The sequence below is a fragment of the Pinus tabuliformis genome, chromosome 4_2 (assembly GCF_031772625.1).
Source record: "Pinus tabuliformis cultivar Carrire ecotype Pingquan chromosome 4_2, CPIR1, whole genome shotgun sequence".
NCBI classification, from domain to species: domain Eukaryota; kingdom Viridiplantae; phylum Streptophyta; class Pinopsida; order Pinales; family Pinaceae; genus Pinus; species Pinus tabuliformis.
In genome coordinates, this window is record NC_142304.1 from 572,381,581 (window position 1) to 572,525,759 (window position 144,179).

At 39.1% G+C, this 144,179-nt stretch overlaps 1 protein-coding gene across 2 annotated transcripts; it reads right to left on the reverse strand.

The window, feature by feature from the left end:
- Positions 1 to 2,116: 2,116 nt before the first annotated feature.
- On the reverse strand, positions 2,117 to 116,025 carry LOC149170594 (uncharacterized). 2 transcript variants are annotated; one of them, XM_089423928.1, is made up of 5 exons: positions 115,634 to 116,025; positions 91,803 to 91,917; positions 11,887 to 12,005; positions 3,511 to 3,573; positions 2,117 to 3,087 (listed from the first exon to the last, which is right to left on the reverse strand). In XM_089423928.1, the coding sequence occupies exons 1-4, from the start codon at positions 115,843 to 115,845 to the stop codon at positions 3,525 to 3,527; spliced, it is 495 nt and encodes a 164-aa protein (XP_089280054.1). In that variant the 5' UTR covers positions 115,846 to 116,025; the 3' UTR covers positions 2,117 to 3,087; positions 3,511 to 3,524. The 2 variants fall into 2 exon arrangements, with proteins under 2 accessions (XP_089280054.1, XP_089280053.1); XM_089423927.1 differs by having other exon boundaries at positions 2,117 to 3,573; positions 115,634 to 116,024.
- Positions 116,026 to 144,179: the final 28,154 nt, after the last annotated feature.

The following is a 144,179-nucleotide window of genomic DNA, read 5'->3' on the forward strand; positions in this document are numbered from 1 at the left end:
TCTTTGGGGGTATGTTTGTGACCTAGCGAACATGTAATCACATTTTATATTTATTTTTAGGGCTTTTAGTCTAAAATAAGGATAATTCAACTTGTATACACTCATATAAATAGAGGGAGGTCAAATAGTTCTTGGATTATTGTCACACTCACACTTGGAAGAGTGCACACTAGCTTGTCTCTTTTATCTTGGTCGTTATGAAGCATTAAATGAGAAAATTGTCTTGGGGAGGATACTGTGATTGGATGGATTTTTCTCTTGGATGATGAATGGTGATTCTATAGTGATTTTGTGCAAATTTATTGTAACTATCTTCTTCCATCCTGTATTTGTTGTAGAATTAGGGTTTCACTAAAAATTTCAACAAATTGTTGAATCTTTATGGCTCTAACATCTCCTTAAAAAGATTATCATCAAGTCCCTATATTGAGGAATATATTTAGACTGTCCTTCAATTTATCTCCACATGATTGAAAGTTACTAGGGTTTGAGGAGTTGACAGACACCATTGTAGCTTTCTCTGCTTCCCTTAAATCACTCCCATTGGTCCTCTTCAATGGATTTTTTCCTTCACACTCCATTAGCCCTTGATTGAGAAAGGCACTGGTCCACTTGTTTCAATCTTTTAAAACATCAAAAAAGTAAAACATTAAATTTTATTTCTTTTATGTTTTCTAGGGGAAAGAAGGGTTAGGTTATGGAACATTTTGGTTTTTTTAAGTTCTGAGGTGTAAAGTAGGGATAGGTTATGACTGAATCTGAAATTTTCAGTGTTAATTACATTGGACCTTACAGCCCTAGGGTTAGACCATGCTCTACATCAGAAGTATAAATATCATTTTTTATACATCTTTAGCCATTAATTAGGGCTGATGTCTAGGGGTTTTCTTGATATTTTATGTGTTTTCAACTATTGAAAATTGTTGTAATCTTTTTTTCTAATTTAATCATTAAATAGGCTTTAGTTTCTCACTTGTTTATTATTAATTTTGGCATGTTTGCTATTGATTTTATAATATTTGCATGTTGTAGTTGTGATAATTAAAACCCTAGCTTATAATCACAAGTCATAATCTAAAGATAACGGGTCTTTTAGAACCTATTTGAACCTCTCATGGACTTGCTAAGCCCTCTACATTTAACCATAAGGTCCTTTGAATTCGTTGTCTTTGAATTACATATTGTCTCACCTGGAAACCTAATTATTGAACATTTATCCTTGGGTGTGGTTTATAGTAGAACCCTTCCGGAGTATTTAGACTAGAAGCACTTGGGCTATCTAAACCTTGGGGAAACCTCCTTTGTGGGGATAGTATCCAACCACAAAATAGCAAGGGAACAGTTGCTAAGGTGACAGTGATGGCTGATCTCATTGACGCTCTTAATCTAGAATGCTTAGTGAGACTATGCACTAAGGTGCTCAATTTTGCAGTAACACAAAGGCATTACAATATTTGAATCAGTGCTCTTCAATTTTTGTATCAAAGGGAACAATTCCACCTTGTCATTATTGATTGCATTTGGGGAAATCCCACAATAAATAGGTATGACTCTTAGAATTTGTGTGTTTTTCTTGTAACCATGTATGGAATCCTATAGAATGTATGCATGAAAAATGTTGGTGGATTGTACACATGTAATATTATGATTCTAGCACAATTAAACCTATTCCTGAAATTTATACACATGATAGAGCTTCAAAAAGGCCTTTAACCATTAATTTGGTAAGCTAATAACCTAGCAATTAGTTGTTTCAAGCAAGTAGTCAAAAATACAAGCACTACTCTATTACATTGGCCCTTGATAGTAAAATTATATAAAGCTCTGTACACAGTTTTAATCTGATTGAACATCTCTTGACAACCATGCACAGATACACATGGCAAAATGACAGTGTAGAGTTGCATGTAAGATATGCTATTGCCTATGATGTCACTCTTTCGTAGAGCAATGAAGAAATTTTCTGTTGTTAAAGGCTCCATCTCTTATGACTAAAGACACATTTCCCTCTCTTTAATGCATAAGTTCCAATTCTATTATCTTGACAGGAAAAGAGATGCACGATTAGAAATGTTCTCCTTACAAACATTAGATCACCATTTTTACACATCCAGGCTGGTCACTGATTTCGACATCCCATATTTCTCTCTATCATATTCCATCAAGAGAATCCCTGATGCAATCATTACAAAATGAAAATCCTTTTATACTTGGAACCAGAGTCTCTTTTTAAACAAACAAGGCATCTAATCCAACACTCCAACAAGGTATAACATATACCTCACTTTTTTTGTGGGGGAAACAATGCTTAATGTAACTTTCACGTGTTCCTTTGTGTACCTTACATTTGTCAACAGCTATCCCTTACAAAGATACACAACACTAAAGATAACTCCCTCTCTACTGCAGATGATGACTAAAAATAAAGATAAGTACTGTATCTCATCTGACTACAAAGGAAGACTCTTAGAATTTGTGTGTTTTTCTTGTAACCATGTATGGAATCCTACAGAATGTATGCATGAAAAATGTTGGTGGATTGTACACATGTAATATTATGATTCTAGCACAATTAAACCTATTCCTGAAATTTATACACATGATAAACCTTCAAAAAGGCCTTTAACCATTAATTTGGTAAGCTAATAACCTAGCAATTAGTTGTTTCAAGCAAGTAGTCAAAAATACAAGCGCTACTCTATTACATTGGCCCTTAAATAGTAAAATGATATAAAGCTCTGTACACAGTTTTAATCTGATTGAACATCTCTTGACAACCATGCACAGATACACATGGCAAAATGACACTGTAGAGTTGCATGTAAGATATGCTATTGCCTATGATGTCACTCTTTCGTAGAGCAATGAAGAAATTTTCTGTTGTTAAAGGCTCCATCTCTTTTGACTAAGACACATTTCCCTCTCTTTAATGCATAAGTTCCAATTCTATTATCTTGACAGGAAGAGAGATGCACGATTTAGAAATGTTCTCCTTACAAACATTAGATCACCATTTTTACACATCCAGGCTGGTCACTGATTTCGACATCCCATATTTCTCTCTATCATATTCCATCAAGAGAATCCCTGATGCAATCATTACAAAATGAAAATCCTTTTATACTTGGAACCAGAGTCTCTTTTTAAACAAACAAGGCATCTAATCCAACACTCCAACAAGGTATAACATATACCTCACTTTTTTTGTGGGGGAAACAATGCTTAATGTAACTTTCACGTGTTCCTTTGTGTACCTTACATTTGTCAACAGCTATCCCTTACAAAGATACACAACACTAAAGATAACTCCCTCTCTACTGCAGATGATGACTAAAAATAAAGATAAGTACTGTATCTCATCTGACTACAAAGGAAGACACATTCTAAAGCAAATAAACATTCAACGTGTTGAAACTTGAATATTATAATCCTGATGAGGATATGGCTGTCCACAGCACTTCAAATATTTAGATAATGATAAACTGCAGAAAAAAGATGAATAGACATTACCTTCTAGAAAAAATTTACAGGTTCCTCACATAATGATCAAGTGTTGTGTTGAACAGGTCACACCTTAAAATAACAAAACCAAAGAAATTGCTGTTAGGCAAAGTAGGAAAATAGGATGATTGAATTAAATAGCAAAATCAAAACAAAACACTCATACATGCAGGCTACAAATCTCACTTGAATCTGGAAATGAAATGAAATCATATTAATGTCCACAGGTGACCAACGTGGGTCAAATGGACTCGTATAAGCATTAATCGCAATGAAAGAGTGTCTGGGAAATCTCCAAAGACAAGAAAGAAAGAAAAATCAAACCATAATACTAATAATGGATGAAGCCATACAGGTAAGCATTAAACCATGTCAAAGATAAGATAAATTTATTAATGTCCAGCAAATGGCCAAAAGTAGGTCAATGGGATTCTTCAGTATGTGGACATAAAAAGTTCAGTATGTTCATCATTATATATTCTTGATTCTGGTTGATCCCACTTGAGTGCACTAGGGTATGAGTAGATCCTTTTTGTGATCTACATTAAGAGCTGTTATAAATATTCTAGGTTCAATTACTTTATTAGGATTTGTTGAAGTGTCAGCTGTAGATCTATTATTTCCTTAACTCAATGGGTTAGCTTGAGTGGTTGAGTGTTGTGAATTACAAGCAAGAGGTCACAGGGTCAGGTCCCTAGGCTAGCTGCCTATATAAGTATTATTGGGGCGCACTCCATGTTCCCATTGTGTTAGGTTGCCAAAAATGCAACCAACTGGTGTACACCAGGTACAATCCTCGAAATGAGGGCAAGTGCCATGAGTGTTTCCCCGGGAAGCATATACCATCGGGGGAAAAAGGATTTATTGTTTCCTTATGATCTCAACATAGTATAATAACTAATGTGAACTCTTCCTACTCTATCCAACCCTGTTCTAAATCCATTTTAGGTCTGACAGATAGGGTTTTACAGTGCTATTTTCAGGACCGCAATCTGATCTTAGGACTTTCAACAGTTTCAACCCTCTTATCATCAACCGCCCTCCCACTTTTGGCATTTTTTTTCTTTTTCAGCAAGTGTAAGTGAAGTATTTGTCCAAGATGGTGCCCTTCTAGGGTGGAACACCCTTCCCTTCTTTCAGCCAGAAATTTAGCACCAGTATCACGACTCAATAACTCTGTACATAAATTTAGCGGGGGTTAATGGACCCTCACAGTGCATATTGGTCCTCCACCTCTTCAAAAGAATGGGTTGCCAACTTTGGATCCACTAGGAACTTACTCTCCAAATATCAACAAAAATAAAAAGGAGAGGAAGTTGATATTGGTGACAACTCACCCCTACTAGGTTCAGAATTTGGCAATGCCAAGTTTGGAGAACCCCTTCCTGTTCTAGGAATAGGAACAAATCTACTTTCTATATAATTTATCACCCACACCAACACAAAGATGGAGATTTGACCAGATCAATGGGTTATCGAACATAAATGAGGTTTCAAAATGGTTTCTTCCAGCTAGTGCGAAGGACCCAATCATATGCATAAGTTGGGGAAATATTCATCTCCTTCAAACAAGTGGATTTATTGTAAAAGTTGTCAATGCCAACAACACCAACAAAATAGTAACTACACCAACAAACTATGGTATCAATGGTTGGGTCAAACTAACTTTGGGACCTTGCATCATAAGAGCCATCTAAGGATGGTGAATGACTTTCCCAATATTAAACCACCTAATGGTGTCCATGAAGAATGTTGTTAGGAGAACATCATAATCAGTCATTTTCTAAGGATTAATGGGGCAAGCCTCCCATCCTCTTGAAGTAAGTCATAGTGATATATGTGGACATATGACTAGTTCTTCACTTGATGGGGCTACATATCTCCTCACCTTCATTCACCATTTCTCACTTGCTTTGGATATATACTATTCCATCCAAAGATGAAGCCCTCGAGAAATTCAAAGAATTTAAATCATTGGTGGAAAATCACAGTAATCACGTGATCAGATCCACCAAAACTGATCCCAGGGAACATTTTAGTGATTTCTTTCACTCATTTCTCACATATCATGGCAATGTTTGGAAGAAGTTGGTCCCTCACCAATATGAAGTAGCATATAGGGTCACCTCCACTACGGTCCCTGCGCTGCTCCTTGTTGGTTTCCTATGATTTTAGTTTTCTCCCCCCTCATTGGATAGTCCTTAGTTCAATGTTCCTTGTCCCCAAATTCAAAAAAATCACCAATTTCATTTTTTTCAGGATGCTTCTGTTGAAGAATGTAACTAGTGTCGGTATTCATAATTGTACTTGAGTCATAATTAAATGTATTTATCAAAAGAATGAAAAAGAAATTTTATAAATTGACTTATTAAAGGATGGGTTTCATGCTTAGGTCAATTGTTTTTAGGTCAAAGCCTCCATTGAAGGCTTCTAGGGTTTATGTCAAATGTCCTTGTCCATGTCATATTGCAAAGAACCCTTCTTGGGAATTATTTTTCAAAGAAGACATTTATTTTATTGTAAAATAGATCAATTAGGCCTCCTCCACCAAGTCGGCCTCAAACTGGACAAGTCAGCCTAAACTGGGCAGCAGAATCACTATATAAAGGCAACAACTCGACCTCATTTGTCATTGGCTCAACAAGTTCGATCTACAACTTTTGGGACCAGAAAAACTGTGAATTTCAAGGAAGAAGAAGAAGAAGGATAGCAAAGGAGTAGGTCTCTCACAAATATAAGAAGTCGAAATTCTCTCTTTTTCCCACACATGTGAAGTTGTGAAGCTGTTGGAGGGGCCGAAATTTTGCAGTTGTTGGGGAGGTCGAAATTCTGAAGCTAGACCGAAATTCTGAAGCTTGGCTGAAATTATAGTGAAGTTGGGGCCGAAATTTCTGAGTTGATGTTGGAGAACTACTGGACAAGAAAATACTATTGAAGGTTGTTGTATCTCTTTGGAAGGTTGACTTGGTGGAGGAGGAAGGTCTACTGGTCTAGGGTCTTGGACTATCTCATTTGAATTAGTCCCATGTGATCCTCCTTCTAAAAGGAGACCTTTATGGCTTCGTGACACTCTTCAAGATGTTGATAAACATGTTGCCCCCAGAGGAACTTTCAGAGAAAGCAAGAAACCTTGCCAGTTCCAAGGATATGTTGTAGCCATGAGCAACATTATTCAAGCTAAACCGTGCACTTTTGAAGAAGTTGTAAAGGCCCAGGTGTGGAAAGATGCAATGGCTAAAGAATATGAATCCATCATTCATAATGATGTATGGGAAATGGTTCCAAGGGCCCATGGTAAATCTGTTGTATCTTCTAAATGGTTGTATAAAATTAAACATGGTGTTGATGGCAGTATTGAAAAATATAAAGCTAGATTTGTGGCTAGAGGTTTCTCTCAGAAAGAGGGAATAGACTATGACGAAATTTTTGCACCTGTTGCCCGTTACACCACCATCTAATCTATTGTAGCTCTAGTTGCTAGCCAAGGATGGTCCCTTCACCAAATGGATGTGAAAACTACTTTTCTGCATGGCTTCCTTAAAGAAAAGTATTTGTAGAGCAACCACAAGGTTTTGAAGTACATGATCCAAAAACCCATGTGTGTAGGTTGAAGAAATCCCTCTATGGTTTTACCAGAAGCAATGCAGATCCAAATATTTACTTTAAGACAGTCCAAGGTATGCCTTTGATTTTGGTATTGCATGTTGATGATTTATTTCTGACCGATAGTGAAACTCTTATTCTCCAGTGTAAGAGGGAGTTAGCTTCTGAATTTGAAATGGAAGATCTTGGTTTGATGCACTACTTTTAGGGCCTGGAGGTATGGCAAAAATCTGGTGAGATTTTCCCTTCTCAAGGAAAATATGTCGTCAAACTACTAGAAAGGTTTGGCATGACTAAGTGTAAGTCCATGAATACTCCAATGGAAATGAATTTCAAGAAGATTTGTGGTAAAGTTGCAGGACCTTATTTGTCCAATCCTTCTGAGTACCGTCAATTGATTGGGGCACTGATGTTCTTAGTGGACACTAGACCAGATATATGCTTTGCAGTCAATACATGATTAAGCTTGCTCATGCACACTAGGTTTATGCAAAACATGTATTGAGGTACCTGCATGGGACCATCAATCTTGGATTGAGATATATCGTTGAAGATGTAAGGCTACATGGATACTTTGATGTTGATTGGGTTAGTAACTCTACTGACCGAAAGAGCAATTCAGGGTGCTACTTCAACTTAAGATCTCCCATGAGAAAAGTTTATTGCCCTTAGCACGGCTGAAGCAGAATACATTGTTGTTAGCATGGCTAGCTATGAGGCAGTATGGCTAAGTAAGCTCTTTGGAGAGCTATTTGAGCAAGTATTGGATACTACAATAATTTACTGCGACGATAAGAATGGGATTTGACTTGCTGAAAATCATGTGTTCCATGACAAGTCCAAACACATTGAGATCAAATATCACTATATCCGGGATATGGTGCAAAGAGGAGCAGTAAGACTTCATCATATATCGACTGATGACCAGATCGTTGACATTCTTACCAAGCCTTTGCCGAAAGGAAAGTTCTTGGTTTTCAAAGAGCAGCTTGGACTGATAGATGTGACCCTTCCTAGAGAGGGTGGTCATGGATGATAAGCCTTGGATGTGTGAGATCCTTGTCATGTGTTGACAAGTGGATCCCCCCAAGTAGTGATGAGCCTTGGATGAGCGAGATCCTTGTCATGTATTGACAAGTAGATACCCCCAAGCAGTGATGAACCTTGGATGAGCGAGATTCTTGTCATGTGTTGACAAGCGGATCCCCCCAAGCAATGATGACCGTTGAATGTGTGAGATCCTTGTCATGTGTTGACAAATGGATCCCCCCAAGTTGTGATGAGCCTTGGATGAGCGAGATCCTTGTCATGTGTTGACAGGTGGACCTCCCAAGCAGTGATGAGCCATGGATGTGAGAGATCCTTGTCATGTGTTGACAAGTGGATCCCCCCAAATGTGGATAGGGTGATGGATGTATCTCCTCTATGATGATTCTTTCTCAATAGATTGTAACATCATTGATCCAAAGCAGAGATAGCAAAGATCCTTGTATCAAAAAGAAATTCCTCCCTAGCTAAGAGTGAATGTTGAAAATTCACAGCTATGGGATGAATTTCCTTGAATAAAATTTCATTTCCAACCTTTCTAAAGTGACTTTCAAAAAATAAAAAGTCATGTCTATCTTTGCAACCATGACTTTCCAAAAATGGTAAATCACTTTCCATCAATTCATAATCATATATATATGATGGAAAATCACTTAACTTGTCCTTAATCAATCTCGATGTTTTAATTTTTAACTTAATCATCAATAGTATTATTATTACTACTATTATCCTCTTTATGATATTATTATATTATAATTAAAAACAAATTCAAGTCTCTCAATCATGAAACCCAATCATGTCATATGTAACTCCCCTCAATTAATGCATATGTTACTCTCTTTCTCTCTTAAAGGATTCATTCCTCTCTCTCTTTAATGCTCTTACGCACCCCTTACACTCTCTTACACACTTTAATGACTCATCATAACAACAACAACAAAAATCCTCTTACACCTCTTTAATGCATAAGTTACACTTCTCTCCTAAATGCATAAGTTACACTTTTATTTTGGCATATGTAAGTCCTCAAGGAATAGGAGTTACTCCCTCATGAATTCGACCTCCTTGATCTTTCTATATATTTGTGCCTCTCATCCTCATTTGACACACTTACTTGTGCTTGTGAAAGGAGAATTCGAACTTGAGAAAGAGAGAGTTTGAGAGTCTAGAGGAAGATTGAGAGAGAGAGAGAGAGTCTTCAAGAGCAAGAGCAGATCTTGGAGAGCCAAAGTATCAGCTACTGCTATCAGAGATCTTCAAATTTGGGTGAACTTCTTCATTCTCTCATTGTACTTTTTATCTCTGCTGAACAATTGATTTCTAATAGAAAAGAATCTGGTTGGGTTTTCCCCTTGTGGGTTTTGCCCCAGTCATTGACCTGACTTATTTGTGTCTCATTGAGTTCTTGACTGTCTTCCATTGTGCATATGGTTTATATGGTTTATGTTCTATCTACAATTACTTAACATATTTTGCAGCGTAAAGAAGTTCTGGATTTAAGTGATTGTAACAACATACAACATCAGAATTTCAACAATTTCTTGCTTATAAAGGGAATGAAACCATTGAAGTTGCATTTCACCCAAAGGAGACAAAGTCATTGACATGACAAGATAGGGTGACAATTTCAACAATTTCTTGCTTATAAAGGGAATGAAACCATTGAAGTTGCATTTCACCCAAAGGAGACATAGTCATTGACATGACAAGATAGGGTGACATATCCCATGTGTTGACAGCATGACAATGGAAGTGAAATAGTGGATGTGGCATTGTAGACGAGAGGATGAAAGGGAAATATTTCTACGTCCTCTGACGTCTAACGAAGGAATCAAGTCCTTCAGACTCATGTACAAAACAACAAACAATTGCATGTCTAAGTCCCATTTTGTCTAATCAAGGAATTGATCAATTCAACTTATAAAGAAAGAGCAACCAATCGTGAAAAATTTCTAGGTCCCATTTGGTCTCGTAAAGAGACTTATTCCATACACTTGAAAGGCTGGAAGTTCAAAAAAAAATTATGTTTCTTGCTCTAAAGTAGAGTTTTATTTCATCTAGTGAAGGGATTGAAGAACTCAAATTAGGATAAGTTTCATTCCATCTACTCAAGAAACTTTTCATTATCTAAAGGGAAAAATGGAGTCATCAAGACCAAAATAGAAAAAACTATTCAGTGTCATTTCGTCTAATACAGGAAGGCTTAATAAATTAGAGTTGAAATAAAAAATTACCTTGATCCATCTAGAGCATAAAATGACTAATTCATATAGTGAACATGGTCATCATCAAGGATCAAGGATAAAAAGAGAGTAACATTTTATCTAAAATAGAAGTGGATTTCCCTATAAGCTAGGAAGAATCAGACCTCTTGTCCAGCAAGAAGGCTAGCAAGGGATGTTTGGCTATTGCATAAACTAGCAAGTCACCCAGCTAATTGTTGCAGTTGTTACTTCCTATGTATGCTTCAAGAGGTTGTGCTTTCCCATGACTAGCATGAAGGCTAGCATATTGTTGTTGAGAGTAGTGGATTTTTGTGGAGAAATGCTGTGAGGTTATGTTTGTGACTGGATTTCCCTTGCTCTTGACACTTCATACTCTCAGCACAGAGTAGGCATTCACAGTGACACCTATGGCTGGTGGAAAACTGTTCCTCCATGGCCACTCTATATGTTCAAGACTTTAGTATTATTTCTGTTGTGTTTGCAGCAATAAATTGTGACAGAATCTGTGTGATATGTTAGTGGCTAGAATCCTAGATCTGAATGCTTGATTTTTTAGCATTCATGCTGAAATGTGTGTAGTTTGGTTGTTGCATCAGTAGTCAAATTATTAAAGCTGTAATAGACTAATAGTCCACTAAGCATGCCAGCATAGTGTGAATCTGGCATTTTGTATTCATGTTTGAGATTCACACCAATAGCATATGTCATCCAACGTGGAGACTGGGCTCTTATTGTGCATTTGTTTTTATCATTTATGTTAGTTGAGGGATTGATCTCCACATCAATCCAACATATGAGAAAAGATTTATGCTGTCAATTAGTTTTCAGAGTTGAGTTACAACTCTGCATCAGAACCTTTCAGAGGATATATAGTGAAAGGTTAAGATAGTATACCCTGCTCCCACAAATGAGCAAAGAGGGAGCCAGGTACACCACCTCTAGTTGTTTTCATCATAGTGGCTATACAGTTGTATGGTAAGAAGTAAAAGATACATGAACTTTCGTATGTGTGTGTCCATAATAAAGCTATACTCAAAGCATTCATTTATCCATCTATTCTCTAATCTCGAATAAAATCCTTTTTAAATCTCATCTAAACACTCCAAGAACAAACTGGTAAGAGCTATCAATCTGAAATTTAACAATAAATATTCGTTCATATCCTTGTTTTTCCATCCATCAGTAATTTTGTCCACGCCAAATAAGAAAATAAAATACAACCACATGATGCCATACTTATTACAAAATAGGAAGTTGTGAGGGCTACAATCAATCCCAACGGATGAATATCTGAATTATCCTCCCTTGCAAGCATACAATTTAGAATACCATCCTTGGTAATAACAAAGATTTCCATATTTTCAAATCAAATATAATATGTATTATTGCAGAAAACTCACTATGTGTTATCAGTCACTTCTCAGTGTTTAAAAAGATATTTGCAAAGGTGCAGAGAAAGAACAAAATATTGGCCTAAGGTTGAAAATCAAATGGAATATTGAGTACCAACCTAAATGGTTGACCTGGAGTGTAAAGGGGATTCTTGGCAACATACTCCACATATATGTTGTAAATATATTTCAAAGCCTCCCGAAGGTCCCCCATTCTTGGGTCTGTGATCAAGATCATCTGCAAAGGTTTTATATGGAAGTTAGAACAAAGCAAAATACAAACATTAGCAAAATCATTATCCAGTGAAAAAGGAGAGCCATGTTTTGTATGTTTTTTTTATTTATTAAAAAATCATTACAAAAGAAATGCAGTACCATCATCCATACTCACATTTTTTTCTAACGAAAACCTTGTTGGGATACTGTTAACCCCAAGTAGCGCTTCTTGCTACTGAAGGGTTAAGATCTAGCTAGACTTCGTCACACTGGTCTCTTTTTTAACATTGCCAGGCATTATCATCAATCAGAGTTCCTCTCATAGTCAATGTCGTCAATTTTAGAGAGACTACTATTTCGGGTAGTTGTGCTTTTTCTGATATCCAGGCATCAGGGGCCCACAAAATGGACTTGACTACATTTCCTTAATCTCAGAGAAAAAGCGAATCCAATGGTACCATTTTCACTTGGATACGAGATGACACATTTTCCGCATCTTTTTGCTTTATTATTTTTATAATTATAGGCCAATACTTCATTTGGCCGAAGATTGTACTATCCCGCTTTTTGCTTTTTTGGGAAGACTGCCTTTTCAGGCATGCCTATAATTAGAAACTTTATGTATTTAGCAAATGCGGGCCCTAGTCATGGTTCCTAGCAAGCAATCAAACTGTGGTCTATGTTTCCTCTATTTGGAAATGAGGAGAGTTAAGGAGCAGTGTTGTTTCTGCTGGCAATACTGAGAGGGGGGTGAATCAGTGTTTCACTTCAATTAGTTAATTTTACTTTTTGGAGCATTAAATAACATTAACATCAAATCAAAACATAAATCAGCATCACATCACTGTTAACAACACCATTCAACAATCCACAACATCAAAAACAGTACACAAGAGACTTTTAGGTGGAAAGTTGAAACCCTTATCGGAGAAAAACCACCGAACACTTTTAATATAGGTCTTTAAAGGTTACATCAACAAGAACCTCCAGCTTCCAAGATTCTCTAGCAACAACTAGGAAGCTCCAACCCCCTGGTTTTATCAGCTCCAACTGAAAGGATGTTCCAACACCTTGCTTTACCAACTCCAACTAAAAGAAGGCTCCAACCCCCTAGTTTCATCATCTCCAACTAAAAGGATGCTCTTACACTATGCAAGCTCCAACTTACCCTAGCACCACCCTGCCAACCTGAAGGAGACTCCAATCTCCGCCTTGCACCACCCTGTCACCCTTAAGATCGAAGATAAAAGACAGATAGATCACACTGGTCACCCTGATCAGTATAAACAGCATCTAATCAATCTATTGACTCTATCAATCTGCAATACTGGTACAAGGTCATCAACAGCAATACCAGCTTTCTCTGCTCAACAAACAGATCTACTACTGCTCAATATGCATATCTGATGACAAACCCTAGCAGCATAGAGATAGATCCACAACAAATCTCTAAGATGAATTCACTCTATTGCACAACCACTGCTTTGATCAGATGCCACTGAATTGTCTCTGCTTGAGTCCAGCAATATTGTTGCCAATGCAAATGCACACTTTGATGTGCCACAAATCCATCCTATGCCCAGCCTCAAGCTCTTTCAACTTCTGCCTTAGGAGACACAATCATAAGACACCAGGCCAGCTACCTTTCTGCAATGTAAGCAATTTTCTCAAAACATTCCACTGTGAAAACCTTAATGGCATCAACATATATAAAAACCTTAACAGCTTTGTTCAACAACCCTAGCAACTTCAACCATGTCAACCATTAGTGATAGAACAATGATCAGCCTCTTCTTACAAGAATGATATTTGCAATACAACTTACCATGCTCAAGGCATCATATCCTAGTGGCAGCATACATGTGTCTTGTAATAGCAGTAGTATTATCAAGATAAATTGATCACATGTATTGCCTGACCCAAGTACATAAAACAAATGACCGATCTGATCTTCAAAAAACAACCACTCTCTTTATTCTATCTGAAATCATCTCAGTATGGACAATGTGCTCATGCATTGATGAAATATTCAGAACATTGATTCCTAATCAATGCTTTCTATATATATGTCCATATTTGTAATGAAGTTCTTGCTAAGTTGTTATCAAACTTTAAGTCTGCTTCTTGCTATAAATCAATGACTCTTGTATGGACCCTTATCACATATAAATTTCAAGTCATAAGAAGATACAGTACCATAGATTGACAAACCGTACCTTTGATTGCAACACTTCTAAATGCCATTGATGATACCATTATTTGATTCTGATTTCATTGAGAGATTTGCCCTTTAATAGCTTGTTCAATAGGTTCAAAGATAAACTTTACCTCTGCTTCAAATTACACTTGCCTTGAGTGTTGAGAAATCAATGCTAGTAGAATTAGGGTTTGATTCCTCTTTCTTGATAATTACTTGTGAATTATGTTGGCCTCTTTTACTTCTTTATTAGATTATCTTTCATCAAACAATTACCAATTATATGTGTATGACGATCACAAGAACAAGAGACACAGATATAGGCACATGGCGAGGGAAAAACCCCAATGAGGGGAAAACCCAGTCAGAACTATTCCTTCAGTAGATTCATAAGACAAGATGAGATGATCCAAAACTTTTTTACCTAGACACAGACTTACTCCAACCACCAAGGCAGCCCTTCCTTCTTCTCCAGGTGATAACTTCCCAATAGCAACTTCGACCTAGAATTTTGAACTTGCAGCAACAAAATTTCGGCCTCCCCTGCAACAGAACTTCAGCCTGCAGTGAATTTCATATTTTCAACCCCTGCAATTTCTTAGTAACTTTACACGTGCAGCCCAATACTTCGATCTTGTCTTTCCCTGCAATCCTCTTCCTTCTCTTGCAACTTAGCATTTTTTTGCCTCTCTTTCTTGTGTATCGAATTTGTTGAGTGAGTGTGGTGCAAATGAATCGAACTGCTCTTTTATATATAGCCTCTTATGTGGGTCGAATTGCCCTAATGTAGGCCGACTTCAACAGGTAAGGACCGACTTGGTGTGGAGGTGTCAAATGACCTATTTTACTCAAAAATAATTATTTTTACATGATAAAAAAGCCCAAGGGTCTAATAAAATGGACAATGACTCTAATGACTCAAAACAAAACCTAGAAGTCCTCAATGAGGACTTTGACCTAGAAAACATTGACCCAAGCATGAAACGCATGCTTTAATAAGTCATTTTATTAATAATAAAATTTCTTTTGACAAATATATTACATTATACAATTATGAAGACCGAACCTAGTTACATTCTTCAACACTCCCTCTTAACTAGGAAGGTATTTATAATTACATATATATACAAGTACATGGACGATCTCAAAGCACATGAACTACGAAGAGTTCAGGCACACTCAGTGCCACGGACTAGATTCCTGACCAAGGTAATCTATTTGCGTGGGACTAAGATGGACTAAAGCTTTCAGCCAGTCTAGGTAGCATCTGACTTACTTACTAACCATCAACCCGGAGATCTGGGTGCGTATCCAAGGTCAGAGATCTATGACCAACGCCACCCTCCCTCTTTGGGATCTAGACATCAGACGCATGTAGATGTCCTCCCAAGCATCAAACACATGTAGATGCCTCAACACTTCCTATCAACTAAATCAGTAATGTCAACCAAACCAAGCATGCTTCTAAGATATTCAAACTTCTTATTTGGAAGAGACTTTGTCAACACATCAGCTACCTATTTGTCAAACAAAATATTCTATAGATTTACAATCCCATCTTGTACCAAAATTCTAATGTAATGGTACTTGTTGTTGACATGCTTCGTTCTTGCATGGAACACAGGATCTTCAGACATCTTGATGTTGCTTTGATTATCACAATTTATCACAGTAGGATCTATAGGCTTCCCAAACAAATTTGATAGAAGTTTCCTCAACCATACAGCTTCCTTTCCTACTTCACATGCAACAACGTATTCTGCTTCAACACTACTTAATGCAACAGAATCTTATTTTCTACTTATCCATGAAACCATGGCAGATCCTAAACTAAAACATCCACTTATAGTGCTCCTTCCATCAGTCTCATTGCCACCCCAATCTGAATCAGTAAAACATGTTAACTTGACTTCCCTACTCTCGTACTTTAGGCAGTGATGTATAGTACCACATAGATATCTTAATATATGCTTGGCAGTTATCCAATGGTCATGGCGAGGCTCCAACTGAAATTGATTAAGGATGTTTACAGCAAAACATATATCAGGTCTAGTATTTACTAGATACATCAGAGAACCCACCAACTTACGATAGCTAGTAGGATCGCCGAGACTAGAGTTGAAGCTTCTTAACTTCTTTAGATTAGTGATCATGGGAGTAGTCATAGGCTTGAAATCCATCATACAGAATTTCTGCAATAACTTCATTATGTATTTTCCTTGCCCCAGATATATCTCCTCAGGTTTTTGCCAAACTTCCATACCTAAGTAATAACGCACAAGTCTCAGATACTTCATCTCCAATTCGGCTGCCAACATCTTCTTGCATTCTTGTATTCTTCGCTCCACACCTATAATAAATAAATCATCCACATATAGTAGAATAATGATTGTTTCATGGTCCACCACTTTGATGTAGAGGTTTGGATCTGCAGTACTTTTGACGAACCCAATTCTTAAGAGATATGCATCCATTCTTGCATATCATGCCCGAGGAGCTTGCTTCAAGCCATATAGGGCTTTCTTGAGTATGCAAACATGAGTGTTCTTGTTATTTATTTCAAAGCCTTCAGGTTTTTCAATGTATACTTCTTCATTGATGGTTTCATTTAGAAATGTTGTTTTTACGTCCATTTGATGGATATTCCATCTTATTGTTGCAGCCAGCAAAACCAGAGATCTTATAGTAGTATATCTTACAGTAGGTGCAAAGGTTTCTTCATAGTCTATGCCTTCCTTTTGTGAGAAACCCCTTGCAATGAATCTAGCTTTATATTTGTCTATGCATCCATCAATAGCATGTTTGATTTTGTAAATCCATTTTGAAGTGACAACCGATTTGTCACTTGGTCTAGGAACAAATTCCCAAACCCCATTCTTCATAATGGATTGATATTCTTCCTGCATTGCCTTCTTCCATTCTTCTTGATGAGCAGCTTCTTCAAATGTAGTTGGTTCAGCTTCTATTAGTTTTGTCATATATGTTGCATATCCTGAATATCTTTTTGGTCTTTTGCTTTCTCTAAAAGTTCCTTTCGTAGCTCCATATCCTTCGAGATCCTCAAAATTTGCTTTCAACCAATTTGGCCTTTTCCTTGTTTCAGGTATTGTCACGGGTTGAATAGGCTCACTTGGTCCTTATTCTTCTTCTTCTTGGATTGTAGTAGTTTTATCATGGTGCTCTTCTTCTTCAAATAGTGGTATATCTTCGTCATCAGAATCAATAGGACTATCCTTGGATCTTTTGTAGGCATGATTTTCATCAAATATAACGTCCCTACTTACTTCGATTTGTCTTCCTTCCTTGACGTTGATTCTATATGCTTTTGAAGAAAGACTGTAGCCAACGAAGATCCCTTTAATGCTTGTAGAATCTAACTTCTTTCACTTGTCCTTTGGAACATGGATATATGCAGGAAACACGAAGATTCAAAGATGGCACACACATGGCTTCTTTCCTGTAAATGCTTCTTCGGGTGTCATATTCTCAAGGATTCTATGAGGACTTCTATTTTGTATATATACTACAGTCATTGCTGCTCTACCCCAAAGAAATTTTGGTAGATCTTGATCAAAAATCAATGTTTGTATATATTCTTCAAGTGTTCTATTTTTCCTTTTTGCAACTCCATTCTGCTCAAGACTGTAGGGAACTATGAGCTCCCTCTTAATTCCTGCTTCTTTGCAATATGCAATTATTTCTTTTGAAGTGTATTCCCCACCATTGCCAGATCTCAAAGTCTTTATTCTTCTTTCAGTTAAGGTCTCTTTATTCTTCTTTCGGTTAAGGTCTCCACTTCAGATCTAAATTCCTTTAACTTTTCAAATACTTCATCCTTTGTCTTGAGAAGGTAGAGCCATGTCTTTCTAGAGTGATCATCAATGAAGGTCACGTAATAAAGATGACCTCCAAGTGATTTGTCAGACATAGGCCCACATACATCTGAATGAATGAGCTCCAATATTTCTTTAGACCTTGTTCCACTGCTTGTAAAGGGTTTCCTTGTATTCTTCCGCAAAGCACATCCCTTACATATTCCTTCATGATCTTCTTTGATATTGGGGATGGCATTTACCATTTGATTAAGAGAGGGTATGACCTTATAATGTATATGTCCATATCTTCTATTCCATAGTTCGATGGGATTGATCTCCATGTGAACTAGGGCTTGAAGAGATGGTGTTATGACTCTATATAACCTTCCTTCATGTACTCCAACAACTCTTGCATTATCAATGCTTGAATCTTTTCCACAAACCAGAACTTTACCATCTACAAAAGCAACCCAATCTCCTTTGTCTTCTAAAAAAAAAATTGAAAGAAAAATCTTTTTCAAACCTGGAACATAGAGTATATTGTTGAGATGTAGCTTTGCTCCATTTTCCAACTTCAATGAAGTTGATCCTAGGCCCTTGACTACATAATTGTTCTTGTCTCCTATCTCCACAGAATGAGAAGATGGTTCCTTTGATAGAGTGTGAAGTTGTCTACTTTCTCTCGTCATATGTCTTGATGACCCACTATCAATGATCCATGCATTGTCATCATCAAGTGTACCTATGAGTTCAAAAGAACCCTTCGCTTTTGACCTTATTAGATAAGTTGTAGATGATTCTTTTAATCCAGCTCCCTGTAATTCTTATAATATTGAATCCCATCTTCAATTAACTTATCATAGAGGGAGTAACATTTCCTTTCAAGCCAACAAAGTGATCTTCAATCTTTCTTGACCTTAGCTCTTATACCATGTTGAGAAATCAATGTTAGTAGAATTAGGGTTTTATTCCTATTTCTTGATAATTACTTGTGAATTATGTTGGCCTCTTTTACTTCTTTATTAGATTATCTTTCATCAAGCAATTACAAAATTATATGTGTATGAAGATCACAAGAACAAGAGACACAAGATATAGGCGCACAGCTAGGGCAAAACCCTAATGAGGGGAAAATCCAGTCATAACTCTTCAGTAGATTCATAAGACAAGATGAGAAGATCGAAGACTTTTTGACCTAGGCACAGACTTCCTCCAACCACCAAGTCAACCCTTCCTTCTTCTCCAAATGATAACTTCCCAGTAGCAACTTTGACCTAGAATGTTGACCTTGCAGTAGCAAAATTTCGGCCTCCCTTGCAACAAAACTTTGACTTGCAGTGAATTTCAGATTTACGACCCCTGCAATTGCCCAATAACTTAGCACGTGTGAGATAGATGGCCCAATACTTCGATCTTGTATTTCCCTGTAATCTTCTTCCTTCTCTTGCAACTTTGCACTTTTCTGCCTCGTTTTCTTGTGTATCGAGCTTGTTGAGTGAGTGTGATGCAAATGAATTGAACTGCTCTTCTATATATAGCCTCTTATGTGGGTCGAATTGCCCTAATGTAGGTCGACTTCATCCGGTAAGGGTCAACTTGGTGTGTAGGTGTCAAATGACCTATTTGACTCAAAATTAATTATTTTTACATTATACAAAAGCCCAAGAAGGGTCTAATAAAATGGACAATGACTCTAATGACTCAAGACAAAACCTAAAAGTCCTCAATGGGAACTTTGACCTAGAAAACATTGACCCAGGCATGAAACCCATACTTTAATAAGTCATTTTATTAATAATAAAATTTCTTTAGAGAAATATATTACATTATACAATTATGAAGACCGAACCTAGTTACATTCTTCAACAGTTAGACGATCAAAACAAGCTTCAACAAGTCAGGGACACTGCTCCTTAAGTTTGGCATGTATAACTCTCTTCTGGGGATAAATGTGATTGACTTTGATACTGATAAACTTGAGTTTCCCAAATTTTGTGGATTCAACTTGGCCATTGTCATTCACAAGCCCTAATTATGGCCTCAAGCTTGTCCTGAAGATATCTATGTATCCAAACAAACTTTAATGCGCCCCTTTTTAACACACCTTCAAAACCCTTCGAATATGCCACAAATAAGTTTGGAAGCGAGCTAAAGAAGTCTTTAAGATGCATAGACGAAATTCGCATTAGAACCAGGCCTTAGACAGGCCGAGACTCATCATTGAACCTCAGACAGTTAGAAGCAGGGTTGCAGGAATCGCCCCCCCCCCGCCGGATCCAAACCCGGAACCGCGGATCGGAGCGAACCGTCCCGGAATCCACCCTGGAAGCGCGGATCGGATTTTGAGGTTGCGCGGATCCGTTAAAAAAAATCGATTCCTGGCATATTGGGTTGCGCCAGCCCTGAACCGCGGATCGGAGGACGGTTCGGGCACGGGGTGGCGCCACGCTTCCTGCCCGGACCCGCACGCCACCCAGGCGCACCCGGACACAACCCCGCGGCAGCGGATTTTTAATTTTTTTTTTTTAAATTTGTTTTAACATGTAACTTAACTAGCATGAGGGGGTGGGTTAGGTGAGTTTAGGGTGAGTCTAGGGTGACTTTAGAAAAGAATAAAGCCCCCATTCTCTTCTCATTTTCTCACTTTGAGTTTATGAGAGTTGGAGAAGAGAAGAGAGGAGAGGAGAAGAGAAGAGAGGAAAGGAGAGGAGAAGAGAGGAGAGCTTGGAGGAGTGAAGAAGGAGGAGCTAGGAGAAGGAGGAGGAGCTTGGAGCAAGAGCTTGGAGGACTTCATCTACAAGAGCTAAAGAGGTAAGTTCAAACCCCAAACTCCCTTGTTTTTTTGAAAAAAAAATTGTATTTTTCTCCTCCCTCTCCTACTCTTTCCCATTGTTTCTACTTGCTCCTTTATTTACAGGTTGTCCACCACCTATATCCATATTCCAAGATGGTGTTCTTTTGGCTTCTATGTATCATTCCACTCTTGGTTTTAATGATGGCAAGGGTGAGGAATAGAGGGGAAGAGGAAGGGGATGAACTTGGTCCTAATAGTAGTGACCCAATGTATGATGAGGAGGAAGGGTTTGAAGAGGAAGGGGATGAACTTGAAGAGGACACTGAAGCACAAGATGGGAAAGGTACATCAAATCCCTTGTGGACCTATGTGACCAAACTTGAAGGGGGAAAGGGTGGTGGATCTTACAAATGGATGTGCCCTCATGGTTGTCATGGAGGAAAACCATATACAGGTTCATATACCCGTCTGAGGAGGCATCTTTGTGGGGTGCTAGACAGTGATGAAAAAAAGGGTTCCGTGGGGGTAACCATTTGCCCAAACATTTCAAGTGAACAAAGACAAAAATACATCAAAATAGAGATGGCTGCACAACGAAAAAACAAGAAACAAAAAACTCATTCTGAATCAAGTGCAACCTCTAAATTTGGTAGTTGCCCATCTCCTCATGGTACTTTTGCAACCTCTGGAGGTAGAAAAACAATAGGGGATTTCCTTAATGTTACTGGGAGGGATGATGTGGATGGAAAGATAGTCCGTTTTCTTTGTGCTTGCGGTGTACCATTCAATGTGCTTCGCTCTCCCTATTGGCATGACATGGTAAAGGCCATCAATGAAGCCCCAAAAGGATACAAGGCCCCCAACTATGAGAAAGCTAGAACAGTGTTATTAGAAAGAGAAAAAGCTAAGGTTCAAAGAGCTTTGACACGTTTTACACATGAGTGGGTGGATTCTGGGGTATCCATTGTATCAGATGGGTGGACAAATATTAGAAACCAACATTTGATAAATGTTCTTGGTGTTTCTTCTAGTGGTGCAGTATTTATTGCATCTCATGACTCCTCCTCCATCAGTGCAACTGCACCAAACATTGCAGATCTCCTATTGAAATCAATCAAAGATGTTGGTCCGAATAATGTGGTTCAAGTGATCACAGATAATGCAGCAAATTGTAAGTTAGCAGGAAAAATTATTGAGCGTACTCATCCACACATCTTTTGGTCTGGGTGCCTGGTTCACACATTGAACCTTTTGATGCATGATATTGTGAAACACAAAGATTGTGGGTGGATTGCTGAGGTTTACAGGAAAGGGAAGCAGCTCATTAAATTCATCACAGGGCATACAAGGGTAAACTACTTCTATGGCACTTACTCCAAGTTGCAATTGCTTAAAATTGCAAAGACAAGATTTGCTAGTTATTACCTCACCTTTAGGCGGCTAGTGAGGGTGAGACAAGCTTTAACTAATCTGGTGTGTGCTGAAACATGGGATGAAATTAACAATGACACAGATGGTGCTAATGAAGTCAAGGACACTGTTCTTGACAGTTACTTTTGGTCACAGGTTAAATATGTTTTGCAATTCACCAAACCAATTTATTACATGATCAAGTTTGCAGATTCAGATCGACCAGTAATTGGGGAGGTGTATGAGCAAATGGATAGCATGTTGGGGCAGATTAAAGACATTGTTGAGCCTAGAGATACCACCTTGTACAATTATATTCGTGAAGAGGTGGTAAAACGATGGGATATGCTAAATGTTCCATTGCATGCATTAGCATATGTTTTGACACCTAAATACTATCATCCATCATGGCTTTCAAAACCAGCACCTGGGGGGGGAGTCAGGAGAAAACCACACCAAGATAAAGAGGTTCACGAAAAATATATGGCTGCATTGAGTAGATTAATCCCTGATGAGGAGGAGGCTGCATTAGTACGGAGACACGTGAGCAACTATACGAGCAACACTGGTCCATTTTCGAGCATGCATGCAATTCAAGATCGAGAGAATTTTTCTGCTCTTGAGTGGTGGAACATGCATGGAGGGCCTACTCCACTTCTACAGAGTTTGGCATTGCGGGTGCTATCACAGGTGGTAAACACTTCTTCTGCAGAGAGGTGTTGGAGCTCTTATTCTTTCATCCACAGTGTTAAAAGGAACAGGTTGAATTTAGACCGGGCAGAGAGCTTGGTTTATGTTCATTACAACTTGCGATTGTTGTCCCATTACTGTGAAGATGCAAAGTCTAATAAAGACTTGTTGACTTGGGACAAGAATCCAGAGGAGCCCAATTTGGAGGATGGAGTGTTGCGACTAGAGCAATTAGAGGATTCTCTTATCCAGGTATGTCCATTGTGGTATGAATTTTCCAATTTTCCCTTATAAAGAATTCATGTTTTTAATTTTTTTGTTAACTAGTGTTTTTTTTTTGCATGAATTTTTTGAGCGATTCTAGGATGATGACACGGGTGTTGATATGCCACCACCCCCACCCCCATCTGGTCCCTTGGTTTCTACTAGAGGAGGTTCTTCTTCATCAGTTCCAGTGCCACGACTTACACAGGGACCATCTTCTTCATTGCCACCACGTGGAGGCCCGCCATCACGTTCTATTCGTGGTGGAAGGAGGAGAGATTAGTAGATATATTCACAATCTACTTCTTTTTGTCATAGATTACTCATTAGACTTGTAGACTTGTGAATTTGAATTTTGAACCTTTTTGGCTTGGCGGTGACCAAGTGACATATTTTGTAAACATTATTATTTGAATTTTGGACATGACAAATGTTGACAGTTGCTCACTTGCTAGATAAATCATAATATGCTCTATGTCTTATGTTTTATAATATGCTTAAATGTTTTATGTTTTATAATATGCTTCAAACTTTGATGTATGTTTGTAATAGCTAGAATATAGATGATTGTTGTACATACTAGTAACTACAATGGAATCATGGATGCCATATCTATCTTGATTTATGCAAAAATATGCATGTTTTCATGTCTTCTACAATTAATTTGGTATTTGGGATGTTTGTTTTGAGTATAAATGCAAAAAAATATAAAAAAATATATATATATAGCAGACGCTTCCGCGGACGCTTCGCTCCCTAGATTTTTGGAAAATGACGCTTCCGCGCTCCGCACTTCCGCTTCGCGCTTCCGCTTCGCTCCCGCTTCGTGCAACATTGGTTAGAAGACCAAGATGTGACTCAGGTCTGGGCAAATCCGTCCATAGATGGTGCAAAATATGATCCACGAACAGTCCAAAATTATGTGAAAAAGATGCCACTAATTGCTCCAAATTAACCCATAGATATGGAATAGAATCAGTGCAAAAACTACCTTAGAGCCGAAATCAAGCCTCAAAACCAGGGCTGAATTAGCCCACAAAATAGTATAGAATGAGCCACAAATATGACCTCAAGAACGCTAAAAAAAACAATCTTGAAAGCCTCTGTTTAGACCTCAAAGAGGGGGCCAAACTTTGTCGCAGAGCACCTCAAAACAGAGTCACAATAGCTCTAGATTGCTTCATAAGTATGCCTCAGAAGGTCCAAAATAGCCTCAGGAAACTTACCACAGAAGATCTGAAATAACCTCAAGAACCTTGTTTTTGACCCAACATAAACCACCAACCAAAATAAAAACATGCAAGCATTGAAATAATAAATAAAAAAAACGACCTTCTCCTTAAGATTTTCATTCTATCCTGGCCTCAATCAAATGCATGAAAATTGCTTGGTCAATTTGTATTAATTGGTGGCTAACCAAGGTCCTAATATATACTAAATGACAGAGGTCTTCTAGAGGGGTCAACTAGCCCAACAAGCCATGGAGTTGATCTGTCATATTAATTAAAAATAAATTTCATTCACTGAACTGAACTGACTTGACCTTCAAGACGAAAAAAATTCATAAATAAAATTCCCTTTTTGGGGGTCGATTAGATCCTCCTTTGGAAGTTGATTTCTGAATAAAAAAATCTTCTTTTGACCTTGTTAACCACTAAGAGTTCCACCTAAAAAAATTTGAAGACTCCACGCTTGAGGATATGTCAGAGGCTTCATGTACCATCAGAGTTCAAATATCATCAGAGTTTTTTAACTCTAACTTCTTCTTCTCATCTTCTTCTATGTTGTACTCAGATTCCACAAGCCCCACAGGGATGATGTAAAGTGATGTTAGTGTGATGAATTGAGTCATGTAACAGGCCTAGGTAACTTAGGACATTGTCATCAAGTGAGTTTACTCTGAGAGGATTTTTTTACTTGATTAATTATTAGCTACTTTCTAGCACTTGATAATTAATTGAATTTTTTCCTCCAAGTGTAACCCCAAAGCTGGAATGCGGCTTGATGGCAAGGCCTTGGGTGAGTCCTAGTGTCTAGATTCATTGTATATCACCATACTAGATCACTCGTAAAATTTCACGGAATTTGATTAAGTCTAGGGATCAGTTTTTTAATTTTTTTAAATTTCCCGCAAGACGGAATTTTTAATCAAATTTGAATGTAAATTGTAATAAGAATAGTCTAGAGAAGTTGTATGGGGTGTGTGTGCTCAAAATTACACCTCTCCTCACCAACTTTCTACTAAGACATACTTTGAGGGGTAAAAAATAAGTTCTAAACCCTCAAAACCCACTTTTCTTAAGTTTAATGGAAAATGTGGCAATGAATTAGCCCATAAATAAATTAAATGGAGAAAAATAAATAACTCCATGTGACAGAATGACATGGAAATGACTTGGAAATTATCTCAAGTCAAGAGTTAAGTCGAAGGACAAGTGGAAGATGTTTTGGCACGTGACATCATAAAAGCAATAAGCACATGGAGAAATCGAATTCCCAACTACAATTGAGGAAATCAATTTGCTGACCTGGAAAATCGAATTCTTTGGGATTAAATGCATGTGGGGGAATATTTGATGGGATATTTGATTGAGATTTTGTTGGAGGCTTGTCTCCACCTTAAATCTACTAGCTCCTACACTTGGCATCTGCACTTGGCACGAGGATCAAGGAATTCCCAAGGAGGCTCAACGCATTTCTTCAAGGAGGCTCAACGCATGGCATAAAGGAGATGTGTCATTTCATGAGTTGATGGTTGAGATTGGATGGGAATTAAGTCCCTCTTGATTTACACTTGGCATTTCTTGGCTTCACACATGGAGAGCTCAAGTTGCTTGATGAAGAATTCAATGGCCAACTCAAGAGTTCAAATTGATTACAGCTCCACATGTCTCATGTCAACTCTCCACTTGGAATTCAACTTCTCTTCTTGGGATCTTCTCCAACTCCACTTGTCACAAGGATGTCTCATTGGGATTTGCTCTCATTTCTCTATGTAATGGAGCTTTGTGCTCTCATTTTATATTCATGTTATTAGCTATTGGGCTTGAGGAAACTCTGTCAATTTGTACACTTGTTTTTGCTAATAAAACAAAGACTTTGGGGTACCATTGGTGGTGTTATCTTGTCTATCTTGAGGTGATTTCTTTCCATGTTATATTTTTATGCTTCAATTTCTTATGCATTTGGTTTGTATTAACTTTCTATTGCCATTTTTTGTGGATCTTTATGTGCAAGCTATCTTGCATATATCTTTGATTTGGAGTAGTATTCTAGGAGTGAAATTACTAATTGATTTTAGAAGGAATCTTTAGTTTATTCCACCCATTGTATTGCTCTATATCCTTTATGTAAGTTAATATTTGTCTCCAAGTGTGTAGAAAGTCTTTTGGAATTGTGTGTAGGATCCTTTTGGGCGTGGGAGGAGTCTCAAATAGATCAACTCACTCTCGGATTCAAGATACGAAAGACCCATCAATTTTAACTTGAAAGCCTTCATCTAAAGAAAAGCAAGAGGGGAGTTCTCTTTCCCATATTCTACTTGAATCGCTTATAATTTAAATTTCATATTTCCTTTGATCTAAATCTAGAGCTTCAAAAGAGTATATTAGCTAATCAGAGCAATTTCCTAGATGTAGAAATTTCTGTTTTCCCACCCCGGATTTCAGTTTCTCCTTATTTCTCCCATGTAGTTAAATGCCCATTCCCATAACCATACATTTAACAGACTGAAAAAAAATAAATATTGCTGAAAACACAAATTCTGGAAATTTTTCAGAATGCTGGAAATTGCAGAATTAAAAATCAGCAATCAAAAACAGCCATTAAAACACTGATATTTCTGGTCAACTTGACCCTGGAAAAACCCCCTACAACTCTTGGGGAAAACCAGTTTGAGAACTCTTCTTTATTTCTGAAAATTGCCTTTTTACAGTGAGAATTATTCAGCAAAAAATCAGCAAGCAAATTTACAACTTATCTCCTTTCTCGTGCCTCACAGCAATCTGGAAATTACAGCAAACAGGACAGCAATAAATGTTGTACGGCCTCCGTTTTGTGTGCAGAAAAATCAGCAAACTGCTCCTCGATTTTTGTGCAAAAATCTGCCTTTCACTATGTGCTGAATCAGTTGTACAAATCTGCTCAACTGCTGCCTTGGAATGTGTGCCAAGCTGCTGTCTCCTTCTCCTCCCTGCTCAGAAATCTCTCTTGCTCTCTTGCTCTCCTTCTCCCAATCTATTCATGAAAGAATGAATGACCTTTTCCTCCATTAATATAACTCCAAGTGACTTTTGGGTGATCCAAGTGACTTTTGGGTGATCTCTAAATCCAATGGCTGAAATAGATTTAGATCAATGGCTGAGATTAGATGCTCATATAAAAGTCACTTTAAAAATTAGACTTAATAACTTTATCACTTAAAGTCACTTTTAAATTAGATTTAACTTTATAAAATTATAAAGTCACTTTAGGAGAAAAATTAAATTCTTTTGGACACTTTTCCCTAGGCCAAAGATCAAAGCCTAAGGGAACCACCTGTCCTCCGATACCAAATTTCAACACTCCCTCTTACCGAGGAAGATGTTCCTCACCACACCCATCTTGTCTCTGAAGTAGACATGCTTGCCCCGTGGTAAGGCTTTGGTAAGGATATCTGCAACCTGCTCATCAGTGGAAATATACTCAAGCATCACAACTCCCTTCTAAACATAGTCTCTGATAAAATGATATCTGATCCCGATATGCTTTGACCTGTCATGAAATACTGGATTCTCCGTGAGTTTAATGAAACTCTGATTATCACAGTAAATCACTGAAGGTCTCAACGGCTGACCAAATAAGCCAAACAACATCTTGCGAAGCCAGATAGCCTCACAACTAGCTAGACTGGCTGCCATATACTCTGCTTCTGCTGAACTCAGTGCTACTGACTGCTGCTTCCGGCTGAACCATGACACTACTGCTGAACCCAACCCAAAACAGCACCCTGAAGTGCTCTTCCTATCAGAAGCACAACCTGCCCAATCAGAATCAGTGTATCCTGCCAATCTCACTCCATCTCCCTGCCTGTAGTCCAGACCATAATCCACTGTCCCCTGCAAGTACCGCAAAATGTGTTTTGCAGCCACCCAGTGAACCTTCCTAGGCTCACACATAAACTGACTCATCGTGTTGACTGCAAAACAGATATCTGGTCTAGTGTTGACCAAATACATCAAAGAACCAATCAGTTGCCTATACAATGTGGGATCCACCAACTCGGAATCCGAAGCATGAAGCTTCTTCCAGTTGTTGATCATCGGTGTCGACATGGGTCTACAATCCTCCATGTGGAATCTGCTAAGGATGTCCACAATATACTTCCCCTGCCCCAGGAAGAAATGCCCCTCCTCCTGCCACACCTCCAAACCCAAAAAGTAATGCATCAAGCCGATGTCCTTCATCTCAAACTCCGCCGCAAGATCTCTCTTGCAGTGCTCTATGAGTCTCTCTGCACCTGTAATGATCAAGTCATCCACATACAGCACCAGAATGAGAGGCTCCTCACCAATCACAATAAAGTAAAGGTTCGGATCTGCCTCACTCTTTGTGAAACCCATCCCCTGCAAGTATGTATCTATCCTGGAGTACCAAGCTCTGGGAGCTTGCTTCAGGCCATAAAGGGCCTTCTTCAATCTGCACACATGGGACTCCTTCCCATGCACCTCAAAGCCCTGTGGCTGCTCAATGTACACCTCCTCCTGTATGAAGCCATTGAGAAATGCGGTCTTCACATCCATCTGGTGGATCTTCCAACCCATCTCTGCTGCTATCGATATAATGGAGCGGATCGAAGTATATTGAGCCACGGGAGCGAAGGTCTCCTCATAATCAACTCCCTCTACCTGGGAGAACCCTCTAGCCACAAACCTCGCTTTGAATTTCTCAATGCTGCCATCTGCGGCATGCTTTACCTTGTAAAGCCATCTGGAAGTAACCACGGATTTGCCCTCAGGCCTCGGCACCACCTCCCAAACATCATTCTTCATGATAGAAGAATACTCCTCCTGCATGGCCTCTCTCCAGACCTGCTGGCTAGCTGCCTCCTCATAGCTAGAAGGCTCAAAGTCAAGGATGCTGGTAACCATCGCCATATAGCTACAAAACCTCTCAGGTGGTCTACTCTTTCTGACCGGCCTCTTCGACTCAGCAACGATGTGGCATCTCTCAAGGTGTCCTGAAGCCACTTGGGCTTCCTCTTCCCTGAGCGCACTTCTCCCACCGGAGAATGAAACTCCTCCTCCTCATCATCATCAGTAGCCTAAACTCCTGACTGTCTGTCTGCTGTCCTCCTGCCTGCACCTGAACCTGTAGAAGCTGAGGTACCGTGTGAACTGTCCATCAGTGGACTCCTAGTGAACTGCTCTGCATGCTGCCCGGAGCACCACCCCTCTGGCTCGACGAGCCACTGCTTACTGACGGACCTGACATCCTCATAGATGTACCTCCGGATCCTCCTGATCCCTGCGACTGACTCAACTGCTGCTGAGGGTCTGGCTGATCCAGATACTCTAACTCCCCTGACCTCCTAAAGGCCCTGTCCTCCTCGAACTTCACATCCCGTCTGACAACAACTCTCCTTTGTGCAGGGATGTAAATCCGAAAGGCCTTTGAGGTCTCACTGTAGCCCACAAAGATACCCTTCTCTGCGGTGGGCTCTAGTTTGGTCCTCTTCTCCTTAGGTATATAAGAGTATGTAATGCATCCAAAGATATGAAGATGACCAAGATCAGGCTTCTTCCCAGAGAAAGCCTCCTCCGGAGTCATGTGCCCCAAGGCACGATGCAGACTCCTGTTCTGCAAGTAAACAGCTGTGTTGCACGTCTCTGCCCACAAGAACAATGGCAACCCCTGATCATGTAACATGGCTTTGGCAGCCCCTATGATGGATCTGTTCTTCCTCTCTGCAACTTCGTTCTGCTGGGGGTTGTAAGGAACAGTGAACTCCCTCATAATGCCTGCCTCCGCACAATAATCAACAAACTCTCCAAGGGTGTACTCTCCTCCATTGTCCGACCTCAAGGACTTGATCTTTCGACCTGTCTGAGTCTCCACAAGAGCTCTGAACTCCTGAAACCGCTTGAAGACCTCACTCTTGGTCTTCAAAAAATAAATCCAGGTCCTCCTGGAGTGATCATCAATGAATAACACATAGTACTCATATCCACTCAAGGGAACATGAGACATCCGACCGCTCACATCGGAATGAATCAAATCAAGTATCCCCGTCGCTCTGCTGTCACTGCTGGGAAAAGGGGATTTGGCAAACTTGCCCATCGCACAACCTCTGCAAGTATCAAAGTGATCAGTACTGAAATCTGGCACACCTGTAGTGATCTCCCGCGATGTCCTCAAGGCTCCATGATACATATGTCCCATCCTGCGGTGCCAAATCTCACACAGCTCAGAACTGCTAGCTCTGCTGTCGGTACTACTGCGCAATGCCAAAAGGGGTTGGAATGCAAACTTGTACACCTTTGCATGGCGTACACCTATCACTCTAGCTGAATCAGCTGGAGTGCCCCCGGGATACATCAACACCTGTCCTCCCCTGAACAGTACCTCATATCCTCTGTCCTCCAAAGCTGAGACGGATATGAGGTTCTTCCTCATCCCTGGCACATAAAGAACCTCTGACACCTTCAAGGGAGGTTTGGACTCCCTCTGAAATGTCATTGTCCCCACCCCGACTGCTCTAACAACTCTGTCATCACCGAGTACTACCTCAATATCAGTGCCACTCTCTGAAAGCTCTGAGAAGTACTCACGGACTCCTGTCATATGACGTGAAGCCCCACTGTCCACATACCAGATACCTGAAGATGCTCCGCTAATCGAGGGAAAAGCATGCTCCCTCTGAACCTGTGTGGCAGGTGATCCTGCACTAGAGGACTCACATGTAGTGAACGCAAACTCCCGGTCAAAACGACCTGCAAAGTCCTCAATCTCTGCTGAAGCTGCCACGTCCTGGTTCTTCCCCTTCTTCTTCTTCTCCGGACACACAACTGCATAGTGTCCCATCTTTTGACAATTCCAACACTTCACTTTGGAATAGTCCTTCTGTGTGTTCCCCTGTTTACCTTTACCTTTGCCTTTGCCCCCACCACTGCTTGTGGAAGCCTGCTTCTTCCCTTTGCCTTTCTTGCCTCCTGCCACCAGTGCTACGTCCTCATCCTGCTCAACTGGCTTGGCTGCCCCAAGCTGTCCTTTTCTGATCTCTGTCTGAATGCAATCATCCCAAAACCTCTCCCATGTGGGAAGGGTCTCACGTGCACAAACCCCATCAGCAAAGTTCAACCATGAACGGGGGAGGCCATTCACTGCAATACGCACCAACTCAATGGATGGAATGGCCTCTCCAATCGCTGCCAACTCATCTCTCACATTGGTAATCTTTGTGAGATATCCAGCTGCACTATCATTCCCCATCTTAATGTTCTTCAGCTTCTCCTTCAGGACCATCTTCCGGTTCTCATTGGTACTCTGGTAGAGATTGGACAATGCTGTCCACATCTCATGGGCATTGCTCTTTCCTCTCACATGAGGAATGCAATGGTCTTTGATTCTGTCTAGAATCAGCCTCTTACCCTTATTGTTCTTCTTTTTATACTCAGCCAACTGAGTAACATCAATGGGCACAACAACAGGGTTCTGTGCGGTATGCACCATGATATCCCAGACTTCTGCCTCCTCAAAGATACTCTGCATTCTCTCCTTCCAAACGCTGTAATTTATATGCGCATCCAACCTATCCTCCACCCTCAATCCCAATGACATCCTGCTGTCCTAAAACTGAAAAATAGCACTGCTGTAGTAAAGATAAAACTGTTGTTTATGAAAAAATCAGCTTGCTGGAGTTTTCTGAGTGAAAAATCAGAAACTATAATTTTTCCTTTTGCTGTCCCAAACTGCCCTTCAGCACTCAAGCTCTGATACCATGTAGAAATTTCTGTTTTCCCACCCCGGTTTTCAGTTTCTCCTTATTTCTCCCATGTAGTTAAATGCCCATTCCCATAACCATACATTTAACAGACTGAAAAAAATAAATATTGTTGAAAACACAAATTCTGGAAATTTTTCATAATGCTGGAAATTGCAGAATTAAAAATCGGCAATCAAAAACAGCCATTAAAACACATTAAAACACTGATATTTTTGGTCAACTTGACCCTGGAAAAACCCCCTACAACTCTTGGGGAAAACCAATTTGAGAGCTCTTCTTTATTTTTGAAAATTGCCTTTTTACAGTGAGAATTATTCAGCAAAAAATCAGCAAGCAAATTTACAACTTATCTCATTTCCCGTGCCTCACAGCAATCTGGAAATTACAGCAAACTGGACAGCAATAAATGTTGTACGGCCTCCGTTTTGTGTGCAAAAAAATCAGCAAACTGCTCCTCGATTTTGTGTAAAAATCTGCCTTTCACTATGTGCTGAATCAGCTGTACAAATCTGCTCAACTGCTACCTTGGAATGTGTGCCAAGCTGATGTCTCCTTCTCCTCCCTGCTCAGAAATCTCTCTTGCTCTCTTGCTCTCCTTCTCCCAATCTGCTCATGAAAGAATGAATGACCTTTTCCTCCTTTAATATAACTCCAAGTGACTTTTGGGTGATCCAAGTGACTTTTGGGTGATCTCTAAATCCAATGGCTGAAATAGATTTAGATCAATGGCTGAGATTAGATGCTCATTTAAATCTCACTTTCTATTTTTTAATTCACCCCACTTTAATAAAGACCCACTTAGTCATTTATTTCCAAAGTCACTTTTCCTTTCTAATTTTTCATTGACTTTATAAAAGTCACTTTATAATTAGACTTAATAACTTTATCACTTAAAGTCACTTTTAAATTAGATTTAACTTTATAAAATTATAAAGTCACTTTAGGAGAAAAATTAAATTCTTTTGGACACTTTTCCGTAGGCCAAAGATCAAAGCCTAAGGGAACCACCTGTCCTCCGGTACCAAATTTCAACACTAGACTAGACAAGTATGGAGTCTCACTCCCATCACTTGGTTTAGTTGCTTGTATACTAGTTCTTGATTATAATTTGTCTTTCTTGCATGCTCTCTTCACTAACATTCGTCTTGTCTTGCAGCCCATTTGTTGGAAGTATTTGCTAACTCATTGTTGTGACAGATTTTGAGGAGCAATTTCTTGAAACATCTCATAAGTTTTTACAGGACCTTTGGCACACATTGGGATCGAATTTCAAGAAGGCTGTGAACACTTAAGATCTCATATTTTCTGCAAGGCCGAGCTTTCTTGAGGGCAGCATCAAAAGTGGCTAAGCCATGAGTTCCTTGAGGCTTTTTCTTCCCTTGTTCAAGCGCAAATTCTCACACTCTTTAAAGCTTATTTTTGCTGCAATAAAAGTCCTTGTAATTTTCAGATTTTGAAGAAGTTCCATTTCCTATTGTGATTGCCAAGTTTCACATTGTCTTAGGAGGAGATTTTAGCTCTCATAGTTCATATTTTGTAAGGCTTCTCCTCCATTTTTTTTGGCAGCCTTTGAGAGGCTTTCTCCTTATTGTAACTCAATTCTAATATATTAACAAAAAACAAAAAAAAAATCTTGACGGAGTTTGGGATTTATCCCATGGTATCCCACCTCCTCATTTAGAAGGACTCATTTGGGTGGGATGGATTTGCATACTCTAGTCTAGTTTACTTGCATGCACATTTGAGTCTCTAATCCAATTTACATGTAGTTTGGTTAATTTTTTAAACACGACATCATATTTCATTTCATTTGCTAGATCAAGTTTGCTATTCCATTACTTGAGTTCTTGCATTGTTTAATATATTTGTTGCTTTGAGATTTGCAATTTATTTCAGAGCAACCCACTTTATATGCAAGCACTATACATTTTCTTGGCAAACTTTGATTTGCTTTTACTAATCCATTTTTACTCAACTTGGTGAATTGTTTCAGCATTCAAATTGGGGCACTATGGGGCTCCAACTTTGACGAGGAATATATCTTCACCCATGAGGAGTTACGTGACATGCCACATACCGTTAGAATCACCACGAATAGGGGAATCAAATGAAAATGGTCTTGAGAGCAAAAATGTTGATTTTCCTATCCAAATTCTTCATCAAAGGCAGGGCATCATGACCACCCCCGCAAGATCTTCTCATCCTTCCATGGCTTTTAAACACAACATCATATTTCATTTCATTTGCTAGATCAAGTTTGCGATTCCATTACTTGAGCTCTTGCATTGTTTAATTTATTTGTTGCTTTGAGTTACAAGATTTGCAATTTATTTTGGAGCAACCCATTTTATATGCAAGCACTTTACATTTTCTTGGCAAACTTCGATTTGCTTTACTGATCCATTTTTACTCAACTTAGTGAATTGTTTCAGCATTCAAATTGGGGTACTATGGGGCTCCAACTTTGACGTGGAATATCTCTTCAACCATCAGGAGTTACGTGACATGCCACATACCGTTAGAAACGGCACGACTAGGGGAATCAAATGAAAATGGTCTTGAGAGCAAAAACGTTGATTTTCTTATCCAAATTCTTCATCAAAGGCGACGCATCATGACGACCCCCACAAGAGATTCTCATCCTTCCATGGCTTCTTGACCAATGGAGCTACCAATCAACGCAATCCATAGACAAATATTAAGAGCGTTCAAAGACCAACGTTGGCATCAATGACAACAGCATTCAACAATTTCATCACATGTGTCTCCAAATGACACTTTGTATGAATCAAAATGATGTCTCCAAGTAAGTTCCCATGTATTATGTCCTTGAACTCATAAGTTATAGGGTGGTTGATTTATTGAAGCGTGTGTTTAATTTATTTGATCACATATAAACAAGGTCAAATTACTTTAATGAGAATTGGGAGCTTTTGCTAAAATTGTCATGAATAAAGCTAGCAAAATGACAGGATGCTTCCATGATCCAAAAAGAGTAGAATTGACTATTTGCACAATTTAATCAAATATTAACTAAGGTTGTTTTTTAAGTGAATTAATAAGATAAATTGATATTTATGTGCCTTTAACTTGAAAACTTGAAATCTGAAATCAACCATGAACTGCAAAAAATAAGAAGCAAAAACAAAAAAATTGATGATGGGGTTCGTCCCTCCTGGACTAACATCTCTGGGTCTGCTTCCAATCGGCGTCCGATGTATTGAAAATGCTCATAAAGTCTCTTTACATTAAAATTCTCCATTCTGGAATCTGCTCACAAGCTACAATGCCCATAGTTCGCTGAAAGGTCTCCGCCTCAGCTTTCCAACGCAACTTTCAGATTACAAAAAGGCCCAAAAATGGTTGAGTTATGCCTCAAAAGACATTTACAGGCAACATAAAACGCTTTCAAAACCCACACCTTACATCTCTTTACCCGATGGCGCTCTAGTTAAGTCTTTTATATGGTTGTTGGGAGGTTCCGGGGTCAAACCCGCGGGCCTCCCGTGATTTGTTTGATTATATATGGCATATCATATATTCGATATAGTTAAACATATAACGTTGGCGGCAGGGGCACACCGTTTGGCATACAATATAACATATGGTAAAATATGGTATGGTTTGTTGTAAAGCGTATCACCACGCGCACTAGACTTGGAGTCTGGTTTGGCGACAGTTGTATATAGCCTTGGTTTGGCAGGCCGCCAATCCTTTTATTACCAACCCAATATAACAAACATTCAAATATAACATTGCGCCATTGTTATAATAAGTCAAGTCGTGATTTGTTGGTAGAATTTTGGGCCAACAGTTCGGAGATTGCGGGTCGACCCATGAACTTCTCGGTGGTGGTTTGGACCTTGGGATGTGTCACCCTGCCGCCACGTGTCCTGCTCTGATGCTGCCACTTGTCCTGCTCTAGCGTTGCCACGTGGCCATTGCGTAACCACACTTCTTGCCATGTCAACATTTGTGGGTCCCACACTACTGACTGTGCAGTTTCTTTTGCCTATTTCGATAAAACTTCAAAATGCCTTATCTTCCTCATATGGAACCCATTTTGAAAACCGAAAATACCACCGGAATCAACGCGACGAGCTCTTTAACTTGAATTGTTTTCACGATCATCTGAGACTATTTAATTTTGAGCATTTTGAGGATCCCGCTGGATCATTCTATTGGAGATATGAGCTATGAAAAGCAATTTTTCTGCTTTTGTTAAAACAATTAAGCCAAGATAACCCTTTCAACCTCATTCTTTGAGGATTTCATTATTCTTTTGGCAATATAATTATGATGAGTAAGTAGAGAGAAGCACACAACTAAAAGACATACAAGTCATCTAGGCCATAGTTCAGCCATAGAAAAGAGGACAAAGGCATAGTAGAGGGTTATGATCAGTGATCTCCACAAGGACCAGCTTAGTGGATACAAGAATGAAGGCAGCGCGCTAATAAGATCAATGTGAGGAGACATGGAAGATCAATCTATTGGGATTAACATATTTGTTGAAAGGCTCAAGGTGGTTCTGGACTGTTTCTTTGCCATTTGGTTTGATTGTCATAAATGTGTGGATTTTTGGGGGGACACTCATCTTCTAATAAGGCTCCAGAATTGTACAGGTTGCACATTGAATTTCTTACATTTAACTAAATAGGTTATGCCATGCCTGTTTATCAGTGGTTGTCATTGATGTCAACCCAAACAGCGCCAGGGGCTACCCCAATCTTGCATGGGCATTTTGACTTGACAACTCATATTATTTTGCGTCAAAGATCTTCTCGATGGATTCTACTTGTCATGATGTTTCTGTTGATATATGGTACGCCTCCCAATTCTTCACAGTTTGAGCGTTATTTGTGTTTGAAGTTAGAACCCCCATTAGTGGGCTAAAACCCCAGGGGTTGAGACATCACCTTATTCCCCAACGATTGTCAATATATGACAGGGATTCTCACTGTAATCTCACCACGTATAAGTTGAATATATTGAAAATCCAAAGGCAATGAACCATCATTGACTTAATACACTCATGTGTCACCTACAATCACACCAAAAAGGGTTAGTGTACAAATTCCTTAGAGCTTAAAAAAACAATTTGCCAATAACTATTAAATCAAATTAATTTTACTATATTAAAAAAATATAAAATCAAAAAGTGTTCCTCTCCAAAACACTATAACACATTCTAAACACAATCAACATGTAATTCGTTTGCCTAAGGCTTAAGGTGATATATCATTTAGTTAAATAAATAAATAAAAATTAGCTCCAACATAAAAATTAAAACATCAAGTTCATTTGTCCTCCAACGGTCATTATTGAAAGCCCCCTCTATTCATAGAGATTATTTATAAAAGGAAACTTTGATATATCCTAATGTATGGAATGTAACGAATGATCTTGTGAAAAGGGCTCTCAAAATCTTCATCTAACCCTAAGGTAGTCAACGCAGAAAATTCAGAGGGTTAGGGATCAATTTTATTTGTGTTTGGTGATTCGTTGGGCAAGCGTATCACTATTCTTTGCAACGTATCACTGATATGGCAACGTGAGAACTTTTGGGATATGAAGCACTGGTAGCATAACTTCTGTGGCAGCGAGAGGGTTTTATGAGGCAATAAATTGTGGCTGCGTAAGGATTGTATCTTTGTGATGCTGGCTGTGGCAGCGTGTCATTTCTGAGGCCCTCCGAAGCTTAGTGTGTGGCAAAACGTGGTCTAGTGTTGAAATGAGCCAACAAAGGATGATCATCTAGGGCACTTATCTCTACCACAACCTCTCTTTCATACGACCTTAGATCCCTGCGGTTAGGGCATCAAAATACATGTGACGACCAAGTTGTATCTACCTACATTAAAACTCTTATTACAACTCAAAATTGACATGTTTTGAAATTCGTTGGAGGCACGAATTAGGACAGACAGCAGTTCTCTGAACAGCGATCAAAGCAAGTAAGACAGTGCCTCTATACCAATGTTTTAAAACTCCGACTCCGACTCTGCCGAGGGTCGACTCCGACTCCGACTCCGACTCGGTATCGACTCAGCCGGCTCGATTTCAATGACTCGGTTGTTGTAAAAAATACATTAAATATTTATTTTTTATAAAAACACATAATTTTAAAGATTTTCATTCATGTTTCCAAACACACAGCATTAGAATATAGATAGAAGACAACATATGATCAAAGTCGGCTCATGATTATATCCATTATATCAAAATGGCACCCAATGCACTGTCCAATACATACACGTTGATGATATAGAGATCAAAACAAAAACACATAACCAAGGAGGCTATAAATGGCCTCTACAACAAAAGCCTGTGACCAGTACTATTGGCTACTGCTAGAGTTGCCAACATCATCTGGCTTAGTGTTACTTGGGAGCGGGAGCGAAAGTGGGGAGCGAGAGCGAAAACGGGAGCGAGAGTGACATTTTCAGAAGCTCCTGGTTTGGGAGCGAATCCCAGAGGAGTTCGACAACTAATGTCACTAACATCAAGGTACATAGAGGGATTGGTGCTCTTGATTAAATATGAGTTCCATACCCTAATACATGACAAAATTCAATGGAAACATTGCAATCCTCAAATCCTCAAATCCTGAAAAACTGATAAGTCTGGTGGATTTTGAATGAAATCTAAAATTCTACTTTCTCCATATGAAATCCAATGAGGCCGGAACCACTCTCAAACATCCTGAGTCATTTCATGGTAATGTTAAAAATTTAAGTAAAAGGATGAAAATGAAAATTAAAGGAAATGTCATTTAACATTACCTTGAAATTTGAATTGCATATCAATACTAGGAGAGGGGAATGGACCCCAAATAGCATTTAACTAATTTAGAAAACACCTTGGAGTCCCCAACACTCAGCTAACAGTTAAATATTTTTTTTAAATATGAAAAATCGCATTTTTTGGGGGTTACAGGCCGCATTCATTGACTCGACCGAGTTATTGCAGAACCGGCCGGGTTGACCAAGTCATGACTGACTCAGCCAAGTCATGCAATAACTCAGCCGAGTCAATCATGACTCGGCCTCCCGTTTTGTTTTTTCTACTAGGTCACAAAAAATCCCAACGACTCGGATCAACTCGGCCGAGTCGGATCAACTCGGATCACTTTTTCTTAAAGTAAAAGTGACATTCTCCTTAATCTTCATTTTCATCCTTTTACTTAAATTTTTAACATTACCATGAAATGACTCAGGATGTTTGAGAGTGGTTCCAGCCTCATTGGATTTCATATGGAGAAAGTAGAATTTTAGATTTCATTCAAAATCCAACAGACTTATCAGTGTTTCAGGATTTCAGGATTGGAGGATTGCAATGTTTCCATTGAATTTTGTCATGTATTAGGGTATGGAACTCGTATTTAATCAAGAGCACCAATCCCTCTATGTACCTTGATGTTAGTGACATTGGTTGTCGAACTCCGGGATTCGCTCCCAAACCAGGAGCTTCTGAAAATGTCGCTCCCGCTCCCGTTTTCGCTCTCGCTCCCCACTTTCGCTCCCGCTCCCAAGTAACACTGAGCCAGATGATGTTGGCAACTCTAGCAGTAGCCAGTAGTACTGGTCACAGACTTTTGTTGTAGAGGCCATTTATAGCCTCCTTGGTTATGTGTTTTTGTTTTGATCTCTATATCATCATCGTGTATGTATTGGACAGTGCATTGGGTGCCATTTTGATATAATGGATATATTCATGAGCCTACTTTGATCATATGTTGTCTTCTATCTATATTCTAATGCTGTGTGTTTATAAACATGAATGAAAATCTTTAAAATTATGTTTTTTTATAAAAAATACATATTTAATGTATTTTTTTAAACAACTGAGTCATTGAAATCGAGTCGGCGGAATCGATACTGAGTCGGAGTCAGAGTCAGAGTCGACCCTCGGCTAAGTCGTAGTTTTAAAACATTGTTGTGAAGAAGTGTCAAGGCCAAAAGTCATCATTGTAAAGTTGTAAAAGAGTCACTTGTAAAAGTGTTATCACTGGAAGGGTCATTATTGTAAAAGAGTCAATCTGCCTAGAGTCGAAAAGGCATTGTTGAGAGGTATAGGACTCTATGTTGGGATGATGTCATGGTCGGGTTGCAAGTCATAGTGTGATTGGGTGTACGGTCAAAATCATTGTAAATCATATTGTATCGTGGATCGTTGTCCTTAGTACGGGAATCCACACTCTTGTCTCATTTCAGGCATTATAGGGTGGCAGGGAGGTGTGAGGCAGGTGGATGAAGTTGCCTATAGATTGGAGCCTGTGAACACTTCAAGGTGGTAGATCGGTCTAGGATGTTGGGGCTCCATTCAATTGACTACTAAAGAAACCAAAGCATTAGGGTGTCCTTGCAGTGGGAGCTGGAGAAGAATTCTTTTCTAGAATTCTAGGAAGTTGTAAGTTTCATTTCAGTTGGGGCTGGAGATTAAAGAATTTATTAGAAAAGTGTTCGGTGGTTTTTGACCCGGAGGGGGTTTTCCACCTAAAATTCTTGTGCCTACTGTGTTCTATTGTTTACTGTTTTTACTGCATAAACATTAATAATAATTGAAGATTAACTAATGCTCTGAAAGATTTTAAAAGTGTTAATTGTTAAGGAATATTGATTCACCCCCCCCAGTATTTCCAACAATTGGTATCAGAGCTTGGTTCCTTCAATAGCAGTCAAACAACTGGAAGGATATCATGGAGTATACTAAGAATAGAGTTCCTTTGTTCAATGGAAATAACCATGCACTTTTTGGAGTGGAAGAATGCAAGTTCATTTGCTAGCGCAAGGATACGAAGTATGGGAAATTGTTGACAAAGGCTTCACACCGACCCAGGATGAACAAGGTAAGAAAAATATGGTATATGATACAAAGGCTAAAGATCTTATTATCAATGGGCTTTTCAAATCTGTTTATCTTAAGGTATTGAGTTGCAAAACTTCTAAAGAGGTATGGGTCAAGCTTGAAAATATATATGCAGGTGACTCAAAGGTGAAAGAAGCAAAGCTTCAAATTTTTAGTGCAAAATTTGAGCAACTCGAAATGAGGGTAGATGAAGATATTGTTGCATACTTTCAGCGTGTTGATGAAACAACAAATACATTGGAAGGTTTGGGAGAACCTATTGAAACAAAAATTGTTGTCTGAAAGATCCTCTGAACCTTGCCAGCAAGATTTAACCCTAAGGTATTTGTCTTGGAAGATAGATCGAATCTGACCAATCTCAACATAGATGAATTGCATGGAATTCTTACGGCATATGAAATGCGGATTGAAGAAGAGGATGGCACATCTCACTTAAAAACAACATTTGCCGCATCCAAGACGAATAGAAAGGACAAGTAGATTCTAAAAGCAAAAACTTGCAATTGTAAGGATGAGGAAAAAGAAGAAGATGAAGAAGAATTCTCAGATAAAGAATTTGCCTACTTCACCCAGAAAATGAGAACAGGTACGATAAAATTCAAAGGTAAACTTCCATGAATATGTTTTGATTGTGGTGAGGTTGGGTATTTTGCAACCAAATGTCCTCACAAAAATGAGGTTGTTACGAAAGGAAAGAAAAGTCCTAGGAAGTTCAACAAGCAAGGCAAGAAGAAATGGTTTAAGAAAAGTTTCTTCTCCAAAGAAGATAGCTCCTCATCCGAAGAAGACAGTCATAATGAAGAAGAATTCAACGAAAGAGTGTTGTTTATGGCCAAGCACAATAAGCAAGAGGCACCTGAAAAAGAAGGAGATGAAGAAGAATAAATGACTGAGGTTGAATTTCAAAACGAAGTGATATGGGTTCTCAAAGAGCTCAAGGCCGAGAAGAAGCACGTCAACACTCTTGAAGACTTATTAAAGAAAGAAAGGGAACAAGTCCTAAATCTTAAAATCAAGGCTGAAGAATACAAACGAATTGAAGAATCGCTCATGAAAGAATTAAAGGAAAGCAACAAGAGAAGAGAAACGTTGGAAGCTTAAATCGTTTCTTTACAAAAGGAAGTAAAAAATGGAAAAAACTCTTCAAAACTACGCCAACGGTTCAAAGACTTTGGACGAACTCATCAGTAACCAGCGATCATGCAGCGACAAGACTAGTCTTGGTTACAAAGAAAAATTTGAAAAGAAGTCAAGTCTTTCTATGACAACTAAAGATGGATATGCAAAATCTACCAAGCAAGTAGATCTCCCAGCTAGATCAAGAGATCAAGACTCGCAGGAAGAACCTTGGAAGACAATTCCTCGAAGAAGATTTCCTCCCAGGTATCAACCTATCTTTTATGGTCATTGTTATTCATGTGGAAGGTTTGGACATAGAGCTGCAGAATGTCGCATGTATGTTTGGAATGAATATAATTCCAGGAGATCTCTCAGAAATGGATATTCCAAAACTCAGCAGAATATCAACAGATTTGATCATTTGAGAGATGATGTTGAATGTTACAAATGTAACAATTTTGGACACCTGGCCAAAGATTGCAGACTTGGAATTTCTTCAAAGGAATTCTCGCAAAATCAGAATGAACAAGTATGGAAAAGGAAGACTGAAAGGTGTGCTCTCGCTCTCAAGGCTCAAAGCAACAGAAACGTATGGTATGTTGACAGTGGTTGCTCAACGCATATGACTGGAGATAGAAATAAGTTCATATCCTTGAAAGAAAAGAAGGATGGAACAATGTCTTTTGGAAATGATGAGTCTTCAAACGTCATAGGAGCATGTAGAGTCACTCTTGGAAGCAAGGATGCATTAGCAAAGGATGTGTTGTTGGTTGAAATATGAATCATAATCTACTCGGTGTTGGACAAATGTGTGATCAAGGACACACGATGTTATTCAACTCGAAGAAATGTGAAATCAGGAAAGGCAAGTTTGGTAAAATTTTGGCTACAGCAAGCAGAGCTCCAAACGACATATATATTTTAGATGAGACACCTAAAGGGTGTTTCTTAGCAAAAGAAGACGAGAGTTGGTTATGGCACAAACGAATGGGACATTTAAATTTCGACAATTTGGTCAAGGTCAACAAAAAGAAGCAGTTAAAAAAATGCCGAAAATCTCAAAACCTACCAATACGATATGTGAATCTTGTCGGCACAGCAAACAGACAAAACTCGAGTTCAATACAAAGGAACATTTTGCATCATGTCCATTGGAATTAATACATACTGATCTATGTGGTCCTATGAGAACAAAAGGTTTAGACAGTGAATTATACTTTATGTTAATGGTAAATGATTACATCAAAATGACAGCCATCAGTTTCTTGAAGAAAAAGTCTGAGGCATTCGAATGTTTCAAAATCTACAAGGAATTGATCAAAAATGAAACCGATTTGAAGATCAAATGTCTAATATCAGATAATGGCGGAGAAGTCACATCCAAATCATTTCAGCAATACTAAGACGAAAATGGAATAAAAAGGCAATTCTTGACAGCCAGAACACCACAGCAAAATGGAGTAGCTGAAAGAAAAAACATAACCATACAGGAAATGGCTAGAACCATGTTAAAAGACTCAAACTTAGACGATAAATTATGGGTTCAAGCAATTGATACTTTTGTATTCATTATAAACAGAGGCCTGCTCAGGAACAATTGTAACATGACTCCGTACGAACCATGGAAAGGAAGACCGACATCACATACACATTTATAGACATAGATCACTCCATCCTAGAGTAGGCAATATGAGTCCTTGCACGTCTATAAATATAGATCACTCTATCCTAGAGTAGGCAATGTGAGTAACATGTGCCATTTATCCCTGGCCAAATTAGCATGGCTTCTTAAGTAAATGTATCCATCTACCCTAATCAAATCAGCATGGATTCTCAAGAGAAAGTCTACCCCTAGACCATTCACCCTTGACCAAATCAACATGGCTACTCAGGTGAATGTATTGACCTCTCCAGGCCAAATCAACATGACCCAACCAAATGAGCATGGCCTCTCGGGAGAGAGTGTACCCGACCCTGCAAAGACATCAAAACTCCCTCTCAACAAGGGAGACATTTTGCATCATGCCAAGCTTGTCTCTTAAGTATACAAACTTCGCTTTAGACAGAGGCTTGGTGAGAATGTATGCAATCTACTCACATATGGATATGTATTGGAGCTTCACTGCTCCTCTTTGGACCATGTCTCAGATGAAGTGATATTTGATCTCACTATGCTTTGACCTGTCATGAAAAATTGCACTTTGAAAGCTTGACACAGTTATGATTATCACAAAATATCAAGGTCAACTCAAACTCATGATCAAATAGCCCTACAAGTAGCTTCAAAAGCCACACTGCTTCTTGACTTGTTGCGCTAGTTGCGATATATTCTGCCTCTATTGTATTGAGTATGACAGAAGTATGCTTCCTACTAAAATAGGATATCATAGTTGATCCCAAGCTGAAGTGGCACCTTGAGATGCTCTTTCTATCCTCTGCACTTCCAACCCAATTCAAATATGTATATCCCTGCAACCTCACTTCACCACCTGAGACATATCTCGAACCGTATCCAATTGTACCACGCAAGTACATCAACACATGCTTTGTTGCAACCCAATGCATCTACTTCAGCTCAATCATATACTAGCTCAGGGTGTTCACTACAAAGCAAATATCAGGCGTGGTATTAACCAAGAACATCAAGGATCCAATCAACTTCCTATACATCAACCTCACTTCACCACCTGAGACATATCTCGAACCATATCCAATTGTAACACGCAAGTACATCAACACATGCTTTGTTGCAACCCAATGCATCTACTTCAGCTCAATCATATACTAGCTCAGGGTGTTCACTACAAAGCAAATATCAAGCGTGGTATTAACCAAGAACATCAAGGATCCAATCAACTTCCTATGCATCATTGGATCTACCAAATCTGAATCTAAAGCGGAATCACTTAGCTTTTTTAGATTTCTTGTCATAGGTGTAGCAATCGACTTGTAGTCCATCATGTCGAAATTGCTTAATCAGAACAACGTACTTCCCTTCTGCAAGGAAGATCTCATATGATCTTTACCACACCTCCAATCCCAAGAAATAGTGCATTGAACCAAGATCCTTCATTGAATCCATCACCACAGTTGCTTTTTGGTCACCCTGACTGGATGCTCCTTTTGACACTGAAGCAAATCCTCTTGTGGCAATCCTAGTTGCTCCCATTGTCACGGGAGCAAATACTCCTATAATTGTTGCTCCCTCTGTCACTAAAGCATACCCTGTTGTCTAGCATGGTCCCCTCACAAAGGGCATATTGCTTCTAGAGGCCTCCCGTCTCTGAGTATCTTGTTTGACAATCTCAATCCATGACATCCTCTTGGAAGGTTGCTCCTTCCATTAGGCCTGACTATCTGCCTCCTCTAAACTAAAAGCTCTTCCGGTCATCTAGCATGGTCCTAGATGTCCTTACAATCTGTACAATCCTACCTCTTGAATAACAATCACTCATCATGAGTTTATGCTCGATCCCTTAGGCCATTCAAAGAACCTGACCATCTAGCGACTAGAGCAAAAATCTCCTCATAGTCCACTCCTTTCTGGGAACACCCTCTTGCCACAAACCTCGCTTGGTATTTCTCGATGTTGCCATTTGTTGCATCAATCATCACCTCGGTAGCCTCCACAATGGACTTGTTTTTCCTTTCCGCAAATGTCATTTAGGAGGCCGTGGAAAAAGGAAAAATCATAACCAAGCAATCATTTTCTGGTATCTAAAACATATAATATAAAAAGACACGAGGCTAACCAAAAAATCAAAGCAGAAAAAATATGATTTGAAGCACTTATCTCTTAATCAAGGAAGAAATTGTTGAAAGTTGTAGGGAATTGTCCTCCTTGATCCTTTCCTCCTTGCAAAGAATCACTGAAGTCCTCAGAAGTATACTCTCTTCCATTATCTGACCTCAAGACTTGTATCTTCTTCCCTATTGTTGACACCTAATCTTCATGATTGGGTGAATTTATGTAAATAATTAAATTAGGAATGTGAGCAGTTATCGGGAGATGAACTAAATAGTCACTCCCTATTGTATATAACAAAGACCTACCTAATGGAATAACACACAAATCAGTTTTGTTTTGTGGAGTTACTGCCTGGCCTGACATGGTATCAGAGCCAGCTCTTTTTAGCCTTTGTGTCCCTTGTAACTCCCTATTTGCTCTCCATATAGCTGAGCAGGTTCTCCATAAAATTAGCTGCTCCTGACATGGTAGCTACCCCACTGTCCATATTGCCCATACTACTCCGATATCCAGCACTGTCCATCCTGTCTGACTGTTCAATTCTCTGACTGTTCATAAACATTTCAAAAAAAGGGGTGTTATCGCACCTGCGCCTCCATTGCATGAATTGCTTCACCTGATTATTATGTCCTCCATTGCATATTATGATTGTGCAGATCCCCAGCATCTCCCGCTTGCTGTAGGTTCTATCGAGCAGAACCAGGGACTCCCACCTCACTTACTATTGTCGGTCATTTGCCTCCTTGCCTAACCCGAACAGGCTCTGCAACTCGCTTCGAAATCCTACCAGCCTGCCGATGGAGAGAACGTTTCCGTTAAGGATTCGACTCATGTATTTGACGAAGGGCAAAACGCTTATGGCGTAGCCAATCTTAGACCGTCGACTTCTTTGCCCCAGATGGATGCGTACTCGAAATTACAGGCTTTCTAGCTAGATATTAATCTTGCTTTCTAGCGTCCTCACTTTCACGCGGAAGTATGTCTAGCTCTTGCGGACCCTGGTGACCGTTTCTGCCATGGACGCGGGCTTTGCCAGGGAGTTGTGGTCTACGAGCTCTGGCCAGAACCAAGACCTCGTTCTAGTGGTGGCGCCGCCCGGACGAGTACTCTTGAATAGTATTGAAATTTAAATTATGACAGTATATGCGTGTGAATAGTATTGAAATTTAGATAACATTTATTTGCTATAGCTTCGGGGAATTATATGCGGTGAAGATCTTTAGCGCAGCAGAATTCTATTCATGCCTTCCAATGGTCAATAGTATATGAATAGCGTTTGGATGGTTTTAATACACTTTGTATATAATGTTTGGTGTGGCTACTGTTCTATATATACCACGTTGTTGGGCTACCATAGTGTTGTTTTCATAAAGTTGTTTTCAAAGTGACTAACATAGTTAACGCTCTTGCGTTTGACTGTGTTTAATATATTGTTTGAGGCCAGAATACATTTTGATATCAGAATCAATTTTCTTTTAGCAGCAAAAGTTTTTTTTCTCCACAAAAGCACATTTTTTGCCAGCAAAAGTATTTTTACAGCTCTCGGATTTTACAATGCATTCAATCATATCTATGGTGGGAATAGTTCTCACTGGCAAGGAGAACTATCCTGAATGGTCCCGGATGATAAAACACACCCTCATTTTCAATGAGTTGTGGAAAGGAGTGTGTGTCGGAGAAGGAGACAATGACCCAGTACAGCCTACCTCAGACAAAGAGCTCGTCATTTGGGAAAACAAGAACAGCAAAGCTTATGCATTAATCGCAGCATCTGTAAATGAAGAGGTGAGTCGCCATATTTCGTCATATTCAACTGCCTTTGAAGCTTTACAAAAGCTGAAAGAACTCTATGACTCACATTCTGCACTTGAAGTTGTTCAACTTATGATTAAACTCTTCACTCTTGAACTGCAAAATAATGATCCTCTTGCTCTTGCATCTGAAGTAAAGTCTATAATGCATGATATCAATTCCACTAAGGTTGAGCTGGATATTCCTCTTATTGCTTTTCTCAAGGCACTTTATCCTACTTATTCCAATTATCTTGAGTCATTGCAAGCAAATGGAAATCTCAAAGATATAACCTTTGACTCTCTTGTGAAAACGTTTGCTGAAAGAGAGAAAGCTTTTGGAAAGAAGACAACCCCTGAATCTTTTAAAGAGACTGCGTGCCTTGCTCATAAAGAAAAGCATCCTGCTCAAGATTCTACAAGAGGAAGAGGTGGACGAAGAGGAAGAGGAAGATATTTCAAAGGCAGGGGGGGCAGACATTCTCAAGGAGAAAAGGCAAATCTGCACTGCATTCGCTGCAAAAGAAATGGATCACATGATGTCTCTACATGCAAGCTACCATGGGACAAAATTGAGCAGAAAAGAAATCAACAGAAAGGTAAAACTGATGATACAGACAAAGGTAAAGCACCTGAATCCGCTCATTATGTTGAGACACAATGTAACATTGGAGTAAAAGAAGATTTGTTTAATGCTTCACTTGCTTCATGGAAAAATGATTGGTTGCTTGATTCAGGAGCAACCTGTCACATGACTCATAGAAAAGATTTTTTTGAAAATGTTGATGGAGCAGTATACTTTGCAGATCAATCAACAATCAAGCCATCAGGGCTTGGCACAATCAGGCTTAAACTGCCTGATCTTCCAGACTTTCTTTTGGATCATGTTCTATATCTCCCACAGCTCAAGAGAAACTTGTTATCCTTGGTCCACATCCGCCAGCAAGGTCACTCCATTCATATGTTTGATGGCAAGCTTGAGGTAAGAAAAGCATCTGACCACTCACTTGTCATGAGGGGAATAGAAGAAGAAAGGCTTCTCAAACTGCAAGGAACATCTGCTCATGCACAACATTTCTCATACAATTGTCATCATGAAGAAGGTATACTTCCATCAAGTTTATTATGGCATGCTAGATTTGGACATTTGAACTATGACAGTCTCCGCTTATTGAAGAAAAATGGTGTTGTTGGTTTGCCTACAATTCCTAGGAAACTTAAGCAATGTGATGCTTGCATTCTAGGAAAGCATAGCAAACAGTCTTTTCATGATTCACATTCAAGAGCACATAGGAAGCTTGAACTCATTCATTCAGATTTATGTGGTCCAATGCATGTTCCTTCTGCAAATGGAAATAAATATATCATGACATTTATTGATGACTACACCAGAATGTGTTGGGTTTATTTATTGAAGAACAAATCTGATGCTTTTCAAACATTCAAGAATTTTCATAAATGGATTGAAAATGATGCACAATCTCATATTGGGTCTATTCGCGCTGTTAATGGAAAAGAATACACATCAAATGAATTTGAAAACTATCTTCGCCAACATGGGATCAAACATCAAACAATTGTGCCTTATAATCCCCAACAGACTGGTGTAGCTAAAAGCATGAATAGAACAATCTTGAATATGGTACGATCCATGCTTTTCTTCAAAAATGTAAAGATAATGTTTTGGGCTGATGTTGTTCTATGTGCTGCATATATAAAGAATAGATGTCCATCTAATGCTATAAGAAACAAGACTCCTTATGAATTGTGGTATGGACATGTTCCTTCGGTAAAACATCTCAGGGTCTTTGGTTCCACCTGTTATGCTTTGATACCAAAGGTACATAGAAACAAACTTGGTGCTAGAAGTCGTAAGTGTATCTTCCTGGGGTACTCAAACACCTCCAAAGCATACCGCCTCTATGATGAAGTAAATAAGAAATTTGTTGTATCTAGAGATGTAATTTTCCTTGAATCATCCAAAACTGACAATGTTGTTGAGCGGCAACTTGATCGCTTGGATAGATTCGCAAAAGCAAAATCATTTCAAGAATTTGATAATCAAATTCCACATCTTGAAGGGGGGATTCCTATACTAGATCAACATGTGGAATCTTCTTCTGAAGAACACTCTCCCCTGCATGAAACTCGAACAACAGATGATGCTTTAAGTGATGTAATTGATAGAATTGGGAGACTCAATCTTGATTCAGTCCCAACTCAATCAACAGAGCAGCTTGGACCATCTCAGAAAGGTCCCCCAAAGTCGCTGACGAAGACACTTGAAAGTGTTCATCCTGATGAAATTGGAAAAACAGGAACCAGAAATTCAAACCGACAAAATGGAGGTGATGTAGATGACTCTAATTCACCTGTTGATATGGATGTTTCTTATGATTGTGAGTTGAACTTGTCTACAGATTTTGAACCAACTTCCTTCAAAGAAGTTGCTTCTCATGATGAATGGAAAGAAGCGATGCAAAAGGAGTATGATGCCCTCATAAAGAACGGCACTTGGAAGCTGGTTGATCCTCCATTTGGAACCAAACCAATTGGCTTCAAGTGGGTCTACAAGAACAAGTATAAAGCTGATGGCTCACTTGACAAGCACAAAGCTAGGCTTGTGGCAAAATGTTTTGCACAGAAGGAAGGGGTCGATTATGAGGAGACTTTTGCCCCCACAGCAAAATGGGCCACCATCCGGACACTCTTTGCACTAGCTGCTCAGAACGGTTGGAAAGTCCATCAAATGGATGTAAAAACTGCTTTCTTGAATGGAGATCTAAAAGAGAATGTTTTTATGTCCCAGCCTAAAGGATTTGTTGTGAAAGGACATGAACATAAAGTATGCAAACTTGTGAAGTCTTTGTATGGCCTCAAACAAGCACTGCGAGCCTGGTATGAAAAACTAACTGAGCATCTTCTGAAACTCAATTTCAATCATTTTGATCTTGATGATGCAACTTTATTTGTCAAGAAAGTTGGCAAAACAGTTGTATATCTTGTGGTATATGTAGATGATCTTTCAATGACAGGGAACAATGAAAGCTACATTGCATCCATAAAGAAGGAATTGGGAAAAAGTTTTGAAATGACTGATTTGGGCTATGTTCATTACTATCTTGGCATTGAAGTAACCCAACATCCAAAGTCCATATTTCTTTCTCAAAAGAAATACATTGGAGATTTGTTGAACAGGTTTGGCATGACAGAGTGCAATCCTCTTACTACTCTAATGGAACAAAACTTGAAGCTCACATCAATTGAAGGAAAGGAATTTGAGGATGCAACAAAGTATAGACAGCTTGTAGGAAGTCTCAACTACCTAACTACCACCAGACCAGACATTTCATTTGCTGTTGGAATCGTCTCCAGGTTATGCAAAAGCCTTGTGAGGGACATTGGTCTGCTGCAAAAAGAGTTCTAAAGTACTTGAAGGGAACTCAAGACTTTGGAATCAAGTACACACAGGTGGATGACTTCAGCTTGATCAGATACTTTGATTCAGACTTCGATGGAGACAAAGAAACTGGGGTATCTACTTCAGGATATGCTATGAGTCTTGGATCAGGAGCTGTCTCCTGGAGATCACGCAAACAATCAGTTCCAGCAGATTCCACAACAGAAGCAGAATACATGGTAGCAGCTGAAGCAACAAAAGAAATTGGGTGGCTCAGGAAAATTCTTGAAGACTTGCAGGTAAAACAAGTACAATCAACTCCACTCATGATTGACAACACCTCTGCAATAAAGTTGGCCAAGAACCCAAAGTTCCATGATCGAACAAAGCACATCAATACTAAATATCATCTGATTCGACATCATGTTGAGGCCAAAACAATCCATCTCCGTCATTGTTCCACAAATGAGCAAATTGCAGACATCTTCACCAAAGCGCTTGGAAGGGAAAAGCTTGAACGATTCAGAATGATGCTTGGACTCACCAACATCCCTTCAGATTAAGGGGGGGAATGTTGACACCTAATCTTCATGATTGGGTGAATTTATGTAAATAATTAAATTAGGAATGTGAGCAGTCATCGGGAGATGAACTGAATAGTCACTCCCTATTGTATATAACAAAGACCTACCTAATGGAATAACACACGAATCAGTTTTGTTTTGTGGAGTTACTGCCTAGCCTGACACCTATCAAGTTCTCTACCAGAGTCCTAAACTCCTGGAACCTATTGAAGACCTCATCCTAGGCATGCAAGGAAAAAATCATCCACGAATGTTAAAATAAGTAGTCTTTCCGAAGTCCATTTGTAATCTCATAAGGTTTAGATTCCTTTGCCTTCTTTGGTGGTGGATGCTCATCACCGTCATCATCAACATTAGTTGTTGATGCATGCTTCTTTCCCTTCCTTTTCCTCTAAGGACACTGGAATGCATAGTGCCCAAAATCATGGCAATTGAAGCACTTGATCTTTGACATTTCCTTCTTATGTTGATCCAAAACTAGAGTAGGTATTCTACCTATATTCTTCTTATCAAACTTCCCAAAAATTTATTTTTCCTTTTCTTTTCCTTGCATGAGCTGCAAGAGTTTGAGTTTCTTCATCCTGTGGATTTTACAAGTTGGTCTTGGACAATAGTCTAGCCTTCTCTTGGACACAATGAGTCCATAGCCTATCAAGCTTAGGAAGATTTTCTTGTGCACAAATTCCCTGAACAAATGGATCCCATGAGGAAGGGAATCCATTGAGAGTCACTATAACAAGTCTTGTATCATCAATGTTATCTCCAATGGCTCTAAGTTCATCTCCCAACTAAGCGAATCATAAAATAAGAGACAACAAAATCCTATCTAATCAACATAACACTATGGAGTTTATTTTTCAAGAGGAAGGGAATCCATTAAGAGCCACTATAACAAGTCTTGTATCATCAATGTTATCTCCAACGGCTCTAAGTTCATCTCCCAACTGAGAGACTCATAAAATAAGAGACAACAAAACCGATCAAATCATCATGATACTACGGAGTTTATTCTTCAAGGTTAGTTTCCTACTAGCATTGCTACTCTAAAACAAACCCACCAAAGCATCTACACTTCTTTGGCAGTCTTCAACTCTGCAACGTGTGAAATCAAGTGATCCTTTATAGAATCTATTAAGATTCTCTTAGACTTGACTTCATTCTTCCGATGATTGACTTTGTCCGCAACTCCCTCCAGCTTTGGAATAACTTCATTCACATGATTCTAAATGCCATTCTCTTCCAAGATAAGGAGTATCCTACTCTTCCAAGATCTGAAGTTGATGGCACCGTCTAACCTGTCTTCAACTTTGAGACTTGGTGCCATTTTTACAAGAGATCCAAAATCCAATCAAGTTGTTGAATAATGTCTCTTAGGCTGATTCCAATGGCTAATGTTTCAACTTGGCTCTGATACCATGTTGAATTTCCTACAAGATGCATAATAGAATATAATTTTCTGCCAAATAATTGCTTCCTAATGATTTTTCACACAGTATTCATATGCCATTAATATCATTGAGCAATTACACTTTAGAAAATATCAACAATAAATGCAGCGAAAACAATAAAGATCATAGAAAGGCAGCCATGCACAATATCAGCAATATTTTTACCCTGGGAAACCAAACCTTAGTAGAAAACCCCGCAACTTTTCTTTTTGTTCTTCAACACATTAGTTATTAAAACCCAACAGCTAATTTAATGAAATTTCATAAATGAAGGTGTTGAACCTGAATATTCAAAAGCATTCATCAAATATAGTAAGTCTCCTAACTGAATACTGTAGCGGAAAACAAACTTGAAGACACAAGCACACCATAAAAGCAATACACCAGAAATTTACCCAGGAAACCCCAACTAGGGGAAGCTTGCAAACTTGTGTGTTCTTATTATGCTTTAGCGAAATATTCAAACAAACAAAACATAAAGAATATGAAGAGGGAAGACTTCCCTTCACTTAGCAAATCCCTCGACACAAACTGATCTGTACCCTTCTCTTCCTCTTGGCCTCTCTGCCTACACACTATACGTAAATCATACAAGTCTATACGGCCTAAGTATGGCCCCTCTGCAAGATGAATATTGGATGGAAGATTTTGAGGTTGTTTTACCTCTCTTTCTTGCCCTAGTTGCACTGATTTAAAAACCCTAGGTGCTAAACTGAACACCCTTCTTCTGCTAAGTTGAACACACAAGTTGTCTGGTGCATAATGAGCCTAGTTTGTGCCCTTTTCCTCCTTTGAAGTCAACCTTGGCCCACCTTCTGACTATAGGCTCCAACTTTTGATTGAACAACCCAACAAGTAGTTTCCTTACCCATATGGCCTCACAGGTTGCCAAATTGGCATCCATGTACTTTGCCTCAACCTATGTCACCACGTTCGTGTTCATGTTTGAGTTTGGTGATTTTGAAGTTCGAATAAAGTTCGACAATTAAAATTTTGGTGATAAAATTCAGCATTAAATTCGACATACTACAAATTTTAAAATTTAAATATATTTATAAAATAAAATTCAATATTATCGTCCACTCCTAATATCCACTCCTATATTTATTGTCAATGCGATATCCTAGGTTGAACCCTCCTCTAATGCTACAGGGAATGCTTTCACACTTGTATTTACTGAGAATCAGAACCTGGAGGCTGAAAGTAATACTACAATTTTAAAATTTAACTTTTTGAATGTGAATCATTTTGTTATTCATCCTTTCAAAAGGATTCTTGCTAAAAACTTCGACAACAACCATAGTCCGTTATCTTTTAAAATTGCATAGTCCATTGTCTTTTAAAATTGCATCCAAGTAATTCTACAAGCTCTTCCTTTATTTATTTTGTCGTGATCACAATCTTCATGTTATGGGTTATGTGTGTTTGACTAATAAAATGAGAGATAGTTGATCTAAGTGTAAGAGTGTCGATTGTTTACTTATACATGAGTGGGAACAATTTATAAACTTGCGTGTTTGATTAATGAAAGGGAGAGAGTTGTATCTTGCCAATGTGAATCCACCATACAAGTGGATGAGGGCAGAGGCGCATGACTTATGCAGATGTGCTTGCGCCATCAAGGGCTAACTCATGGATACTCATTGTGTTGTAGCAACGTAGCTTGTGATTGTAAGTTGTAGTAGGGGCAATTGGTGGTGCGTGAGGTTTCAGGGCTAGAGAAGGCGGGTAGAGTAGGGTTTTTTTTTAATATGAAACTCTAGAATCTCTCGCACCAAAATCTACACAAATTTTTTCGCCGAATTTAATGGAACAAATTCGGCATGGGATAAAGTTCAGCGAAGTTCGAACTTGATCAATAAAGTTCGTTGAACACGGTGACTTGCGCCTTCGCTAAGCTCAATGCCACTGATATCTGCTTCCTATTGAACCATGAAACAATTGTTGACCCAACACTGCGGTACAACCTGAAGTTCTCTTCTTGTCTATTGAACCCCCTACCCAATCTGCATTTTTAGAGCCCTGAACGCTCACACCAACTACCTACCTATACAACAACCCATAATCGTTTGTGCCCCTAAGATACCCCAACATGTGCTTGGCAGCAACCCAATGCACTCTAGTCGGCTCAACCATGAATTGGTTCAATTGGTTAACTGTGAAGCAAATGTAAGGCCGTGCGTTCACTAGATACATCAACGACCCACTACGCTGCCTGTAACGAGTGGCATCAACTCACTTTGCATTGGTAGCATCCACCTTCCTCCAATTTGTGATTAGAGGCGTGGTCATGGGCCTACAATCCTGCATGTGGAACCTCTTGAGAATCTCCTGTGTGTACTTTCCCTGTCCCAAGAAAATCTCCCCATCACCTTGCCATACATCTAGTCCAAGGAAATAGTGCATCAACCCTAAGTCTTTCATCTCAAACTCCCTTGCAAGATCGTTCTTGCAATCCTGGATCAAACTATTTGCTCCTGTCAATATCAAGTCGTCCAGGTACATCACTAGAATGAGTGGAAGACCTCCAACCACAATGTAGTACAAGTTGGGATCCGCCTCACCCTTAGTGAAGCCCAATCCTAGAAGGTAGTTGTCTATTCGGGCATATCGTGCCCTTGTTGTTTGTTTAAGCCCATAGAGAGCTCTCTGAAGCCTGCAAACATGTGTGTCTCTGCTTAAAGTCTCAAACCCCTCAGGTTGCTCAACAACTCCGTTAAGGGAGTCTTCACATCCATTTGGTGGATCTTCCACCCCATCTTCGTTGTAATCACCAATATGGTCCTAATGGACAAGTACTGAGCCACAGGTGCATACATCTCATCATAGTCTATCCCCTCAACCTGAGAGAACCCTTTGGCCACAAATCTAGCCTTGCACTTCTCCACACTCCCCTCAGTTGTGTGCTTAATCTTATACACCCAACGTGAACAAACCATTGATTCACCAACTGGTCTTGGCACAATCCTATACGTCATTCATTGTGATGGAGGAGTACTCTTCCACCATGGCATCTCGCCATACTCGCTGAAACATTGCCTCTTGTAGCAAGAAGGCTCTAAGTCTATCAACTCAGTCATCAGTGCCATGTAGCCCGTATATCTTTGTGGTTGTTTACCCTATTTGAATGTGGAGTTGAGGGGTCCAACTCTCTCCTGAGCCTCCCTGATCAACTGATCTACCCACTTGGCTCATCCTTTCCCTGTGTTGGGTGTCACTGGCTAAGTGGGCTCCACTCGCTCAACTCTCTCATCTTGTTCCTGTGATTTCTCCTCATCTGCGTGGTGCTTGGCCTGCCCAATGACTGTGAGCCTCCCTGATCAACTGATCTACCCACTTGGCTCATCCTTTCCCTGTGTTGGGTGTCACTGGCTAAGTGGGCTCCACTCGCTCAACTCTCTCATCTTGTTCCTGTGATTTCTCCTCATCTACGTGGTGCTCGGTCTGCCCAATGACTGCCCAGTGCCTATGATGAAGTCTGAGTTGGTTGAGCCTCATGATTGGGAGCCTATTGTTCCTCCTGTGCTACATATTGCTCACGCTCCAAGGACTCCATGAGAGCCCTTTCTTCCTCAAACTTCGCATCACGCCTAATCAAGATCTTCTTGAGTGTTTGGACATACACTATGTACACCTTAGATGTCTCACTGTAGCCCACGAAAATACCCTTCTCTGTTCTAGGCTCCAGCTTCTTCCAATTATCAGAAGGCACACAGCAGTAGACTAGACTGTCAGAAATCTAGAAGTGACACACATCAGGCTTCTTGCTTGTGAAAACCTCCTCTAGTGTGACTTTGTCTAGCACCCTATCAGCACGGTGTGTGAGCTCCTACTTTCCAAAAAGACTAGTGTTGCATACCTCTACCCAAAGAAACATTGGCAACCCTTGGCCATGCAACATGGCCTTAGCCACTCCAACAATGCTCTGGTTCTTGCGCTGATCCACCCCATTCTGCTGAGCAGTTATAAGGCATGGTAAGATGTCTCTGAATGCCCTCCTTGGCACAGAAGTCCCTAAAGGCATTGGAGATGTACTACCCACTATTGTTTGACCTTAGCGCCTTGATATTTTTACCTGTCTCGTTCTCCACCAAGGCTTTAAACTCCACAAACATCGAGAAGACTTTGCCTATCTTCTTCATGAAGAAGATCCAAGCCTTTCTCGAGTGGTCATCAATGAAGGTGACATTATATTTGTCTCCCATAAGAGATGGGGAGGAAAATGGTCCATAGACATCCGAGTGCACCAGCTCCAAGATGTTATCGGCCTCGTTGTCTCTGTTGGGAAAGAATGTATTATCATACTTGCCAAGTGTGCACCCTTTACACGTGTCATGCAGGTCAACAATGCATCGTGTTAATCCTATGGCAATCTCTCTAAGAATCTTCAGCGCTCCTTGGTGTAAGTGACCCATACGCCTATGCCAAAGCTCCCCAAGGTCACGGCTCTACTCACTAACTCCTATATGGCTCAAAGATGTGGTTGTCTCATACTAAAGCCTATATAATTTCTTCACCTTAACTACTCCGTAATTGAAAGGATTCATAAAGGCCTTTCCTCTGTTGAAGACAACCTCATTACCCTTATTCTCCAAGGTCGAGACTGAAAGAAAGTTTTTCCTCAATCTTGGGACATAAAGGACATCTCTAGGGTAGACAGGATTTTCGAACTCCCTCTCAAACCTGATAGTACCCGTGTCCTTGGCTAGGTACCTCCCATCAAGTAACACACCCCCTCCTAATCCTCATCCAAACACCGATTAAAAGGTGGTGGTTACTATGCTGACCCAAGGTCCAAGGTGTCGTCACAGAAATTGGGTCTAAAAAGTTTGATCTTTTCTACCAAGCTTAAAGCCTCAAAGGGACATCACCATTGCGACCGTTTCATCAAGACAATTCTGGTGACATAAAATTTTACCTCAATCCAACCTTATGATCAAGAGATATAACCATTTGAAATGATGACAAACAATAGACCACCACATCACTAATCTTGCCACGTGGTTGCATAGCCAACATGTCAATGCCACCTGGCAGTGGTATATTGGTTGTCGACTCATTCATAGCCTTGGTCTTCGCTATCCCCGATTATATTTATAATTATGCCATTTTGCATCTAACCTTCAGCCACGTATTGTTATTTCAATATATATATATATAGACACACACACATAAACAATACAGAATAACGAGTCGTCAAGTACCGACACTCCTCCCATTACCCGGTTTCGTCACCCCGACCCTTAACACTTTATCCCTCTTGCAAATCACTCCAGGAAAGCTCTTCCAGGTTGACTTGTCAAAGGGTCAATTGACAGATTGCTTGTTGACGGAACTTTTCCCATTGTCTGGGCTATTTTACTTGGCCCTTCACCCTTGCGCATTCCAAGTTTGCTCCTAGGAAAACCTTTCAGGCTAACCTGTCCCCTGGGTCCGCATAGCACCAAAACAATAGCAATCGAGATCATGTGGAGGTCATATCCCGACCCTATGTCACCCCGCTCCCTCCAAATAGCACTTCACCTTTGAACTTCCAGGAATCTTCCTGTCAGATTTTAATGTAATTGGCTATCGGCCAATGCACAGCCTCCACTCCATCACAGCCTACTCCACATTACCATCTCTGCCACGCTAGTCCAATCCCCATCAACCCGATAGTTCCTCTATGCAACCTTTTTTGGACTTCTGACATGCGACCCCACTGGGCTTATGTCATCCCGGATTCCTTTTATATTGTCGATCTCTCATCCTCAATCTTAGCCATTCGTTATGCGGCGTCCACTCTTGGTCATTATTTACGGTTATATCTAGAACATTGGAACTGAGATAAGATGTTGATCTCTCATGGTCGATCTTAGACCTTCATTATGCAACGTCCACTCTTGGTCATTAGTTATGGTTATTTGTAGAACATTGGCACTGAGGTAAGAGAGAGTATTAACGATAAGCTCCATATAAGATTCCATCCCACACACTTTTTCACACGGTAATGAGATGAGTCTGGGCTACAATACGGTAAGGGAACCCTACTGCGCTCATGCATAAGTATACTCAGTCGAGGCCCTGGTGGTACCAGTGTTGCAGGGGAGCGCCCACCCCTCGAACCCGCTCCCGAAGCGCGCTCCGGGCGGGAGCGGCTCGGGAGCGGGTCGGGAGCGCGCTCCCAAAATCGCCCCGGACGGGAGCGATTTTCGGGAGCGCGCTCCTGTAAAAAAATTTACGCTCCCTGGTCTGATAGGGAGCGTTTCAGGGAGCAATCGCTCCCGCGCTCCCGGAGCGTTTTTTAATGCCCGGGAGCGATCGCTCCTTGATCGCTCCCGGGCATTAAAAAACGCTCCGGGAGCGATTTTAGTCGAACCGGGAGCGGTTCGGCGGAAAAAAAATCCGCCGGACCCGAAAATTCCCAAAATTTTAGAAAAAATTTTATATTTTATAAGCCCAATGGGGCAAAAACATTTCATTTCAACTTGATTGAGCAAGAGATTGAGAGCTTGAGCAAGAGATTGAGAGCTTGAGCAAGAGATTGAGAGTTGGAGCAAGAGTTGAGGAGCAAGGAGCCAGAGCTGAGGAGCGAGGAGCAAGTGCCAAGGAGCGAGGAGCAAGCCTGCAGAGGTAAGTAACTTAATCATTTAGTTAGTTTAGCTAGTTAGGTAGTTAATTTGGTTAGTTTAATTTAGCTCTTTGAGTTTAAAGATCATGTATTTAAATTAAATTAATAAATTAAATGAATTAATCCCAATAAACTAAATTATCCTGCAGATTCAAGACTCAAACCCTACAAACATCAAACACCATGGACCTGGGGATATTTATTGGCATTTTCCTCTTCCTGATCCCTTTTATGGTTATTATGGTGGTGGAGAGTAGGAAACGGAGGGGGCCTGAAACTGAAGAGGTGGATGAAGAAGCCGGAGGAAGTCAAATGGGTGAAAACCCCAGTGAGGAGGAGGTGGAGGAGGGTGAACATGACCCTCAAAAAACTAAACAAGACCAAACTCCACTGTGGAAATATGTTCAAAGGGCTGAAACAGGGAGAGGGGGTGGAACCACTAAATTTCATTGCCCCCATTGCAACACTGATTACACAGGTTCATACACCCGTGCTAGAAGACACCTCTGCGGGAAAAGGCCATGGGATGGAGAGAAACAAATAGCAATCAAAACTTGTGCAGCGGTGTCAACAGCAGATAGAGCCAAATACATAAAGGAAGAGGAGGAAGCCCAATACAGAACAAAAAGATCAAGGGGTTTCTTTGAACCAAGCTCACAAAGAACTCCTTCAGCATCCTCAGGCCAAGGCAGTGGATATGGACATGGAGGCACAGGGTCATCATCTTTGAGGCGTAGAACCATATCAGATTTCATTGATGAGGGGTGTAGGAATGATGTGGATTCAAAAGTTTACAGGTTCCTCTATGCATGTGGGATACCATTCAATGTTCTACGCTCACCTTATTGGCACGAAATGGTTTCTGCCATAAATGATGCCCCTAAAGGATACAAGAGCCCTGGGTATGACAAGGCAAGAACTGTTGGCCTTGATCATGAAAAAGCAAAAATATCACATTCTTTGAATAAAATGACAAGTTCTTGGACTGACAATGGGGTGTCCATTGTATCTGATGGATGGACAAATGTAAAAGGCAAGCCATTGATAAGTGTTCTTGCTGTGTCCCGAAGTGGTCCCATCTTTCTAGCTGCACATGATTACTCAGACAAGTTCAAGACCGCTATCAACATTGCAGAAGCATTGCTTGAAACAATTGAGCGTATTGGCCCATACAATGTCATCCAAGTCATCACTGATAATGCTCCTAATTGTAAGGCAGCGGGAGCAATTATTGAGGATAAATACCCGAACATATTTTGGTCTGGATGTTTGGTTCACACATTGAACCTTCTATTGCATGATATTGTCAAAAACAAAAATGAACAATACCAATGGATTGGTGATTTGTACAAGAAAGGAAAAAAAATGATAAAATTTATTACAAATCATAGCAATACCCATGGCCTTTTCCGCAGTCACTCGAGATTGGAGTTGCTGAAGATTGCGAGGACTAGATTTGGTAGCTATTACCTCACCTTCAGGCGCCTTTTGAAAGTAAGAGAGGCATTAGCTAGCATGGTATCAAGTCCACATTGGCAGGTGTTAAAGGAAAGGGCTACAAATGTAGCTGACATGGCAGGTTTTGAAACGGTGTAGGAGGCCGCCCTTGATGGGCAGTTTTGGACAACTGTGAGACAGGTATTGGATTTCAACAAGCCAATTTATAACATGATTCGGTTTGCAGATACAGACAAACTAGTGATTGGCGAGGTGTATGAGCAAATGGATACCATGTTGGGGGAAATAAAAGGCATTGTTCATTATAGAGATCCCAACTTGTACAAACTTATTCATGATTGTGTGTGTGAACGGTGGAATAGGCTTAACCTTCCACTACATTGCTTGGCGTATATCCTTACGCCAAAATACTACTCAGAATCTTGGTTGGGCAAACCTGCAGCAGGGGGTGGTGTTAGGACCAAACCCCATTTAGATCGAGAGGTAACTAGAGGATATCTGGAAGCATTAGAAAAGTTGGTGCCTGACAGGGAGGAATGTGCAGCTGTGCGCCTTGAAATAGGCAGATACTTCACTGGCAGTGGTTTGTATGGTAACTTCCATGCAATGGACGACAAAGATAAATTTGATTCTCTCACATGGTGGGAAACATATGGCGGCCACGGACTTTTGCCAAAATTGGCAAAAAAAGTTCTTTCACAGGTTGTAAATTCTTCTTCTGCAGAGAGGTGTTGGAGCACCTACAGTTATATACATAATGTGAAAAGAAACAGACTCAACGAAAACCGAGCAGAAAGCTTGGTTTATGTGCACTACAACTTGAGGTTGTTGAGCCATTACTATGATCGGGCTAATGAAGATCCCACATATAAAATTTGGGACAATCACCCTGAGGACGACAATTTGGAGGATGGCATTGTACATATTGAAGAACTAGAAGAGGAGCTTGTACGGGATGAAAATGAAGCAGCTGCAGCAGCCATGCCACCTCCACCTCCACCATCCAGTAGCAGTGCTCGGGGCCCGAGTCTTGTTCCATTGTTGTCGCCACCTCCATCGACACCCTCGCGTGGAGGCTCTAGTTCTGGTCGTCGGTCTGTGCGGGAGACTCCTAGAAGACCACCATGACCTGCTTATACTCCTGGAGACTCTCGTGGCAAGGGCCACTTGTAGATTTACAGTTTACTTGTCTTTTTTAGTTTCTATTAGACTTTAGTTTTCATAACTGTTGAGTTTTGAGTCCTTGACTCTTGACTCTTGACTCTTTCATATCATTATGACATTATGATATTTTTTGTAAACATTATATCACTGTGACAATGAAAATTTGAAGTTTGAAGTTGGGCCTTGGCAATTATAACTCATTGGTAATGATTGTGAATTATGAATATGATGCTTTGTGAAAGACTAAAGTTGTTTCATTTCATCTCATTATTCATGTTTCATTTTATAAATTTTTAACATTTCATATCATGTTAACAGTTAGAAGTTAGGACTTAGAAATATCTTCGATATTACTTCTTGTAATGGTTAAACTTGGCTTACAAGTACAACTTGTTACTTTGGTGATCAATGATGATAAATGTTATTGAATTTTCAATTCTGAAAGCTTGAAGTTGAAACTTTAATATTGAATTTGATGAATCATGATTTATAAGACTCAATATGTTGCAGTTGTAATATGTATTTTACTAACTTGTGGACATGGTTGATGACGATTATAATTTCTAGATGATTGATGTGATATGGTTCAATGATCAATTTATGTTTTTTTATGTTTTTTATGTCTATTTCATCATTCTACATGTTTTTGTTGACATATATGTATCAAAAATTAAAAAATATAAAAAATATATATATTTTTAAAAAATCGCTCCGGGATTCGCTCCCAAACCGGGAGCTTCTGAAAATGGTCGCTCCCGCTCCCGCTCCCAAGTAACATTGGGTGGTACTATCTGAAGCCTGGTTTGAGTAAGTCACGCTAACCATTTTTTATGAGTTTAGCCATGGCTCAATCATGTGGTTCTATAAGAGTTTGGACCTGTGCCAGGGTCCGACTCTTACCCTTGGGGTTTTGTGAGGCAAGCACAAGTGTTATCCCTCTTGAGCTTACAACCATATTACCCTTTTTAGGTTCTTGGTAGACGCAATACAAGACACCAAAACAAAGAGTTGTCCATTCAAGCCAGGAACTTGTCCATTCAGCCTTTCCGAGATCTGTGGTTCCTTGGGTCCTCAATAACTTATGAGGAACAGGTCAATCTCAGTCCATAGATTCCAAGCCCTCTCTTGAAGGACCAAAAAGCACAACAAACTCATAAAGGCAACCAGAAAGCATATGGTGCCCAAGAGGCTGCCAGGAGATCTAGATACTTCAAAGAAACAAGGAACTCTCCTACTAAGTCTGATTACAGGAACGGACCATAAGTACTGGCACATAACTGAGAACAACACAAGCCTACAAGCATTTCATTCGTATGGACGGGAATTCCAGGCATGTGCTGCATAGATGATCGTTAGATGCCCCTTGCTACAGGCTTGAAGACTCCCGAAGAGCCTCCAATGCTCATACCACACCGCAATGCTACCCCATGCATAGTACAACCACACAGGTGGTTATATATATACAAGTGTTTCATGCATAACCGACAATGACACAACTACTGTGCACATATGCATCAAAGTTTCACTATCCCAATTTTAGCAAGCCATTGAGCCATTCATACAGTAAACACAACAATGATTTACAACCCAACATGAGTTCAATAACAAGAGGAAGCAATTACAAACACTTATCTGGAATTAAAACTAGAGTTGACAACTGAGATCAAGACAACAACTCTCCACCCAACCATAGTCAGTCGCAGCCAAGTTGTACTTGCAATTGTCACCCCCAAGCCGAATTCCAAAGCTTGAGGTGGGGTGCTTCTAAGTGTTTTCAGCCAACCAACACAGTTGAAGCAGGGTGTCACAAGGCACTCGTTGCCTTCATCCATCACCTAAGCTCACTTGTTGCCTTATGGGTTTCTCAGCTGGACTATCATCTGAGCATACTCTATGAATATCAACCAGTAAGCCTCATGCATTTCTCAGTAGTGTTATCAACAAAGCCTTTTGTCAGTAAGCCTTGTGGGTTTCTCAGCTTGGCTATCATCAAAGTTATGCTCGGTGATTATCAACCAACAAGCCTCATGGGTTTATCAGCTATGCTATCATCAAAGCTTCTCTACTCCACCAAACTCTCTTATGGAATCTGCACAACACTTAGTGGAGTACATACCCAATCATGCAATCAAAGAGTTTGATTATTAGTTGATATACCATCAGCACTTCTTTGTCACCAGCATGATACAACATGAGCATATAAAAGTCATATTCTTATGACATTAAAATCATCAATCAGTCAAGGCTTTCCCCTACCCCATCAATTCCTCTTTCAACCAGGAATCTCATTGGACACTTATCATGTCATCCCATATAGCCATTTATATTTGCATTAAATAAATTTTATACAATCATTCTTCCATAAGAATGATTCCTAACAAGACCCTATCAGACACAATGGCATTTATACATACATATCAACATGATCATGAACATGCATTTGCATATGTAATTAGAGTCAAAGTCAAGAGAACCTAATTTTGAACCATTTTCACAGATTTTTTATCACTGACCATTATACCCATGGACCAAACCGACCTTTTTGACTGTCACACTACCATTCAATTAGCCATGGATACTCATATGTCTATTAAAATCAGTGTTTGAAGAACTCCCTATATTGTTGTCATATCTAGGAGAAATGCTCCAATATACACCAGCAATGGTCTTTCTCAACCCATCGCATAAGTCCAACCTTTCTCATTTTGTTCATGTTCTTATCCATTCATAGGGCCTCCTTGGCTCTCTTACCAGATCCATGTGGCCTTCCTGCCATGCCCAAACAATGTTCCCAAGAAACCCAAAGCATGAAAACGAAAGGCAAAGCCCAAAGATAAAGAGGGATATAGTAAAAGAAAGAAATTCATGACAATAGTCATAAAATCGTAAAATAGAATAACATGGCCATGTAAAATTCAACAATAAAAAGACTACAAACGATGCAGCCAACAATTTAAGACCACAACAAATACGCATAAAACAAGGCGGTTCCAAAAATCGACTAAATCCCCAAGTCCTGCAATTTTTAATGGTGCTTGAGTAAGGCTCCACCTGAGCCCTCCCCACAATCTTAATCAATCTCCTTGACTACAACCAATCAATTATTCTCGACCACTGCTCAAATTTATTTACAATGTATTCTATTGCTTCAGCAGAAAATGGATATATATAATCAACCATTTCGACCCTTGATGCCAGATGGACAATGTGTCTGTTTTCCAGGGTTGCGCAGATTCTAGGCACGTTTCTAGCTACATCCTCCATTGTTTGTGCTTCTTGCACAGTATGCAATCCTGGTTGATTCCTTTGTATTTGGGGGCAATCTCTATGTAGAAGATTCTCCCCCCATTTCCAGCACACTAAGGACTTCTTCTCAGGTCCATTCTCTTCTTTGGCTTAAGCATGTCGCCCTTCACGAGTTGTGTTGGTTTTCTGTTGGGTTTGACCTCTACTGTTGGTGGAATTTCTTGCCTTCTCCCCAAGCCATTGTCCAGAACTTCCCTGCTTTTTTCCTCTAACTTCGAGGCTTCCTAATTCCTTCAAGTCAACCTGAAGCTTTGGCTTACGTCTAGACTACTCGTAGACTAGTTTCAGCTTTTTAATGGCATCACTCAATCTCTGAGGCTCATGGATCTCAATTCGATCTCTGAATGATAGAGGAAACCCACTAATAAACCTTTGAATTTTTGCCTTCTCGTCTTCAAGACATGACACATATCTTAGCAATTCAAAAACTTGGTGACATACTCGTCATTTGTCATTTGTCCCATTTTGAGTTCATAGAACTCTTTCGCCTTGCTATCATAGTAACTGTCGAACAAATATTTCTCTCTGAAGAGCCTTTCAAATTCATTCCAACTCAAACCCTCTTCAGTTATGCCTCTAACATTCTTTAGATCTTCCCACCATATGTCAATTTTTCCTTTCAGGCTATAGGTGGCTACCTTTGCTTTCATGTTCTCGGAATAGCTATGGATTCTAAAGAACTTCTTCATTCCAAGCAACAAAGCTTCTGCCTCTTCAGATTTCTTCATCTCTCCATCAAATGAGGGCAATTTCGCTTTCCTAAATTCCTCTGGCATATGGTCCCTTTCCTTCTTTGAAGGTGATGATGAGAATGGCGATGACATCTCCTGGCAGTAGCACTAGAATGTCCACCAACATGGTGTCCATGAGTGCTAGTTGTTCTTTCTAGGGTACTTAGTGGTGCATTCCCCTTCACAGCGTCTTCACTTTCCCTTTTGTGCCTCTTCTTCGACCTACTACCATTTACCCCATTTGTTCTCTCCTCTAATCCCAAAGGGCTCTACCTGTCTCTATGACTAGCTCCCAACTCATATTGCCTCTGCCTTTGCAAGTCTGAGAGGCTTTACAGTATAATTGCATTTGCCTCAACTTGCTTTTCCTAAGCCCATACCAAACTCTTATTATCTGCCTTGCAACTCCTAATCTCGGCCCTTAGGCTCCGCAAGATATCCATTAAGTCAAGAGTTTGCCACTCCCCCTTGGCCAATTGGTCTTTCTTCTTCCCCATGTTGGGTGTGATGAGAACTATATCCCACCATATTGTTGTTCATTTTTTGGCTATCAGGATTTATGGCGTACCACCCTTTGTTGTCCTGGGTCACCTTCATCTTATGTTATGTATTGCTACAAACACACACAATTGTTAGATCTAGACAAAATTCAAGCATATACCAATTGTTATCACCTTGGCTCATTGTTGGAAATCTACTGGTACAAGGGTAGTTGACAAATACATTGCAAGTTACCACAACAATAATAATGAAATCATATCAATCACTAGTACCATGCTACTGACCCACATCACAAGATAAGCTCAACACTCGTACATGCATTCAATCAACCAAAGACTAACTTTTAACACCTAAACATTTGTTTAGTTAATTCTTTAGAAATCAATACGAAACTCCTTTGCAGGGGTCCTACTATAACTTGCCCATGATAAAGCCCATCCAGTCCAAGTGTTGAACTTGGATACTTTGATGCCACTTTGTAACACACCCCCTCCTAATCCTAATCACTAGAGAACACCACATCATCAACCTTGCCACGCGGTTGCCATAGCCAACCTGTCGGCACCACCTAGCAGTGAAATATTGGCTGCCAACCGATTCATAGCCTTGGGCTTCGCTATCCCCGCTTATATTTACATGTGTGCCATTCTGCATATAACCTCCAGCCACATATTATTATTTCAATATATATATAGACAAACACACATAAACTGTACAGAATGACAGGTCGTCAACTACTGGCCCTCCTCCCATTACCTAGGTCCGTCATCCCAGCACTTAACGCTTCATCCCTCTTCTGAATCACTCCGCGAAAGGTTTTCCAGGCTGACTTGTCAAAGGGACAATTGACAGATCGCCTGTTGACGGAACTTTTCTCGTTGCCTGGGCTTTGTTACTCAGCCCTTCACCAATGCACATGCCAAGTTTGCTATGAGGAAAACCATCTGGGTTGACCTATCTCGTGGGTCCAACCCACACCAATACAATAGCAACCAGGATCACGTGGAGGCCACCATATCTCGGCCCTACTTCATCTCGCTCCATCCAAAGCGAGCTTCACCCTTGAATATCTGAGAATCCTCCTGTCGAGATTACGTGTATTGAGCTCCACCGCCGACCAATGCACAGCGTCCACTACATCTCAGCCTACTCCACACTACTAGCCCTGCCACGCTATCCTGCTCCCCATCATCCAGAGCATTCCTCTGCGTGGCTTTCTGTGGGCTTCCGAGATGTGACCCCCCCACCCACAGGCTTACTTCACCACCTGATATTTCTATGTTTGTCTCTGAGTACTACCTTCCTGGCCTCACTCGAACCCTGGTACAAACCTATGATGATTGTTCATATAGCCTTAGTTGTCTTCTTACTGGATAGGTGAGGTACGATGTGATCATTAACTCCTTCAAGGATAATTCTTCTAGCCTATGTTGCATGGGTTCCCGAACCCGGGGGTGGGGTTCTCGAACCCGTCCCGGATTCTTGAACCCAAGTACCGGATTCTAGTACGGGTGCTTTTGAGAAGAACCCATAAGAACCAGGTTCTTCTATGAAGAACCGGGTTCTCCATTAAAAAAAATTGGGTTCTTTTGTCTTGACAGGTACAAAGAACCCTGATGATGGGTACTTGGAACCCCAAAATTGGGTTCTTTGGAGTTTAATTTAGTTTTTATTTTTAAAATTTTAATTAATTTAATGGGCTTTCCCTAATATTCCAAGTAGCTAGTTCTGCATCTTTCGAGAGGAATTGGAGTACTTACGCCTTTATCCATTCAGTAAAGAGAAATAGGTTGGGCTAAAAAAAGGCAGAGAACTTAGTGTACATTCATAGCACACTTTGTCTCATATCTCAAAAAGATCTTGGTTATAAGGAGGGTCGTTTCAAGAGATGGGACCAATACATAGATGATGCTATGTGTGTGGGCGAGGAGATACAACCAAATGGCCTTATTGAGCTACCTCCAGTTGCTATGGATGAGAAAGAGCCTCAAGATGAGAGTGATTCCTACCTGGAGAGCATGCTAACTGAAGCTCTGAGTGATGTTGATGACATGGCTTGAGGAAGCCATTGTTCACTATTAGCTATTTTTATTTTAGTATTTTAAAATTTCCTAGTTTTTGTTTGGAGATTCCTTAAGGCAAATTTTGAATGTAGAATGACAATGGACATATATCATGATTCTTATTAATATGTAAACTCCAATTTGCACTTGATATAACACTAGAAATTTTGAAATTTCATTGTGAATGTTGAAAGTTCAATGATGTGCGTGTTTAAATATTTAAAGTTTAAATCATAAGTATTTTAGTTTTCTTGTTTAAAGTTGAAAAATATACAAATTCACATATATTATAATTTATAAAATATAATATTTATATATTATATATATAAATTATAATATACCCCCGACGAACCCACGCACCCTGTTTCAAAAAATGACGTCCCCGTCCCAGTCCCCGTCCCCGTACCTGTCCCCGAACCCACGTTTCCTGGCAACATAGCTTCTAGCCTTTGCATCTTTCTTATTGTGTTGAGCTAGTTGTTAAGGATCTATTAGTTGGGCTTGTGGCCTATCCACAAACTCCCAAACTCCTTGCTCCTCCAGCGCTACACCAATCCTCTCCTCTAAGAACATAAGTTTGAGGCCCCATCAAAGCAACCTTCAAATCTCAGGCCCAAATATTGCATATTGTAGTTCGATCTACTCAGAAACCCTTGCGCAGAGTAGCTTCAAGAAAGCCCTAGCGCAGGTCAACTTCTGGAAAACCCTATGTTACGTTACTAGAAACCCTAGCGCACCCCAAAGCTAAATTATGCCCTTCTCTACGCCTTTTAATCTATTCCTAAAGAAGTAAACACACTTTCTGGTCTTCAATAAGATGTTGAGCTTTGATACTATGTTAGTTTTCAAAACCCCACAACTAATTTCATGAAATTTCAAAAATGAAACAGTTGAAACTGAACTTTCAAAAGCATTCAATAAATATATTGAGTTTCCTAACTGAACATTGTAGCAGAAAACAAACTTGAAGACACAAGCACACCATAAAAGCAATACACCATAAATTTACCCGAGAAACCCCAGCTGGGAAAAACCTGCAAACTTGTGTGTTCTTATTATGCTTTAACAAAATATTCAGAAAAATATTACAAAGAGGACGGAAGACTCGCTTCACTCAGCAAATCCCTCAACACAAAACTGATCTGCACCCTTCTCTTCCTCTAGGCCTGGCTGCCTGCACACTGTACGGAAATCTAACAAGTCCATATGGCATGAGTACGGATCCTCTATGTTGGTTGATGTAGCTCAGACAAGTGTTCTAGCCTCAAATGGTGTCAGTGAGGCTAGGAACACGAGCAGAAAATATCTCCAAGCCCAAGTTATTCATTTTAATGATAATGTATTAATTAAATTAATTAACTAGTAAATAGATTAATTAATTAATAATAATTGAGACATGGTCAATTTTCCTCTAGAGACTTCTAGAAAAGTTTCTAAGTGATCTTAGCCATCGATTACATCATTTCAGATCTAAATCTTGGTCGTTGATTTCTCAACAAGAGATTATAAAGGAAATCGATGGGCAACATTGGAGATCAATGATTGTTGTGATTGGGATTTGTCACCGACGAAGGTTTTAGCAACAGTGGAAGCAATGAATATTTTCCTGGGTTTTCATTCATCAGTATACTTCCAGTTTTTCTGAGATCCGAAGGAGGAATTCTTCCACAATTTTCCTACTAACGGGGAGGCCGAGTTATTGAGACCATGAGGATTCCAAGAGGATCGTGTTTTCTCTAAGAGAGGCCGAGATTCCTTGTGGAGGCCATATTTGCTAAGAGGAGGTCGTACGATATTGCCAAGAGGGTTGTACGAGTTGTCAGAAGAGTCGAGAGGCTAATTCTGTCCAAGTCATGAGCATTAAAGGGTCCAGGAGTTGCGTGTGTGAGGTCGTGTCAATTTGTAGAGGGAGGTTGTGAGCCTTCCAAGGGTTAGATCGACTTGTGGAGGTGAAGAAATATTTTTGTCGGAGCTTGGTTGGGGTTTGGCAAGCAGTGTTGTAATATTTATCAATTGCAAAATTTGCTAAAGATTAATAAAACCCTCAGATCTGAAGAATTGGTTTTCCCTTCACGGATTTTCCAGGCACCTTTTGTCCAAAAATATTTGTCCATCTTGTGATTAGTATTTCTTATCAGAGTTTCAGCACTTTATTTTGGTGAATATTGCAATTGTGTTATTACTTGTATTTATAGTAAAATAATTTTGCTCAAAATTAAATACAATGGATAATTATCGGATGATTGCAATAAGCGATATTTTTATTTATTTTTCACACTTTTCACAACTAAAATAGGTTGACTAATGATGAACATTGGCTAGAAGATTCTGAGGTTGTTTTACCACTCTCTCTTGGCCTAGTTGCACTGATTTGAAAACCCTAAGCGTTGAACTGAACACCCTTCTTCTGCTGAGTTGAACACACAAGTTGTCTAGGGCATAATGAGCCTAGTTTGCGCCCTTTTCCTCCTTTGAAGTCGACCTGGGCCTACCATATCCACAAATGGATGAGATTAGACCTTTATGGATGGTTGAGATCACTTCAATTTTTGACAATAGGAAAATTAAATTTTTCCTAAGTCAAACAATGAGATAAAGTGTAAACTCCACCTGTGGGTCCCCTTGTTAGATTTAGTGCACCTCTAAATCTAGTTGAACCCTTCCTCCTCTAACTCCATTCAAAACAACAAGGTTTACAAAATCAGCAATTTTGTCTAGAAATCTTTGACAATAATCCAAATCAAATACCAATCAAACCTGGTCAAATCTTCAGCAAGTCAACACTAGTCAAACCAACCAAAATTCAAAATTTCAATGATGGTCAACTCAACCTAGTCAAATAGAACTGTGATCAATTTTGGTCCTATAGTCAAATCCTTGTGGTCAAACAACCTGCAGTCTAAGGTCAACCTTGCGCTTTGCGGTCAATCTTGTGATTTGCCTACAATCAAGCATCCTTGGTCAACACCCAATCAAACTCGATCAAACAGATATTAAATCAGCTTCGTCAACGTCTAGTCAAACTTCTTCAAACTACCCTCCTTCACATGTGCAGTTGTCCAAGAGAGAAAAGATAGACCTCTAGATAAGACTTGCTCTTCGTTGGTGGAAAAAACAAAGATGTCACAACATCTATTTATGTTTGTCGAATGGGAAAAATAACCCCAAGAGACACACCCTTCCCTGAGTTGGACCAACTTGTCATTCCAAAAATAAACCTTTTATTTAATTCTTCTAGGCTGACTTGAAGACAATTTTCCATATGGTAATAACCCCCATTGCTATAAAAAATCACCACCCATACCTTGTAGTGGATTCCCCTGCTAAGGAGTTTGATGCTCTACTTGATCCATATCTCACAACGTCCTCAAGGCTCTCACCTCCTCAAATTTCACATCCTGCCTCACAATGGCCTTCCTTTGTAAAGGAATATATATGTAGTAGGCCTTGGAGGTCTCGCTCTACCCCACGAAAATGCCCTTCTCTATTGTGGGTTCTAACTTTGTCCTCTACTCCTCAGGGACGTGTGAATATGTTAGGAACCTAAAAGTCCTTAAGTGCTCAATCTCAGGCTTCTTTCCACAAAGAGCCTCCTTAGGAGTCTTGTTCCCCAACACCCTATGTGGACTCATGTTCTACATATACTTCAGTGTCGCATGCCTCAACCCATAGAAAGAATGGTAACCCCTGATCATGGAGCATGGCTCTCCCTGCCCCAATTATGCTCGTGTTCTTCCTTTCTGCAACCCCATTCTGTTGGGGGTGTAAGGAACTATCCACTCCCTCTTGATGCCCACTCTAGAATAGAAATCCTTCATCCCATTGGATTTATAATCGCCCCCATTGTCAAACCTCAAGACCTTGGTCTTCTTCCTTGTCTGGTTCTCCACAAGAGCTTTAAACTCTTGGAACCTCTTGAAGACCTCAACCCTGGTCTTCATGAAGTAGATCCAGGTCTTCTTAGAGTAGTCATCAATAAAAGTGACATAGTACTCACATCTACTCAATGATAAAGAAGACATCGAACCACACACATTAGAGTGAATCAAGTCAAGTATCTGAGCTACCTTGCTATCACTGCTTGGGAAACCTATCTTGGTGTACTTTCCCAAAGCACAACCCCAGCACACATGATGGTGCTTTGTGCTAAACTTTGGAAATCTTGCGATGCTCTCCCTCAATACTCTTAGAGCCCCATGGTGCAAGCGGGCCATCCTCCTATGCCACAACCGCACAAATCGTTGTTGTTGTTGGTCAAAACTAACGCTCTAGTAGGCTTAAACATGCACTTGTAGACTTTCCCATAGCGACCTCTAATCACTCCAGCATAAGTTAGATCCCCAGGGATACATAAGAACATGTCCATGTTAGAACACCACTTCATATCCCTTGCCCTCAATAGTGGACACTGATATTAGGTTCTTCTTCAACCCTAGAACATATAAGGCCTCTGTCACTTTCAAGGGAGGTTGTGACTCCCTCAAAAAGGACACAATTCAAACACCAACTACTTTGACCATGGAGTCATCTCCAAGCACCACCTCCAAATCTATATCCCTCTCTATAAAACCTATAAAATGCTCCTTGGCCCTTGTCATGTGATGTGAAGCTCCATTGTCAATGTACCAGACACAAGATGATGTGACACTCGTGGTAAGACTAACAATCAAAGAAAACTCCATGTGGAATCTGTTGGAAAACACATCCACTCTTGTTGATGTTGCAACACCTTTCTTCTTCTTCCCCTTCTTGTTGGGACACTGAAAGGCATAGTGCCCCACTTTCTGGCAAACAAAGCATCTCACTTTGTTCATGTCCTTCTTTTATGTCTTATGTTTCCCTTTATGCATAGTCCTACTCATGGACCCCTTCTTGGACTTCTTGCCCTTAGCTACAAGGGCAACATTTTCCTCCTCATACATCCCACCATGTTGATTGCCACTCTTGACATTCTTCTTGATATCCTCCCAAATGAAATCATCCCACACCCTCCCCCAATCTAGAAGATTCTCTCGGGCCACAATACCATCCACGAATCCATCCCACTCAATATCATCCTGATCATCGAGAATAATCTCTCCCACTACAGCCAACTCATCTCTCACCTGTATGATCTTGGTAAGATATGAGGTCATTGCGTCAATTTTGGTCATCTTGGGGTTTCTGAAGTTTTCACATAACACCATCTTCCTATTTTCATTAGTGCTTTGGGAAAAGTTTTATCAAGAAATCCCACCTCTCAGGCAAATTTCTTCCTTGACACATGAGGTATAAGGTGGTATTTAATCACATCAAGAAGGATTCTCTTAGCCTTCACATTGCGCTTGTTGAAGTCTAACAACTAAATTGGATCAGCATGTGGTTGTACTACCTCCTTGACAATATCCCCATAGTTTTAAAAACCGGAACCGGTGACCGGACTAGTCCACCTAATAAATCGGGTTTCAAACCAGAACTAGATCTCAATGAACCGGTTTTTAAAAAAATACATTAAATAATTAATTTTTAATGAGAAAAAAACTATTTTTAAGATTTAAAACCATGATTCCAAGCCAATAGAGACAAAATATGCAAAGTTTGCTCATCTATATACCATGTAAAGGTGAATATATCAAAATGGCACCGAGTGCAATACATATCATCGACAAAATACATAAGCAATGAGGCTCTAAATGGCCTATAAAGTCCAAAAACAATGCTACAAGCTATGAGGCCATTGGCCTACTACAAGACTACAAGTCTACACATGATCAATCATCAAATTCATCACCACTACTAGACACAGGATCATCAATAGGAACTACATAGACATCATCTAGTTTAGAGTTTGATGCCTCAACCTCATCTACAACCTCAGTCTTAACACTGCCATCAATAACAATAGAAGTGGACCTAATGGAAGCACGAGTTCGTCGAGCTGCACGACTAGTGCCTTCCATTGGTTGTTTGCCTTTGCTTGATGCGGCTACTAATCCTGGTTTTGATGGCGCTACCAAATCTGCTTCATCCCCCCCTAATGCCATGTCAATATCAAAATCATTATCAAACAAAGGATCTTTAGTATCCTCCACCCATTCCGATGTTGGATCAATATTGTCCAACACAATGGGATCTAGATCATGTGTTTTGTTTATCATTTGGTTCTGCCTTAGTCGAAGGTTGTATTGCACGAAGACAAGATCATTTAACCGTTTTTGTTCTAAACGGTTTCTCTTCTTCGTGTGTATGCACTCAAAAACAGACCAATTGCGCTCACAACCTAAAGCACTGCAAGTTTGGTTGAGGACTCTAATTGCAAACTTTTGCAATTGAGTACATTGGTCGCCAAATGACTCCCACCAATGTTCTGCAAAGAAAAACACATTAATTAGTAACTTAGTTCATTTCATTACTTATTTACAAATTACAAATATTTATAGATAATTTGAATTGTAAATTTGTAAACAATTTAACTTGAAAAGAAAAACAAATTGGAATTGCTTACTTGGTTGATCCACATCTTTGCCAAGGTTTTTCTAAAGGTCCCAGCTGCCATATTGAAGAGAGTAAGTTGTTTATGTATTTCCAACCGGTCTGCATGGATAAGGACCATGCACTCCAAGCAATCAATCAATCCATCTCTGACCTCCCCATCCTACAGATCTCCTAGCTGAGCTTTATAATGGTACTTTGGGTTCAAAAAATACCCAGTTGCATGTATAGGACGATGGAGTTGATTGTTGCATCTGTTATCAATGATCTCCCATATACGGCCAAATTTAGCTAACCTGTCCTTGTAAGTTGCCCATATCTGCTCCTTTGCCTGATACATAGCCTCATAAATGTAGCCCATGGCCAATTTTTCCCCATCCACCATCCTTAGCACCTTAACAAGAGACTCGGTAATTTTCACAAGCTCTACAAACCTTTTCCAAAAATAGTTGTCAAAACTTTCTTTTTGGTGTCTTTGCCATCTTGTCTACGAGCCCACTGAGATTCAGTCCAATCATCAGAAGAAAACATTTATGCCAGTTTTTTTTGTTGAGAATTGAGACATTGCAACGTGAGAAAGTGAGTTGCAAATCTCGTAATTGCAGGCCTAACAAGCTCTTTTCCCCCAACATTTTTCCTCATTAGGCTCAATACCCATGAGTGGTTGTAGATGTATTTTGTAATGCACTTGGCATGCTATACAATGTTTTTTACCCACTCCACTTTGCCTATGTCCTCAAGAATGAGGTCTATGCAATGTGCAGCACATGGAGTCCAAAATATGGTCTTATATTTGGACTCAAGCATCTTTCCAGCAAGAACATAGTTTGAAGCATTATCTGTGATGACCTGCACAACATTTTGCTCCCCCATTTCCTGAATAATCTAATCCAAAAGTTCAAATAGAAGGGTTACATCCTTCACCTTATCAAATTGCATCAACTAATCTCAAAAACATGGTTCCTTGAGGGCAAGAAACAAGGAAATTAATGATAGTGTGGTTCTTTCCATCGGTCCATCCATCTGTGCTAAAATTGGCAACTAGAGCCAAACTCCACATTGGTCATCTTATTTATGACAGCTGATATTTTTCTTGGATTCCTCTCTCCGAGAGGCGTAGGATTGATCTAAAGATCATCCGATTCTGACATGTACAAATTAAGTTATGAATTTATTTTGATTATGGTCAAATTGTCAAGGTCGGCCAGCAAACTTATGTAGGCTCAGAAGCCCAACAGTCACGTCTATTCATCCTCAACGTTGCATATAAATAGAAGGTGACCTAACCTCATTTACACACACTCATCTTCACACTTCTCTCTCTCTCTCCTCACTGATTGGGTACAGATTTCTGGGCCTGTCTCTCCACACGTCCGAAATTTCAGGAGAGCGAAATTTCAAGAGGCCGAAATTTCAGGAAAGCGAAATTTCAGGAGGCCGAAATTTCAGTAAATCGAAATTTCAAAAGACCAAATTTCTGGGTTGTTTGACTAGACTTTGACTCCACTGAATTTGACTGTTTAGAGGGTTGTTTTATCTTGCTGTTTGGAAACCGAAGTTGATAGAAGTTGACCGATTTGCTGAGGGTCAAATCTGCCCTATTGATCAGCGTTGACTTTTCGGTTAGGGCTCCTTTACTGCTGTTACAAAATATCAGATTTGTAAATTGCACTATCTCTCTCTCTGTTGAACTATTGAAGACTAAAAGAAGATTTGATCAAGGGTTTCCCCACATTGGGGTTTGTCCCTAGCTAGTGCCACATCTTGTGTCCTCTTGTCTTGGCTTGTCTTCTACTGTTTATGTTTATGTTCTATCTGCGTTCTACTAACATATTGATGTGATTGCTAATCTAAATGTTGATATTGGGCTAATAAAGAATTGAAGTAAAATTGCTCTAAAGAATAAAACATACCATCGTTGCCTAAAATTAACATGGTATCAGAGCTGAGGTGAAGAAAAAGCCCAAGCAAGAGTGAAAGAGCAATCACCAAAGACAGTTGGACAAGGACAAAAGGTTCAATGGGTTCCTCATCTTATTTCCCGGCTAAAGACAAGGTCCATGATAAATCTGACTATCATGGATGGAAGATGTCTCTTGATTTGACCTTGGACGAAAAAGAAGTGATGAACTATGTGCATGGTAAAATCCCTGAACCTCCTTCAAATGCATTGGCTGTTGCGAAGAACAAGTACAATAGGGTTGAAGTCAAAGCGAAGAAGATTATCAGGGATTCCATTGACAAGCATCTCCACTGCCTCTCCTCCGAACACTTTGGGAAATTGGTTGATTGATAGTGGTGCCTCAAGGCACTTCACCAGATACAAGGAAGCTCTCTCTAATCTGATAGAAAAGGAGACAAACTTGGAGATCATCCTTGGAGACGATGCCACCTATCCCGTGAAGGGAGTAGGGAATGTTACCCTTCAATTGAATCAAGGTAACACTATTCATTTGCAAGAAGTACTATATGTACCTGATCTCAAGAAGAACCTAGTGCCCATTTCAGCGATGGAGGACAAAGGATTCAAGGTGGCATTCATCGATGGAAAGGTACGTGTTTGGAAAAGAAATTTTAAAGATTCTTTTACTCTTGGGTTCAAGGTTGACACTTTGTATCAAGTTGGAGGAAGTCCATTGGGAGCCATGTCTTGCGACACATCTCTACAATCTGAACTATGGCACCAGAGGTTTTCCCATCTTCATTATAAAGCCCTGCCCGATGTGAGACAGATGATGATAGGTATGCCCAAGTTCAACGTAGAGCATGAAGGTGTATGTCCGGGATGTGCCGAAGGAAAACTTACAAGGGGACCATTCCCCTCAAGTAATAGCAAGACCACAGATATATTGCAATTGATCCACTCCGACATATCTCGTATGATGCCCGTAAACTAGAAGAAGGATGAAGTGCTCACCTGGTTCTGACACTTCAAAGCCTTTATCGAAAACCAATCCAAGAATAAAATCAAGATATTGACGGATAATGAGATCGAGTACGAATCCAATGAATTCCAAGATTATTTTAGAGAAGATGGCATTAAGAGGGAGACTACAACGCCATACACTCCTGAGCAGAATGGTGTGGCTGAAAGGAAGAATCCCTCTATTGTAGAAGCAGTTCATGCCATGCTTCATGATCAAGGCCTTCTGAAGTTCCTATGGGTTGAAGCTGCAAGTATCGCCGTGTATGTTCAAAATTGATGCCCTCATCAAGCATTGGACTCCAAGATTCCCAAAGAAATGTTCACTGGTAAGAAACCCGATGTCTCTCATTTTAGAATTTTTAGAAGCCCCATATATTTTCATGTGCCGAAAGAGAAAAGAAGCAAATTGGTGCATCTGGGAAGAAAGGAATCTTTGTGGGCTCTAGTGAAAATTCTAAGGGATATAAAATTTATGTGGCTAGTCAAAAGAAGAAAAATGCAAGTTCAAAGAAGCAATGTCAAGGAAGACCAGGATTCAAAGATGGAAGAAAGGGTAGATGCTTCATTTGTAACAGGTTTGGCCACTATGCTAGGGAGTGTCCTAATAGAAGGGATACACCTCAGGATGATGACAACAACAACCGCAACAATTTCAGGGGCAACAACAATCAAAGGAATGGCAGTTCAACAACAAAGGAAAAAGGAATGCTCCCGCTACTCAACATGGAAATGGTCGACCTCCCAAAAGATCAAGAAACTCCAGGTATGATGAATCTAATGTTGTAGATAACAAGCAAAAAGAATTTTATCTTATATCTTCCCTCTCTACTGCCTCTCCTTCGGATACCTTGGGAAATTGGTTGATTGATAGTGGTGCCTCAAGGCACTTCACTAGGTATAAGGAAGCTCTTTCAAATCTGATAAAAAAGGATACAAATTTGGAAATCATTTTTGAAGACAATGCCACCTATCCCGTGAAAGGAGCTGGGAATGTTACTCTTCAATTGAATCAAGGTAACACCATTCATCTACAAGAAGTACTATATGTACCCGATCTAAAGAAGAACCTGATATCTATCTCGGCAATGGAAGACAAAGGATTCAAAGTGGCATTCATTGATGGAAAGGTAAGTGTTTAGAAAAGAAATTTCAAAGAAGCATTTACTTTTGGATTCAGGGCTGACAGCCTATATCGAGTTGGAGGAAGTCCATTGAGAGCTATGTCTTGCGACACATCTCTTCAATTTGAATTATGGCACCAGAGGTTTGCTCATCTACATTATAAAGCCCTACCCAATGCAAGGAAGATGGTGACAGGTATGCCCAAATTAAAGTAGAATATCAAGGTGTTTTTCAGGGACTTGTCAAAGGAAAACATACAAGGGGACCATTCCCCTCAAGTGATAGCAAGACTACCGATATTTTGCAATTGGTTCATTCTGATTTATCTGGTATGTTGCCTATGACATCTTTGGGAGGATATTGATATTATGTTATCTTTGTGGATGACTTCTCTCACAAAACTTGAATTTATTTTTTGAAGAAGAAGGACAAAGTGTTCACATGGTTCTGCTCTTTCAAAGCCTTGGTTGAAAATCAAACAAGGAAGAAGAACAAAATATTGAGAATCGATAATGGAACTAAATATGAATCAAATGAGTTCAACCACTATTGTAGAGAAGCTGGCATTAAGAGGGAAACTACTACCACATATACTCCAGAGCAAAATGGTGTTGCTGAAAGGAAGAATCGTTCTATTATAGAAGCCACTCGTACCATGCTTCATGATCAATGCCTTCTGAAGTTCCTATGGGGAGAAGCTGCCAACGCTGTCGTGTATGTTCAAAATAGATGGCCACATCAAGCATTAGACTCCAAAACTCTCGATGAAGTTTTCACCGGTAAGAAACCTGATGTTTCTCACTTTAGAATTTTTGGTAGCCCTGTGTATTTTCATGTGCCGAAAGAAAAGAGAAGCAAATTAGATGCATTTGGGAAGAAAGGAACATTTGTGGGCTACAGTGAAACTTCAAAGGCATATAGAATCTATGTGTCTGGTCAAAAAAAAGTGGAAATAAGTCATGATGTCACCTTTGATGAAGATGGTACCCTTGGCAAGATTAGGAACCTTCCTATTCCAAGAAAGGACGAAGACGCAAATACAGGAAAGCAGGGAGAACCGCAGGATGAGTCAATACCCGATGTTGAAGAACCGATGGATCCCACTGATCCACCTCCTCATGAGACCTCCTCAAAAAGGAGACCCTCGTGGCTTAGGGACACTCTCGAAGATGCCGAGAGACATATTGCACCTCGGGGGACATTTCGTGAAAGTAAGAAGCTGAATAGGTACCAAGGGTACTTAGCTACCATGAGCACCACTGTTCAAACTAAGCCTTGCACATTCGAAGAAGATGTGAAGCACTAAGTTTGGAAGGATGCTATGAACGAAGAGTATGAGTCAATTATGAAGAATGATGTTTGGGATGTGGGGGTCCCTAGACCCAAGGACAAATCTGTTGTCACCTCGAAATGGCTCTACAAGATCAAGCATTGAGCTGATGGAAGTGTTGAAAAGTTCAAGGCCAAGTTTGTTGCTCGAGGCTTCTCTCAAAAGGAAGGTGTGGACTATGATGTCACCTTTGATGAAGATGGTACCCTTGGCAAGATTAGGAACCTTCCTATTCCAAGGAAGGGCAAAGAAGCAGATATAGGAAAGCAGGGAGAACCGCAGGATGAGCCTATGCCCGATGTTGAAGAACCGATGGGTCCCATTGATCCACCTCCTCATGAGACCTCCTTAAAAAGGAGACCCTCGTGGCTTAGGGACACTCTCGAAGATGTCGAGAAACATATTGCACCTTGGGGGACATTTCGTGAAAGTAAGAAGCTGAATAGGTACCAAGGGTACTTATCTGCCATGAGCACCATTGTTCAAACTAAGCCTTGCACATTCGAAGAAGAAGAAGCACTAAGTTTGGAAGGATGCTATGAACGAAGAGTATGAGTCGATTATGAAGAATGATGTTTGGGATGTGGGGGTCCCAAGACCCAAGGACAAATCTGTTGTCACCTCAAAATGGCTCTACAAGATCAAGCATGGAGCTTATGGAAGTGTTGAAAAGTTCAAGGCCAAGTTTGTTGCTCGAGGCTTCTTTCAAAAGGAAGGTGTGGACTATGATGAGATATTTGCACCAGTTGCTCGATATACCACCATCTGTTCAATCATTGCCCTTACTGCCTCACAAGGATGGAATTTACATCAAATGGATGTCAAGACCGCCTTCTTCCATGGCTCACTTAAGGAGGAAGTCTATGTTGAACAACCCGAGGGATTCGAAGTTCAAGATCGGGAGACACATGTATGCAGGTTGAAGAAAGCCCTCTATGGGTTGAAGCAAGCTCCCCGAGCTTGGTATGAGAGGATTGACAGTGATCTGATGAAGTTGGTTTTACAAGAAATGAAGTTGATCTAAACCTTTACTTTAAGGTTGAAAATGATAGACCTCTCATCTTGGTACTTTATGTGGACGATCTCTTTCTGACAGGTGTAGACCCTCTTATTTATCAAAGCAAGAGGGAGTTGGCTTTCGAATTCGAGATGAAGGACCTAGGATTGATGCACTACTTCCTAGGCTTGGAGGTCTGGTAAAAGCCATGTGAGATTTTTCTTTCCCAAGGAAAATATATCGTGAAGCAACTTGAATGATTTGGGATGATGGATTGTAAGTCTATGCCTACCCCGATGGAACTTAACTTCAAGAAGCTATGTGGAAGTGTTGTTGGGCCCGAGTTGGGAAATCCTTCTAAGTATCATCAACTCGTGGGGGCCCTAATGTTCTTGGTGAACTCCTGTACGGACATATGCTTTGTTGTGAATACATTGAGTCAATTTATGGTTGAGCCTCATCACATACATTGGATTGTTGCCAAGAATCTCTTGAGATATCTTCGAGGCACAATCACCTATGGACTGAGATACACTACCGGAATTTGAGGCTCCATGGTTATTCTAATGTTGATTGGGCTGGCAATGTGGTGGATCGTAAGAGCACATCGGGATGTTGCTTCTCACTAGGTTCTGCTTCGATATCTTGGATGAGCAGGAAACAGAAATCGATTGCTTTGAGCAACTGTCGAGGTCGAGTATATTGCTGCTAGTAGAGCCTCATGTGAAGTTGTTTGGTTGAGGAAGCACTTTAGTGAGCTGTTTGGGCATGTGTCAGATACCACCATGATCTACTACGACAACCAAAGTGGGATTCGTCTTTCTGAGAATCCCATGTTTCATGACCGCTCCAAGTATATTGATATCAAGTACCACTTTATCTGGGATATGGTACAACGAGAGGCTCCATCACATTGGGACTGATGATTAGGTCACAGATATTCTTACGAAGCCCCTGGGGAAGGTCAAATTCTTAACCTTCCGTGAACGACTTGGAGTCGTGGAGAGACCCTCTTATGAGGGTTCCGTTTGAGTTGGATATTGAGCTCTGGGAGCTCCGAGGGGCTTGGGGGTACTTCTTGGAGCTATGAGCGACCATAGGGTGAGTGGTTCACCTTCCCCTAGTGGTGCGTTGTGTATAGGGTGAGTGGTTCACCTTCCCCTGTGATACCCCACAATGGTTGATATATGCATAGGATGAGTGGTTCACCTTCTCCTATGACATATGAGCAGGATGAGTGGTTCACCTTCTCCTGCCGATACATCTTAACCATGCGGTCCGGGACTCATGGGAAGTACCTATCATCTAGCCAATGAGTTGGGAAATGAGGATAGGGACCATAGTACTACCGATGGACACATCGTGTACTACTGTACTCCCTATGCTAGGATGTTTGATATTGATCTAGGATCAATGGAGACTAACTTCGGGTTAGTGGAGAGTGGTATGATACACTCTCAATCATTTCTTCTTCATTATTTCTTCATGGTTTAGCAAAGCAGAGCAAAGTAGGGATGTCAGAGATGGTACAGATTGACAGATGGTTTGGCATGTGGATTTCTCCATGGTTGAGAGGGAGTGTTAAAATTGGCAACTAGGGCCAAACTCCACCTTGGATAGCTCATATGATGGAGATGATACTTTTATTGGATTCCTCTTTCCGAGAGGTGCAGGATTGCTCTAAATATCATCTCATTCTGACCAGTACAAATGGAATTATGAATTTATTTCTTCTATGGACAAATTGTCAAGGTCGGCCAAAAGTCTAATTTAGGCTCATGAAGCCCAACAGACGTGTCTCTTCACCCTCAACATTGTGTATATATAAAGGAGTCATTTTCCTCATTTGGTCACTGATCATCACTCATATTTCTCTCTCCTCTCCTCTCCTCATTGGTTCGTACAGCAAACAGGAGCACCCCTTCTTCTCTATACATTGACTTGGGTTGACTGAAATTGCAGGCCAAAAATTTCAGATCTGTTTTTGGGCTATTACAGGGACATTGACCAGCAATGACTGATGGTCAAACTTCATCTTTTGACTGTGTTTTTCAGTTAGGAAATTCATTTTTCTTAAGCCGCAGTTCCTGGCACAAAAATCGTGGTGTTTGCAGCTGTTTGACCAGCGTAGACTGTAGAGTCATTGACCGCAGAAGTTGACTGTGCATTGACCAAGTTTGACCAAATATTTCAGGATTGTTTTGGGCTGATTTGGACTATCTTTGGAGGCCGAGTTGACTAGGTTTGACCGACCTGAATTGAAGGAGAATTTCTGTTGGTTTGACCAGCGTTGACTTTTGGTTAGGGCATCCTGTTGACTGCAATTTGACTGGACTGTTTTGATAGTGTTTGGGCAAGTGAATTTTGTATACTGTACTCTCTCTATCTCTCTCTGTGCTAAACTTTTGAAGAATAATAAGAAGATTTGATCAAAGGGTTTTCCCCACATTGGGGTTTTTCCCTGGCATCCGCCAAATATTGTGTCCTCTTGTCTTGGCTTGTCTTCTGCTTATTGTTTATGTTCTATCTACATTTACTATCAATGTTAATGTGATTTCTAATCTGGAAATGGATATTGGGCTAATAAGAAAACTGAAGTAAATTGCTCTAAAGCATAGAATATACCATTGTTATCTAAAATTAACAGGATTTCTAGGGCATATTTACGTATAAAAGTGAATTTTGTGTGGATTGTTGTGGCTCATAAATTAGGATTTGCATCTATAAATAGTGTAAAGGAAAAATCTAGAATAGTGCATGGTTGATACATCCTAATTAGGGCTGACATCACCTTCTTTTTGTTGTATATGCATTCCTAACAGCCATAGAAATAAATTCCCTAACCTAATCCTAGTCTCTATTGGAAGATCCTTGATCCTTTGTTTTTGAATATCATTTGAAGATCTTTTCTTGGGCTGCTATATGATATTAAACACCTTAAAATTATATATTATCCGAACTCTAACTTATAGCAGCCTTGTCTTGGTCTAATCATAGAGTATTTTAACCCTAGTATAGAACATCTAGGCCATTATGGGCTCTGTCGATACTCTATTCAATATTTAGACCTCTCATTCATCACCTTGAACCATAGCATTAGAATTATCCTTTAGGTGATCTAGGGAAGCCTCCATTGTGGTTAACCGTTAATTACCACTAAAGAGCAGGAGAAAGGTTGATGAGGTAACAGTAGCAACCCTTTTTCCTATTACCACAAGGTTTGTAGTAAACAAACAATGGTCAATTTGTAGTTAAAATGTCTTGTACACAAATGTATTGTAAAATATATATTTATATTGATAGAATGATAGAATATGATTGACTGTTACAATGAGGGTCTTGCTCATATACTCGGCAAGGTGACCCTTCACAAATGGTCATGTCCTTTGGGACATCTGTCTTCAATAACTAATTATTATTTAATATATATTTATGTTTGTTGCATTGCCACCCTCCTAAGGGATGCTTCGTCCACAAAGCATAATGAAAATGACTCGACATGTATAATTTGTCATTGTTACTATCTTGGAATCGGGTCTTATACATTTCCCTTTCGAATTTTTCTTTTTTCAATTTTTATTTATTTGTTTGTTTGTTTTTTATTATTATTATTATATATAATCTTTTTTAAGAAAGTAACTGTATAATAATTTATTTATTATAAAGTGACTTTATAATTTAAGGAAGTGACTTTATAATTTAAGAAAGTAACTTTACAATGACTTTATAAAGTGACCTCAATAATTTGTTAAACTTGTTTTATTTTATTTTTTTATGCTCAATAGTTACCGTATGGATTCGTATGGTCACGACCAACTGAGGGCTTTTTTGACAGAGACTAGCTTGCAGAATTATTATTTTGGCTAGTTGGTTTGCGGGTTCATCTCCCCAATCATTAAATGGTGGTTTTTGTATATATAATTGCACTAAAGATTCAAGTTCATCTCCCCAAGCATTAAATGGAGGTGGCTTGTCTTCACTCTCAATGTAAACAATGCGCAAGATTCTACTCAAGGTTTCAAAAGGAACGACATGTTTGTACTCAAACCTAAAATCTCTAGGAGTTTAATTATCACTTGGCACAAATTTAGGGTTTACTCCATTTCAACTCTGTGATACAAGTGATCTGACCCATTTCTAAGCCCCCTCATGTATAAATGTGCCCTCAAAGCTTCAATTAGCGTGTTAAATCTATTCACGAAATGCAACAAGTTCGAGTTTGCATGGCTATAATGGCAACTGAGGCAAAGAAAATTTACACTCTTCCAAAAGGCTTTCAAATCCTGAGGAATATGAATATCATATATGATCCAACGAACAAGTAAATTCACATAGTCTCGTATATTGTCCATGTTTATGATCTAGAATCAATCTTCACCTATTCTTGGACAGGCTAAATATTGTTTATGTCGAACGGTACTTTACTATTGTCTAGGTTTTGAAAATTGTTGTGCTCATTGTCGGATTGGTTTTCAACACCAATTTGACTGAATAAAATTCCTCTTGGACTCAACCAACTTGGATCATACATGTCTACATGCGATGATCTATCGACTGCCATTTTGATGAAACGGAATCTGAGAAAATAAGTATAGGAGCTCTTAAACGTGTTGTTGTAATCTATAGAATAATCGCCATGCTCACACTCACAAAAATACTTCAAAGGATTTGTGGAATCATTTGGTAGGGTAAACTCATGATATAACGGTGGCTCTTCGTCTAAATCAATGTCAATTAATTAATTGATTAGTTTAGGACTGGCACCCAGTTTATATTGCCATTGAGACTACCATTATGTTATGTTGTTACTTTAAGTGTGACTCCATCTTGGGCTTTGGACAACTATTGGAAAAGACACGTTATAATAAGTAGTACAACCCCCACCATTGTCAAAAGAACAACTTAACAAAGAATGTCCCTCCAAGATAGGCAGCGACAAGAAGTTTCTTCCACTAAATGTTTCCTTCTCTTAAATCATTGATGCTTACATTGTATGTTCTTTGGTCGCATCCATCGGTTAGGCTAAAGCAATATACACATTCATCATTGTCATCACGTACAAATTTTACATCATTTATTAATTCTTCAAGGATATCTGGTATCAAGAGATTAAGTAAAGCGCCTTTTTTGTCACCATAACTACTATTGTTGTTGAGTATTGGGTAGCTCGGAAGGTATTTCCGAGAAGGATGCCCACCAAAAGTGGTTGGTTGGGCAATTTACCCAAAAGTGGGGTTTTGGACCCAAAGCTGTGAATTTAGGACCAAAAGGAAATAATTATTTATTCTAATGGGTTGAGAGGCTAAAACCCTAAGTCTAGAGGTTTTGTAAGTGACCCAAGAGAAAGGATAAATAGAGGAGGAGAGCCAAGGAGAGGCTCATTGTGTGCAAGAGAGATGTGACTTCTCTTGTGCTAAGGATGCCCTAGGAGAGTCGAGCTCTTCGCATGGAGGTTGAGTACCCTTAAGAGAAGATGCAGCACCTATTTTGAGAAGGCCGAGTCAAAGCTCAGTTGAGGAACGAGGCTTTGGAGGGCTGAAGATCAAGCTGAGTTTCGTTTGGGGCCTGATCAAGGCCAAAAACTTAGATCTGTCCATGTTGTTTTAGTCTTGAAGGGTCGAGTATGTATAGATATCTAAAGAAGAGAGTCAATGGCAAGGGTTTCCATGAACTACATCGCCAAGAGGACCTCGGGTTAGGTGTAGGTGGAGGCCCAAAAAGGCCTCAAGAGACCGCAGGTAGAAACTAGGAATTTGTGGAAGGGTTGAAGCCCAATAGGGTTGCTATTCATTGAAGGAGGTTTTTGAAGTGGATTGTTGAAGTCTGTCCATTAAGGAGAAGTGGGCAGTGCATGTTTAAGCGTTGATTGTGCAGGACCGTGAAGGATCTACGGGGCTGTGAGTAGCTAGCTGATGTTTAAAGGAATTGTTACATAGTGAATCGAAGGCATGATCCACTGTTTGTGTAGTTGTTTGTTGAAGGCTGATATATAATGATTTTGAAAGGCCAGATCTATTGTGAGAAGCCATTGACCTTGGAGCTGATATATGCAAGCTATTTGAAGGAGCAAGTACATTATGAGAAGTTGGTATATAGAGAAATTAAAGGAGTAATCTCTCGGCGAGTAAAGGAGACAAAAGACCTGCCAGGTGTCAAGACAAAGTGGATTAAAAGGACTGTTCTGTAAGGGCATCTTCAACAAGTAAGTCAAGTTTTGTTCTTGGTATTTTTGGGCAGATTGCAGATCGCAAGCCCTAGTTTTGTATATTTTGTGTATACTAGTTGTACTAGTGATCGAGGGCCATGATCCCTGGTACGGGAGCCCCATGATTCTTTTATTGATGAACTAATAAAGTAATCGAGCGTTGGGCTCAAATCTCTATGTACTTAATTGATTTTACTGCAGAAGATTTCTGTTATTCAAAGTGTTTGTAAGATGAGGGTTTCTAATGTGTTTGTGTGTGTGATTGGCCTTAAGACCAGATCTAGGGCCTAAGGAAAATTCAACAAGTATTTCAATTATATGGCTTCCATGCTAATTGATTTCAAATTCCTCGCTAAGAGCCAAATTAATTATAAATTCCTCCTCAATAGTCAATGGATCAAGTTTGCTAAATTCATTTAAGGGAACATTCTGCATAGCTTCAAATGTTTCAAGGTTATCTTCATCATTTTCATCATCATCATCATCCTCTTCATAGTCATCTTCACCATTATCACAATCTAGGGCATCTTCATCTTTAAGATCATCTTCATTCTCATTGTAATCTATAATTGACATAACCTCTTCCTGATCTTCTGTAGAATATAGTGATTCTTCATCAATATTTTTGTAGATTCATTTTTTCTTCCTCCCTGATTTCATCCTCAGCTACCATATACCCACTTTGATTATCAGCCGCATTTTCCTTTGCAGTACGATTTTTCTCTTCCTTAGCATCCTCCTTAACTCGTTATTATCGTCTTCTGCCAAATGCAGTGACTCTTCATCGATATTTTGCATAAATTCATTTTTTTCCTCCTCGTCTTGGCCTTCTGAATCCTTCGACCATCCTAAAAGTATCTCTCATTTCTCTAATTATTTCTCTCATTTCTTGTAACAATTCCCATTGCGATTTATGATAATCCCTTAATTCTTTGAAATGTGTGTCCATGATTCAAGACCGAGAGCATATAAAGGTAGCCTAACGTGGCTTTGGTGCAGCAGTTCATTGGCTAGAGAGTCAAACAGCTCTCATACCACTGTAGTAAACAAACAATGGTCTGTTTCTGGTCAAAATGTGTTGTACACAAATGTATTGTAAAATATATATTTATATATTGATAGAACGATAGAATATGATTGATTGTTACAATGAGGGTCCTGCTTATATACTAAGGAAGGTGCCCTTTCACAAATAGTCATGTCCTTTGGGGCATGTCCCTTCAATAACTAATTATTATTTAACATATATTTACGTTTGTTACAGGGTCTAGCCCTGATCAATGAGACATTGCACCAGGCTTACTAGATTTTGTGGCAACAGTCCTCTCCTCTCTCCTCAATGTATCTTCTATTGCTCCATTTGCAGATGAGGCTACTAAATTACTAACACCCCAAATATGTCGCCTAATGATGCTCCTCCATCTCCAGACAAGGTTACTAAGTTACTAACACCCCAAATGTGTCGCCTAATGATGCTCCTTCATCTTCAGACAAGGTTACAAATTACTAACACCCTAAATGAGTCACCTATTGATGCTCCTGCATCTGCAAATGAGGCTACTAATAATCCAGATGTGTTGACTATTGACACTCCTCCATCCACAAATGAGGCTACTGGCACCCCAGATGTGCAACTTATTAATGCTCCTCCACCTAGTGATATTCAAATCAGTGATGACACTTTCCACTGTGATGCATAGTTGTTGGATGACAATGAACTTTCACACCCAATGTTACCATCTCCGCCTAAGTTCTCAATGTTCTCATCTCTACCTAAGTGGGTTGTTCTAGTCTCATTGATGTTGATTCCTTTGTAGGTCCTTACACATAGAGGTCAAAGTCGCCCCCATTTCAAACCCTTATTTTCAGCTAGACCTCATCTTCTTGACAAATATCAATTTGCTTCACTGAAGACTCTATTTAGCAATCAATCCCAACGTAGATCATGAAGGTTTTTCCATGAGCAATATAGCTTTTGATGACCCCAAAATCAGCATTACAGTGGGTATTGGATGATCTACTGAAATGATTTCTGGATGTAATGCCTTCTCTGTGGTCCCTCGTTCAACTTAAGAAGACAGGGTGTTAGGATTATGGCTAATCTTCAGTTCAGGCCATATGTGGACCTTCTATTTGAGGTATTGTTGGCTTTAAAGAGAATACACATGGCTAATTAACCCATTATATTGCACATATTTATGTCTGACTAGGTCAGCATAGCCACGCTCTTGGGGCTAGAGCCCTAAATCGTTATGGAGTTTTAAGGTGTATAAATACACGATCTCCATTTGTAAATCAATCGCTCAAGTTGTTATTTGATAAAAGATCTAAGAACAATCTCACCTATAATGCTCCTCTCTTGAGTGCTTTGTATTTGGAGTCTGGACAGAGGTCCTCCTTCATTGGTGTTGGATTTCTCTTTCAAGCACATGGTATGGGTTCATCTATGTTATACTGGATTAGCATTTATTGAATATTTCACCATAGAAACACTATGTTATGATGTCAACAACATACTCTCAGACGCAGAAATATTAAAAATAACCTTCATTGTTTTGAGGCCAGAAATGGCCAGTTCAGTTATGGTGTAAAATTGGGCATATTTGTTGAAATACACTTTAGAATCTAGTTTTGTACCTTGATAATTTTCTATATTTATGCATTTTAGCTTCTGTAGGTACAAAAATACGTGCAACATATAAGGTATGACTATCCAAAATTTTACCCAAATATGGTAATATATATGCACCTTTGTCTATGCAATCTAGTGAATCTAAATCACTGTTCACCAAGCCAGCCCAAAGTAAAAAGTTAAAACATAATTTAATTTCCAGCAGTTACTGCTGCAAACATGGGGCTTCATTATGGAAATGTAGAAGCAACAAGCAACATTCAAACTTGATTAGAAGATAGACTGTAAAATCAGCAACAACAAATTGAACATGCCTAAAAATTAAGATTTCGGGAGCTCTTGAGGTTGGCCTAGAGAACTTCATCACATCAACAACCCATATTTGATACTATCTACTTGCTAGATTCCTTTAGTTGCTCTTTCTCTTTACTGGGAAGATACAGAAAGGCTTCTAGATGCCTACTCCAAACTTCAAAGTACTACTACTTAGTGAACTCTATCACATAGAAGGTTATATTGTCCAATTCCACTGAACAGAAGGAAAAAGGCATGAGTTTCAGGATGGCTAGGGCAAGATTCATAATTTTATGTCATCAACATTTGACCTTTTTTATGTATTAGTTCCATATGCCAACGTTGAGATTTGGCTGATTTGTGGAGATGCCAAGGACCTCATTTGAAGAGGAAGCACAGAACATGTAAAAGATACAACATTCAATGTCTTATAAGGTATAAAGAACAGCAATGCTGACTTTGTACAATGTAAACAAATAGTGCTTTAGCCTTTATGGAAGGAAGACACCAATCCAAAATCCATACCCGTACAAGGAAAATTAGTTTGCTATGTGTAATTAAAACATAATAGGAATATTGAATAGGAACAAGAACTACCACATTATTGATATCACAAAATAGATTGCAAATATATCAAGAATCCTCTAATTTTCTTATTGAATTATATCCAAATTCGTCAAATACACTTCAAAATTGTTGTTTATTATCCAAAAAAAGGGTGAACTATTTATGAAGAACTCTTACAGTCAATCACAGAGAAACTTATTTTCCTTTTCTTTAGAAAACAGGAAGGTCTGCAGCAGGCACAATTGGAATGGAAATATGCCAGATGAACATTATTGAAAACTGTTCATGAAACATAATACATGCGCATAATTTGTGCTCTTAGTGCACACCTTAATTCCTGATGGACTTTCCATTAAATTTAGTTTGTATGTGTTGGTACGGAAGCTATGAAAAGAGCAGCCTTGGCCAGGTAGTTGAGGTACTCCCAGGTTTCCTTTATTGGCACTACAAAACATCCAAATCACATACCGTGTATGGTAAGTAGCTGTATAATTTGTAACCTTTTCAAGAAATCATTACTAAGTTTTGCCTCTAGGCAAACAAAACATAAAGTAAATTACAAATAATGAACAAGGAATATACAACAGGCTACAAGTTGAAGACCTAAAGGGCTATCATGCAATGAAAGAACTATACTCTTATGTTTCCTGGCAGGTTGCACCATCCAATCCCGGATTTATTTTAGACTTTTGCCAGCAAATTGAGAATTTCTGTTACGTTAATTCTTTTAGATTTCACATTCTAACCAGTGTCCAGACCAAACATGGAAGAATAGCTGTTTTTTAAAAAGGTCAATATCAAATTACAATTGAAATAAATCTCGAATCTCAAATGTGCAAAAACAAGCTAGTTTCAAAAGAACCTTGTGTCTTTCTGATCAAATATTCTCATGCTACCCTAACAAACTAGATGAACCAATCATATGAAGTTTGAACTAAATCAAGGAATCAACCCTCTGTTAAAAGACCACCAGAGCTGCCATTTGATTTTTGAAATTTGCAATGAGAAAAGGTAAATATAGTAAACCTACTTAGCAACTAATGAAGAGCAAATACTGATAAATAAATAGCAGTGTTCCATGGGGACATGTACCACAGGGTGGGAGGTGCACCCCCCACGTTTCCCACACTCCAGGGCCAGGGGACACCTGGGGAAACAAATGGGGAACATGTCCCCAATATGGGGATGTGTTTTGCCTCTAATTTTTTGTCCAACAATGCTTAAAGATAAAAGAAAGATACAGGATAGAGCTTTGAGGAGTTCGTGACCTTGATAATTAAAGGAAATATTAAATCCTTAAATTAAAAGGAGGGGGACTGTTGAAGTTCTTGGTAGCTTTGGAAGGTCTTCTACATGAGCTTGCTGTCTTAGCATGTAGGATATGGTTGATTGCCTCTTTAGGTGCGTGCTTGGTGGAGTAAGCGTGCTTGGTGGAGTAAGTGATTTATGACTTCTTTCCTAACTTAGGAAAAGTACAATAATTAAAGTCAAGTAACTATTGTGGACTATCCAAAGTACTAAGGATAAATAATAAAATTATATAAGGGACTTAGATATGATCTCAACCATTGATCTCAAGTGAAGTGAGATCTAATCTCGATCATAAATCACTTACGAGATTAGGGTTAGGGATTTCGCTTTATGAAGTTATAGAATAAGTCTAAGGGAGAGGTGAAGATACACAAGTGGAGAAGTGATTTGCTCTAGAATGAGAGGCTCAGCTAGACTAAAGAGAAGGAAGGAAGAGTGCAGGGAAATTTCGGGAGTATTTCTAGGAGGTTGAGTTTAGGAAATTGAGAGGCCAAGTAGTTGAAGTGCAGAGGAGGCCGAGATTTGGAGAGGCCAATTTATCCAATGGTGTTGATTTTCTTGAGTGTGCAGGGGTTGTAGGAGGAAAGGAGAGGGCCAATTTGTTGGCGGCAGAGGTCGAGTTTCTCCAAGGCCGAATTCTTCAGGAGGCTGATTTTCTGGGGGGGGCAAATTCCTTGGGCTAAGTTTTCCAATGGGGGTCGAGTTACTGGTTCTAGTAGTGCATTTTTCTGTGTATTTTTCTTTTTGGGTCTAAACCCAAATTTTCCTAAGGATTTTAAAGAAGGAAAATTGTTATGGGTGTATACTCACTATTGTGATGTAATTGATCTCTTTGATTTTATTTTTCCATTGTAGATATTTTATTTCAAAAGTTAAATACCAGTGGGAGGATTCCTTGTATGGTGGAAATCACTAGGATGATGAGGTCAATAACAATGTACAATGTGATTTCCAAAGCCCATTCAAAGGAGAGGCTCAGATAATAGGTTGCTTGTTTTAGAAGCAAAAGAAGGGCTCTCCAAGAAAGGCTTGAGGGAAGGAGGCCTAGACCTAGGTGAAAGGATATTCAATAAAAGAGTTATGCCTAGATCAAGGTTTCCTAGAAAGGGAGGAGGACCTCTCTTAAGGTTTTGTGAAATATAGATCATACAAAGGTTGGGACCACAAGAGAGACCTAGGGGATCCAAGCGAGGCCTAGGGTTTGGGGTGATCATCAACAATATGACTAGGTCAAGCAAGGATTAGAAGGAAGGGTCGAAGAAAGGTGAACTTCCAATGAGTTTTCAAGAGAAAATGACCCTAGAAATGCCTCTAACCAAGGAAGGTGAAGAATAGAAACGGTTTTGGAGCTAGGGCTTGAGATTTCTCTCAAACTAGCCACGGGAATTGCTTGAAACTTTGAGGGCACCTAGAGAAAAGGACAACGCAGTAGTGTACCAATTTGCACCCCAAGGAGATGTCTCTAATGCAATTCGTGCTAGGCCCTAGTTGGCCTTCTAGGGTTAGGGCCGAAAATAGAAAAAGAGGAAGAAAAAGGTTTAAGGAAGGGTGACCACCAAGGAATTCGACTAGTGCTTGTACCATTGGGAGAATGGAGTCATGGGTGCTAATAGTAGGTTAAATTGACCTTCAAGGAGGCTAAAAGAGGAAGCCCTAACTACCCCTTTCAACAATTACCTTCATTACATTAATTAATGGAGTTTCATGGACAAATTATATCAATTTTCCACTAGGAACATTCATTTCATATCATCAATGAGTAAAACATGCAAAACTTCTCAAGATCACAATTTGCACCATATCAACTAAATTAGGGCACAAATTTTCATTATGAGAAAGAATTTCTTGCATTAGACATTTGCATAAAGATATTCAACAAGAAAAGGCACTTACTAGACAATATGCAGTATATCCATCCACCAATAATGCATTTAGAAGCTCGAAAATGATAGCAATATATCCATACATCAATGTGCAATCCCAAAAACATCCAAATTCTCTCCCAAAATTGTAGATCGAAATCCTCTAATGAGGCTAGCGAAAATCCCAAGTGTGATGAATTACAAATGAGGCCTCACTTGTATTTATATGATCCTATAACAATTTGAATTGATCAAGTTCGCCTAATGAGCCCTTAGAAATGAAGCTAAAGTGCAAAATAACAATCTAATTGGTGGCAAGCCCACCAAATAGCTCAAGAGTACTCAACGAGCCTTCCTAATGAGGCCGAAATGACAGACAAGTGGTGCAACAGGGTCGTTGGAAGGCCTAGATAAGTCCTCCATGTGCCAAATCGAAGAGGAGGGCTCTCATGATGACCAAGGGGTTGGCCCCTTAGTTTCCAAGCAAAACATTTGTGGTGTCCCTAGTGGTTGTGGGGGCACAGTGAATGATCTCATGGGTCTCCAACTAGATCAAAGGTGTCGATATTCCATCCATGAGGGCAGGAATGATGATACAAGCCCTCCCATGTCTCCCTAAGTGAGACAAAACCCCATCTGGGCCCTGGATCAAATGCCAAGTGTTTGGTGCAAGTATGTAGCCAACTGGGCAATGTGGTCCAAGTGCATCATCATCTTTGCATGAGTGGGGCACTAGCAAGTCAAATGTGGTGTTGAAGGATCCCATGGCGTGGCAATCAATGCTATGTTGTGAAGGAGGCCCATGGCCCTCAATGCTCACCCTACAAGTGCCATTATGACTTTCTGGAAGGCTTGGATCCCGTAAAGGGAGGTCAAACCTAAGGGGACAACCCACTTGCAATCCTGTATAAGATCTAACACGTCTCCTCACCTTCCAGTGCAACAATTTCATTGGTGCAATTGAGTAAACGAGCTTGCAAATTAGGGGCCCAAGTGGGCACTTCATAGTGGCATGCCCTTCCATGGGCTTTAGAATGTACAAGTGTCCCCAAGCTCAAGATGGAGGTTAATCAAGGACCCCATTAGGTGGTTTCAACCTCTAAGGTAGTGACAATTCCATGGTACATCCGTCAACTGGCAAGTGTCATGTGAAATAATGATGGAACGGAGTGGGGTAGAAGGGGGGGGATCCAAGCCACATGCCATAGAACAAGGGTAGCTATTATGAGGGAAACCCACACATGGGTGTGTAAATGTAGGAGGGAGCTATCGTGGTTCCACCCTTCTTCATATGTATTTTTCCTTTTTATTGATTTTTCTTTCTTTTAACTGCTCGGGGCTCCAGGAATGAGAGCATGATGTGTATGATATAGCAGTGAATACCCCCTTAAGTTTGGGCAGTTCATCACCCACCAGGGGTTGGGACAATCATGGGTTCCTTAATGATGCAAGGGGCTCACATTAGGGGCCTGAGGAAATAGGGTGATCGCCATAATGATAAGGGGTAGAGCTCATGTTTGGCTTTTGCCCACGTGCTAAATTTTTATGTCCTGGCCATCTTTTGCATTTTATAGTACATTTCCTGTTGTAAGTGGCCAAATTGTGCTTTTAACTTTCTTTTTAGTTGCATCAACCTCTGGGGCATCGTTCCAGGCCCAACCCAAAGTGTGGACAAGGGGAGGGGAAAGCTAACTCCTTGTGGACCCAATGGACAAATGTGGACCCAGATGGGAAATATGTGAAAAGGAGTTATAATGAGCGGAGAGGAGTGATACACGTGATGTTCGGAAGTGGGACCACATAGCCAAAATCAGGGTTTCCCATGTAGTGACACTCATAAAGCTAGTAGCTAATAAAGGAGATCCCGTGGGACTATGATACAAGACTAACTAACAAATTGGACAAGGGACAAGGGTACAGACCAAGCCCATTCTTTCCGTCGAATCCCCCACTAATCCATGTCCAAATGTGTCCATGATAAGTAAGCAAAAATACCCAATTACATAATGAAAAGCCATACCTTCGAGGTTGGAAGGCCCACCTTCAAACATACGATCATAACAGATGGGCGAGGGCACATAATGGTTGGTTCAAGTGGCAGAGAATGGTGACACATTGAGCTATCTGGTGGTTGCAAGGGGTTGTTCGCTGTCGACTGAAGACAAATCTAGGAGAAAAAATTCCCCTATGGGTGTCACCCATTGGTGGTGGGTAATAGTATTGAATCAACCTATACAATTTTGTTTCTATCCAACTTGAGAGCCATCAAACTTCCGCAATGGTGCATGTATCCTCTTTACTCATAATATACTTATTACAGCAAAATCTCGCACCTCTTGAGATAATGTCCTAAAGTTCAAATATGAGGCCCACTATAATTAAGAGCGGGCCAATTGTCACCTCACCAACCCTCTTCTCTGGTCAACACTCCTCTAGCTCAAAGGGGGTTCTCCCTAGTTGATCTTAAGGATCTAATGGCCAAGTCAAACCAAGTTAAGATCCCCCTAAGGCTTCTACGTCTATTACCACTAGTCAAAAGATATAACAATAAAGGTTTAAAGCGGATCTTGAAGATAGAATTGCTAGGGTTTTTAGGGTAATCTCTAGATTTGAGCTCAACAAGAATGTCCCCAAAGACCCACAATCTAGGAACTACAAGGTGAGTTTGGAGAGTAAACCCCAACAAAACGATCAAAGGATTTTAAAAGAAAAGAGTGCTGGAAGATAGAAGATCATGTTCGAGTAAACACGGTGTTCCAGACACGATGAACATCTTCAATAACCACTCACATAACTAGATCAATGATCACAACATCGGTATTTTTAGATGGTTAAAACCGTTTGGGACGGAAACAATCCACGGCCACAACCAACTCAGCCACTTGAGGCAATTTTATTTACGCAAAAGAAAATATTTTGCATAAGAGAGTTCTCACAATCAATCATCAGACATGACTCACCATGCTCTTTAAATAAAGATCATGGACCAATAGGGAATCATGGACCAATAGGGTGTTAAGGCACGAATCAATAGCCATTAGTATTGAGGAGAATATGAGTCGTTGGATCACTCTATGTTTAAAACATAACGTGACTGTTGAATTACAACGCAACTAATGCCTACTAAAGAAACACACTTTTACCTAATAGATACATTTGACCATGTTGAACAGGAATTAGTGAGGGGAGCTTCTTGTTAAAGGGGAATGCATGGAAAAAATCGAATAGAAGGGAGGAGGTTGGGAAAAAGGGAAGGGAAGAGAAGTTTTAGAGACGAGAAAAGTAGAAAACAAACTGCCATGCACATATTGATTAGAACAGCCATGAAAACAAACCATATTCTTGCTGAAAGAGCTGTGAAACCAGGAAATCTGGAAGGAAATTTTGTGACATCAATTGGACCTTTCTACATCCTCACTAAAAATCACTAGAAGAAGAGACTTTTGAGGGACTGAGAAGCATAGAAGTCTTCTTGTGTTGTGAGAAACAGGTAATGTGAATACTTGAAATTGCTTTGTCTTTTGCAAAACTTTGAAGTGGGAATTATTTGGTTAAATTCCTTATAGTCTAAATCCATAATCATTGTTCCTACTTTGCCCAAATGGTATCATAACCTAGCTAGGGGGTGGAGTTCTACAATGAACTAGCTATGGTTGGGTGAAAATCACTCAATTTGTTGGGTTTTGCTAATCATATTCTCCGCATTCAGATAAGTTTCTATTTCAACCTCTACTATATTATTTTGAATATGCTATGGTTAAACAAATAGAAAATTGCTAAGTTGTTTGAATTATTAAATCTGTAAAACTTATTATATGTTATTAGATAGAATCAATACTATATATCTCTGTATTTTCTTCTCTATAGCCTCTATGAAATTAAGAAAAAAATAAATAAAGATTTGATTATATTGTTACGAGATTCTTCTCTTTCCTGGTATGATATGTTTTCTGAAAATTGGAAAATCTCATTCTTGGTAGTTTCCAAAATTATAGAGCTCTGTCTTTCTTTCCTATGATTTGATGATACTATTTGAAAGTATATTGTGTCCCTGTTCTATTAAATTGCTTCATTTCATATCTTGCTCCTGTCACTGTTGTGATATTTTGTAGCTCATGTGTAATTGGCTGCATATGTTTCTTTGGGCAGGGAGTCTTCCCTTACATAATTCAACCAATATCTATTAAAGTGCAAATTGACGTATTAGTGGAAAGAATCGGAAGCCTAAAACTCTATTAATTTGGGTTTGAAGTCTTGGCCCTAGATCCTGGCCACATGGGTTGGCGATGGCCATGATCAAAGGCTAGTAAAGGAAGCAGCTAAAAAGCAAATGTTCTTGTTATTCGAATATCCAGATAACCAGACATCTGAAAGTTTCTTAAGTGTAAAGCGTAGTGAAAGTTTAAGGATGCTCTGGATATCTAAGCATTCGAACAACCAATTAAAAGGAAACCTTTGAAGTTCTGCAAAGTGGAGAATCTCGAGTGTTGGAACCTTAAACCTTGGAACCCCATAAAAAGTATCTCTAAGAGCAGAATCTGACAACTTGCCCTTTCCAAAGGTTATCAAAAAAAATCCCCATCATTTGACAAATCCAAATATTTGAAAGTTTTGGAATCCAGCAACTTGGCCTTTCCATCAGTCACCCAGATTATTTTCCATCATTTGACGGAATCCGAATATCCAAAGGATCTAGAAGTTTTCTATTTATCTGGATCTAAAAGTCTGAAAATTTGGAACTTCCTTAAATTGCACCCTCTTGGAAAAACTCAGATCAAGATGCCAGTGGGACAGACTGCATGGGGATCACGTGGAGTCCATGTGCAAGAACCTCAAACTATGTTGGCGATGTGGCATGTTGATGTGGAGTGATGTGGCATGCTAACAAATTTGGATGACATGGCATGCCAACATAGTGTGCTGATGTGGCATTATAGTGCGAAGGTGTCAGTTGATGTGGTACTTGCATGGCATAAATAATCTGGAATCTGCATGTTCAGAAATTCATAGTTTTGGAAATATGGCTTTTTTGGGGTTTTTTCTGATCTGAATGAATCTGAAAGATTGGATTTCCAGATGAATCCAAAAAAGTTGAAAATTCAAATATCTAGATGAGCGGAAGTATGACTGATCTAGTGTTGCAAGAATTACTCCTCCCCCCCCCCCCCCACAAACCAAACCCCGAAACTGCGCACCTTGCGAAATCACAAGTGAAGCGTGCTCGAAACCACGCTTCCAAGAAAAAGAACCATGCTTGGAGGTGGATTTGCATGGTTCATGGAATTTGGAACCGCTATGTGAAGAACCATGCTTCCCGAACACTCCCAAGGTGCTCCCTTGATGCTCCCTAGACACTTCCTAGATGCTGCCTAATGGTAACCTTAAATTGTTAAAGTAAAAGTGACATTTCACTTTTACTTAAACTTTTAACATTACCATGAAATGACTCGGGAAGTTTGAGAGTGGTTCCAACCTCATCAAACTTCATTTGGAGAAAATAGAATTTCATATCCCATTCAAAATTCAGTAGACTTAACAATTTTCAAAATTTCAAGATCAATGGGATTGTGGCATTTCATTATATTATTTCATGTATGAGGGTATGTGATCAGCATTTAATCAAGAGCACCAAGCCCTATACTTATCCCAGTGTTAGTGGTATTGATTGTTGAACTCCTTTGTCATGGCCTTAGCAAAAATGTACCCTTCGCTCAAGTCAAAACCATTGATCATGCATGTTGAGCTTTTTCTACCACATTTTAAGGCTTGGATTAGGCTGTTTGATCAAAATTGGGCAATATTGACTAATGTCCCTAGAGAATTGAGGTAGAGGCAAAGGCTAGACAAGAGGAGAAGAACCTAGATTCTAGATGGTTGATGCTCGAATAATTAATCAGTAATGTACTATGGAAGTCATTTCTATCTTGATTTATGTACAAGTATGCATGCTTTTATATATTCTACACATAATTTGGCATTCTAGATGTTTGTTTGAATATAATTGCAATGATATATATATATATATAAAAGAGACGCATCCAAGAATTTTTTGAAAATGATGCTTTCGATGCTTCGCTTCCGAAAAAACACACTCGTTTCGTCCCCGCTTTGTGCAATATTAGACTGATCTAATGTGGCATGAGGTTGACATGGAAATCGATGTATGGCAATGCTATGTTGGAGGCCAGGTGACAGATGTCATGGTTGTGACCAATGTTTTAAAACTCCGACTCGGCCAAGGGTCGACTCCGACTTGGTATCGACTCGGCCGGCTCGATTTCAATGACTCGGTCGTTGTAAAAAATACATTAAATATTTTTTTTATATAAAAAACATAATTTTAAAGATTTTCATTCATGTTTCCAAACACACAGCATTAGAATATAGATAGAAGACAACATATGATCAAAGTAGGCTCATGAATATATCCATTATATCAAAAATTAAAATGGCACCCAGTGCACTGTCCAATACATACATGATGATGATATAGAGATCAAAACAAAAACACATAACCAAGGAGGCTAGAAATGGCCTCTACAACAAAAGTAAACTGTGACCAGTACTACTGGCTAGTGGTTACTACTAGAGGAGCAAAGATCATCTGGATCAACCACTGGTAGCATATCCACATGCTTCATAATTTGTAACTCATTTTTAATCTTGTACCCTCATCAATCATCTTAGACCATCTCGTCAAGATGGATGTTAATAGATGTATCCATGAGAAGAACTACAAAAGCTATTTGTATGTGACACAGTCCAAATCAAGATATAGGATCCCTAACGCCAAAACTTCTGCATCCACATCTACATGCAGTCATGACAAACCCATCTACAACCCATAAAATATTTTGTGGCTATTCTCTAGTTTTAGGATCCCTTGGGGCAACTTCAAGTTTGTTCCCATCAACTTTGTAATATGTATAAAGATAAACTGCCATCTTCCAAGAGAGAATTGCACCTATAAACATTCTAACTAGGATCACATGTCTGATCAGCATTTCAATTTCATGTGCCCTCTTTATTACATGGTTCTCAGATAGTATCATTGTTTACTTAGAAATTCACATTGTTCCTTGAGGAATTTTATACAATGAAGGCAACAAATGTCTTGCTCCATTCTTATAGGAGATTTCATGTTCTTGGCAAAAAGTTCACAACATTAGATCCTATCAAATTGCCAGCGCCAGACTCATCACTTTCTATTTTCAAGCACTAAACGATTCATGCCACAGGAAGCCGAGTGAACAAGTAAACAACCTATGAAAACAGTCAGCTAATGTGGAATTCATGTGTCCACCAGCTTTTAACACAAATCTCTTCACCAAAAAGCAAGTAAAAGAAAAATTCGCTATTTTTTTGAGTTTTCAGGCCACTGTTACCGAGCCGGCTGAGTAGGCTCGGACTCGGCTGAACCGACCGGGTTATTACCAAGTCGGTCGAGTTGTTAGACAACTCGGCCGGCTCGGTAATAACCCGGTCGGCCGAACTAGTTTGATGGCCGAGTCGACCCAGTGAGGGCTTGACTCGGACCAACTCGACCGAATTGGTTCCGAGCCGGCCAGTCAATGTTACTTGGGAGCGGGAGCGGAGAGCGGGAGCGGGAGCGACCATTTTCAGAAGCTCCCGGTTTGGGAGCAAATCTGGGAGCGATTTTTTAAAAATATATATATATTTTATATTTTTTAATTTTTGATACATATATGTCAACAAAAACATGTAGAATGATGAAATAGACATAAAAAAACATAAATTGATCATTGAACCATATCACATCAATCATCTAGAAATTATAATCGTCATCAACCATGTCCACAAGTTAGTAAAATACATATTACAACTGCAACATATTGAGTCTTATAAATCATGATTCATCAAATTCAATATTAAAGTTTCAACTTCAAGCTTTCAGAATTGAAAATTCAATAACATTTATCATCATTGATCACCAAAGTTGTACTTGTAAGCCAAGTTTAACCATTACAAGAAGTAATATCGAAGATATTTCTAAGTCCTAACTTCTAACTGTTAACATGATATGAAATGTTAAAAATTTATAAAATGAAACATAAATAATGAGATGAAATGAAACAACTTTAGTCTTTCACAAAGCATCATATTCATAATTCACAATCATTACCAATGAGTTATAATTGCCAAGGCCCAACTTCAAACTTCAAATTTTCATTGTCACAGTGATATAATGTTTACAAAAAATATCATAATGATATGAAAGAATCAAGAGTCAAGAGTCAAGGACTCAAAACTCAACAGTTATGAAAACTAAAGTCTAATAGAAACTAAAAAAGACAAGTAAACTGTAAATCTACAAGTGGCCCTTGCCACGAGAGTCTCCAGGAGTATAAGCAGGTCGTGGTGGTCTTCTAGGAGTCTCCCGCACAGACCGACGACCAGAACTAGAACCTCCATGCGAGGGTGTCGATGGAGGTGGCGACAGCAATGGAACAAGACTCCGGCCTCGAGCACTGCTACTGGATGGTGGAGGTGGAGGTGGCATGGCTGCTGCAGCTGCTTCATTTTCATCCCTTACAAGCTCCTCTTCTAGTTCTTCAATATGTACAATGCCATCCTCCAAATTGTCGTCCTCAGGGTGATTGTCCCAAATTTTATATGTGGGATCTTCATTAGCCCGATCACAGTAATGGCTCAACAACCTCAAGTTGTAGTGCACATAAACCAAGCTTTCTGCTCGGTTTTCGTTGAGTCTGTTTCTTTTCACATTATGTATATAACTGTAGGTGCTCCAACACCTCTCTGCAGAAGAAGAATTTACAACTTGTGAAAGAACTTTTTTTGCCAATTTTGGCAAAAGTCCGTAGCCGCCATATGTTTCCCACCATGTGAGAGAATCAAATTTATCTTTGTCGTCCATTGCATGGAAGTTACCATACAAACCAGTGCCACTGAAGTATCTTCCTATTTCAAGGCGCACAGCTGCACATTCCTCCCTGTCAGGCACCAACTTTTCTAATGCTTCCAGATATCCTTTAGTTACCTCTTGATCTAAATGGGGTTTGGTCCTAACCCCACCCCCTGCTGCAGGTTGGCCCAACCAAGATGTAGAGTAGTACTTTGGCGTAAGGATATACGCCAAGCAATGTAGTGGAAGGTTAAGCCTATTCCACCGTTCACACACACAATCATGAATCAGTTTGTACAAGTTGGGATCTTTATTATGAACAATGTCTTTTATTTCCCCCAACATGGTATCCATTTGCTCATACACCTCGCCAATCATTGGTTTGTCTGTATCTGCAAACCGAATCATGTGATAAATTGGCTTGGTGAAATCCAATACCTGCCTCACAGTTGTCCAAAACTGCCCATCAAGAGCAGCCTCCTCCACCGTTTCAAAACCTGCCATGTCAGCTACATTTGTAGCCCTTTCCTTTAACACCTACCAATGTGGACTTGATACCATGCTAGCTAATGCCTCTCTTACCTTCAAAAGGCGCCTGAAGGTGAGGTAATAGCTACCAAATCTAGTCCTCGCAATCTTCAGCAACTCCAATCTCGAGTGACTGCGGAAAAGGCCATGGGTATTGCTATGATTTGTAATAAATTTTATCATTTGTTTTCCTTTCTTGTACAAATCACCAATCCATTGGTATTGTTCATTTTTGTTTTTGACAATATCATGCAACAGAAGGTTCAATGTGTGAACCAAACATCCAGACCAAAATATGTTCGAGTATTTATCCTCAATAATTGCTCCCGCTGCCTTACAATTAGGAGCATTATCAGTGATGACTTGGATGACATTGTATGGGCCAATACGCTCAATTGTTTCAAGTAATGCTTCTGCAATGTTGATAGCGGTCTTGAACTTGTCTGAGTAATCATGTGCAGCTAGAAAGACGGGACCACTAACAGACACAGCAAGAACACTTATCAATGGCTTGCCTTTTACATTTGTCCATCCATCAAATACAATGGACACCCCATTGTCAGTCCAAGAACTTGTCATTTTATTCAAAGAATGTGATATTTTTGCTTTTTCATGATCAAGGCCAACAGTTCTTGCCTTGTCATACCCAGGGCTCTTGTATCCTTTAGGGGCATCATTTATGGCAGAAACCATTTCGTGCCAATAAGGTGAGCGTAGAACATTGAATGGTATCCCACATGCATAGAGGAACCTGTAAACTTTTGAATCCACATCATTCCTACACCCCTCATCAAGGAAATCTGATATGGTTCTACGCCTTAAAGATGATGACCCTGTGCCTCCATGTCCATATCCACTGCCTTGGGAGGATGCTGAAGGAGTTCTTTGTGATTGTGAGCTTGGTTCAAAGAAACCCCTTGATCTTTTTGTTCTGTATTGGGCGTCCTCCTCTTCCTTTATGTATTTGGCTCTATCTGCTGTTGACACCGCTGCACAAGTTTTGATTCCTATTTGTTTCTCTCCATCCCATGGCCTTTTCCCGCAGAGGTGTCTTCTAGCACGGGTGTATGAACCTGTGTAATCAGTGTTGCAATGGGGGCAATGAAATTTAGTGGTTCCACCCCCTCTCCCTGTTTCAGCCCTGTGAACATATTTCCACAATGGAGTTTGGTCTTGTTTAGTTTTTTGAGGGTCATGTTCACCCTCCTCCACCTCCTCCTCACTGGGGTTTTCACCCATTTGACTTCCTCCGGCTTCTTCATCCACCTCTTCAGTTTGAGGCCCCCTCCGTTTCCTACTCTCCACCACCATAATAACCATAAAAGGGACCAGGAAGAGGAAAATGCCAATAAATATCCCCAGGTCCATGGTGTTTGATGTTTGTAGGGTTTTGAGTCTTGAATCTGCAAATTAATTTAGTTTATTGGGATTAATTCATTTAATTTATTAATTTAATTTAAATACATGATTTTTAAACAGTTAAACTCAAACAACTAAATTAAATCAACTAAATTAACTACCTAACCAGCTAAACTAACTAGATTACTAAGTTACTTACCTCTGCAGGCTTGCTCCTCGCTCCTTGGCAGTTGCTCCTCGCTCCTCAGCACTTGCTCTTCGCTCCAATGCTCTTGCTCCAGCTCCAACTTGCTCAATGAGGTGATAATGAATGTTTTTTTGGCCCATTGGCCTTATAAAACAAAAAAAAAAATCTAAAATTTTTAATTTTTTCGAGTCCGGCGAATTTTTTTTCCGCCGAACCGCTCCCGGCCCGGCCCAATTCGCTCCCGGAGCGTTTTTTAATGCCCGGGAGCGATCGCTCCCCAATCGCTCCCGGGCACTAAAAAATGCTCCGGGAGCGATCGCTCCCTGAGTCGCTCCCTAACAAACCAGGGAGCGTAAATTTTTTTACGGGAGCGATTTTGGGAGCGCGCTCCCGAGCCGCTCCCGCCCGGAGCGCGCTTCGGGAGCGGGTTCGAAGGGGGGGGGCGCTCCCCCGCAACACTGCGGCCAGTTCTTAAAACAATGGTTGTGATATGGATTTATCCAAAAATCCTGCTTTTTAACTAATTGAGACTTAAGATTTTCCTAAATTTGGGTGTTGACCCCAACATTTTCCCTGGATCCAAATGTACCCGAAAGCTTTGGATTTTTTGGATAAATCCACATAAATGGAAAATTCAGAAGACCGAAGATCAAGAAATTTTAATAAAGGGAATTAATGGAAATTCCTAGATCCAAATGTGAGCTAGGTATGTTGACATGTCTGTCTACAAACATGGCCCTCTGCAATGGTGACACGTGGGCTGGGGTTGCCATATGTTACCTAATATGGCGTTATAGATGGTGAGTCGTGACCCAAAGGATTGCCACATGTCAATGGTACAGACGATAACATGGCTCTAAGAGAGGTAATGTTAGGCGTTCTAGTCTCTATGATGTCTAAGAGGCTAAGGAACGCAAGATCTCCAAAACCCAAAAAAGGTTTCGCAAGAAAAGACTTGGAGACACCTTAATTAAATTAATTAACCAAAAATTAAATATTTCCTAAGTCTAACTTAGGAAAATTTATTAATCAAAGTGAATTAATTGGGCGAGTTTGCTTTTTCTCTAGAGACTTCCAGAAAAGTTAATTAGCGAAGTCAAGATGATCTTAGCCATCGGTTGAGATGTGATTGTGGTTGTTGAGACTCCAACGAGATATTATAAGAGCAGGTCAAAGGGTTTGGAGAAGGCATCCAAGCAGTGGTGAGTCAAGCAGTTCGACTACCCAGTTGCAGGTATTTAGCAAGGGCGCAGTTGAAGCTAGGGAAGCATCAGTAGCAGCGGTTCAACATAGATTTGGGAGCATGATTCCGGAGGAGATTTCCTCTGTATTTTCCAATGTCTAGGAGACAACAAGAGAAGGTCGAATTATCTGCAGAGGAGAAATTATTCAGCGAGTGCGAGTAGCCAATTGACAATGCGAGTGGTAGAGAAGCTCGTTAAGTGAGCCAAGGGTCGGATCTATCATCCAAAGGTAGAGCGAGTTGGCCTGAAGCAGTCCAGGAGGCAAGATGACTTGCAAGAGGGAGATTATGACGTTGAACAAATTTCTGAAGAGCAACAATGCGTATTTCCCAGAGGCAATGCGCATAGCCTGAGAGAGTGTGAGTTGCCTAGAGAGAGCTAGATCGAGTAGCAAAGGGAAACAGTTAGTCTCCAGATTATTTTGCCAGTGGAGATCAGTATATTGCCAAAGGTTTACCAATGAAAGGAAATGAGTTGTAATTTCTCCTAAATTATTGAAAAACAATAAAACCCTCATTTGCTGCACTGGTTTTCCCTTCGGGGTTTTCCAAGGACTATTGTCCAAAAATAATAGTGTCAAATTATTTTGTGTGCATTATTTTCTCAGTTCTGTATTTTATCTTCTACAATGTATTTTATTTGTGAATATTGCAATAGTGATTTAATTGTTATTTGTTGAATTAATAATTCAAAAGACAAATAATATCCAATCAATATATAGAAGATTAAATTCCATTTTTTGCAATCGTGGAAATTTCACATGGTGTCAAAGCAAATCGGATCAAAGAGGCTCTAGAGCGAAGGTTGTGCAATTCAAGGGAGATCTGAAGCATAGTAAGCCAGATGTGCAAATTAGCCAAGCAGTATAAATTGCTGAGACAGAGGTTTGATTTCCAGTCCAGGGAGGTGATCAAGAGGAAAAGAATTGTCTCAGTGGCAGCAGCAATGAGTTGCCGAAAAGGGTTTCCAAAGGCAAATCAGAATTTTGCAGAGCAAATCTAGCCCAGAGATTTGCAACATAAAGGTTTTGCAGTGACAGATCAGCGCAGGGCAAGGAAGAGAAAGCACACAGGGGTTTCATTTCTTCAATATTCTCAGAGTCAGAGATGGTCGAATTCATTCTACAAGGGAGGGCCAAAGCAAGCAGAACAAATAGCCAGTGCTCCCACTTCACATATCTGAAGTAGTAATTCCATTTCCGGTACAGGACGGAGGTGCAAGTAGCTTTCGAGGACAGAGGGAGGCAGTGTATTTGCCGAAAAGAATTTCCAAAAGCATTTCACAATTACCAGTGCGAGTTGCAGGATCTAGTCCGAGTTGCAGGATCTAGTGCGAGTTGCAGGCAGAAGGTGCAAGTCTGCAAAAGGAGGCCAAGTAGGTTTTTGCGGAGGAAAATCAGTGTTTCTAGATCCACTTGACAGTTGGAGGAGTGAGATTTCTCTAGTTTATTGAGTTCCACAATATTTTCAAGAGATGGTCGCAACGAGATTGAGAGATCAGGACACGTTGGATGGAGCCTCCAACGGCAACTGGAAGGCCAAGATGTTGTTTCTATTAGATGAGCACGGTCTGAAGGATTTCTCTACAGCAATGATAGTTGTGCCAAGGAGATGTAGGACGCCATAGTCAAGTTGTACCAGGATCCTTCCAAGAACCGGAAGATGATACTCAAGGAGAAGTTGAGGATGGTCAAGATGCAGAAGGGCGAGAACATAACATCCTATCTTGCCAGGATTCAGTCAGTCAGAGATGAACTTGCAACAGTTGGAGAGAAGTCAGCAAATGACAAGCTTGTGCAAATAGCTCTCAACGGATTACCAAGGAATGGTGTATGTTCGTCCAGGTGATCTCTAGGCGTGACAAGCTTCCAGATTGGGAATGCCTATGGAGTGACTTCACTCAGGAGGAGTTGAGGATCAGCCTCGTCAATGGCACTACCAATAGCAGTGGCAAGGGACTGAAGGTAGAGAAGGAGAAGGAGAACGTTGCTCTTGCATGGAAGAGAAAAGCGAAGAAGGTTCCCAACCAAGGACAAGACTCAAAGGGAGAAAAGAAGAAGAAAGATCTATCGAAGGTCAAGTGCTTCAGATGTGGTGAGCTTGGTCACTATGTCAGCCAGTATCTAAAGAGGAAGAAGGACAAGAAGGGGAAGTAGACAACAGCTTCAGCAGAGATCGAGGAACTGTCTTCCAAAATGGAAGATGAATTCGCATTGATAGTAGCAGTAACTCCAGCAGGAGGAGTATGACACTCCAGTATGTAAGAGTGGGCAGGGTCGTAGGGAGGAGTAGCGAGGAGATCTAGACCTAACCAAGGAGGGCTTGATCAGTAGATCAGATCCAGTTGTTGTGTGTTCCTTAGTTGGATCATTACCTTTGCTACGGAAGCCCAAGAGTTAAAGTAGTAGGAAGATCGAAAGGTCTGCAAGGAGCAGTCAGATGCTTGAGGGACAGTGCAAAGTCGGCAAGGCACAGTCAGATTCTCAAGAGACAGTTGCAGTTTCTCAGTAAATCAATGAGAGTTTAGTGCACACAGTTGCAATGATAGCAAAAGCGCAGAGGTAGGGCATGGGCATCAGCAATGTGAGATCAGAGTAGCGCAGTGGAAGCACATGATGGTTCAGTTACAACGTGTAGCAAGTGAATCAGGGATTGTGGGTTGCGTGGATCAGTTCGGCTATAGCATGTTCCCACAAATCAACAGGTAGTTGATATACTCACAAAAGCCTTGGGTAGGGCAAAGTTTGTCTACTTTAGTGAGCAGTTGGGAGCAAGGTTTTAAAACTCCGACTCGGGTTCAGAACCAGCCGAGGGTCGACTCTGACTTCGACTCCATATCGACTCAACCGTTTTGATTTCAATGACTCGGTCGTTGTAAAAAAATACATTAAATATTTATTTTTTTATGAAAAAACATGATTTTAAAGATTTCATTCATGTTTCCAAATACAATGCATTAGAATATAGAGAGAAAACAGCATATGATCAAAGTAGGCTCATGAATATATCCATTATATCAAAATGGCACCCAGTGCACTGTTCAATACATACATGATATAGAGATCAAAACAAAAAGACATAACCAAGGAGGCTCTAAATGGCCTCTACAACAAACGCAAATTGTAAAACATCACTAGGCACCAATACTACTAGCTACTACTAACCTCCCCAATGAAGCTTTTGCCTCCAGAGCTTTATAATGATATCTTGGTTCAGTAAAAACCCAACTGCATGTATAGGGCGATGGAGTTGATTGTTCCATCTTTGATCAATGATTTCCCAAATGGGCCCATACTTAGCCACTCTATCCTTGTATGATGCCTTTATTTGCTCCTTTGCTTGATCCATAGCCTCATAAATGAAGCCCATAGCCAATCTTTCCCTATCCACCAACCGCAACACCTTAACCAAGTGGTCAAGTGTCCAGCTCGGTCAGCTCACTTCGACCGGTTCGGTAACAAACCAGCCACCAAACCGATTTTTCTACTGAGTCGGTCCGACCAGGGGTCCGGCTAGGTCGACTCGGCCGAATCCGATTCGATCCGGCCGAATTTTAAAACACTCGTTGGGAGTAGTGGAGAACACCTTCCTCGCTAAGAGGGAGTGTTAGTTTTTTATTATGGTAGCAGCAGACAAGTGTTCTAGTCTCTATGATGTCTAAGAGGCTAAGGAACACGAGATCTCCAAAACCCAAAAAAGGTTTCGCAAGAAAAGACTTGGAGACACCTTAATTAAATTAATTAGCCAATAATTAAATATTTCCTAAGTCTAACTTAGGAAATTGGTTAATTAAAGTGAATTAATTAGGGAAGTTAAATTTTGCTTTAAAGACTTTCGAAAAAGTTAATGACTAAATCAATATGATCTCAGCCATCAGTTTGGATGTGACTGTGGCCATTGAGACTCCAACAAGAGATTATAAAAGCAGGTCGAAGGGTTTGGAGAAGGCATCAAATCAGTTGTGAGTCAAGCAGTTCGACTACCCAATTACAGGTATTCGACAAGGGCACAATTGAAGCTAGGGAAGCATCAGTAGTAGGGGTTCAGCAAAGATTTGGGAGTAAGATTTTGGAGGAGATTTCCTCGATATTTTCCACTGTTTGGGAGACAAGAAGAGGAGGATGAATTATCTGCAAAGGAGATTGTATTCAGCCAATGCGAGTAGCCAGTTGCCAATGCGAGTGGAAAAGGAGCTCGTTCAGTGAGCTAGAGGCTGAATCTATCATCTGAACTCAAAGCAAGTGGGCCTAGAGCAGTCCAGGAGGCAGGACAACTTACAGGAGGGAGATTCCAAGTCTAAACGAATTTCCAAAGAGAAGTAGTGCGAATAGCCTGGGAGAGTGTGAATTGCCTGGAGAGTGTCAGATCGAGTAGCAAAGGAAGATAGTTAGTCTCCAAATTATTTTGCCAATGGAGATCAATATATTTTCGGAGGTTTGCTATTGAAAGGAAACCCGTTATAATTTCTCCTAAATTGTTGAATAACAATAAAACATTCATTTGCTACACTAGTTTCCCTTCGAGGTTTTTCCAAGGACTATTGTCCAAAAATAACAGTGTCAAATTATTGTGTGTGTGCATTATTTTCTTAGTTCTGTATTTTATCTTCTGCAATGTATTTTGTTTATGAAGATTGCAATAGTGATTTAATCGTTATTTGTCGAATTAATAATTCAAAAGACAAACAATCAAGTAGATAGAAGATTAAATTCCAATTATTGCAATCGTGGAAATTTCACAGGTAAATCTTCAAAGGGCCATAACTTTGTGTCCAGAGCTTAGAATTTGATGAAGTTTATATTGTTGGAAAGTTGTCGACAAGTAGAAAATGATGGTGCCCTCAGAAAAGAGACTTGACATCACTAGAGGAAGAGGATGTTTAGATTTCCATTTATGAAGATAACCTAAAGGGTTGGGACTAAAATAGAAAAATGAGATCCAAAAAAAGAATTTAAAAATCAACTTTTGTTTACTGTCTTCCATTATCTTAATTTTGGTTGTATTTAAAATTTAAATTTTTTAGCTTTTAATAAATGGGGTGTGTTACAATGTGGGTTATTCATGCCACATGTACAAAATAGATCTGAAGCACTGAAGAGCTCTTCATGGCACCTCAAAAATGACCCATTTCCAGGAATGAAGGCAAAAAGGGGGTTTTGGTGCAGCACCCAGCCTCCCAATGCCCTTCAAAGTGACCGCGCCCAGCCTCCAAAGCCCCTTCAATCACTTACAATCTTCCAAGCAATCTCCAAAGTGGGCACACAAGCCCCATACTTCTACAAGTAATGTCTCAAGCATGGGAACATGGGGCTTCAAGGTGACAACTCAGCCCCAAAACCCCCTCAATGTAGCTCAGAAATAATAACTCCAAATCTTCAACACGTGGACATGGGCTTCCAAGGGGGATTTCCGACCTTCAAAGGCTCAGGAAGTGTTGAATTCTGTCCAAATGGAAAGTGAGCAAACCACCAAACTAAACCAAGCATGCACAAGTAGGCTCACATCAGGCCTACAGTTCATGTCAGGTCTCCTTACATTCATATCAAGGGGTATAGGTCAGCCTAGGCCTAAATTATATGTCTACTTTCAACTCAACTTCTTTGTGACATTCAATTTAACTTCAAGCCAAATATAGATGGAACTTGTTCTTTAGGACTCTGTCTAAAGTCGGCTTGAATTAAATTTGAGGGCCGGCTGAGCAATATTGTGTTCCAAATCGGATTATATGTATGTATACATGTAGATTGCATTCTAAGACAATACAGATGCTCTGAATTGCTGGGTTGAAACTTGAAAGGCTATTACAGGTCCGAAGTGCCTCAGTGCTGCATTCTGATTTTTATGACTATTATTTACTTATAATCCATGATAGTTCATAGCAACCAAAGCCCTGCCATTGTGATTCTATCATTTAGGTTAACTGCTTTGTGCCGGTTAACTGCTTGCTACAGCTCTCACTTGATTTTAGTAAGGGTGTGCCATTGCTTCTCATGCAGTAAGCCTGTCTTGATGATCATAGTGAAGAAGCTTATCCAGAGAATCAACAGCTTCTGGAGATACTAGATGCTGAGCACCATTAATAAATTTTGACCAAGTTCTCCTACAATGCCTTCGAACAAGGGCTTCAAGCTGAGGATCAAGCTCTGGCTCCTTCGGAAAGATAATTCCAGCAAACACACAATCAAGGCTCCACATATCAGAAAATAATCATAATCTACTCAAAATATCTGGCCTGAAATGTCTTCCAGCTTCTGGCATATCGTTATAATCATTTAAAAAAAGACAATCCTGGATAGTTGCTTCTGTAGCTTTAATGTCAAATCTAGATTTCAGAGGAAGGATCACAATGGTGTGCCAAAATTTCAGTGAAAACCCTGTATAGACAGCCCCTTGGGTATGCAGTTCCAACTTCTAATCCCATAGAACCTCCATAACAGGGCTAGACGAAGTTATAAACATCTTCCATGGTAAAGTCCCTGTAATGAAAGTCTACATGGGCATCTCGGGCCTTCAAGGTGCTTTCAGAACATCCTAGACATTACCCAACAATACTGTGGGTAACTATACCAAACAGGAAAGTTTACTTAAAGCTTAAGGGTTGTACAATACCATATAACCAGAATAATTTCAATGTTAACGAAGTAAACTAAAATGAAAATCTACTGTTTAGGATTAGACATAGATGACCGTGTGGTAGATGCTTTATCAATCTAATGTTTAGGGTTAGATGCAATTGATCATGTGGTAGATGCTTAATCAATAAACCATCTCTTGGTATAACATTTATTTGAACCTCAAAGGCCTGAAATGATATGAAGAAGACCTAGCAAAGTATCCCTAGAATTCCTTACTAGGGAACACTCCATATTATTTAGTAGGTTAGTAATTTATAGCATGTTGGTTTTTGGACCCTAGAGGCCATTTAGAGCCTTGTTGTTTACGTATTTTGTTTCGAATGAGTATTGCACTCAGTGCCAGTTTGCTATATTCACCCTTATAAAGGTATATACATATTACATCAGCATATTTGGCATAATTTGTCTCTAACGGTTTGGAATCATAGTTTGGAATTTTAAAAATATATTTTTTAATTAAAAGTTTAGTATTTTATCTATTTTTTAGTAAACCAGTAAACCAGTCATCAGCCAATGTACAGTCTGATCTTGGGCCGTTTCCAAGTTCAATTCTGGCTTTCAAACTTTGGTCTGGTCCCTTTAGTGTTCCCTCGACCAATAATGGGCTACATACCATAACAACATTTTTCTCTTACAAATAACAACCTTACCTGTGCATCTGCATGGATTCCTTTAAGCTAGCAGCCTAATGGGTGATTATTAGTGTTGGATTCTACCGGTGACTTGTGGCAAGTCGCGACTGCTACAAATTTTTCACATTTTGGAATTCCTTCCACGGCTTCCTATGCTTGTCACATAACAGGGTGCAAAACACAATATTGATTGATTGACAATCAAGGTACATCATAAAGGCAACTTCTCACTACTTCAGTGCATTTATTAGTTTCCAAAGCCTTCGATCTCATTCTGTTTACCTTTTAATAGCAGTTGCCATCACCACTTAAACTGTATATTGAAGACTGCTTATGGTGCCTTGGCCAAGCATTTTCCAGCAGCTTCCGGTACTAATTAATACCTCATTTACCATACTAATGACATTGTACATAAGCAGGGGAGGTGAGCTACAGTGGAGTTGGCATGTGTGCATAGTAATGATCTGTACGGAAAAACATTGGAAGCGGGATTAAAAGGAAACTTGAGAAAGCTTCCTATGACTAAGTGTGGACATTAACCACCTTTTCAAATGGCAGCACTTCCATATACTTCACGTTGAGACATGTACCACCCAGCTTGACATAACAACCATGACAGCTCTGCTAATCAACAGCCCCCTGACTAAGTGTGGACATTAACCACCTTTTCAAATGGCAGCACTTCCATATACTTCATGTTGAGACATGTACCACCCAGCTTGACTTAACAACCATGACAGCTCTGCTAATCAACAGCCCCCTTGCAGGAGCGTGCAAAACATGTACTTAGGCTATACAAGTTTTTTTTAATTCCTGAGACATTGCATTACTGAAAACTATTACAGCACGTCACATGTATACATCATGAAAGCCAAAGAGAGGGCACATAGATAATATATGCCCCTCTCTAGATAGGCAAGTAGAGCAGGCATGTCTGTTTCGCCTCTGATCTCAAGAGAACCTCCATTGTTTCCTTCAGAAATGCGGCATATATTGTTTCATAGAACACGCAAGTACATCATGAAACAGAAAAAAACTACAACACGAGAACAACAAGGACTATGGGAAAATCCCACGCTACAAAAATCAAAAGAACAACAAATGCGCCCGCGCACCAAGAGCAAGGGATTCAACATCTCGACAGAAAACACGAGTTTCACAAGCATTGATGAGCTACAACTCGTACCAACATGTTCCATCCATGACTTGAAACTCTCTGTTCATCATGGGGATAAAAAGTGTCTGATCTTAACAATACAGATCAACATTTGTACCCCAGTGGTTACAAGATCGAGTCCCTTGGTCTCCCAGTTATACATAATGAGATTGTGAATATGGGTAGCCTTGTTGTAAATGAAACAAGAGAAGACCTTGAAGGGTTCATATGTTCAGTTTAACATAAATCTACATAATTCGGTTTGTTGCAAGAAAAATTGAAGTGCAAAATTCAAATTCAAGCCCTACATTAGTAAACACTTGATACAAAAAGAGATTTTGGCATCTCGTGGTGTGAACAGACCTGGTAGGATCCATTTTGGCAGTAAATGATTTGAGGGAGAAGAGAAGTCCGAACATGAGCTTCTGGTCCTGTTGAGGGCTGAGAGTGGTGAGAGGACGATGCCATTCCCTGTAATAAAGGCAGATCCCATTCCTGTTGAATATGTACATGCACCTCATTCTATTGGGTAAGTTTGTTGCAGATGCCACGTCTGATCCTCCAAAAAACTGCATTTTCGCTGCCTAGAGAATGAACTCGACGCCTGCCCTTTCCTCCGTTGCAGGTAAATTCTAATTTAATGGACTTTGATCGACTCAATTATACCGAGTGAGCATCGCTCTCGTGCAAAACTTCGCGGCTTTCCCTTTTTCTTCCTAACATCCTGTGGATTGCACGGTGTTCTGCAACAAATTTACTTTACCGGTCTAGTTCACCCCTTAAAATTATATATGTGTATATTTTTTATTTATGTTATATATAGTTATGTTCTTAATTAATGTAATGTGTAAGGTTAGTAAATGTATTTTGAGTGTTAATAATTCTTAGAGTGATAAATTGAAGTATTTAAATTTATAATCCTTAGAGTGATAAACCATATGTTATTAAGTATTCATTAATATGCACTTGAAGTGGATTTTATATGTTTAATAATGGTATGAGGTGCTTTACAATCAATTTACTATTTTATAATTAAGCAAGGAGGAGAAGTTACCACAATATAACATAATGTTATATGCATATATATTAATTGGGTTTATTTTGGTGGTTAGAAAGAATGATTGTTATCCTCTTCACTTGAGTTTAGTTTTTGAAAGCGATATGTTGAGCTCATATTAAGTATCTTAATGGCTTTGAGCTTGTTATTGAATGGCCTTGAACCCTGGAGAATATCATAATCTTTCTTAGTTGGACACCTAGATTTATCTTAAATCTGGATCTATCAAGCATCGGGAGTGATCAAACTTATTGTTAGCGTGGTTTACATAAACTTGATTCGGTCAAGTTACTGGTAGTTTTTGAGTTCCAGGTTTATGAGAATTGTTAAAATTGGCAACTAGGGCCAAACTCCATGTGGGTCATCTTATTCATGGTTGATAATATTTTTATTAGATTCCTCTCGTCGAGAGGTGTAGGATTGATCTAAAGATCATCCGATTCCAATAAGTATTTATGGAGATATGAATTTATTTTGATTATTGAATAATTATCAAGCCGACCTACGACTCATGTGGGCTCAGAAGCCCAACACTCGCATCTTTTCAAACATCAACAGTTGTATATAAATACAGGAGGATTTTTCCTCATTTGCTCTCACTCATCTCGTCACATCTCTCTCCTACGCAGAAAAGAGGCTCTTCTCTACTGCGCAGAAAAGAGACTCTCTCTCACACATGTGGAAGGAAGGTGCATAATTTAGGGCTACAACTGCAGAACCAAAGTTTGACCAGCGTTGACCAGAAGAATCCCTCCTCAGAACTGCGTTGTAGATCCATCTGGATCTCCTCTGAAGGCCGCATTTTTTGTGGTGGAATCAAATCGATCCGACGGTCGATTTATAAGATATTGTCTGCCCTAGTTTGGCTGATCTAGGGTTTGTTGTTGCTGATGTAAATCAGATTTATGTACTATTTCTCTTTGCTGGATTATTGAAGATAAAGGAAGATTTGATCAAAGGGTTTCCCCAACTTGGGGTTTGTCCCTGGCTAGCTGCCACATCTTGTGTCTCTTGTCTTGGCTTGTTTTCTGTCGATCGTTTAATGTTCTATCTACACTTTACTTTATGTACATGTGATTGCTAATTTGTGGATAATAATAAAAAAGATAAGTAAACTGTTATAAGCATAGAACATACCATAACTTAACATGGTATCAGAGCCGAGATGAAGACAAAGCCCGAGCAAGAGCAAGAGCAACCACCGAAGAGAAGATTGCCAAGGCTATCCTAAAATAACTATGGGGTCCTCATCACTCTTTCATGCCGAGGACAAGCTCCGTGAGAAAGCTGACTATCACGGATGGAAGATGTCTATCGATCTAACCTTAGAAGATCAAGGAGTATTGGACCATGTGAGAGGCAATATTGTTGAGCCTCCATCAAATGCATCTGTTGCTGCCAGGAACAAATGGAAAACCGGAGAAGTCAAAACAAAGAAGATCATTCGGGACTCTATCGACAAGTGCTTGGTGGCCTACATCTCCGACCTGAACACCTTCAAGGAAATCTACGATAGACTGGTGAGTTTATTTAAAGTTAATGATGCAAATCAAGTTTTGTTTTAGAAATAAGCTTAAGGAAATTAAGAAGGGTAAAGATGAGAGTATGCAAGCATACTTCTTAAGGATCATTGAAATCAGGAATGATCTCCTATCTATTGGGGAAACTATTACTGATAGGGAAATGGCACTCACAACTCTTGGAGGATTACCATCCGAATGGTACGTGTTCAAGACTACTCTTCTGAACAAAAATGTAATTCTTGGTTTCGAGGAATTAATGGCTAGATGCATTCAAGAAGAAACAAGGGTAGAAGAGCAAGAAATGCCCATGCCTAAAGGTCCTCCTGTTGCCTTTTCTTCTCATGCTAAGAAAAGAAATAATTCCGGGACTAAATCAAAAAGAAAGGTTGGACCTAAGGGTGGAAGAAAAGGACGATGTTACATTTGTGATAAAGCAGGTCACTATGCGAGGGAGTGCCCTGATAGAAAGGACTCACACCAGGACGATGATCAAAATCCCTCTCATGACTATCAAAGGAATGACAAATCTAATAGCAGAGGTAAAAGGAGTGTTGGAAGTCAAGGAAGAGGACAATCATTCAAGAAAGCTAGAAATTCCAGGTATGAATCCAACATTGTTGAAAATAAGCAGGATGAATATTATCTACCAGCTGCTCTATCTACCTCTGTTCCTTCGGACTCAATGGGAATTTGGCTCATTGATAGTGTGTCTCAAGGCACTTCACTGGTTACAAAGAAGTTCTCCATAATCTGATAGAGAAAGAAACTAACCTGGAAATTATCCTTGGAGATAATATGAAATATCCCATGAAAGGTGTAGGCAATGTCTCTCTCAAATTGAATCAAGGTAATACGATCCACTTACAGGATGTATTATATGTACCTGACCTCAAAAATAACCTGGTGTCCATCTTGGCATTGGAAGACAAAGGCTACAAGGTAACCTTCAACGATGGCAAGGTACGTATATGGAAAAATAATGTTAAAGATGCCTTCACTCTTGGGTTTCGAGTTGATTCATTATATCAAGTCGGTGGAAGTCCGCTGGGTGTCATGTCTTGTGACACATCTCTTCAGTCCGAACTTTGGCATCGAAGGTTTGCCCACCTTCATTACAAAGCTCTACCCGATGTAAGACAAAGGGTAACAGGGATGCCCGAATTCCGAGTAGAGAAAGAAGGTGTATGTTCGGGATGTGTCGAAGGAAAGCTCAAAAGGGGACCATTCCCCTCAAGCCAAAGCAAGACCTCCGATATATCATAGTTGGTTCACTCAAGCATATTTGAGGCTGGCACTAAGAGGGAGACTACTACACCATATACTCCTAAGCAATGTTTTAAAACTCCGACTCGGGCGAGGGTCGACTCCGACTCGGTATCAACTCGGCCGGCTCGATTTCAATGACTCAATTGTTGTAAAAAATACGTTAAATAATTATTTTTTTATAAAAACACATAATTGTAAAGATTTTCATTCATGTTTCCAAACACACAGCATTAGAATATAGATAGAAGACAACATATGATCAAAGTAGGCTCATGAATATATCCATTATATTAAAATGGCACCCAGTGCACTGTCCAATACATACACGATGATGATATAGAGATCAAAACAAAAACACATAACCAAGGAGGCTAGAAATGGCCTCTACAACAAAAGTTTGTGACCAGTACTACTGGCTACTGCTAGAGTTGCCAACATCATCTAGCTCAGTGTTACTTGGGAGCGGGAGCAAAAACGGGGAGTGGGAGCGAAAACGGGAGCGAGAGCAACATTTTCGGAAGCTCTCGGTTTGGGAGCGAATCCCGGATGAGTTCGACAACCAATGTCACTAACATCAAGGTACATAGAAGGATTGGTGCTCTTGATTAAATACGAGTTCCATACCCTAATACATGACAAAATTCAATGGAAACATTGCAATCCCCCAATCCTGAAATCCTAAAAAACCAATAAGTCTGCTGGATTTTGAATGAAATCTAAATTTACTTTCTCCATATGAAATCCAATGAGGCTGGAACCACTGTCAAACATCCTAAGTCATTTCATGGTAATGTTAAAAATTTAAGTAAAAGGATGAAAATGAAGATTAAGGAGAATGTCAACTCGGCCGAGTCAGTCATGACTCGGCCTCCCAGACTGGTATTTCTGTCGGATCAGAGATTTTTTAGTGACTCGGATCAACTCGGTCGAGTCAAACAGTGCTCCTAAGCAGAATGGTGTGGCAGAAAGGAAGAACCGTACGATTGTGTAAGTTGTCCGTGCCATGGTCCATGATCAAAGACTTCTGAAGTTTCTATGGGCAGATGATGTAACAATGCCTAATGTGGAGGAACCCATGGATCCTATTTATCCACCTAAGCGGCGAGCCTTCCTCTTCTACGAAGAGGCCCTCTTGGCTTAGGGGGCTACTTGATGATGCTGAAGGACACACTGCACCTAGAGGAACCTTTCGTGAAAGTAAGAAACCTAACATGTATCAGGGATACCTAACCATCATGAGCACGATCATACAAAATGAGCCTTCATCATTCTCAGATGTCGTCAAGCATCAAGTATGGAAGGATGCTGTGACCGAAGAATATGAGTCTATTATGAAGAATGATGTCTGGAAAGTAGTTCCCAGACCCCAGGACAAGACAATTGTCAGTTCTAAATGGCTTTACAAGATAAAGCATGCAGCAGATGGAAGTACGGAAAAGTATAAGGCTCGTTTTGTTGCTCGTGGTTTCTCCCAGAAGGAAGGTATAGACTATCATGAGATATTTGCACCTATTGCCAGATATACGACCATCCGCTCGATCATAAACCTTGCGGCTTCACAAGGATGGAACCTACATCAGATGGATGTCAAGACCGCTTTCTTACATGGTTCGATCAAAGAAGAGGTCTACGTGGAGCAACCTGAAGGATTAGAGATTTATGATGAAAAATCTCATGTATGCAGGTTGAAGAAAGCTCTCTATGGGCTGAAGCAAGCACCTTGAGCATGGTATGAGAGGATCGATAGCTACTTGATGAAGTTGGGATTCACTAGGAGTGAAGCCGATCCTAACCTTTACGTTAAGGTTGAAAATGACAAACCTCTCATACTGGTGTTGTATGTGGATGACCTCTTCCTAACAGGCGTAGACCCTCTTATTCACAAATGTAAGAGGGAGTTGGCTTCTGAATTTGAAATGAAGGACATAAGACTAATGCACTATTTCCTAGGACTTGAAGTGTGGCAAAAGACAGGGGAAATTTTCCTATCTCAAGGAAAATATGTGGTGAAGATATTGGAAAGATTCGGTATGGTTGATTGCAAGCCTGTTACTAACCCGATGGAGCTTGACTTTAAGAAGTTAAGTGGTAGCGCTGCTAGACCTGTTTTACGAAATGCCACCGAGTATCATCTACTCATTGGAGCACTAATGTTCTTAGTGAACTCTCGTCCAAATATATGCTTCGCAGTCAACACGTTGAGTCAACATATGGTTGAATCTCACCAAATACATTGGATTGGTGCCAAGAATCTGTTAAGATATCTTCGTGGCACAATTACTTATGGGTTAAGATACACTGCCGGAGATGTGAGACTACTTGGATACATTGATGCTGATTGGGCAGGCAATATGGAGGACTGTAAGAGCACTTCCGGGTGCTATTTCTCCTTGTGATCTACTTTGATATCTTGGATGAGCAGGAAGCAGAAGTCGGTGGCTTTGAGCACTGCCAAAGCATAGTATATTGCTGCTAGTATGGCCTCCTGTGAGGCAATCTGGTTGCGAAAGCTCTTCAGTGAGCTGTTTGGATTTACATTGGATACCACCGTGATCCTATGTGACAACCAGAGTAGGATTCGTTTGTCAAAGAATCCCGTATTTCATGATCGCTCCCAGCATATCGATATCAGGTACCACTATATTCGAGATATGGTGCAGCGGGGAGCTATAAGGCTCCAACATATCGGTACATATGAACAGGTCACCGACATTCTAACAAAGCCCCTAGGGAAAGTCAAATTCCTGACTTTCCGAGAACAACTTGGTGTTGTTCAAAGACTCTATGATGAGGGACATGTATGATGCATTAAGCTCTGGGAGCTCCGGGGGGGTGTGGGGTACGTCTTGGAGCGACATATGACCACATGGTGATTCACCATCCCCTGGTGGTGTACATGTACACCCCGTGGCGACAATGTAGCAGGATGATTGGTTCTCCTATGAGGTCTGGATGATGTGTTCTCCATGACGACTATGTAGCAGGATGATTGGTTCTCCTATGAAGTCTGGATGATGTGTTCTCCATGACAACTATGTAGCAGGATGATTAGTTCTCCTGTGAGGCCTGGATGATGTGTTCTCCATGGCGTTTATGTAGCAGGATGATTAGTTCTCCTGTGAGGATAGGATTGATTAAGTTCTCCTGTCAAGGCATCCTACCCATGCAGTCTGGGACTCATGGGAAGTACCTCTCATCTGATCAATGAGCAGGGAAATGAGGATAGGGACCATAGTAGTACCGATGGACGCATCGCTGTATCTACCGCACTCCCTATGCTAGGATGACCTTCATTAATCTGGGATCAATGATATTGGTCTGGGACTAGTGGTAGGAGTTGTACCCACTATGACGCTGACTTCGGATCGGTTGAGACTGGTCTGGGACCAGTGGTACATACTCTGAGACTGAATTCAGATCAGTGAAGGACTGGTCTGGGACAAATGGTAGGAGTGGTACATACTATGACCCTAACTTTGGGTCAGTTGAGACTGGTCTGGGACTAGTGGTATGCACTTTGAGACTAACTTTGAGTCAGTAGAGGATGATACTAGTCTGGGACCAGTGGTAGGAGTTGTACCCACTATGACGCTGACTTCAGGTCGGTTGAGACTGGTCTGGGACCAGTGGTACATGCTTTGAGACTGACTTTGAGTCAGTATGATACATCCTCGATCATTTCTTCCTCTTCATAATTTGGACAGAGCAGATCAGATCAGAACAAGGCAGAACAGAACAGAGCAGAGCAGGCAGAATAGAGCAAAGCAAGCAGGATAGAGTAGAGCAGAGCAGGGGTCAAGTTGTACAAGGCAGTACATTTAATGGATGAATAGTAGCGACCGACAGACAGATTGCAGATGGAGTTCTCCCTAGTTGAGAGGGAGTGTTGAAATTGGCAACTAGGGCCAAAATTCATGTCGGTCATCTTATTCATGGCTGATAATATTTTTATTAGATTCCTCTCGTCAAGAGGTGTAGGATTGATCTAAAGACCATCCGATTCTGATAAGTATTTATTGAGATATGAATTTATTTTGATTATGGAATAATTATCAAGCCGACCTACAACTCATGTAGGCTCAGAAGCCCAACAATCGCATCTATTCAAACATCAACAGTTGTGGATAAATACAAGAGGACTTTTCCTCATTTGCTATCACTCATCTCATCACATCTCTCTCTCTCCTGCGCAGAAAAGAGGCTCTTCTCTACTGCGCAGAAAAGAGACTCTCTCTCACACATGTGGAAGGAAGGTGTAGAATTTAGGGCTACAACTGCAGAACCAAAGTTTGACCAGTGTTGACCAGAAGACTCCCTCCTTAGAACTGCGTTGCAGGTCCATATGGATCTCCTCTGAAGGCTGCATTTTTTGGTGGTGGAATCAAGCCAATCCGACGGTCGATTTGCAAGATATTGTTTGCCCCAGTTTGGCTGATCTAGGGTTTGTTGCTGTTGATGTAAATCAGATTTATGTACTATTTCTCTCTACTGGATTATTGAAGATAAAGGAAGATTTGATCAAAGGGTTTCCCCACATTGGGGTTTGTCCCTAGCTAGCCACCACATCTTGTGTCTCTTGTCTTGGCTTGTTTTCTATCGATCGTTTAATGTTTTATCTACACTTTACTTTATGTACATGTGATTGCTAATATGTGGATAATAATAAGAAAGATAAGTAAACTGTTAGAACATACCATAACTTAACAAGAACCCATTGTTTTTCCATAGTATTCATCTCTAATGTAGCTTATTTAAAGGTAAAAAGACTCTAGATGAATTGGTCTTGGTGGCTAGTGGGATCCCAACAACAATGTCTTCAGAAACCATCACTTCTCTATGTGTTTCATGATCCTAACAATTGTTATCAAAGCATGGTTCCAAGTATTAGATGAGATTAACTGTGCATTTTAATTCATATTGTAAATTGTACATGAAATTTCACTCTGTCGAGGAGAGGGACCATTATTTAGTAAGCATGCTAGCATATTTTATTCATGATTGCCTCGAAAAGTATCTAAAGGGGGTATTAATAGAAAAATGTAATAAGTGGTTAGAGGATGGAAATGAACAAGTGCACCCTATTTGAGACACTCGAGGATGACTCATTGGACAGTGTGTTAGTGGATGAACCCATGATGAAAGTGAACGATAGTTATGTAAGGAGGCAAGTGTGCAGCAATTTCGAGAGTAGCAAGAAAAGCCTAGAAGAGGATGCACAATGATAACAAAGATGCAAATGAACAACATAGGTTGGAGATTTAAGGAGAGAGAAGTATAGTAGCAAGAAAGGTCAGGTCAAGCTATGGATCGACAAAGGTAGAGATGTAGTGAGAGAGTGGTTGTATGGATGGGAAACATAGATGGAGTAAATGGTTTAAGGATAGTGAAGGAGCCAACATGTGATGAGAGTCGCAGTGGTGTATGAACACCCTAAGGGCTTTGGTCCAATCGGGTGTATTTCCCCACGAAGTTTTAAGACCTGTTGTTCAGGCGTACATGTTAGGATCACAGATTGTTGTAAGGCCTTAAGAATTTGATTAGGCATAAGTGTAGTGTAGTGGCGCATGGAGTCATCAAGTTATGGAATGGAACACTTGGATAGGTGCCAGGGTGGGAGGTGTATTTGTATCTTAGCTTGAGGGTAGGACAGAGAGATCTTAGAAGAGATGGTTGATGAATCATTGGGACTAGGTTAATCTCCCCAAGTCAAGTTTAAGGCGAGATTGTTTGGGTGGTTTCCGTAAACTTGACTCAATTAAGTTATTAGAAATTTTTGAGCTCCAAGTTTATGAGAACCCATGATTTTTCCCATGGTATTTGTCTATAGTGTAGCTTATTTAAAGCTGGAAAAACTCTAGGTAAATTGATCACAGTGATCAGTGGGATCCCAACAACAATGTCCTTGGACACCACCACTCCTCTCGATGTTTTGTGATCTTAACATTTATTAATGTGTAATTTTTTTTAATATGAAGGAATTATACATGACATGAAATTAAATGATAACAAAAAATACATTAAAAAAAATCGATCCCTTCTTGTACTTAATATATCTCAGTTTAAGATGGATATAGGTTAGTTGACATTGCAACTCCTTATGTTATATGTATTCACATGTGTGGTTGAGATAATAGGTATTGAATGGCCTTCAGCCTTTAAGAATATCATGCCCTTGCCTATAGGTTGGACCCTTATATCCAACATCGAGAGCCATCAAATTTATTAATGTCTATTTTTTTTAATATGAAGGAATTAATACATGACATAAAATTAAATGATAACCCCGAGGGTTAGCTCGATTGGTCGAGGTCCCATTTCTAACGCACCTCTCCATTAGGAGATCACACAGTGAATTCTCCTCAACGCCCTTGGTGTTAGGCTCTGATTAGTTTGGTCAGTGGGATGTGATCCCTTCGGGTGGATATGCTCAGATTTTCCTTAGAAAAAAAGTAAATAAATAAAAATAAAATAAAAGACATAATTAAATGATAAAAAATTACTCATTAAAAAATGTAATCCCTTTCAGTACTTGATAGATCGAGGTTTAAGATGGATATAGGTTAGTTGACATTACAACTCCTTAAATTATTGGTATCCATATTTGTAGTTGAGGTAACATGTGATTTAACCTTATATGGGTATGTTTGTTGGTGTAAAGTCAATGAATGATTAGATAGCCTCGATTTTTTACTTATGGAGTCTATTCATATTATTGGGGATAATCTATTATTAATTTTAATTAATCACTTTAATGATTAAGTTGTTTCCATTAAGTCTTGTGGCCATTTAAATAGATGTCAACTTCAATTCATCTTGCAATACTTGTTAAAATATGGGAATATGAAGAATCTTGAGTACCCAATTTATATGGATACACATTTTTATTGATCTGGCACAAAAAAAAGGAGAAGTAATGCAATATATAGATTTGTTATTACACCAAAGAGAGCTTAACTCAAAGATTAAAGTGTGTGAGAGTGATCGATATAACCAATACATCTCACTTAATATCGTTTGTTAGTACAATGATGTAATTTTCCTTTATAACTACTATTGTGTTCCTTTCAACTCTACCTTATGCAAGAACCATAACATTGCATATTACAACAAAAACTAACACCTAATGCAAAGCCTCACTAGGTTACCACTATCACTTCAACAATTATTCCTCTCTTTTTAGTGAAGGACGCAATCCAACATAAGGGAGGCTTCCCTTATAAGGCTTAGGGATCAAGTAACCCAATGATCTTAAGATAAATTGCACCATAAAGACCTTGAAACAAAAAATTGTTATATAAAGGTATGACAAACTAGGGTTTGCAATAGATGAGGGAGTAAGCATTCAATTGATCCATGGATCAATCTAAAGACTACAGTTAGCCCAAAGAGCCTCACACACCAAATCTATCCAACCATAAAAGCTTCATCAAATATAAAAATTGTTTATCTCATTGGTGCAACCGATGGTTTTAATGTAGACATCATGAAGAGTAACACACATCAAGATGAGAACTTGAATTCTTTCAAGCATGATAATAATTTGACTAAGAAGAGTTAAGTTGAAGTGATCTCTACCAACATTTAATCCACTTGAATTGCAACGAACTATTGTGGCAATTGTAAAGTACATGGATGTTGTAGTGCAAACCAACAATTTGATTTTGTACGTGGATGTTGTGGACCAATGCTACTACAAATTGAGTTGAACAGTGAACTCGTGGAGTTTGGATTGTTCTTGGATGCATCCTTGAATCCCTACATTAGAGATGACTTGAAATGTGGAAGGTCTATCGTGGACATTTTACCTTGATGTTTAGTTGAATACACTTACTATGGGTTTTGTAACTTGTTTGTACATCCCTTAAATTATTTTTTGATGTTTTAGGCATATTTGTTGTCTCTATGGTCATGCCATTTGTATTTCACTTTAGAGATGTTGAGAAAGAGGCACTAGTTATTAGCGACATGCTGCATTTGATGATGGTTAACAATGGTAGGTTTTTAGTGTCAAATTAAAATTCACGACTAATCTTATGATATCGTCATAGATTATTAATTTATTTGTTGAAGCAAGAACTTTCACAATTAATTATTTTGAAGTAAATATATGAAAACCATTTGAATTGTTCCATTCCTACAAATAAAAAATAACAATAAGTTAAGTTGTGTAATAAGAGATGGAACCTACATCTAAAGGAACCAGAGGAGTGGGAATTGGTTGAGGAAGACCAACTGCCAACCAAATATTACTCGAAGAAGTAAGAAGAATACGAATGAGATTAGATGCAATGGGGATGACACAAAAGAGATGTGTCAACACCTATGACATCAGTGACCAAGAAGAGTCCTAAAAAGAAGAAGAAGTTGATATTGAAGAAGAAACTAAAGCAAAAAGCATGATTAAAATAATTACAAGAATGAGCGCCAAACCACGATTGAAAGTGCCTATGTATGAAGGCAACTAAAATTGGAAGAATTGATTGATTAGATCAATGCCATGAATAAATATTTTCACTAAGAGAATGTAGTTGAGGAGAAGAGAAGAAGGTAAAATTTCTAGTGACTAGATTGAAGGGACATGCCTCAGTATGGTGGGACACCATGCAATCAGAGAAAAGGAACAAAGGCAAGAAGACGATAACCAATTGGATTGAATGATGGCGAAATTAAAACACAAATTTTAACCCCATGATTATCAGCTAAATCTCTTTAGACAAGTGTGAAACCTCAAGAAAAAAGCAATGCTTGTGAAAGAGTATACATAAGAATTTTATAAATAAGTATAAGGGTTGGTCATGTAGAAGAAGGAATTGAAAAGGTAGCTAGATATATTAATGGTTTAAGATATGAAATCCAATATAAGCTAAGTATTTTGCATTTAAGAATTGTTGAAGAAGCATATTGGGTAGCTCTTAAGGTTGAAGAGAAACTAGCAAGGAAACAAAGAGAAACTGGCAAGGAAACAAAGCCATAGAGAAAAGGGATGAAGTATAATGAGAAGCAAAGAATAAACAAACAGTTGAGGAAGATTTCCAAAGCACACACAAGAAGGAAGCAATTCCCATCAACCAAAAACATCATGAGGACGAAGAGATTTAAGAGGAAGAAGACAATATCAAAGAGGTGAGGTAAGATATTTTGTTGTTAGATGTTACACATGCAACACAATCAACCACAAATCAAATGAATGTCTAGAGAACAATTCCACACATGCAGAAAGCATCCACATTACACATACAAATATAGAAAGTGTGAAGTCTTCCATACATGAGAACACACCAAAATTTGGTGAATTCCTAATAATGAAGAGAGTTTTACTGAACTTGCCAAGGAGATTAAGGAGCCTCCACAAAGAAAAGTGTTATTTAGAACCACACGTAATTCAAAATGTAAATGTTGTAAACTTGTTATTAACAGTGGAAGTACTAAAAATTTGGTGTCTACAGAGATGGTGGGGAAGTTAAATCTAAATAGGACAATGCATCTTGTTCCATACAAAGTGTCATGGCTATAAAAAAGAGATCGGATATTGGTAAACAAACAATGTGAAGTAGAGTTCCAGATTGGATGCTACAAAGATAAAGTACTTTGTGCTGTCACGCCCATGGATGTATGTCACGTTTTGTTAAGGAAATCTTGACAATATGATAGAAAAGCAATGCATGATGTGTAACAACCCAGAATTAAAACATACAAATTATTTACATCAAACAATTAATAGCCATACATACATATATACATACACACACACACACACACACACACACACACATATATATATATTCAATTTTTCATTATATACTTTTCGAAACCATGAAAAGGGAAGACTTACTTGTAGAGTGAAGATATATCTTACTAGAGATTTCAAAGTCATTGCACTATTCGGATCCCACTTACTGCAACAATGTTTTGGGGACGACTCTAAGCTCAACTGTAATAAGCATTTCTACAGTTGGCCACCTTTGATCCCTTAAACAACTACTATAATCAGTGAATCCTCCTCTAGAAAGAATGAATGTCTCTTATTCTCCTTTTCATATGTTAAATAGAACAATTTGTTCCAAAATTGGAAAGGGAATCTTCATGCACACAATCCATGTGTCATCACGTCAACTTCTATTTTGCCTTAAGTTTTCCTTAACTCAACCTTTTTCTTAATTTGAATCTTGCTTATTTTATTCCCTTCTAAATTTTGTTAGCTTTACTCATTCTTACTATTATTATAGTTTTATTTATTTATTTATTTGAAACTTCACTTTATTATTCATTATTTTATTTATTTACTCTTATTATATTCTCTCTTTTATTTATTATTATATTATATTTGTTATTTATTGTTTTATTTATGTATTAATATTCTCATTTTTTATTTTTTTATTTTTCATCATCATCATTATTATTTAACGATTTATTAATATGGGGCATTTCATAGTCCCCCTCTTCAAGGAACTTCATCCTGAAGTTAAGTTTAATCATTTAACTTATACGTTATTTATTTATTTCTTCTCGTATACCCAACACCCTCTACTAAACTAGTATAAAGCCACCCAAGTGACCACATCAAGCATCGAAAGTTACATCACATCACTAGGGAAATCACCAGTACCCTTAAACTCTCTTTCCCAAATTTCAGAACTAGGCATAAAGGCCCATTGGTCTATACCAGAGCTCCAAGGCTCAAACCTCATCAACCCAAGGTAGACATCTAATCTAGTATTCATGTACCACAGGCATCTCGAAAGGTTGACTCAAACTCCCTCCACAGCCCCTACTAGGCACATCCCCAAGCATCAAAGTCCCACACCCACTTTTGGACTTCGACATCACAACTCCAATATCATGCACTTGACCTCCTCAAGATGGTCTCATAACCCATCGAGAGCTATACAAGGCAAAACAAACATTGGCATAAGTAGTTGATTGAGTTAGTCCCTAACCCATGCATGTCATACAATTCACTTGCTTTACATCATGAAATATCGTCATGAATTATAACATCAACATATTTGTATCAAAGATATATCATTAAATCACATAATAAATGGAGTCACAGGTTAATATATCTACATAACTTAACACCATAAATATGATAATCATCTCAACACATCTCCCATGGAGAGAAACAAAATCATAAGTGTTCTTATCACGATTCATTAATATGCATAAACAACGAATAACATCTATTTTATTTAATGCAACAGTATCGCTAAACCTCCATCTAGGATCTTCTTTTTTTTTAGTTAAGTTTTTTTGGATCCTCAATTCTACGAGTACTATGTTTTCATCAAGATACCGATTACATTCAATAATCATTTCCACTTCTTTCAACTAGGGAGTTCACAATTTACAAGTAGGTAGAGTTATTTAAGTACATTTTTAAACTTCAAACTGTTGGCATTGTTGTCATTGATGGCAAAGAAGGAACAAAGGAGTAGCAAGATAGGTCTTTGATGTCATTGATGTATGCACAATTGATGAGGTGTTATGATGCTTGTGAGAAGCAAGGTAGAACAAAGAAAGTTGTAGAGATTATTATGTAACAAAGATTAATTGAAGAGGTGCAAGGCAAGACAATGTGATTCATTGAATTATGCTTGTGTTGACGTTATGCTGTGAAGCAGTTGTGATGCTTGTTACTGGACTGCTTGCATATATTATTATGTTGTTATGTTGATATATTGTTGAACATTGTTATGTTTGATTGCAAAGAATGTTGCGGGCTATGTTAATCGAAGATGAAGGAGTTGAGCGAGGTATGCTTGTGATGCTTGACAGAATTGTGTCCTAGTTGAAAGGAGATGTTGATCAGTTGGTGACAAATGTTAGCTTGCTTATGTTTCTATATGCATATGATGGTTAAGTTGAGATGTTGTGAAGCAAGGCAAGGGAAAAGGAAAATGTATGATGCAAGGCTAAGGCAATGACATTCCTGAGGTATGTTGATCTTGACAGTCATATGCCATCCCACAGAATAGAATGTGGTCTTTAACGACTAAAGCTATGACAACAAAAACAAAGGTGTTATGACAATAACACACCCTTCAACTCTAAGGACATGTGTTATAAGGTAGGTCATTTAGTATACAAACAATGTTACCCTAGACTATAACACTTCATTTCTTCAGCCAACCCGCATTACAATGTGTTTTCTTAACTATCCGAGCAATAACCCATATGACAAGATGTTGTAAATATTAAAGTTGGCTTGTGTTAATGTATATTTCAAATTTATTTCATGTGTTTTAATATTCAAATATTGAAAAAACTTTGGAAATGAAGAGACAACCATTGGAATGCAAAGAGACAAGACTTATCAATTCAGATTCGTGCGTGGAATATTAACAACAATCAAAGTTTGCTTATAAAATGTCTAAGGTTGGAAGGCTAATTGGTTTTTAGTGTAATAAAAGTTTGAGAATGTAAGAGTTGATTGAGTTGTTAGTTACCTAACACATATACAACAGATGTGAAGCGAATTTGAAGAGAAGAAGAAGCAGAAACAAATATGGAGCTATGCAAAGTTATAGACTAGGTAAACCAACAAATTGTTTTCTTTATGAATCATGTGATTGTGGTCTCCTTTCAAGTTGTAGCTTGATAAAGAGCATGTTGGAGCCTATTGAGGTAGGATCATTTTGTGGGTTATAACTTGTAGAAAATTTGTGGGAGTTGGAGCTTCCTTGCAAGTTGAAGCTTGCAAAAAAATTGAGGTAGCAACCTCCTATAAGTTAGAGCCTATAGAAAATCAGATGTAATAAGGATGTTGGATATTGTGAACATTAAAGTTGCCTTGTAAATATCCATGTGTGGAATATTAACATCCATCAAAGTTTGTTAATAAAATGTGTGAGGTTGGAAGGCTAATTGTTTTTCATAGTGTTAAAGAGTTTGAGAATGGAAGAGCTAATTGGGTTGTTAGTTAACTGGAACACGTAGGGTAGATGTGAAGCCAATTTGAAGAGAAGAAGAAGCAAAAATAGAGATGAAGGTATGTCGAGTGAGAGACCAGGTAAACCAACACATTTTTTTATTTATGTATTAGGGGATTGTGGTATCCTTTCAAGTTGTAGCTTGATAAAGAACATGTTGGAGTGTGTTGAGGTAGGAGCCTCCTGTGGGTTGTAGCCTACAAAAAAATTATGGGAGTTGGAGCTTCCTTGCAAATTGAAGCTTGCAGAAGAATTGAGGTAGCAACCTCTTGTAGGTTGGAGCCTATAGAAAATCACATGTAATAAGAAATGGAAGCTTGTCTTTGCATCACAACAATAACAAATTCGTGGTTTTCTCCCTTTATGGCTTTCCACTTATATCTGGTGTCCATGTGATGATTCTGTGTGATGATTTTACAATGTCATGAAAGTTGTTATGATGTGGTTTATATATTTAAAGTCGTTTATGTATTAAATCTGTTGTTCATAGGGTGTATGTTGCTCATTAATAATTCAGTTAAGCATTAAAAAGTAAACAAAATTTAATGTCCATGAATGTATTAAACTTATTCAACCCCCCTCTCAGTTTAGTCAAGTTTCTAACACAAATGAGTCTCATTGTCTTGAGCCTTAATTTCTAGTCATGTGCTCTTCCTTCCTTAAGGAAATTTAGTGAAAATCATTACTAATATAAATTGGTTGTATAAGCATTCCTTAAATTATCAATATCAAATTTAAATTCCATGACCACTATACATATTTTGTTTATCCATTCTAGTACCATTCTACTCAATGACACACAAACATTAGGTTATCATTGTTTAACTATTTTGTCACGCTTAATTCACGTCCATGAAGGGATAATTAATCCCCAATGGTCCATCACCTAGTGATTATCATTATTTACTTTAAAAAATATTGGCTTGTCTCATCATGTTCCCAACTCAATACCACTTGATCTCTTTTATCTTGGATGCACCCTTCTTTAAGTTGGACTAGGGATTCTCTCCCTTAACTTTTGACTTATCGAATACTATCTTTAATTTAGAATTTTAAGTGCTTGCAACCACTAGTACCATTATCATGAACAAAAAGGTTTCGTATGCCTAATGTGCTTGGCAATAACTTCTTTCAATATTAATGGCACAAACTTGATAAGTTGTTCTATATGAAGTCTCATTGTATTGTCAACTCACTCATGAAACAATGAGTGTAAATCAGTCAAGTACAACCTCCATTAGTTGATTCTTACTTATTTTGTTGATTTTGGCATAATCCTTCTCAAGGTGTCGTTATATAGTTTTCAACAACATTTCTTCTTACACTTTAGTTGTTATCCTTGATCATTTAAACCTTTTCCCCGATCTATCCTAGCTACTTGCAAGTGTTTTTAATGCATAATTTAATATTACCTTGACACCTTAGAATTATATGAGTCATCATTGTGACCCTCACTAGTCATCCCTATTCATCATTCATGTTGTTCAATTCCCTTAGTCTATATCCTTAAGGGTGCAACTCATGAATGCTAGTGTCATCTAAAAGAGTGAATATTTAGTGAGTTTGTCATTTGATAAAGTAACCCCTTAAACATTTTTACATAAATATTTGTAGGATTTACTACGTTTTGTAGTTCGTGTAACATTTCCATGCTATCCATTAGGTATACATAAGAGACTTCTATGAGATTTAATATAACCTCAATTATAGCAATTCCATAGTGTTGTTACTTAGTTTTTCCACCTTATTTAACTATCATGAAACATTCTTGGGATAGAATACTACCATTATGCTAAGGCACTTTCCCTTTTTCGCTTGCAAAATCATCCCAATTATATTTGTTATCTTCTTTATTCTAATCATACAGGAATTCATGGCTTTATTACCATGATAGTCTAATGTTATCATTCTTCCTACATTTCTTTAAAATAACCTTCATCATTATCCCATCTTCATTGGTTGATTGATAATATTTTCTTTATGATAGACATTGTCTTTGATCCATATCATGTTCTTATATTGTGAGGATTTTACACATAGGGTGATTCATTAACAAGATATCATGATCATTCCACTTTATTTCATCATGACTATTTCCTAAATCCAAAATCCTTCCGTCATGTTCTAGGATGGGCTATTGCTTATTGTTGTTTTCTTATATTGGCTTGTGAAATCTCTACTCACTCACATATAATGTCTTTATATAACTCTTCTCTATTTATCTCCTTCTTCCAATTTGGTTATGGTTAGAAGGCTACAATTCATTATCATCATTAGAAAATGTGTAAGTTTCTCCTTTTCCCTTCCTCCATGCATAACTTTATCAATGAATACTGCTAATGTTGGAGATCAAACATATAAACTTTTATTTCTTAAAACTATTTTCAATTTATACATATTTTTCCATCATCTCACTCTAATAATAGGTTTACTATCCTTCCAGGCGTAGTTTCATACTATATTAATGCATATTGCTTATAGTCTTGACTTCATTTGACTTGTACTATTGTTCAATTTGATCATTATAGTTTATCCACATCTTGCTTTAGTAGTCAATGTTTTATTTACTTCCTCAAGTTACCTCGACCAATTCTACATATTATGTGAATGTACATTACTAAAATCTATTGGCCTCTTCTAAGTGTCCATGACAGAGTTCGTATTATTAGGCATAAGGGAAAAACTTAAGACACATCTTGATTCTTTTCATACACTCATTAGTGCATGTCCAGAACATTAATCTACTATCTTAATCGTAATTTAACATTATTTTATTTATTTATTTATTTGAAACTTCACTTTATTATTCATAATTTTATTTATTTATTTATTAATATTCTCATTTTTTATTATTTATTTTTTCATCATCATCATTATTATTTAACGATTTATTAATACGGGGCATTAAATACTCCCCTCTTCAAGGAACTTCATCCTGAAGTTAAGTTTAGTTATTTAATTTATACATTATTTATTTATTTCTTCTCGTATACCCAACACCCTCTACTAAAATAGTATAAAGCCACCCAAGTGACCACATCAAGCATCGAAAGTTACATCACATCACTGGGGAAATCACCAGTGCCCTTAAACTCTCTTTCCCAAATTTTAGAACTAGGCATAAAGCCCCATCAGTCTATACTAGAGACCCAAGGCTCAAACCTCATCAACCCAAGGTAGACATCTAATCTAGTACTCATGTACCCCAGGCATCTCGAAAGGTTGATTCAAACTCCATCCACAGTTCCTACCAGGCACATCCCCTGGCATCAAAGTCCCACACCCACTTTTGGACTTCGACATCACAACTCCAATATCATGCACTTGATCTCCTCAAGATGGTCTCATAACCCATCGAGAGCTATACAATGCAAAATAAGCATTGGCATAAGTAGTTGATTGAGTCAATCCCCAACCCATGCATGTTATATAATTCACTTGCTCTACATCATGAAATATCATCATGAATTATAACATCCACATATTTGTATCAAAGATATATCATTAAATCACACAATAAATGGAGTCACAGGTTAATATATCTGTATAACTTAACACCATAAATATGATAATCATCTCAACACATCTCCCATGGAGAGAAACAAAATCATAAGTGTTCTTATCATGATTCATTAATATGCATAAACAATGAATAACATCTATTTTATTTAATGCAACAATATCGCTAAACCTCCATCCAAGATCTTTTTTTTTTTAATGTTTGTTAGTTAAGTTTTTTTGGATCCTCAATACTACGAGTACCATGCTTTCATCAAGATACCAATTACATTTAATAATCATTTCCACTTCTTTCGACTAGGGAGTTCACGATTTACAAGTAGGTAGAGTTATTTAAGTACATTTTTAAACTTCAAACTATTGGCATTGTTGTCATTGATTGCAAAGAAGAACAAAGGAGTAGCAAGATAGGTCTTTGATGTCATTGATGTATGCACAATTGATGAGGTGTTATGATGCTTGTGAGAAGCAAGGTAGAACACAGAAAGTTGTAGAGATTATTATATAACAAATATTAATTGAAGAGGTGCAAGGCAAGACAATGTGATTCATTGAATTATGCTTGTGTTGACGTTATGTTGTGAAGCAGTTGTGATGCTTGTTACTGGACTACTTGCATATATTATTATTTTTTTATGTTGCTATATCGTTGATCATTGTTATGTTTAATTGCAAGGTATGTTGCGGGCTATGTTAATCATAGATGAAGGAGTTGAGTAAGGTATGCTTGTGATGCTTGACAAAATTGTGTCCTAGTTGAATGGAGATGTTGATAAGTTGGTGACAAATGTTAGCTTGCTTATGTTGCTATATGCATATGATGGTTGAGTTGAGATGTTGTGATGCAAGGCAAGGGAAAAGGAAAATGTATGATGCAAAGCTAAGGCAATGGCATTCCTGAGGTATGTTGATCTTGACAGTCATATGCCATCCCACATAATAGAATGTGGTCTTTCAAGACAAAAGCTATGACAACAAAAACAAAGGTGTTATGACAGTAACACCCCTTCAACTCTAAGGACGTGTGTTTTAAGGTAGGTCATTTAGTATACAAACAATGTTACCCTAGACTATAACACACCATTTCTTCAACCAACACACATTACAATGTGTTTTCTTAACTATCTAAGAAATAACCCATATGACAAGATGTTGGATGTTGTAAATATTAAAGATGGCTCATGTTAATGCATATTTCAAATTTATTTCATGTGTTTTAATATTCAAATATTGAAAAAACTTTGGAAATGAATAGACAACCATTGGAATGCAAAGAGACAAGACTTGTCAATTCAGATTCGTGCGTGGAATATTAACAACAATCAAAGTTTGCTTATAAAATGTCTGAGGTTGGAAGGCTAATTGGTTTTTAGTGTATTAGAAAGTTTGAGAATGTAAGAGTCGATTGAGTTGTTAGTTACCTAGCACATATACAACAGATGTGAAGTGAATTTGAAGAGAAGAAGAAGCAGAAACGAAGATGGAGCTATGCAAAGTTATAGACTAGGTAAACCAACAAATTGTTTTCTTTATGAATCATGTGATTGTGGTCTCCTTTCAAGTTGTAGCTTGATAAAGAGCATGTTGGAGCCTATTGAGGTAGGATCCTTTTGTGGGTTATAACTTGCAAAAAACTTGTGGGAGTTGGAGCTTCCTTGCAAGTTGAAGCTCGCAAAACAATTCGGGTAGCAACCTCCTATAGGTTAGAGCCTATAGAAAATTAGATGTAATAAGGATGTTTGATGTTGTAAACATTAAAGTTGCCTTGTGAATATCCATGTGTGGAATATTAACATCCATCAAATTTTGTTTATAAAATGTGTGAGGTTGGAAGGCTAATTGTTTTTCATAGTGTTAAAGAGTTTGAGAATGGAAGAGCTAATTGGGTTGTTAGGGAACACGTAGGGTAGATGTGAAGCCAATTTGAAGAGAAGAAGAAGCAGAAATAGAGATGAAGGTATGTCGAGTGAGAGACCAGGTAAACCAACACATTGTTTTATTTATGTATTAGGGGATTGTAGTATCCTTTCAAGTTGTAGCTTGATAAATAACATGTTGGAGTCTGTTGAGGTAGGAGCCTCCTGTGGGTTGTAGCCTACAAAAAAATTATGGGAGTTGGAGCTTCCTTGCAAATTGAAGCTTGCAGAAGAATTGAGGTAGCAACCTCTTGTAGGTTGGAGCCTACAAAAAATCATATGTAATAAGGAAATGGAAGCTTGTCTTTGCATCACAACAATAACAAATTCATGGTTTTCTCCCTTTATGGCTTTCCACTTATATCTGGTGTCCATGTGATGATTCTGTGTGTTGATTTTACAATGTCATGAAAGTTGTTATGATGTGGTTTATATATTTAATGTTGTTTACATATTAAATCTATTGTTCATAAGGTGTATGTTGCTCATTAATAATTTAGTTAAGCATTGAAAAGTAAACAAAATTTAATATCCATGAATGTATTAAACTTATTCAACCATCTCTCAGTTTAGTCAAGTTTCTAACACAAATGAGCCTCATCGTCTTGAGCCTTAATTTCTAGTCATGTGCTCTTCCTTCCTTAAGGAAATTTAGTGAAAATCATTACTAAGATAAATTGGTTGTATAATCATTCCTTAAATTATTAATATAAAATTTAAATTCCATGACCACTATACAATATTTTGTTTATCCATTCTAGTACCATTCTACTCAATGACACACAAACACTAGGTTATCATTGTTTAACTATTTTTTCATGCTTAATTCATGTGCATGAAGGGATAATTAATCCCCAATGGTCTGTCACCTAGTAATTATCATTATTTACTTTAAAAAATATTGGCTTGTCTCATCATGTTCCCAACTCAATACCACTTGATCTCTTTTTATCTTGGATGCACCCTTCTTCAAGTTGGACTAGGGATTCTCTCCCTTAACTTTTGACTTATCGAATACTATCTTTAATTTAGAATTTTAAGTGTTTGCAACCACTAGTACCATTGTCATGAACAAAAAGGTTTCGTATAACTAATGTGCTTGGCAATAACTTATTTCAATATTAATGGCACAAACTTGATAAGTTTTTCTATATGAAGTCTCATTGTATTGTAAACTTACTCATGAAACAATGAGTGCAAATCAGTCAAGTACAACCTCTATTAGTTGATTCTCACTTCTTTTGTTAATTTTGGCATAATCCTTCTCAAGGTGTCATGATATGGTTTTCAACAACATTTCTTCTTAAAATTTAGTTGTTATCCTTGATCATTTAAACATTTTCCCCGATCTATCCTAGCTACTTGCAAGTTTTTTTAGTGCATAATTTAATACCTTGACACCTTAGAATTATATGAGTCATCATTGTGACCCTCACTATTCATCCCTATTCATCATTCATGTTGTTCAATTCCCTTAGTCTATATCCTTAAGAGTGCAACTCATGAATGTGAGTGTCATCTAAAAGAGTGAATATTTAGTGAGTTTGTCATTTGATAAAGTAACCCCTTAAACGTTTTTACATAAATATTTGTAGGATTTACTACACTTTGTACTTCGTGTATCATTTCCATGCTATCCATTAGGTATACATAAGAGACTTCTATGAGATTTAATATAGCCTCAATTATAGCAATTCCATAGTGTTGTTACTTAGTTTTCCCACATTATTTAACTATCATTAAACATTCTTGGGATATAATACTACCATTATGCTAAGGCACTTTCCCTTTTTCGCTTGCAAAATCATCCCAATTATATTTGTTATCTTCTTTATTCTAATCATACATGAATTCATGGCTTTATTACCACGATAGTCTAATGTTATCATTCTTCCTACATCTCTTTAAAATAACCTTCATCATTATCCCATCTTCACTGGTTGATTGATAATGTTTTCTTTATGATAGACATTGTCTTTGATCCTTATCATGTTCTTATATTGTGAGAATTTTACACATAGGGTGATTCATTAACAAGCTATCATGATCATTCCACTTTATTTCATCATGACTATTTCCTAAATCCAAAAACCTTCCGTCATGTTCTAGGATGGGCTATTGCTTATTGTTGTTTACTTAGGCTTATGAAACCTCTACTCACTCACTTATAATGCCTTTATATAACTCTTCTCTATTTATCTGCTTCTTCCAATTTGGTTATGGTTAGAAGGCTACAATTCATTATCATCATTAGAAAATGTGTAAGTTCCTCCTTTTCCCTTCCTCCATGCATAACTTTATCAATGAATACTGCTAATGTTGGAGATCAAACATATATTCTTAAAACTATTTTCAATTTATACATATTTTTCCATCATCTCACTCTAATAATATGTTTACTATACTTCCAGGCATAGTTTCGTATCATCTTAATGCATATTTCTTATAGTTTTGACTTCATTTGAGTTGTACTATTGTTCTCTCACTTTGATCATTATAGTTTATCCACATCTTGCTTTAGTAGTCAATGTTTTATTTACTTCCTCAAGTTAACTCGACCAATTCTACATATTATGTGAATGTACATTACTCAAATCTATTGGCCTCTTCTAAGTGTCCATGACAGAGTTCGTATTATTAGGCATAAGGGAAAAACTTAAGACACATCTTGATTCTTTTCATACACTCATTAGTGTATGTCCAAAACATAAATCTACTATCTTAATCGTAGTTTACCATCTAGACCAACTATGAGTTTCATATGCTTCCTTAATGCATAGAATTTTCCTATTGTGAATATGAGTTTATTAACATTCTTTAGGTTCACCATACATATGCGAAGAGGAAATTAATCCTTATCTTCTATGAGCATTGGGCATAAGTTGCCTCTATCCTACATCTATCATGTGTTAATTTAAACTAGAAGTACAATTAAGAGCATAATCATAGTAATTTATTTCACACTCTCAACTATCAGATATAATTGCTTTTAATTATTTAATTTGGAAAAAATAATTATAAATAAAATTTCACTGTTATGAAACCAGCTCAAGAAAAAGATAGAAAAGATAGATCAACGCCTTAGAATTCAGCCTCTTCGAGGGGGCAACTTCCTTTACATTACGTAAATGAACAATTCTTGCATGATTCAAATGACAAAACCCTTTCTATATATAGGAGTCTAAGGAGTCACAATATAACCCAGCCGACCTAACAATAATAATATAAAGCCACAAAAATAACAATAGAGGGATGGCCCAACATGCCCCTCTCCTTCAAAAAAGTGTTGTCCTCAACGCTTGAGAAGTTCTGGATGCTTGTGTATAAAATTCTCATCCTCCCATGTGGAATCTTCAACGGATAAGTTCTTCCACTTGATAAGATACTTCGAAATCGATCGATTCCGTAGCTGTCGAGTTCTTGTTTCTGTGACTACTTCTGGTTCCAATATAATTTTTTCTTCCTCGTCAAGTTTTGGCAATATTGTTTGAACTGGGAGCTTGTCGCCTATAACCTTCTTTAAACATGAAACATGGAAAACTAAGTGCAATCGAGAAGCTGCAGGAAGCTCCAATTTGTATGCTATAGTACCAATCTTTTGCAACACCTTGTATGGACCATAATACTTTGGTGATAATTTATTATCCTTCTTAGCTTGCTTGAGGGACATTTGCTTATATGGTTGTAGCCGTAGGAATACACAATCACCTACATCAAAACTTCTTTCGCTACGATGTTGATCTGCCTGTTGTTTCATTCTATTCTGTGCCAACACGAGGTTATCCTTTAAGAGTTGGAGGACTTGTTGTTGATGTTCAATGTGATGTTCCACTGCTTGAACCTTAGAATTTTATCTTAAATATGATGTGATGGATGGTGGCTGATACCCATAAAGTGCCATAAATGGGGTCATTTTTGTTGCTGTATGGAAGGAAGTGTTATACCACCATTCAGCCAGAGGCAACCATTTGACCCATTGTGTTTGTTTATCAGATACAAAGCAACGAAGATATCCTTCCAAACATTTGTTTACTATCTCAGTTTACCCATCAGATTGAGGATGATAAGATGAGCTATGAGCTAACTTAGTACCAAGACAAGAAAATAATTTTGTCCAAAAATTTCCAGTGAAAATGGGATCTCTGTCACTTACAATAATCTTTGGGTTTCCATGTAGCTTTTGAATTGTTTCCTAAATGTAGTAGAAATTGTACTGGCTTTAAATGGATGTGATAATGCACAAAAGTGTGCATACTTGGTAAGTTTGTCAACTACCACCATGATGACACTCTTTCCCTCAGACTTGGGTAAACCTGTGATAAAATCCATTGAAACCTCCTCCCAACGTTGGCTTGGAATGGATAAAGGTTGTAATAGACCCGGTGTCTTAATTGTTTCAACTTTATTTTGTTGGCAAACCAAAATTTCCGCCACAAAATTTCGAATATCTGCTTTAAGGCCATCCCAAAAAAATTCCTTCTTAACCCTGTGGTAAGTTTTTAAAAATCCTGAGTGCCCTCCTAAGGGAGAAGTGTGCAATTCCATAAGAATCTTTTGTTTTATCTGGGAATTCTTACAGATGTATAAGCAATTTTTGTACCATAACGAATCATTTTGCCAGTTAAATGTATCAGACATACTGGAATCTTGTTGTAACTTTCCAATAAGTGCCCACACTTCTTCGTCATTCTTCCATTCCTCCCTTGCTTCGTTTATCCAACCTGGTTGGATAATAGAAATGGCGCACAACATGCTTCCACATCCTCATCCTTTCTTGAGAGTGCATCTGCCACCACATTTTGCTTCCCTTTTTTGTAGATGATTTCAAAGTCATAACCCAACATCTTTGTGACCCACTTTTGTTGCTCTTTAGAGGATAATCTTTGTTCTAAAAAGTATTTAAGGCTATCATGATCTGTTTTTACCTTGAAGTTTCTTCCCATTAGGTAGGGTCGCCATTTCTTAAGTGCATGGAGTATTGCCAACATTTCCTTCTCATAAATAGCTTTGTGTAAAAACTTTCCCTTGATTGGACGACTTTCAAAAGCAATGGGTCTTTCATCTTGCATTAAAACAACACCAATTCCATTTCCTGAAGCATCACATTCCACAATAAAGGTTTTTGTGAAGTCCGGTGTAGCTAAGACCGGTGCTTGGCACATTGCCTCTTTAAGATGTTCGAATGCCTTTGTTGCTTCTGAAGTCCATGAAAATGCATCTTTCTTCAATAATGTTGTTAGAGGTGCTGCTATTCTCCCATAATTCTTAACAAACTTGCGATAATACCCTGTCAACCCAAGAAATCCTCGCAGATGCTTTATGGATGTGGGAATTTTCCATTCCTTAATGGCTTTAATTTTGCTAGGGTCTACCTTAACTCCTTCATGAGATACAATATGACCCAGATATTCCACCTCTTGTCCTCCAAAGAAACATTTGGATCTTTTTGCATATAATTGTTTCTCCTCCAATAGTTGTAGCACCCTGTCAACATGTTCAACATGATCCTTCCAAGACTTGCTGTAGATTAGTATATCATCAAAAAATAACAACAAATTTTCTAAGGAATGGTTTGAAAATTGAATTCATCAAACCTTGAAATGTTGAAGGTGCATTGGTAAGGCCAAAAGGCATGACCAAAAATTCATAATGACCCTCATGAGTTCTAAATGCTGTTTTCGGAATGTCTTCAATCTTCATTCTGATTTGATGATATCCTGAACGAAGATCCAACTTGGTGAAGTAAATTGATCCATGCAATTCATCCAGTAATTCATCAATGACAGGAATGGGAAACTTATCTTTAATAGTGAGCTTGTTGAGCTCCCTATAATCTGGACACATGCGCCATGATCCATCCTTCTTGTGCACCAATACTACTGGAGCAGAGAAAGAACTTTGACTTGGTTGAATTATACCAGCCTCTAGCATTTCTGCAACCATACGTTCAATTTCACTCTTTTGGGCATAGGGATATCTTACGGCCTGATGTTTGGAGGAACACTTCCTGGAATCAGATGAATAGCATGATCATGATCACGAATAGGTGGGAGACCTTTGGGAGTCTCAAATACCTTGGAATGATTGTCCAAGACTTTTTGGAGATCTGGAGAAATAGATGATTCCACTATGGACACATTTAGCGAACATAATTGTGCAATTACACCTCTTTGTTCCTTTTTTAGAAGCTTTGTCATACTGTTAGAGTTGATTATCTTTCCTGGTTTCCCTGCAATACCCCTTTATTCAACTTCCTTTCCTTCCACAGAAAATTTCATGAAAAGTTCTTGAAAATTAAAAGCTATTGTACCCAAGGATTGTAGCCATTGGACTCCTAGTACAACATCAGCACCTCCCATTGGAATGGAAAACATTGGGCTAGTCAATACATATTCTCCCATGGATAGCTTGATATTATGGCACTTTCCAGAGCAATTTATTGTTCCTCCATTTGCAACCATCACTTGACACTCTGGTGCTGGATATAAGAAGCAATTCAATTCTCTTGCTACCTTACAATGAATAAAATTGTGGGTACTTCCTGAATCAATCAACACTATTACCTTTTTCTTCTTGATTTGTCCTTCTATCTTGATGGTTTGAGGAGTGGTAATTCCTACCAATGCATTACAAGATATGGTCGGATTCATTTCTTCTTTATCTAGGCTTTGTTCCTGGAGTATATCCTCTTCTTTTGAC

Excerpts from the sequence above, each read along its gene's own strand:
- LOC149170594 (XM_089423928.1), bottom strand. The coding sequence starts at position 115,845 with ATGCAGTTTTTTGGAGGATCAGACGTGGCATCTGCAACAAACTTACCC. Across the intron at positions 91,918-115,633 it reads GCCAAAATGGATCCTACCAG|TGCCAATAAAGGAAACCTGG; the intron begins GTCTGTTCACAC and ends GATGTTTTGTAG. Across the intron at positions 3,574-11,886 it reads ACTCCAGGTCAACCATTTAG|GTGTGACCTGTTCAACACAA; the intron begins GTTGGTACTCAA and ends TGTTATTTTAAG.